The sequence below is a fragment of the Eucalyptus grandis genome, chromosome 8, assembly GCF_016545825.1.
Source record: "Eucalyptus grandis isolate ANBG69807.140 chromosome 8, ASM1654582v1, whole genome shotgun sequence".
Lineage (NCBI taxonomy): Eukaryota > Viridiplantae > Streptophyta > Magnoliopsida > Myrtales > Myrtaceae > Eucalyptus > Eucalyptus grandis.
In genome coordinates, this window is record NC_052619.1 from 56,495,850 (window position 1) to 56,639,037 (window position 143,188).

Below are 143,188 nucleotides of genomic sequence, written 5' to 3' on the forward strand. Positions count from 1 at the left end.
AGTTAAACTCATAATTTGAGCAATCAATAACATGGCATTACAAGCTCAAAGAGTCATAATTATGCATAATTTCACATAATAAATCAAGCATAAAATTCTACTAAATGACTAATATGTCATTAATTTGCACTAATCGTGATTAATTATCATTAAACATAATTAATTAACCTAATATTGATTAATTATACTAACCGTGATTAATTAAGACTAATCCTCATTAATTAGTCTAACTACAATTAACTAAGATTAACTATGATTAATTAAGCTAACTACGATTAATTAAGCTAATTACGATTAATTAAACTAACCATACTTAATTAATCTAATCAAGATTACTTAAAGTAACTACGGTTAATTAAACTAACCAAGGTTACTTTAAACTAACTACGGTTACTCTAAACAAACTACAGTTAATTAACCTAGCCACAGTCACTTTACACTAACTACGATTACTTAACCTTAACCATGGTTACTTAAACTAATTGTCCTTAATTAAGACAAATCTCCCTTAATCTTAATCTAATCCTACCCCTAAACGCAATTAACTTCCTAATTAAGGATTATGAGTTTACTCACGGGTTTTTCCGACAATGACAAGCTCACGGCAATGGCAACACAACGGAGTCAAGGACACGAGCCTCACGACTCAAACGGTGGCACAAATGGTTGCAGTTCGGTGAAGTTGAGGCTCACAGCCTCTTGGCTTGGGCAGTGGTGTTCAATGGACATGGTGGTGGTGGCGGTTCAATGAGACGGTGGGGGATGGTGGTGATGGAGGTGATGGCGAATGGTGGTGATGAGGCCGTGGTCACCCAAGGAAAAAGAAAGAAGATGAAGAAGATGAAGATGGAGATGGAGATGGAGAAGCAAAATGACATCCAAGGGGGGAGAGAGTAGAGAGAGAGAGATTTCTTGAGATTTTCCCCAAAATTCATGACGACAAAATCCCACAATTTCCTCTTTACCTTTCCTTTATTCCTTTTGTCTCATAGTTCATAAATGCAATAGCATTTTGGACATTTCACACACTTTTTGTCCAAACTTTCCAATTTTACCTTTAGACCTACTTGCTTGAATTGGGCTTGGTGGGCTTGGCTTGGCCCATTTGGGCCTCCTTGGCCAATCCACATGGACGTGAAGCCTAAAGGCCCTTGCTTGGCCCGGCTTCTCTTCCCGATGTCCAATTCTCAATCAATTAATCTTTTTCCAAAAATTTTACGCTTGCCGATAATTCAATGGGTAAAAGAGGCGATCCAAACAATTTGTTTTGAAACCCCCGAAAGTTCGATACCCGAAATCAAATTAAATTTCATGGTTTAAACCAATCAAATGCAACTTTAGTACGACCTAAAGATCGGGCGACTTTTAGGGGTTTTCACACAGTTAACTCGTGGTCGATAATTTTCGATCCACATTTATGCCTCTTCGAATCAAAGATGACCTCGATTGTCATATAATCACAAGGGTTCAATTACATATCTTGAGTACAAGATCAACAAAAAATCGGTTTATTGTCCTTCGACACGAGTATCGTAATCGTGCAAAATCATTTGTGAACCGACTACATATTTATGTCGAATCGATATATATTTGTTCGCTAATTGACTTACAACAATGTAGTATTAACTCTTGTCGGTCCTTATGATTGAGTGGTCGATCCCTAACTGAATTCTCTAGTCTTTTGCATTCCAACCATTTACGGCATCACTCAATAGATTAGTTAACTCATAAGTGATCAGTTCAAAATGAATTAATTATCAATGCATTAATGAAATAACTATTTCATATATTTTGCAATGGGTCAATTTTCAGGATATCACAATTTCCGCAATAAATTAGCCAAAGTGACTCAATTGACACAAATGCAAAAAGTTAAGGACTAAATAGTCACAATTCAAAAGTTCAAGACCTTTTTTGCGCTTTTCCCGGTGTTTTATCCTAGTACAAGTACGACTTCATTAAGTTGTATAACTAAAATCAATTTGATGTGTCATCCAAACAAGGCCTAATTCCCTACTACTACTATTATTATTATTATTATTATTATTATTATTATTATTATTATTATTATTATTATTATTATTATTATTATTATTATTATTATTATTATTATTATTATTATTATTATTATTATTATTATTATTATTATTATTATTATTATTATTATTATTATTATTATTATTATTATTATTATTATTATTATTATTATTATTATTATTATTATTATTATTATTATTATTATTATTATTATTATTATTATTATTATTATTATTATTATTATTATTATTATTATTATTATTATTATTATTATTATTATTATTATTATTATTATTATTATTATTATTATTATTTATTATTAAATCGAACTTTAGGTTTGATTCCATCTTTGCCTCAAACTTTTTTGCCTAAGAAAAAGAAATCCTAAATTTTAAGTCCAATCTCAATTTTGCCCTAAAGTTTTTTTTTTTTTTTTTTTTTTTTTTTTTTTAGAAAAACCCCAAACTTTAGGTAAAGTCAGCCATGACCCTTGATCCATTGATCACCAACTTTCAAACGATTCAAATCTCCCTTCATGATTCAGTCCTAACTTGATGTAACATTTCCACGTTGATATGAAAATTTATCTCCAATATGAAACTATTCTAAGATATGATAATAAAGGACGACTAATTACAATTTTTGGACAAAGAGCTAATGGAGGCAAATTTGGAATTAGAGTGAAAAATGGTGATTTTTCTTTTAGACAAAAAAAAAAGAATTCGGGATAGATTTGGAACTTAATTTAAAGTTAAGTTTATTATTTTTAGACAACAGAAAAGTTTGGGGTGGATTTGGACTGCGCCTAAAATTTGGGATCGTTTTCTAGACCAAAAAAAAAAAATCCAAGATGGAATTGAGACTAAACCTAAAGTTGGGGATTTTTTTAGGAATTGTGCCTTGAAACAGATCAAAACACAAAAAGAAAGTTCACATCCCTTAATAGTAAAATTAACTAGTCAGCATTGACATTTTATCAACGTTTTGTATTTCGTATTTGAAAGGATGGAATTCAATGGAATGGAATAGAAGTAATGGAATGGAATGAAATATAATAGAATCAAGATTACAATCATTTTGTTTGGTTGCAAAACCAACTAAGGCAATAAAATGAAATAGTGATTCTCTTGTTTGGTGGGGTGGGAATCTATTCAAATAGTAAATCCAAATATATTTAATTTAGGAATCACATGTTATGAACTTCACTTAAACTTTGCCTATTGGATACACAAGATCAATGATCTTGTCAGACAATTTATGGATGATTATGAACAATAAGCTTATTAGGCATTCTATTGAATAGGTCTTATGTGTCCAATATATTTGTCATTGGGTCGTTAACGGGATAAGTACACTAATGATGTCATAACTTGTGTACGGTGCTCACTTTGGTGCCAAAAGTTTCTGCCGGATCACTTAAGTGCCAAATCGGAAAAAAAAAAAACTATCACTTTGGTGCCACCTGCGAGAAATTCCGGCCAAAATGATTACGTGGCTTTATATTTTTTAAAAAATCGATAAACCCTTTAAACGATGTCGTTTTGCCGTCCTATGTGGATGGCTTAGGAAAAACGACGCCGTATAGCTCATTTGTGATTGAAATTAGGGTTTTTTTTTGTTCATCCTTGCCGACCTAGCTTGCTTGGCCATCGTCACTCGGCCACCGTGCTCAACCACCATTGCTCGGCCACCATCGCTCAGCCACCGTGCTCGGCCACAATTGCTTGGCCAAGAAGTGATGGGAAAATAGGAGGTGAGGGCGGAGGAGGAGGAGGAAGAAGGGGGATTGAAGGTCCAGAGAGAGAGAGAGAGAGAGAGAGAGAGAGAGAGACGAGGAGTGCGAGGGAAACAAGGAGGGCGCAGATGGAGATGGTGGATTGAGCTCTGTTCAACGAGTGGCTGGCGCTGGTGTTGTTCTTCGAGGAAGAAGACGACATTGCCATGGCTTCTCTCTCTCTCTCTTGGTGTTCTTTGGAGAAGAAGACGATGCCGCCATAGCTTCTCTCTCTCTGCTGGTGTTGTTCTTCGGGGAAGAAGACAACGCTGCCGCCATGGCCTCTCTCTCTCTCTCTCTCTCTCTCTCTCAATTTGGAGATTTAGGGTTTCAACTTGGGGTTTAAGACGCCAAACAGCGTCGTTTGGTGGTTTACACGCTAACTGGACTCTTCGGCGAGCCACATCAATATAAGAAATTAATAAATAAAAAAAGGCCACGTCGGATTTCCGGTAGTTCAGATCGGTGTTGGCACCAAAATGAGCGTTTTTCAAATTTTTTGGCACTTAAGTAATCCGACAGAAACTTTTGGCACTAAAGTGAGCACCATACACAACTTATGGCACCATTAATGTACTTATCCTAGTCGTTAACTAATTCTTTATCCTTCTATCCAAATTTGGGCCTGATTTCAACACATGGTCTTAGAGTACATATTAAGGGTTCAAATTTAGGTATTTCGGCTCAGTTTTCTACTCGAATGTGCATGTTTTTGGTTCCTAGTTCTTACGTTGACGAAGTTTATCTGACTTGATCGATTGCAAATTCTCCTAGATAAAATCATGTTAGAACAGGGAAACAATATTGTTTAGCTATTAAAAGAGGGAAGATACTTGAGATCACTTGAAAATAGTTTGCAATGGGAAATCAGTCAGATTTTCTAAACGGTATAGATAGGGTTTGGGGTTTGGTGTGAGGTTCTGATTTGACACCCCCAATCCACTCTTCCTATATCCCTAAATTTGTTGACTGAAAAAAGCAGAGTTGATATGTGCTGCTTCCTGTACCTAATTCAGGCGAAGGAGAAAAGAAGAATATATTCTTCCGTGAGGAAGTTGTAGCGTTCCTTCATATTTTAGACTATACTTCGCAATTATTATGGTAGGTTCAATCTTAGCCTGGAAAATCATGATGCTAATGAAACTTGAACGACAAGAAAAATGTGGGCATGATTCCAATATGCCACACGTTTGGCTCAAGAAATATTTTTCAAAATCATGAGGGAGAAAGTAATCTTCTTAATTTCAATCTAAGTACCTAACTAATCACATTTACTTTTGATTAGAATTGATGGGATAAACTCAGTCAGACTTGGTATGATTTTGTGATTTCGGTAGAAATTTGTCGATCAAGCACACGAATCCAAGGAAGTGATTTAATTCACAGAGACTCCAATAATTAGCATCACTCAAGAGAAAGTAGAAGGAATTGAGTTTGTACAATAGTGGAATGCATAGAATGAATAGACTAAGTCATCCCTTCTGATCTGTCGAAGTAAAAAAAGCTAAAAATAAAAGCAAAAAGAATTTTGGAATTTTCTCTCTATACTTTTAGGACCAAGGTAGCATTCTCTAGCAATTCCCTTTGGCATCAAAATGTGGGTACTAAGAGCCTTCCTTTATTCCATCGACGTTTGCATGGCACTTTCCATGAGCTCTATATAAACTGATCTTTGCCTTCATACTTGAACATAAGAAAGAAACCAATCCAAAGCCCACGTATAAGTTCCTAGTTTTAAGCTTACTCCCCTCCTACTAACTCACCCTCAAATGGCACCTCATGCCAGCCGCCTTGCCGATATTGGAAGGGAGGGTTTCGATCTAGTGGACAGATTTTGTGGTGGAGGCACATACAATCAAGGATCAAAGAAGCAATACGATGTCCCACAGAAATATGCTCCTGTTCTGAGCAACGAGAACGTAATTGATTGCAAGAAGGCTGCCAAAAAATACGAAGGAGTGGTGATCACGGAGTTCTACAAGAAGAAGTTTGTCAACCAGCGTTTTTAGGCTCTAGCGCTGTAAACTTGCGATGGTTCTAGTAACATCCTGTAAGGTAGAAGTAAACCGGCCATACAAGTCTCTTGTTTTCGTCATGTTGGTCGCTTCAAATCTAGTACTGCTATTATGTGTACCTTTGTTTCCTGCTTTCTGAAGGTTAGTCGTATACTTGGATGTGTCTAAGCTAGTAAGTGGACCTCCTTTTATACTAAACGTTCCCCTTTTAACTCCTCTTTCTGGTTAAGTTTATGCCAATCCATGGTATAATTGTTCACTTGATTGGTGTGAAAAGAAGACTTCAATCGTTTTCAAATTGAATCACCACAACTTCAAGAACTTCCCAATGTTCTGGTCTAAAAGACTGTCCAACAACTACTAGGCTATTGGACACTGTGGTTCCATTGCTGAGTTGCTTCTGCATGATTTAGCTCATAATCTTGAGTAAGATCTGATAAAGACTCACCAAAGATGAATCGTCCACTTACCCATGATTCAGTAGTAAATTCAGCAGGTGCTTTCAATATAACTACACAGCTGGACCATTCTCTGACTTGTAGGTGCAAGCATGAATTGTCAGGGATCCGTCGTTAACAAGCAAACGCTATTTCTTTTTCCTTTCTTCGACAAAAGCACGAACTTTAATTTTAGGGAATTGAAGTTCTTCATCTTAACCAAAAGAACAAAGAGAATAAGGGAAGGGTGACTCATGATGCACCTCTCAGGTTAACTCTAAGTGGGCCTCAACTCATCGCTGATCTTTAAGGCTCATAGCTCGCTCTTAGTTATCAAAATAGTGCATCTAATCTTATAGCAAGCATTCTCGATCCACCTTTGACTAGAAAATTGGATTTCTGAACTTTTTCGTGAGCTTATGATGAAGTTTCTCCGATCTGTTGTTACCCGGTGGTGATGCGGGTGAAGGTAAGAATGTGGCTACAAGCAGAATAATTAAGTTCTCAAAGAGAGAATCATATGACCGGAAGGCCGTGAATAAAGAATCTAAAAAACACAGAAAAATTTTCACCAAGAGACGATCAATTTGGAGAGCTACTTAAAAAAAAAAAAACTAGCAGAAGATCAATTTGGATCGATATAATATTCAATAAGGACTCAGCTTGGAATCTGAGTCCGACAAGTATGTTCAATTGAATAATCACCTTAGTTAGTTTAATAAGAAACGGACTCGGGGATTAGGCAGCAATCATTCTTTTAAATTTTTTATTACTTAAACCAAACTTTAAGACTTTTGAAAAAGAACATAATTTTTTGTGAAAGAATCCTACTAATATATACGTCTGCCCGACAGTTTGCATTATTACAAATAAATAAATAAATCATACTCCTGCCCAAATCTTATTCACTATAATGGTTAATTTATTTGATGAAACTCCAATATGCTAATGAAACTTCAGTTGTAAGAAATGCAGGCATACCTCCAACTTCACTCCGTTTATAAATATATCCCTGATTTGTTTGTCGAACACAACATAACTATCGCTTCCGTGCAGCACAATTTTATGTGAACCTGTAATAGTGGATGGATTAAATTCTCCAATATTGGTCAAAATAATCAAAATATCTTCACTTTTGAATTGTTCGAAACAACCATTTTATTTGTTCTAACTCGATTTATTGGAATCTCTTGTGAGAGCATAGACCAAGTCAAGTTTGTCCATGTGGAAAGGTACAGATGGAAATGTTTCTGATCATGGTCCTAAGAATCTTTGGGACCATAATGCATGGCATCTTGCTAGATATTATCACTCCTTTTACAAGTGTTTGTAGATCTTTGGGATCAATAATATGGGAACTCAGGCTTTGCTTTTCCTTGTATATTTTTATGACACTTTCCATGAGCTCTATACAAAGTGATCTTTGGCCTTCCCACTCCATCACTAGACACAAACCAAAGAAAATCCAATACACCGCTTCGTTACCCAGCTCTCTCGTTGCTCCCCTCCGCAATGAATCTCAAATGGCACCTCATGCCGACTGCCTTGTCGAAGTTGGAAGAGACGGGTTTGCAATGCTGGACAGATTTTACAGCCCAAGTCCTAGGGCTCAAGGAAAGAAGAACGAGTACAGCCCACAACATTCCCATGAAACGTTTCGAGACACAGCGGCTACTCATTAACTGAGAAGTACAGGGAGTGGTTAATATGATCAACAGGAGCAAAGTTTCTGGTTGGAGTGTTTAGGTTCTGGGTATATGGTTTAAGCTCCGGATGTTCCAAGCTCTGTCCTTTAGACTGCTGCTATGTACTTATTCCGACTCTCCTTTGTGATTAGCTGTGTACTGAATCCATTCTGAATAGTAATATAAATTGTTGCCTCATTTGATCGCAGTATTAATTACCCAAAGAAAGAATATAATCTTTCTAATAGATAAAAGTTTGTAAATGATGAGAGAACAGTTTTTGTCAAAGATAAGAGAAGCTGGTAATTTTGACAAAAGTGAAAAAAAGGTGGTAACTAACTCCAATAAACATTGGTAATGCAAAACTTGGTGATAGTTTAATTCGATAAAAGTTGGTGACCACTTTAATTAAAGTTAATTATTTATAGAAACATTTGGTAATGTTTTCGGACTAGTGACACAAATAAAAGTTGGTATAACAAATATAAGAGTTAGTAAATTTCAGGTGTTTGTACAGGACACAAATAAAAATGATAAATAATAACAAAAGAACCAACAAATTAAAAGAAAAAAAAACAAATAAACATTGAAAAGTAGCTCAAATGAGTGTTGATAATCAAAAGTTTGGAATAAAATTTGTAAGTCACTCAAATGAAGATTGGTAAATTCATAGAGGAGTAGGTAAATTTAAGGTGTTAATGAAAATAAGAAATAAAAGTTAGAAAAAAAGATAAGAAGAGTCGACAATTTGTAAATTGTAGAAAAGAGTCGATAATTTAATAATTTCAAGTGTCATTAAATTACCAGCAGGCTACCAGAATATTGGGTAACCGGTAACGTTGTTATCAAGGGAGCAGTTAGCATAGCGAGACTAATATGCTCAAATTCTAACGGTGAGACCACAATTCTTAGATAACGTTGTTTGATGGGCAAGAGGTAAACTTGAAAGGGAAAAATGGGGTTATTGTTTAAAGGGCAACCGGATTAGGAAAAAAATAAAAACGTGGGATTATTTAAAGAAACAAACCGAAGTGGATAAGATTCAAACGATGAGTAATTTTTTAAATATTCAACTACAATTTTTATAATAGTGGAATGTCAACAGATGGTATTAGAGTACATATTAAAGATTTAAATCCGAATACTTCTTCTCAATTTCTTCTATTGTGCATGTTTTCTGTTGTTAGGTTACATGATTGATGTGGTTTATTTGACATGATCAACAACGAATTTTCTAAGATAAAACCATGTTAGGAAAGGAATCTGATCTGACATTTATGTCCTTACATGTGTTGGCCGAAGAAGGGACAGTTGGAAAGGTGATTCAGCTATTGCTTGCGTTCATATCAAATTTCCTAATACTTGCATTGAACCAACCTTGAATAGGAAGAGAATCTGTTCGTACGTGCGTCAAAATCAAGCAAAGGAGACTAGAAGGATAGTACATTTCTTAGTGAGGAAGTTGTAGCTTTCCTTGATATTTCATGGGAGGTTCTCTCTTAGCATAAAAGGAAATGATGCTAATGAAACTTGAACTACAAGAAATATGGGGGCATGATTCCAATTCACTTCATTTACTACCCTCACATTCCCAATTTGATACAATTTTAGTGATGTTAGTGGAAACATGTCAATCGAGCACACAAGTCCAAAGGAGTGATTTAGTTCACAGAGATTCCGATAATTAGTATCGCTCATGAGCAAGCGATGTAGTCCAGAGAAGGAATTGAGCTTGTCTAATGGTAAAATGTATAGTTTAAGTCAGTGCCTTGCTGAAAACCAAAAGCTTAAGAATTCTAGAATTTTCTCTATATTTTTAGGACCGAAGTAGCATTTCCTAGCAATTACCTCTTCCTTTTGTTCTCCTCCAAGCATAGGTCTATCATTTGGAGGGTACTAAGGGCCTTCCTTTATTCCTTCTACATTTGCACGGAAGTTTCCAGGAGTTATATATATCATCTTTGCCTTCAAACTTGAACAACAGAAACAAACCAATCCAGAGCCCACAAATAAGTTTCTAGTTTAGCTTAATCTCCTTCTACTAACTCGCCCTCACATGACACATCATAGCGAGCCCCGCTACAAATGAGTAGTAGTTCCTTATCATTCAATGAGCATCTTGTATTTTATAAAAATTAGGGGCAGGGAGGTTTTCGCACTAGTGGACAGATTTTACGGTGGAGGGACATTAGGCCAAGCGCCGAAGAATCAATACAATGTCCCACAGCAGTTTGAGCACAAGGTGTATCAAGACGCTTCCTTTTCCAGCCATGAGAACGTAATTGACAGCAAGAAAGAGTGTTGATCGTGGAGTACTATAAAAAAAGAGGTTTGTTGGCTGGCATTTTAGGTTCTAGCGCTGTCTAACTTGTAATGTTTCAAGTAACTTATTAGGACGTAGAAGTAACGGCTGTACTAGTCCTTCTTACAGCTTTCGTCATGTCAGTCATTTCGAACTCCAGTACAGTGTTTAAGTTTGCCTTTTGATTTCCGGCTTTCTAAAGGTTAGTTGTATACTTGGATGTGCCTAAGCCACAAAGTGGACCTCCTTTATACTAAATGTTCCACTTTTTACTCTCTCGTTCTGGTGAAGTTCCTGCCAATCTATGTTGTAATTGTCCACTGGATCGGTGTGAAAAGAAGACTTCAACCGTTTTTGAAGTGAATGATCACAAGTTAAAAAACTTGCGAAAGTTCTGGTCCAAAGACCATCCTAGAACTAGGAGGGCATTGGACACTGTGGTTCCATTGCTGAGTTGCTTCTGCATGATTTAGCTCATGATCTTGAGTAAGATTCGACAAAGGCTGGCGAAGCAGAAAAATCCAGTTACGCATCGGCTGTAAATCCAGCAGGCGTCTGCAACGTGTAAATACAAAGATGGACCATTCTTTGACTTATTGGTGCAATTGCATTCTTTTTTCCTGTCTAGGATGTTGACTGTTGTCTAGAATCAAATGTCACTGTTATTATAGCGGAAATATATGTCCTCTAACTTCCCGGATATGTCATGGATTATTCCCATCCTATTCATTAATTACAAGCAGCAAGCATCAAACGTCAAGGATCCACGTTTTAACAAGCACAAGCTATTTCATTATTCCCTTTCTTCGATAAAAGAGACAAATTTAATTTTAGTCTTCGTTTCTTTCACGGAAAACAAAATCATTGTCTGGATTTTATGGATTTCAATTCACAAAAAACAAACCAATCAAGGAAAACATTTTCCATCAATAGAAAAAAGTCTTCTAAAATATGGGAAAATATTTTCCACTTTTCAAGATGAGGAAATTATTTTTCCCCCACTCACTTTCTCTTATCTCACACTAATATTAACCTTTCCATCCTTTTTTTTCATTTTTTTTGAAAAAATAAAAATTTTTTAGTTATTTTCCTTTTTCTTTTTCATTTTTTTCATTTTTTTAATACTTATGTCTTGGCCGGTCACCAACCACAATGACAATTGGCAAACGGCCATGGGGCAACAAGCCAAGCAAGCGGTGAGCCAAGGGTCGAGGCTTGCCAATCTAGCGAGGCCTTGAGGCTCATCACTTGTCGCCATGGTTGGCAAATGGCTAAAGAAAAAGAAGATAAAAGGAAAAAAAATTTTAAAAAAAATAAAAATCAATTTTAAAAGTAAAATATTAAAAAAGAGTGCATTGAGGAAAAGATTTTTCTTGCCGAACGGTGAAGTTTCCGATTCATTTTCAAGTTTCAGTTGAACATCGAAAAATAATTACATTTTCTTAGAAAATGGCTTTCAAAAAAATATTTTCTAGAAACTCCATATTTTTCGCAAAATGAATATTCTTAGTGAATTCAAGTTCTTCATCTTAACCAAAGGAACAAAGAGAATAAGTAAAGGGGACTCATGATGCACATCTCAGGCAACTCAAATATGCAAAGGTCGCTGACCTTTAAGGGTCACAGTTTTCTCATAGTTATCAAAATAGTGCGAGCGATCATTTAGCATGCTTTCTCAATCCACTTTAGACTAGAAAGTTAGAATTTCTGAACTTTTCACCGGCTATTGATGAAGCTTTCCCGCTCTATTAATTCCTGGTGGGGGTGCAGATGAACGTAAGCATGCGCCATGCAGCAAAAGGCATAACAACTAAGTTTCTCCAAGGGACAGTAATATGACTGGAAGGCCGTGAAAAAAGTTTTAGAACGCTTAGAAAAATTTCTACTGAGAGACGATCAACTTAGCGAAGCAATATAGCTGTTGCAGGCGTGCGAAACAGCTTTTGAATTTCTCCAAATTCAACCATGAACAGAACCGAAAAAATATTCATTGCCAAAACAAGTTATTCAGCTGTCGCTTGCTCCTCTCCTTAAATGAAGACCCGAGATACGTCGGATGAATCGAGCTGGCAGACATGGCTCGACACAGACTTTGTTACAATGATTTTGTTCAATTTGGATGGTGGATATTATTGTATGTTCGCTTCGCTAAAAAGCAGTGTTGACACGGCATATAGAAGGATTGTACCTCTTTAATCCTATGAGCATATGCATATAAACTTACACTGCTAAGATAACTTTATTCGGATCCCTTGAAGAAACAGAATCACGTCAAGTGTGTAAAATTTATCCATGACTAAAAGACTGAAGAGCCACCTTGGAAAACTAGCAGAAAATAAATTAGGACCGATATATCACGCGATAAGAGCTTAGCTTGGAATCTGCGTCCACAAGTATATTCTATCAAATAACTAATTTTATTAGTTTAGTAAGAAAAGGACTTGGGAATTGGGCAGGAATCATTCTTTCATATTTTCCAATATTTACACCAACCTTGGGGACTGCTATTCCGGGACTTAAGTATGGCAATAGAAAGGGTACACTCTTTTCTGGTGAAAGAATCCTTCTTATTTTATACTTCTGCCCAACGGTTTGCTTTATCAAAAGACCAAAAAAAAAAAAGAACACTCCATACTTCTGCCTCAATCTCACTCACTGGAATGGTTAATTAATTCAATGAAGCTCCAAGATGCTGATGAAACTTCAGCTGCATAATGCAGGCATACCCTAATTTCACTCTTTTAACAAATTATATCTCTGGTCTGTTTGTCGCACAACTATCACTTCCACGCAATGGAATTTTATGGTGAACCTGTAATAGTGAATAAGACATAAGTATATATTCTCCAATATCAGCTAAAATAATCCAAGAAATCTTCACTTTGCTTTGATCAAATCATCCACTTCATTTGTGCTAACTTGATTTATTAGAATCACTTGCAGGAGAATGCATAGACCAAGTCAAGGTTGTCCATGTCAAAAAGTTACAGATGGAAAAGTTTCTGATTATGTTCCTATAATATTTGGGACCAGAAAGCATAGCATCTTCCCAGAAATCATCAGTCCTTTTACAAGTGTTTGCAGATCTTTGTGATCGATAATATGGGAAATACTCATGAGGCGTCACTTTCCATGAGTTCTATGTAAAGTGATCTCAGGCTTTCCAACTCCATCAGTAGACACAAACCAACAAAAACCGATACATTGCTTTCTTACTCAGCGCACTTTTCGCTCACATCTGCGATACATCTCGAATGGAAACTAATGCCAACTACCTTAAGGCGATGGCACAAGGAACAAGGAAACCATACAGCCCACAACAATCCCATGAGGCAGTTCGAGACAGGGCAGCTCCATATCATGATAATGTTATGGACAGCAAGATGGTGGCTGAGAAGTTCAATGGTGTGGTTATTATGGAGAACAACAAGAGCAAAGTTTCAGGTTGGAGTTTTTAGACTCTGTTCTTGTGCATGATTCAATCAATTACCTTAGTATTTTAACGCATGAAGTTAAGGGTATGCTCGAGGTGGGACATGTCCTTTTGAAGCTGTCTCTAGGCTAGTGCTACTATGCACTTTTTCTGACTCTCCTATATGATCACGGTACTTATCACCTTAAATCTTGATCCTCAAGGAACAAAGAATCGACACATCCAACAACGATGCCAGCAGGCTGTTCAAGACACAGCAGCCCCTCATCATAATTGTTGTAAATTGGCGTCGTAGCGGAAACGGATCGTAAGTTTGCAATTATGTCAGGAGCTATAGAAATCGATCGAAATAAAACGAGGAACAATAAAAGAACAGGACACCAGAAATTTACGTAATTCGGTCCGAATGTCGGAACCTACGTCCACGGGGAGAGCCAGCAAATCAATCCACTATAAATCGGAGAATTACAGAATTACAATCACACACATACATTCAAGTGTTTCACAGCCCTACTTTATACCCGATACCCATGGTGTTTAACAAAACACGCTCAATGGACTCGACTCCCGCACAAATCTCTCTGAGCTCACGTCTCTCGCTCTCGGTCTCTCGAGCTCTTCTTTTCTTTTCGCTCTGTCTTTTGTAGCGTGCTACGTCCTCCGAAGCTCTCTCGCTCCTTTTATCGGTGGCATGAAGAAAACAAATCAATATTGTACTCCAGAGTTGTCAGAATGGCGCCGATCTTCAAAGCATGCGCCTCCATGCAATTAATGAGCGCGTGCGCGTATGACCATGCAGAAGGAGAATAGCTTCTGCCTTCTCTCTTTCTTTAATAATAATAAAACAAGAGAAGCCCACAAACGTTGAACAAAAGAGAGGGAGAGAGTTCGGCGCCTACATGATAGGCTTCTGAGGCAGCACACCTTTTTCTACGGGCATGCATGCACATGGCCATGTGCATGCATTTAATAACGTAGGAATTTTGGACGATCACCCCTTCAGATTTCAAGCTGACAAATGAGAAGAATCCCATAGATTGAAGACTTTATTTCCAACGCCAAGGGTTGGATTTTTTTCGGCTCCAATCGCGCGCTCCTTAATTTTAATTAAATGCTTCGCGGATGTTCTTCCTCGTTTCAGCGTGAAAATGTTTGGGTGCTCATACTCTACAGACGCCAATCGAGCTCATACAGAGCTCAAGCTTTGCTGAAGGAACATGCTTCGTCATCATATCTGCTGGGTTCTCCGCTGTTGCTATTTTCTTCACAACAATTTTACCATTTGCTATGACATCTCGGATGAAATGGTACCTGATATCGATATGTTTTGTTCGCTCGTGATATATTGGATTATAAGCCAAATATATCGCACCTTGATTGTCACAGTGTATGGTGACACTTTTCTGCTCCAGTCCAAGGTCCGAGAGCAAACCCCTTAGCCATATCGACTCCTTTGCAACAAAGGTTAGTGCCATGTACTCCGCCTCAGTCGAAGACAATGCAACATCATCTTGTAAAGACGCTTTCCAACTTATTGCACCACCTGCTAGCGTAAACACGTACCACGCTAACGATCTGCGATCATCCAAGTTACCGGCGTGATCTGAATCCACGTACCCTGTGGTCTCATTGCCATTGACGTTCCTCCGATACATAATGCCGACGTCTGCTGTCCCCTTTAAATATCTGAGGATCCATTTCACGGCTTCCCAATGAGTCTTACCTGGGTGCTTCATGTAACGGCTGACAACACTTACAGCCTGTGAAATGTCAGGTCTAGTACATACCATAGCATACATAATACTACCAACTGCACTAGAATAAGGAACACGGGACATATGTTCCTCCTCCTCCTTAGTTTGCGGTGATAACTTGTCAGAAAGTTTAAAATGTGCAGCTAAATGAGTACTTATAGATTTTGCTGACTGCATATTAAAACGTGCCACGATCTTCTCAATGTATTTCTTTTGAGACAAACGCAACGTTCCTGCAACTTTGTCACGCAAAATTTCCATACCCAATATTTTCTTAGCAGCACCTAATTCTTTCATTTCAAACTCAGCACTCAACCGCCGCTTCAACACATCAATATCGACATATGTTTAGCTGCTATCAACATATCATCAACATATAATAGCAAATAAATCAAAGACCCATCCTCCAACCTCCTAAAATAAACACAACTATCAAATTGACTTTTCGAATAATCTTGACTAGTCATGAAAGCATCAAAACGCTTATACCATTGTCGAGGAGATTGTTTCAATCCATACAAGGATTTCTTCAATAAGCAAACATGGTCTTCCTTACCGGAATAGCAAATCCCTCAAGCTGCTTCATGTAAATTTGTTCCTCCAATTCACCATGAAGAAATGCCGTTTTCACATCTAGCTGCTCCAGCTCAAGATCCTGTGCAGTATCTAAGGCAAGTAATACACGAATAGAGGTATGCCTTACCACAGGAGAGAACACTGCATTGTAATCGATGCCCTCTCATTGAGTATACCCCCTTGCAACAAGTCTCGCCTTAAACCTGGCTGCCTCTACATCGGGAATGCCTTCTTTCCGTTTGTAGACCCATTTGCATCCAACAATTTTCTGACTTTTGGGTACTTTGACAAATTCCCATGTCTGATTCCGATAGAGTGATTCTATTTCTTCACTCATAGCCTCTAGCCACTGTGATGACTCAGCACTAGCCATCACCTCAGAATAGGATGAAGGCTCATCCATCTCCACCTCATCACCTGTAGTTAATGCATAGGCAATATCAGAATAACCATAACGTACTGGTGGTTTAATTTGCCTTCTTTGTCTGCTCGTGGCTATGTTGTGTTGTGGCTCTGCTGGTTGTTCAGTATCACCGTCTTCAGGAATTGTGGCCTCATCAGCAATCTCTTCCTCTGTTACCTCTGAGGTCTTTGGAGACTCCGCCTGAATCTCCACCTCACTTCTGACACCATGATCCGTTTACTCTGCTGGATGAGTCTCAAGATTCCTCTTTTGAAGCATTGTAGTCTCGTCGAAGATCACATCTCTGCTGATTAGAAAACTGGGTGATCTTGGATCAGTGCACCACAGTCGGTAGCCTTTCACCCCTTGTGCATAACCCAGAAATATGCACTTCTTCGCCCTCGGCTCAAGCTTACTATCTCTCGTATGAGCATACGCAGGACATCCGAATATTCGTAATCCGGAGTAATCAACAGGTTTCCCCGACCATACTTCTTCAGGAGTCTTCTACTCGATAGTAGAAGATGGAGATCGATTAACCAGGTAACACGCCATATTTATTGCTTCAGCCCAAAATTCCTTGCCCAATCCTGCATGCGAAAGCATGCACCAAGCTTGCTCGAGTAAAGTTCTATTCTTCCGTTCTGCTACGCCATTCTGCTGTGGTGTCCCGGGAACTGTGCGGTGTCTCACAATCCCTTCCTTTTGGCAGAACTCGATAAAGTCCTTACCACAGAACTCCATACCATTATCAGTTCTCAGGCACTTGATTTGTTTACTTGACTACTTCTCAATCAATGCCTTAAAATTCTTGAACTGATCAAATACCTCGGATTTATGCTTCAGGAAGTACACCCATACCTTCCTTGAGTAATCGTCAATGAATGTCAGCATATATCTGGCACCTCCTTTCGATGGAACTGGAGACGGTCCCCAAACATCTGAATGAATGTATTCGACTAGTTGCTTGGTCGAATGTAGAGCTGTACCGAATTTAACACGACGCTGCTTCCCGAAGATGCAGTGCTCACACAGGTCCAGCTTTCCTGTCTTCTGACCTTTCAGTAACCCCTTCTCACTCAGCATTGTCATACCTACCTCACTTATGTGTTCCAATCGCATATGCCATAACTGAGTCAAATTTGAGTCTGACTCACCTGATGAAACTGCAGCAACTCCGGTCACGGTTTCTCCCAGTAAATGATAGAGAGAATTCGCCTTCTTCCCTTTCATCACTGTCAGGGCACCTCGAGAGATCTTCAGCACTCCACCTTCAGCTGTGTATTTGCACCCGAGGTCATCGAGTGTACCCAGAGAAATAAGGCTCTTCTTGAGCTTCGGTACGTGCCTTACGTCTGTCAATGTCCATTCTACGCCATCGTGCATTCGGATCCGAACTGTTCCTATCCCTACAACCTCGCAGGCTGCATTATTCCCCAAAAGAACTCTACCACCATCTGCAGTCTGGTAGGTAGTGAACCAGTTCTTGTGAGGAGTCATATGATAGGAACATCCAGAATCTAGCACCCATTCGTCTTCTGACAAACTCGTAGATACACATAGGACAGCTTTGGCATCACTGGTACTCTCCTCGGCAACATTCGCCACACTGCTTGTGGCATTTTGCCAAACGCCTTTATTTCTTAGCTTTGGACAATTTCTCCTTATGTGCCCCTCCTTGTGACATTCGAAGCACTTCACGCGACCTTTTGATTTTCTATGTCGCGACTTCGACCTGCTTTTGCTTTGGCTTGTTCTTTGGGCCTCCGATGTTGGTCTCTACCTCGAATCACCAGTCCACGCGCTACATCTTGCGCTAGACTGTCATCACGCAACTTTCTCTGCCACTCCTTTGAAAACAGGGCAGATTTTACCTCCTCTGAGGTAATCGTAGTACGCCCCTATAACAAGGAGTCGCAAAGTGCTCCCATGACTCCGGTAGAGACGCCAACAACATCATGCCTTGTTCTTCATCATCTAAAATCTTGCCAACATTCTTCAAGTCCATCATGAGTTTATTAAACTCATCTAGGTGGGATCTAATGGACGTACCTTCAGTATATCGAAACTGGAACATTCTCTTCAGCATATATAAGCGATTGTTTAAACCCTTCTTTACATAGAGGGCCTAAAGTTTAGCCCATAACGCTGCGGCATCCTCCTCCTCGGCCACCTCTATTAGCACTTCATCCGATAAGTTCAACAGGATGATGCTCATGGCCTTCTCCATTAGCTCGTCCTTCTCGATCTCGCATTGTTTCGGGCAACCGAGCCTTGCCCTCCAATGCCTTGGCTAATCCTTGAGTTGTTAATAGCGCCTTCATCTTGACGCTCCACAACCCGAAGTTGTTCCTCCCGTTAAATTTCTCAATCTCTACTTTTGCTCCAGACATAATTGCAAAGTCTTAGCTCTGATACCAATTGTTGTAAATCGGCGTCGCAACGGAAACGGATCGTAAGTTTGCAATTATGTCGGGAGCTATAAAAATCGATCGAAATAAAACGAGGAATAATAAAATGATAGGACACCAGAAATTTACGTGGTTCGGTCCGAATGTCGGAACCTACGTCCACGGGGAGAGCCAGTAAATCAATCCACTATAAATCGGAGAATTACAGGATTATAATCACACACATACACTCAAGTGTTTCACAGCCCTACTTTATACCCGATACCCACGGTGTTTAACAAAACACACTCAATGGACTCGACTCCCGCACAAATCTCTCTGAGCTCACGTCTCTCGCTCTCGGTCTCTCGAGCTCTTCTTTTCTTTTCGCTCTGTCTTTTGTAGCGTGCTACGTCCTCCGAAGCTCTCTCGCTCCTTTTATCGGTGGCATGAAGAAAACAAATCAATATTGTACTCCAGAGTTGTCAGAATGGCGCCGATCTTCAAAGCATGCGCCTCCATGCAATTAATGAGCGCGTGCGCGTATGACCATGCAGAAGGAGAATAGCTTCTGCCTTCTCTCTTTCTTTAATAATAATAAAACAAGAGAAGCCCACAAACGTTGAACAAAAGAGAGGGAGAGAGTTCGGCGCCTACATGATAGGCTTCTGAGGCAGCACACCTTTTTCTACGGCATGCATGCACATGGCCATGTGCATGCATTTAATAACGTAGGAATTTTGGACGATCACCCCTTCAGATTTCAAGCTGACAAATGAGAAGAATCCCATAGATTGAAGACTTTATTTCCAACGCCAAGGGTTGGATTTTTTTCGGCTCCTATCGCGCGCTCCTTAATTTTAATTAAATGCTTCGCGGACGTTCTTCCTCGTTTCAGCGTGAAAATGTTTTGCGCGTATCGGGTATTATATAATGGATTCAAACTTGAGACATAATTTAACAGATTTAACATAAACAAATAAAATAAAAGAAGGTGATAAAGTCGAAAAGAAAAGAAAAGAAGTGAGGGGCTGTTCGCGAATGTACAGAAGTGAGGGGCCGTTCTCTTACAGAGAAATGGCTCAATCAAGCGCGCTGATCTGATAATGCTCTCGTCATTGCACGCCGGTCGCAAGGATTGCTGTGTGAGAACTGCACTCAAGGGCGACAAAAGAGTGGATCCGTTTAGTCTCTAATTTGGTTTGGATTCTTGCTCCGTGGAACGAAGAACCATCGGCTTCTCGTCTTTCGGTCTTCAGTCGCACCGTTCTATTTTGAGAACTGATTCTGCTTCCAGACACTCGAGCTTCCTCAGCATCACCAGCTTTTGTAGTGTAAATTCAGGAGGTCCACACAGGATGTCAACCTTAAAAGAAGCATTTCAAATGATTCGCGCATAGGCCCTCATCATTGTTTAAATTGTTCCCTCGAGGTCAAGCACACAGAAGTAGCCGGACAATTATACTATTCCTTTCTTTTCTCGATGCCGCTAGATTCCCGAGAGAGCTGATAAAAATGTGGTTGGTTACCAATCGTCCGGTAGCTTGTTGGTAACTTGCCAAACACTTTTATGTAATTACTCATTTTTTTTTTCTTTTTTTAACACAAGTCGGTGAGTTGGGCTAATTTAGGTTGACAAAATAATAATAAAAATACTTATGAATGTCGGTATAAGTAATTTAAAAGAAATTTTATAAACCATGGAAATTTAATGAGAGAAAAATTGATAAGTCGCACTAATTTAAATCTATAATCTCAAAAAAAGAGTCAGTTTATATAAGGAGCCGCTGATCAAGACAAATGAAAACTAATAACTGGTTAGTTATTCAAATGATAATTGGTAACCCAAAATTTTAATTTAACATAAATATTGGTGAATCACTCTAATTTATATTAGCAATTTCATCTAATAGTTAATAAATTCAAAGCGTTGGTCAGTTATACAAATAAAATCTATTACAAAGATTGTTAATTTACAAAGTATAGAAAAAAGATAATAAATTCATAGAAGTTTTGATAAGTTTTTAACAGATTGTTTTTTTAACTAACTGTTCTTTAGCATTGGCCAATATTTAGTGAATTTCACTAGCATAGAAAGAGAGATTGTATTTATTTTTTTATTTTTTGCACAAAGCAATTCTGCATAAAGAACCCAACTAGCCACTACCAAATTCTGCGCCAATTACTTTTCCGCATCTCATTGCTTCCTGTTTGGTGTAAAAACAAAACAGAAGAGGCACAGAGCTGAGCTTATGGCCTATAAAATTCCTATTGTGCTTCCGATATTATCTTGCAAAATTGCATGCTTCGGTTGCTGTAAATCTGCTGGACGAGTTTCGCATGAGAATGTTTATGGCGAATGTTTACAGTGTGGTACTTCACATACTTCACATACTTTTCTTTTGATTGAAGTTCGCCTTTCTGATGTCGAACTTTTTGTTGAATTTGGCAAAGATTTTCACACCACCTCACTTGGTTGAACATCGAGTTTACAGTTACTCGATCGTGGATACAGATTTTAGGTAATTAGCGCCACGATCAAATGAGGCAACGGCATATATTACTGGTTAGAATAGATTACACAACTAATCGTATAGGAGAGTTGGAATAAGTACATAGCACCAGTAGTCTATAGGACAGAGCTTAGAAAGAGCATGTGGGAGCTCGTGACATTTCCTAAACTTCAGACGTTAGAATACTAGGGTATTATTTGACCCGTGTACAAGAACATAATCTCAAAACTCTAACCAGAAAGTTTGCTCTTGTAGGTCTCCACAAAAGCCACTCCCATGTACATCTCAGCCGCCATGTTGCTATCAATAACACCAACATGATAAGGAGCTGCTCTGTCTCCAACGACGCCGGGGGATTGTTGTGGGCTGTTTCGATTCCTCGTTCCTTAAGTGTCAAGATTTAAGGTAATTAGTACCGCAATCAAATAAGGCAACAATATATAATACAGTTTAGAATGGATTGAGTACGCAAATAATCACATAGGACAGAGCTTAAAAAGAACTTGTCGGAGCTCACACATTCCCTTAGCTTCAGACGATAGAATACTGAGGTATTACTCGAACCATGTACAAGAACAGAATCTAAAAACTCCTACCAGAAACATTGCTCTCGTTGTTTTCCTTAAATACCAATCCATTGTACTTCTCAGCTGCCGTATTGCTATCAATAATATTATTATTGTTAAATTATGTCTCAAGTTTGAATCTATTATATGATACTCGATACGCGCAAAACATTTTCACGCTGAAACGAGGAAGAACGTCCGCGAAGCATTTAATTAAAATTAAGGAGCGCGCGATTGGAGCCGAAAAAAATCCAACCCTTGGCGTTGGAAATAAAGTCTTCAATCTATGGGATTCTTCTCATTTGTCAGCTTGAAATCTGAAGGGGTGATCGTCCAAAATTCCTACGTTATTAAATGCATGCACATGGCCATGTGCATGCATGCCCGTAGAAAAAGGTGTGCTGCCTCAGAAGCCTATCATGTAGGCGCCGAACTCTCTCCCTCTCTTTTGTTCAACGTTTGTGGGCTTCTCTTGTTTTATTATTATTAAAGAAAGAGAGAAGGCAGAAGCTATTCTCCTTCTGCATGGTCATACGCGCACGCGCTCATTAATTGCATGGAGGCGCATGCTTTGAAGATCGGCGCCATTCTGACAACTCTGGAGTACAATATTGATTTGTTTTCTTCATGCCACCGATAAAAGGAGCGAGAGAGCTTCGGAGGACGTAGCACGCTACAAAAGACAGAGCGAAAAGAAAAGAAGAGCTCGAGAGACCGAGAGCGAGAGACGTGAGCTCAGAGAGATTTGTGCGGAGTCGAGTCCATTGAGCGTGTTTTGTTAAACACCATGGGTATCGGGTATAAAGTAGGGCTGTGAAACACTTGAATGTATGTGTGTGATTGTAATCCTGTAATTCTCCGATTTATAGTGAATTGATTTGCTGGCTCTCTCCGTGGACGTAGGTTCCGACATTCGGACCGAACCACGTAAATTTCTGGTGTCCTGTCATTTTATTGTTCATCGTTTTATTTCGATCGATTTCTATAGCTCCCGACATAATTGCAAACTTACGATCCGCTTCCGCTGCGACGCCGATTTACAACAAGATCCAATTTGCTCAATTTGGATTCTGGCTATATTGTACGTTTGGTTCACTAAAAAGCTGTGTCGACACTTCATATAGAAGGACTGCACCTCTTAAATCCTATGAGCAAATGCATGTAAACTTACTCTGTTAGGGTAACTTATTGAGATCCCTTTGGAGAAACAAAATCACATTAAATTGTACAAATTTTACCGGTAATTAAAAGACCGGAGAGCCACTTTAAAGATCTAGCAGAAGATCAATTATGATTGATATATCACGCAATAAGGGCTTAGCATGGAATCCGCGTCGACAAGTATGTTCTATCAAATAATTACTTTTGCTAGTTTACCAAGAACAGACTTGGCAAGCAGGCAAGAATCCTTCTTTCGTACTTTTTAATACTTAAAAGCTTTTACGGTGAACCTATAACGGTGGATAAACATAGGTATACATTCTCCAAAATCGGTCATGATATTCCGAAATATCTTCACTTTGCACCAGTCGAATCAGACTTCATTGGTGCCAAGTCGATTTATTAGAATCACTTGTAGGAGAATGCTTAAACCCAGTCAAGGTTGTCCATATGAAACCGTACAAATGCAGAAGTTTCTGGTCATGGTCCTAAAATCTTTTGGACCATGAGGATTGAGGCATAGCATCTTTCCAGAAATTATCACCCCTTTTAGATGTGCTTGCCGATCTTTGGGATCAAGGATGTGGGAATCCATGAGGCCATGGTTTGTTCCTTCTAGAGTTTTATGACACTTGCCCTGAGCTCTATATAAAGTGATCTTCGGCCTTCCAACTCCATCACTAGACACAAACCAAAGAAAATCCGATACACAGCTTCCTCCCTCAGCTCACTCGTCGCTTCCATCCACGATAGATCTCAAATGGCACCTCATGCAGACCGCCTTGTCAACGTTGGAAGAGATGGGTTTGCAATAATAGACAGAATTTACGGTCCAAGGCCAGCGGCTCAAGGGGCAAGGAATCGATACATCCCACAACAATCCCACGAGGCTGTTCAAGACACAGCGGCTCCTTATCATGGTAATGTCATTGATAGCATGATGGCGGCTAGGAAGTACAAGGGAGTGCTTGTTATTGAGATCTACGAGAGCAAAGTTCCTGGTTGTAGTTTTTAGATTCTGTCTTGCACATGGTTCAAGTAATACCCCAGTATTGTCGCGTCTGAAGTTAAGGGATGTCCGACCTCCGCCATGTTCTTTCCAAGCTCTGTCCTTTTAGGCTAGTGCTGCTAGGCACTTATTCCGGCTCTCCTATGTGATTAGCTGTGTATTGAATCTATTCTGGAAAGTAGTGTATGTCGTTGCCTCCTGGATCGCGGCACTAATTACCTAACATCTGGATCCATGATCAAGTAATCGTAAATGAGGTGTTATGAAAATTTTCGCCAAATTCAACAGAGAGTTCAACATCAGAATGGCGAACTTTAATCAAATGTGAAGTACCATGCTGCAAACATTCATCATGAACGTTGTCATGCGAAACTCGTCCACCAGATTTACAGCATGCGATTTTGCAAGATAAAATCGTAATCGAGCAAACACGCTGGGAACATCTAAACTAACGGACCGCTGCTGTTGGACTGTTTATGCATTCGTTTTTTAATGGTCTTGGACGCTGACTATATATTTTGCTTGTACGACTGTTAATAGTCATGTTCGTTCTCAATATCCATTCCTGTGCTTAACCTTGTATCGAATGATTAGCGGCATTATACACCTATGCCGACACATAAATCATAAGCGCTGGTATAAAATGTCATTATGCACATCTGAGCTAATAGCAAGCACGATGGGCTTTTTATAGGCCAAAAGCTCAGCTCTGTGCCTCTTCTGATTTATTTTTGGACCAAAAATGTGATATCCCGAAATTTGATCCATTTCAAAATATCTGAAATAGTTATTTGATCAATGTATAGATAGTTAATTTACTCTGAACTGATCACTTATGAATTAACTAATCTATTGGATGAAGTTGTAAAGAGTTAAAACGCGAAAAATCAGATAATTCAATTAAGAATTGACCACTCGACCATAAGGTTTGACAATGGTCAATAATGTGCTATTATAAGTTAATTAGCGAACAGATATAAATCGAGTCGATGAAAGTAGTCAGTTCACAGGTAATTCCGCACGACAATACTCGCGTCGAACGATGATAAACCGATTTTCTATTGATCTTTTACTTAGGGTACATAATTTTTTTTTTTTTGGTCGGTAGGGTACATAATTGATTAGATTAAGGCTAATAGAGATTAGTCTTAATTAAGGATGGTTATTTTTTATTAATCGTGTTTAGATTAATTAAGCGTGGTTAGTTTAATTAATTGTAATTAGCTTAATCAATCTTAATCAGTTTAATTAATTTAGTTAGTTTAATTAACTGCAATTAGTCATAACTAATTGCAGTTAGTGTAATTAAGCGGCATTAGCTTAGTTAATCATGTTTAGTGCTAATTAATTGCGATTAGTGGAAATTAATGATGATTTAGCCATTAAGTAGAATTTTATGCTTGATTTATTGGGTGAAATTATGCATAATTATGACCGTTTGATTTTGTAATGCCATGCTGTTGATTGCCCAAATCGTGAGTTTAAATGTTATTTTCAAAGAAGGTTTATTTGAAAAAAAAAAATTCTTTGAAAAAAAAAATGGCAAACTTTGAGGTGTCGTGGTTGGACTAGGGGTGAGCGGTTCCCGGTTCCTTACAGGTTCCGCTTGGAACCTGGAACCTACCCTCAGGTACAGGTTCCTCATTTTTTGGAACCTGGAACTTACCCGTCAAAATCAAGAACCTGGAACCTACCTTGTCACAGGTTAAAGGTCGGTTCAGTTCCAACGGGTTCTTTTTTTTTTTTTTTTTTTGGGTTCATTTTTAGTTTTAAAAAAAAAAACAAAAATGAACACAGCAATAATAAACAACCTTATACCTTTTAAACCTCGCTCTTTTTTTGAGCTTATCCTTCAAATCATGATTAACATAGAAAAATAGCCTGAACTAACTCACCATAATGGGGTCCGACACCTTGACAATCCTTCAAACTACAATTCACAAGTTCTATGTGACCTGCATGCCAAAAAATTTCACTCTTAAAGTGAGACAACCCTAGAAGTATTTTCTTTATGCTTACCTTCAAATCTTTGCCAAGCTTCCTAGCTAATGCTAGAAGTAAGGTGGTCTTTCTCGAGCATGAAGGCCCTAGAAGTAATGTCATTCTGCAAAAGAGAAATAAAATTTTTGTTAGCAATATTTGAACTTCACTCCTTGAGCAATGTATGCTGATAAAAATTTGTCTCTCTTCTACCTTGCGAAGCTTGATGATTCCGCTGACATCGTTGAGGATCAGTAATAGTTTCTTTCTACTAGGAAGGATGTGAAAACCTGTTGACATTGATTAACATGAGACAGGGTTCAATCAAATTGAGCAGAATCCTAAAAAATGTAGATACGTTATGAATCGAATGTTAAATTACCTCAAGTATGTTAACAGTAAAATTGAATATTGTGGGTAGAGCTCGGCTCCCAACATAAGCTTCGGCCTCGACATTTAGATGCTCAAATTGGACTTCAATTGTAGGAATGTCCTATCCAACTCTATTTGTTATACAATAAAGCAAATGCAGACCTTATAAAGATTTGCCTTGAAACTTTCAGCTCATGGAAGAAATTACAATTCCCAAATTGAATCTCTTTCTCAGGGTAAGAAAAAAACAAATATCAAACCACTTTCACATTCTTATAAGAAATATTGCAGTGACCAACTAATTGAATATCTAAAGTGCTCATGAAAAGTCATCAGCATATAACTCTCAATCATTTGCTTAAGCTTCAACAAGAACTTCTCATTGTCTTCCTCAGTTGTCTTTAGCAACCTCTCCAACAAGTTCCTCCTCTCTATCAACTTGAGATTCCCGATATCAAACCTTCTTCTTCGGTGAGAATGCCTTGCCAAATACGCAAGTATGTTGGGAGCTTTTCAAATGCAGCCCTCACTATCAGTTGTCTTCAGTCGTCCACATATAATGAACATCACCTCATCCCTCACTATGTATGTACTTAAATCAGGCACACAAGCATGACACTCTCACATCTCATAAATCAACCAAATAAAGAAGTTAGATTAAATCTAACAGTGAAGAGTAGAAATGACAAGAGATTGGACCTGTGATTGAGGTTGGAGGAGATGAGTTTCTTTGGTGTCGAGGGCAGCGAGCGGTATCAAGGGACGTCGGGCGGCATCGAAGGGGTTGAGTAGGCGTCAAGGGGGCCGTGTGGTGTCGAGGGGCCAAGTGGGCTAAGCGAGGTCGAGTGGCGGAGAGGCGTCGAGTGGGCGTCGAGCGGGCATTAAGGGGCTGACCGGCGTCGAGGGTGGAGAGGCGTCGAGTGGGCGTTGAGCAGGCGTCGAGCGGGCGTCGAGGGGCCGAGCAGGCCGAGCGGTGTCGAGGGGGCGTCAAGGGGTTGAGCGGCGTCGAGCGGGCGTCGAGAGGGCGTCGAGCGGCTGAGCGGCGTCGATAGGCCAAGCAACATCAAGCGCAGTCGAGGGGGAGGTGCAGCGTTGAGAGTGGAGAGTGGCGAGCGGCGTCAAGTTGTCGAGAGGAGCGAGATGATTTGGCGTCGAGGGAGTGGGGATGCTGGAGTAGACTAGAGAAGACTCAAAAGAGAGTGAAAACCCTAAATCTAAAACAAAGGGGAGTAGCGAGAAGAGGGAGAAGGAAGAACAGAAAGGGGGAAGAAAAAAATTAAAAAATCAATTAGGGTTTTTCCGGTTCCGGTCCCGTTCCGGCTCAGAACCATAACCAAACCGGGAACCGCCGGTTCCTCAAAAAAAAAACCAGGAACCGGAACCTCCCTCCTTGGAACCTAGAACCGAACCGGAACCTCCGGTTCCCGATTCTACCTGGGAACCACGCTCACCCCTAGGTTGGATTCGCTGTATTTTTTGTGCTAAATGGGGCAATGGGGTTTTAAAATGAAAGTGTGCAAATTTTGGCGAGTTGCTTAAGGCGCGCGTGATAAAATTTCTACTTCTCTATTTCTCTATTTCTCTATTCCGGGGAATAGGTTTGAAACAAAAATCTGTTTGGTAATGCAATTAACGATAGATAAAATTGGCTTGAGTGTTGGCGTGTTTGTATGGTCACTTAGGGCGCACATGAAAAATTTTGAAATAAAAATCAATTTCTATTACGTGGACGATTTTTTAGCAAAGAAACGCATTTGATAACGATTCAAAATTTATATTTCTAAAATAAAATTTGTTTGATAACAAAATAAAATTTCTATTTCTAGGAGTGGCAACGACCGGCGTCCAGTGGTCGAGTCCGACATCCAAGCAACCGGGTCCAGTGACCGGCGGCGAGCAGCCGAAGTCTGGAGTCCGACGCCGAACTTTGGCAACCAGCAACCTTCATCCAACATCCGGAGTTCGACATCCAATGTCCGACATCCGGAGTCCGATGACAAGAGGCCGACGACGGGTGGCCAGTGGCCGAAGTCGCGGCGGGTGACAAAGGCCAACATCCAATGGTTGGTGGCGAGCGGCGGACGGTCAACGGCAAACATCCGATGGTTGGTGGTGAGCCTCCGACATCCAACGATTGGCGATAAGCGGCCAATGACCGATGGGCGTCTGACATCTGACAACCGGCGGTTGGCAACAGGTGGTCGGAGTTCAGTGGCAAGTAGCCAACATCTAGGAGCTAGCGGTCAGTGGCTGGTGGCCGGGGCCGATAGCGGGCGGCCGGCAACCAGCGGCAAGCATCCTGCATCCCATGGGCCGCAAGTGGGCAACAGGCGTTGACAAGAGTGAATGATGAGGAAAATTTTGATTTCTCATTTTTGTTCCATAAATTAAAAAAAAAATTAAAAATTTGAACTTCTAATTTTTTTTTACCAAATTTATTTCAAGAATAGAAATCTACTCCAAAATAGAAAAATGAAATTGCGTTACCAAACGGATTTCTATTCCAAACCTATTCCGAGAAACAGAAAAACAGAGAAATGAAGAAATAGAAATATTGTCATGCACGCCCTTAATTGACCCCGTCACCAAATGGAGGTTTAGGAACAATGCCCGATGTTTATCGAAAGCCCGGCGAGGGTCCAAATTTCAAGTCGCAATTGAGGCCGAACCGATGCTCCTTATGGAATGCCGTCTAAGCGAGAGTTCTAGATGATGCCATGCCTGATGAGGTGGAACGATACCCAGTCATGCCAAAAGACCACCAACTCATGTGTGGGCCATGATCCGATGGGTCATAATAATTGGAACACGTGTGAATGATTGTGATGCATTGCGCCTAATTATGGGGTAACACTGTGAGGCACGATATGAGATGGACCAAAATGGGTTTTACCTTATAATCAAGACTCGTGTGGATGCTTGATGCATGAAAATTATGTATTCTGATTATTGATTATGTTTGTTGCATTAGTGTTGGCATATGTGATGTACTAATATGTAGGGGTGTACCAAGGCAAGATAAGTTTGTATGCCATGCTTGTTTAGGCTACCTCCGAGATGAATTCGCATCCTAACTGAGGCTTAGGCTGTTGACTTATTGAGATTTTATCTCACCCATTATTGTTAAATATTTTCAGGTCCATAGTTGGGAGAATCGTCACATGCGGTTTGAGGTCCCAATGGACCAAGATGCGAGCATGCCTTACATCACTTTTGGTTGGTCTCGTCATTAGTGAAGTTAGGTTAACCCTGCAGGTTTTGAGATGGTCGGTAGGAAGTGGCTGTAGAAAGGCTTGAAATGATTAAACTTCCTAGGGTTAACGGTTTATAAATTAAAGTGCTGCTTTGGAATGTTAGCGGTGTTTTTACTATCCCTTTTGTTTGTTGTTGACTAGGTGTTGTTTATTTGAATTGCTTCCACATTCGTTTAATCGAAAGATTAAAAAAAAAAATGGGTCAACGATGCGTCCTAAGACGTCGCAATTTTAATCGACCGTCATGGGATATTCGCATGCTCAAGGTTCAAGGCATGACAAAAGAGGAAACAATGAGATGCAGAAAAGTTATTGGCACAGAAATTTGCAGTATCTAGTTGGGTTCAGTATGCAGAATTATTTCGTGCAAAATAAAAAGGATACATCTCTCGTTTTATGCTAGTGAAATTCACTAAATACTAGTAGGTGTTTAAGAACTATTAGTAAAAAAGAGAGATAGATCATGGCTTTTTCTCCAGATGACCTGTTAATAACTTATCAAAACTTTGATGAAATTGCTAACTTTTTTCCATACTTTGTGAATTAACAATCTTTGTAATAGAATACTGACTTTAATTCGCAAAACTGACCAACGCTTTAAATTTATTAACTCTTATACAGAATTGCTAATATAAATTAGAGTGATTCACCAATTTTTGTGTTAGATTAAAGTTTCGGGTTATCAATTCTCATTTAAAGAACCTATCAACATTTAATTATTTTCTCTTCATATACAGATACTCTATTGAGTTGCCATGTATTCGTCTTGATTGGCAATTCCTTACATTTACTAACTTTTTCTAGAGATTATCAATTTAAATTAGTGCAACTCACCAACTTTTCCCTCTTTAAATGTCCATGGTTTACTTTCTTTTGAATTTCTTATACCGATATTCTTTTTATTTATTACTTTGTCAACCTAAATTAGTGCAACTCACCAACTTGTGTTAAAAAAAAAGAGTGAGTAATCACATCAAAGTGTTTGGTAAGTTACCAACAAGCTACCGGACCATTGGTAACCAACTTTTGATCAACTCTTTCAGGAATCTAGCGGCATCGAAAAAGGATAGGAATGGTACAATTGTCCGGTTACTCCTGTGTGCTTGACCTCGAGGGAACAATTTAAACGGTGATGAGGGCCTATGCGCGAATCATTTAAAATGCTTCTTTTAAGGTTGACATCCTGTGTGGACCTCCTGAATTTACACTACAAAAGCTGGTGATGCTGAGGAAGCTCGAGTGTCTGGAAGCAGAATCGGTTCTCAAAAGAGAACCGTCCGACTGAAGACCGAAAGACGAGCAGCTGATGGTTCTTCGTTCCACGGAGCAAGAATTTAAACCAAAGTAGAGATTAAACGGATCCACTCTTTGTCGCCCTCAAGTGCAGTTCTCAAACAGCAATCCTTGTGACCAGTGTGTGATTACGAGAGCATTATTGTTGAATATTTCAGCAGTTTTGAAATTTTATTAGAAATTATGGCCATCGTGAAAATCTTCATTTTTGTAACAGTTTTACAACGATCATATAATGGCTTTCTAATGACCATATAATGGTCGCTTTGGGTGTGTTTGTTTCTGTTTCTTTTTTCTGTTTATGAACACAAATCTTGTTTTTTTGTTCCCGGAACAAAAAAGAACAGAAACGCGTTTGTTTGCGTTTTTGTTCCAAATCTATTTTTTTGTTCCCGGGAACAAATTCAGAACAGAAACAAGAAACAAGCTGGAACACTTTGGAGAAACAAAAATTTCTCTCTCTTCTTTCTTTTCTTCTCTTTCTTTCTTTTTCTTTTCTTCTTCTTTTTCTTTGGCTGGTTGCCAGCCTTAGCCATGACCAACGATCGGGTCGTTGAGGGCCGGCGACCTTGCTGGAGCATCGCCGGCCCCTAGCAAGGCGAGGCCAACCTCACGCCGGTCGGCGAGCCGCCAGCCCTCGTCGGCCGGTCGCCGGCCATGGCCAAGGCCGGCGACCGGCCAAAAGGAAGAAAAAAAGAAAGAAAATACAATAAAAATACAATAAAAATATTTAAAAATTAAAATAACACAAATTTATCAAACGTGTTTCTATTATTTTTCTATTCCGGGAACAAGTTTACCAAACGCGTTCTTCTATTCAAAAATTGTTCCTCGAAACAGAAACAATTTATATGTTCCCTAGAACAATTTTGAACAGAAACGTTATCAAACGCGCCTTTATAACTTTTGATTTATTATATTATAAAATCTTCATTATTTTATAACGGTCATCTTTTAGTTACCAATTGATTTATGACGAATTCCCAAAGACTCTTTTTCTTATTTAAATATAAATTAAACTTCAAACCATAATCTTTGATGATACAATATATTCTTATATCTTTCATTTTTCTTTTTGTCTGGTTATACTCATAAATAGTTTTGTTTCCTTCTAATATTCAGTGCCAAGTATAGAATAAGGTCTATTGTATATTGAGAGGATGGTTGCTAAAGCCTTACACGTCAAGTTTCGTACTCTGGTGGGTTGAATTATCCTTAAGGACAATGCTTGCATGCCTCGGACATTTGTTTTTATTTTCTAATATTTTACAATTTATTTCCAATTATTATTATTATTTTATGTATTCTAATATTTTTCCAACAACTATCAGATCAGCGTGCTTGATTGAGCCATTTCTCAATAAGAGAACAGCCCCTCACTTCTTTTCTTTTCGACTTTATGACCTTTTATTTTATGTGTTTATGTTAGTTAGCCCCCAATTTGCTCAATTTGGATTCTGGCTATATTGTACGTTCGGTTCACTAAAAAGCTGTGTTGACACTTCTTAGAGAAGGATTGCACCTCTTAAATCCTACGAGCAAATGCATGTAAACTTACTCTGCTAAGATAACTTATTGAGATCCCTTTGGAGAAACAAAACCACATTAAATCGTTCAAATTTTACCGGTAATTTAAAGACTGGAGAGCCACTTTAAAGATGTGGCAGAAGATCAATTATGATTGATATATCACGCAATAAGGGCTTAGCATGGAATCCACGTCGACAAGTTTGTTCTATCGAATAATTACTTTTGCTAGTTTACCAAGAACGGACTTGGCAAGCGGGCAAGAATCCTTCTTTCGCACTTGTTAAGACTTAAAAGTTTTTATGGTGAACCTGTAACAGTGGATAAACATAGCTCTACATTCTCCAAAATCGGTCATAATATTCCGAAATATCTTCGCTTTTCACCTGTCGAATCATCAACTTCATTGGTGCCAACTCGATTTATTAGAATCACTTGTAGGAGAATGCTTAAACCCAGTCAAGGTTGTCCATGTGAAACCGTACAAATGTAGAAGTATCTGGTCATGGTCCTAAAATCTTTGGGACCATGAGGCACAGCATCTTCCCAGAGATTAGCACCCCTTCTAGAAGTGTTTGTCGATCTTTGGGATCAATGATGTGGAGATCCATGTGGGCATGGTTTACTCCTCCTAGATTTTTATGACACTTTCCCTGAGCTCTATATAAAGTGATCTTCGGCCTTCCAACTCCACTAGACACAAACCAAAGAAAATCCGATATACAGCTTCCTTACTCAGCTCACTCATCGCTTCCATCCACGACAGATCTCAAATGGCACCTCATGCCGACCGCCTTGTCAATGTTGGAAGAGATGGGTTTGCAATAATAGACAGAATTTACAGCCCAAGGCCGATGGCTCAAGGGGCGAGGAATCGATACATCCCGCAACAATCCCACGAGGCTGTTCAAGACACAGCAGCTCCTTATCATGGTAATGTCATTGATAGCATGATGGCAGCTAGGAAGTACAAGGGAGTGCTTGTTATGGAGATCTACAAGAGCAAAGTTCCTGGTTGTAGTCTTTAGATTCTGCCATGTACATGGTTCAAGTAATACCCCAGGATTGTCGTGTCTGAAGTTAAGGGATGTCCGACCACCGCCATGTTCTTTCTAAGCTGTGTCCTTTTAGGCTAGTGCTGCTAGGCACTTATTCTGGCTCTCCTATGTGATTAGCTGTGTATTGAATCTATTCTGGAAAGTAGTATATGTCGTTGCCTCCTGGATCACGGCAGTAATTACTGAACATCTGGATCCATGATCAAGTAATCGTAAATGAGGTGTTATGAAAATTTTCACCAAATTCAACAGAGAGTTCAACATCAGAATGGCGAACTTTAATCAAAAGAAAAGTATGTGTAAGTACCATACTGTAAACATTCATCATGAACGTATCCATGCGAAACTCGTCCAGCAGATTTACAACATGCGATTTTGCAGGATAACATCGTAATCAAGCAAGCACGCTGGGAACATCTAAACTAACAGACCGCCACTATTGGACGGCTTATGCATTCGTTATTTTAGGGTCTTGAACGCTGACGGTGTATTTTGCTGGTACGACTGTTAATAATCATGTTCGATCTCATATCTGTTCCTCTGCTTAGCCTGGTATCGTATGATTAGCGGCATAATACACCCATGCCGCCACACAAATCATAAGTGCTGGATGCACATCTGAGCTAATAGCAAACACGATGGGCTTTTGCCAGGCCAGAAGCTTAGCTCAGTGCCTCTTCTGTTTTATTTTTGCACCAAAGAGGAAGCAACGAGATGCGAAAAAGAAATTGGCATAGAAATTAGCAGTAGCTAGTTGGGTTCCGTATGCAGAATTGTTTCGTGCAAATAAAAAGAATACATCTCTCTTTTTATGCCAGTGAAATTCACTGAATATTGGTCGGTGTTTAAGAACTGTTAGTAAAATAGAGAGATGGATCACGACTTTTTCTCCAGATAACTGGTTAATAACTTATCAAAACTTTCATGAATTTGCTAACTTTTTGTATAGTTTATAAATTAACAATCTTTGTAATAGAATACTGACTTTAATTTGCATAACTGACCAATGCTTTGAATTTATTAACTCTTATACGAATTTGCTAATATAAATTAGAGTGATTCACCAATTCTTATGTTAGAATAAAGTTTTGGGTTACCAATTCTCATTTAAATAACCTACCAACATTTAATTACTTTTTTCTTAATTTACTAGATACTCTATTGAGTTGCCATTTATTTGTCTTGATTAGCAATTCCTTACATTTACTAACTTTTTTTTGGAGATTATCAATTTAAATTAGCGCCACTCACCAACTTTCCTCTCTTTGAATTTCCACGGGTTACTAAAAAAAAAAAATTGAATTACTTTTATCGACATTCATTTGTTTTTTATTATTATTTTGTCGACCTAATATAGCGTAACTCGCCAACTTGTGTAAAAAAAAAAAGTAATTACATGCAAGTGTGGTAAATTTTCAACAAGCCACCGGACAATTGGGATGCGCATGATAAAATTTCTACTTCTCTATTTCTCTGTTTCTCTCTTCCCTGGAACAAGTTTGAAACAGAAATCTGTTTAGTAACGCAATTTGATTTTTCTATTTTTGAAACAAATTTCTATTTCAGAAATAGATTTGAAGAAGAAATCAGAAGCTAAAATTTTTAACTTCTTGATTTCTAAAATAGAAATTGAAAAATCAATTTCTAGCCAAAAGTCAATTTCTGTTGCAGAAATTTTATCATGCGCATCCTTGATAACCAATAACTTTTTTATCATCTCTTTCTAGAATCTAACGGCATCAAAAAAAAAGAAAGGAATACTAGAACTGTCTGGTTACTTCTGTGCGCTTGACCTGGAGGGAACAATGTGAACAGTGATGAGGGCCCATGCTCGAATCGTTTGCTTGGGAATGATTCTTTTAAGGTTAATGTCCTGTATGGTAGGGGTGAGCATTGATCTAGGGTCAACCCTGGACTAACCCTGGACCGGCCCAACCCTACTAGTTCTGGTCCGGTTCCTAGGGAGACTGGGTCGGTCCTTGGTCCTAGAATTCCTAGACCAAGATCTGTGTGGGTCGGTCATCGGTCCTAAGAGTTCCAAGTCGGTTCAACCTAGACCAACTCTAATTATATATCTAATAAATTATTTATAATTTTTTATATAGAAAAATCTTAAAATAAACGATGTTAACAATATTAAACAACTCTTTAGTGAGAAGTTCAAGTAATTTTATATTGTTCTTTAATAACTTAGATTTTTAATGTCTTTTTATAACGTCAATAGTCATAATATACAAAAGAGAAAAATGTTCTTATGAGGAATCCTCATGGCATCCAAAAAGGCACCTTATGGCATCCTCCTTTAGTATTCGTTATCTTACATCTGATTTGTCATCTTAGTTTTCAACTTGCTAAAATTTGAAAAAAAAAAAAAAAAAAAATTCTCCGCTCACCTCGCTCGCTTTGGGTCACTCATGCCGCTCGATGCTCACTTGGCTTATTGCTCCCCGCGCGACATTCGATGCTCATTTTGTTCAACACTCACCCCACTTGACCTTCACTGCTTGCATTTCTTAGCTGACTTTGCTCATCATTGAACCCATTGGGACAGTATAGTCCTCGGTTGCCTTTTCAAGGAATACAAAAAATGAAATAAAAAATTATTGGTTAGTCCTAAGTTGACCTTGAAACCAGTCCGAACCTATTGGGCCAGTTCGGTCCTCAATCACTTTTTAAGGAATACAAAGGATGAAATAAAAAATTATCAGTCGATCCTAACTTAACCTAAAACCGGACTGAACCCATTGGGTCGATCCACTCTTCGATCTCAAGCTCAATAGGGTCAATCATCGGTCCTAAAAATTGAAAATCAGCACTATGCGGGTTGGTCCTAGGGTTAGGGGGTGGACCAGCCCAACCCGGACCATACTCACCCCTACTATGTGGTCCTCACAAATTTGCACTACAAAAGTTGGTGATGCTGAGGAAGATTGAGGCCCCTTTTTTTTATAACACTTCAAATAGTGTCTTATTCTATTCTTTATTTTTTTTCCAAAACAAAAAACAAACAGAAATCTATGTAGTAATTTTTTTGTTTCTAGGAATAAAAATCCATTATTTTATTCTCAAGAATAGATTTGAAACAAAATCGGGAAATAAAAAAAAAAAGTTGTTTCTTGTTCCCAAGAACAATTCCAAAATCAAGCATAATTTTTCTTCTTTTCTATTCTCTTTTCTTTTCTTTTTCTTTTTCTTTTTTTTCTTCCTTTTGGCCTATCACCAGCCTCGGCCATAGCCAATGACTGGCCAGACGAGGGCCGGCAACACTCCGATGAGTTCGCCAGCCATGGCCAACAACTAAAGAAGAAGAAGATGAAAAGGGACAAAGAAAAGAAAAGGAGAAAAATTTAATAAAATTATTAAAATATTAAAATAAAATTATTTGAACTAGAAATTTTAAGGATTTTACCAAACGCACTTCTATCGCTGGAATAAAGATTTTAGGCAGTTTACCAAGTATCTTCAAATGCTCGAAAATTATTCTCGAGAGTAGAATAAAATAATTATTTTTGAGTAAAAATTATTATTGAGAATAGAATAGTTATTAAACGCATCTCAAGTATTTGGAAGGGGAATCAGTTCTCAAAAGAGAATCATACGACCGAAGACCGAAAAACGAGCGGCGGATGGTTCTTCGTGCCACGGAGCAAGAATCCAACCCAAAGCAAAGCTTCGACGGTTCCTTTCTTTGTCGCCCTCGAGTGCAGAGTTCTGACACGGCGATCCTTGCGACCAGTGCGCGACGACAAGAGCATCATCAAATCAGCGCGCTTGATCGAGCCAGTTCTCTGTAAGAGAGCAGCCCCTCACTTCTTTTCATTTCTTTTTCACTTTACAACCCTTTTTTTTATTTATTTGTGTATTTTGGCCGGGCCCCAACTTGCTCAATTTGCGTTCTGGCTATATTGTACGTTCGGTTCACTGAAAAGCTGTGTTGACACTTCATATAGAAGGATTGCACGTCTTAAATCCTATGAGCAAACGCATCTAAACTTACACTGCTAAGATAGCTTATTGAGATGTCTTTGGAGAAACAAATCACGTTAAATCGTGCAAATTTCACTGGGAATTAAAAGACTGGAGAGCCACTTTAAGATCTGGCAAAATATCACGTTATAAGAGCTTAACGTGGAATCTGTGGCAACAAGTATGTTCAATCGAATAATTACTTTTGGTGGTTTACTAAGAAACGGACTTGTAGACCTGAGCATGTCCTAAAAAAGCCTAACTAAGAGCAAGTTTCAAAATATAAGTCTCTTGGGTATCCCCGCCTCTCTGGGGGAGAAAAGTTTGCAAAGGGGAATTAGGGGGGAGTGGGGTCGCTGATGGCTCAACGTTAAATATCTATCAATATTTATGGTCTTGGACCATTAATAATGATTTTTCTTTCGAGTTCGGTCACTTAATAGATCCACTTAGAATCTAACCGTGGGCGAGCAAGCAAGAATCCTTCTTTCGCGTTTTTTAATATTTAGACCAACCTTTATGAAATATCTTCACTTTGCACCAGTCGAATCATCGACTTCACTGGTGCTAACTCGATTTATTAGAATCACTTGTAGGAGAATGCTTAGACACAGTCAAGGTTGTCCACGTGAAAACGTACAAATGCAAAAGTTTCTAGTCATGGTCCTAAAATCTCTGGGACCATGAGGCATGGCATCTGCCCAGATATTATCACCCCTTATACAAGTGTCATCTTCGGGATCAATGATATGGGAATCCATGAGGCTTGGTTTTTCCCTTCTAGATTTTTATTGCACATGCCCTGAGCTCTATTTAAAGTGATCTTCGGCCTTCTAACTCCATCACTAGACACAAACCAAAGAAAATCCAACACACAGCTTCCTTACTCAGCTCACTCGTCGCTCCTATCCGCAATAAATCTCAAATGGCACCTCATGCCAACCGCCTTGTCGAAGTTGGAAGAGACGGGTTTGCAATGCTGGACAGAATTTACGGCCCAAAGCCGATGGCTCAAGGGGCGGGAAATCGATGCGTCCCACAACAATCCCACGAGGCGGTTCGCAACACAGCGGCTCTTTATCGTGATGATGTTGTGGATAGCAAGACGGCAGCGAAGATGTACGGGGGACTGGTCATTACGGAGATCCGCAAGAGCAAAGTTCCTGGTCGGAGTCATTAGATTCTGTCTTGTACATGGTTCAGGTAATACCCTAGTATTCTAGCGTCTGAAGTTAAGGGATGTCCGACCTCCGCCATGTTCTTTCTAAGCTCTGTCCTTTAGACTAGTGCTGCTGTGTACTTATTCCAACTCTCCTGTGTGATTAGCTGTGTACTGAAATCTATTCTGAAAAGTAGTACATGCCGTTGCCTCGTTTGATGGTGGCACTAATTACCTAACATCTGGATCCATGATCGAGTGACTGTAAACTTGACGTTCAACCAAATGAGGTGGTGTGAAAATCTTTACCAAATTCAACAAAAAGTTCAACACCAGAAATGCGAACTTCAATCAAAAGAAAAGGATGTGAAGGACCACACTGTAAACATTCGCCATAAATGTTGTCATGCCAAACTCGTCCAGCAGATTTACAGCAACCGAAGCATGCGATTTTGCAAGATAACGTCGTATCAAAATGGGAATTTTATAGGCCATAAGTTCAGCTCTGTGCCCCTTCTGTCTTGTTTTTGCGCCAAACAGTAAGCAATGAGATTCGGGGAAGTAATTGGCAGCAGAATAAATACATCTGTCTTTCCATGTCAGTCAAATTCACTAAATGTTGGTAAGTATTAAAGAACTATTAGTTAAAAAAAGACAAAAAAATCAGGACTTTTTCTCCACATAACTCGTTGGTAACTTGTCAAGACATTTATGAATTGACTGACTTTTTATATTTTGTAAGTTAATGATTTTTTCAATAATTTACTTACTTTTATTTACATAACTGATCAACAATTTGAATTTATTAACTCTTATATAAAATTGCTAATATAAATTAGAGTGATTCACTCATTTTTATGTTAGATCAAAGTTTTTGGTTACCAATTCTCATTTGCATAACTTACCGACATTTAATTGTTTTTCTCAATTAACCAAATATTCTATTGAGTTATCAATTTTTATTTGTCTTGATTAGCAACCCCTTAAATGTACTAACTCTTTCTAAGGATTATCAATCTAAATTAGTGCAATTCATCAACTATTTTCTCATTATATTTCAACGGGATACTAAGGGTACAAATGGTAACGCTTCTTGGCTGGAGAAGAGTTTTTTTTCAGAAATAGTTCTTTTCTATTTCTATTCTGGGGAACAATTTCTGAGTAAAATAAGGTGTTTGGTAACTACACAAAATTTCTACTCCAGAAATAGAAAACGAATAGAAATTTGTTTGGTAACTACACAAGATTTTGTATTTTTTGTATTTATTTATTTTTTATTCTTGTTCACGGATTGCCGGCTGCCGGTCACTGCCGCTCGTTGCCGCCTGCCGCTGCCGCCTGCCGCATGACCGTCGACCGTCGATCGTCACCACCGCCCACAGCCCATCAGCTGCCACCTCTCGCAACTGCCGGCGGCTCGGCGGCCAGCGGCGATCAACGGTTGGCGGCGGCCAGCGGCGATCAACGGTTGGCGGCGGCCAGCGGGTGGCGACGATCGTGACTCCGGGCGGTTGGAAGTGGCCGCGGCAAGAAAGAGGAACAAAAGAAAAAAAAAATTAGCTTATTTTTAGAAATTGTTCCCAAGAACAAGAAGCTACTTTTTTTTTCTTATTTATGTTCCAAATCTATTCCCGAGAACAAAGAAAAAAATAGAGAAATTGTTCCCTGGGAACAAAATTTTTACCAAATGGATTTTTGTTCTTTTTTTGTTCTAAGAAACAAAAGAATAGAAATTCGGAGGAAGAGAAATGTTACCATGCGCTACCTAAGGGCCCTTTTGTTTATTTCGTTTACGTTCTCGAAACACAAATTTCTATTCTTTTGTTCCGAGAACAAAAAAAGAACAAAACACGTTTGTTTATACTTTTGTTCCGAAACAAAAAAATTATTATTTTGTTTCCGAAAAAAAATTTGGAATAGAAACAAAAATGGAAAAAAACTTGTTTCTTATTTCGAGAACAATTTTGAAAAACACTTCTTTTTTTTTTCCTTTTTCTTCTTTTTTTTCTCTTCCTTCCTTCTTCTTCCTTTTAGCCGATCACTAGCCTTGGCCATGGGCATCAATCGGTATCGAGGGCCGGCGACCTCGCTTAAGCGTCGCCAGCGCCCGGCGAGGCTTGGCCTCACCTTGGTTGGGCGAGCTTGAGCTCGCCCAAATCCGGTGAAGCCGAGCTCACCAACCACTAGCGAGGCCGAGCCTTGCCGATGGCTGGGTGAGGCAAGCTCGAGCTCACCCAACCAAGGCGAGGCCGACCTCGCGCCGCTTGGGCGAGGCCAAGCCTCGCCAGTGGCCTTTATGGCCAGGCGAGGTCACCGACGAGGCTCGACCTCGCCCAAGCAGCGCTAGGTCGACCTTGCCCTAGCTTAGTGAGGGTGAGCTCGAGCTCGCCCAGCCACTAGCGAGGCTCGGTCTCGCTTGGCCACCGCTGAGCGACGCCAACCTAGCAGTGGCCCGATGAGGCCAAGCCTCACCGGTGGCTGGGCGAGCTTGGCCTCGCTAGATCTAGGCGAGCTTGAGCTCGCCCAGCCACGGCGAGGTCGTTGACCGATCGCCGGCCATGGCTGAGGCCAGTGACCGGCCAAAAGGAAGAAAGAAGAAAAATATTGAAAAATTAAAAGAAACAAAAAAATTATACAAGTTTACCAAACGCATTTATGTTCCTAGAGTATAAAATTTTTGCAGTTATCAAACGCGTTCTTATACTCAAAAATTGTTCCTTGAAACAGAAACAAAAAATATATATATATTTATGTTCAAAAATTGTTCTCCGGAACAAAAACGTTAGCAAACGCGCCCTAAGTTTCTTTTAAATTATGTTGAAATGATTAAATATTAAATCACATCTTCGTCTAACAACTTCACCTTTTAAAACAATTGGCTATGATCCCACCAAATCCACATGGTATTAGAGCTAGATGTCCTAAGTTCAAATGTTTACAAGTCCCATATGCCTCCCCAATTAAATACGTCCATGCTTAGTACTAGACAAAAAGACCAAACTAAGTGTAAGGAGAAGTATTAAAATAATTAAATATTAAACCATGTCTTTGTCTAACAGCTTAAACTTTTAGAATAGTTAACTGTGGTCTACAAAATTTTCCCATGATGTTACAGCTGAAGGTCATGAGTTCGAATTTTTTTAGGCCCCATTCATATCCTCAATTAAACTTCCATGCTTAGTACTAGGCAACTTACCATAGTGCTGAAATAATTAAATATTAAACGACATATTCGTCTAACAGTTTAAGCTTTTAGAACAGTTAAACTGCAATTCTCACATGATGTTACAGTTGAAAGTCTTGAGTTCAAATTTTTCCAAGCCCCGATCACCTCCTCGATTAAATTTCCACATTTAGTACTAGGCAACTAACTAGATTAAGCGTAAGGGAAAGTATTATAATATTTAAAATAATTAAATATTAAATCACGCATTCATCTAACAATTTAAGCTTTTAAAATAGTTAGCTATGGTCCTATAAAATTCTCACATGATGTTACAATTGGAGTACCTAAGTTCGAATTTTTCCAGATACATTCATCTCCTCAATTAAATTTCCACACTTAGTACTAAGCAATTTAACCAAACTAAGCATGAGGGAGAGTATTAAAATATTTAAATAATAAACGTCTTCATCTAACAACTTATTCTTTTAAAATAGTTGGCAGTGATTTTACAAAATCTCATGTGGTAGCAGAGCTAGAAATCCTGATTTCAAATCTTTCCACACCCCATTTGCTTTCCCAATTAAGCGTAAGAGAAAGTATTAGAATATTTAAATAATAAACCATGCATCCATCTAATAACTTAAACTTTTAGATCCCACCAAATCTCACAAATTACTTATATCGGCATTCATTTGTTTTTTTTTTTTTAAATGTCAACCTAAATTAGTGCATCTCACTGATCTTCTCATGGGAGTTGAGGTGAGGACGATTTAATTTAGTTTCAGGAATAGGTTTCGTCTCAGGCTCTGTAAGGAGACAGGGTAAAAATTTGAGAGTGAGTGTTAAAGTAGAAATAGAGTAAGACCGATCAAAAAAAAAAAAGTGAGTAATTACATAAAAGTAGTTAGTAAGTTACCAATTGGTAACCAATAACTTTTTTATCAACTCTTTCAGGATCGAACAGTAGAACTGTCCTGTTATTTCTGTGCTTGACCTCGAGGGAACAATGTAAACAGTGAAGAGGACCTATGCGCGAATCATTTGAGTGGGATTGCTTCTTTTGAGGTTAACATCCTGTGTGGACCTACTGAATTTACACTGCAAAAGCTATTGATGCTGAGGAAGCTCGAGTGTCTGGAAGCAGAATCAGTTCTCAAAAGAGAATCGTTCGACTGAAGACCTAAAGACGAGCAGCGGATGGTTATTCGTTCCACGCAACAAGCATCCGACTCGAAGTAAAGCTTTGATGGCTTTGACAGATCCTTTCTTTGTCGCCCTCAAGCGCAGCTTCTCACGCGGCCATCCTTGCGACCGGCATGATGATGGGAGCATTATCAGATCAGCGTGCTTTGATAGGACCGCTTCTCATGCTGATCGTTCAGTAAAAATCCAGTTTTTATTAATGTTTATGTGCACGGTACCACTAATATTCTCTTCACTAACGTTGAGTTTGATGATATTGAACCTTCAACAAGTTGAAAGGCCACGTTACAAAATGTTTCCATTTAATTGCATCTATGGAGAAGTACGCGAAATAGTTAAGAAGATACAATTAAATTCACTTCCGTTCTCTTTCTTGTCTTCAACCAACCACGCAATCACCAAATTCTCTTCATCTTTTTTCTTGTCTATCATAAACATCCAAACGGTAATAAACCAAATCTATTCTGTTCCCTCTTAATAAATTGATCCGAATTGCGTGTCAAAGCGAACAGCAAGCTTGGTTCTATCTTTCTATCTGCCCGCTCGAGAATCAGCTCGAACATCAATCCGCACTCTCAACACTCAAGTCAAAGTTGGGAAATCAGATAGCCAGAGCATCTTGCAGAATGCTTGCATAGGGAAATATTTCGAGCGACGTTGCTCTTTCTATGGAATGCGACTCCTCCTGGAGTTGGACTTAAACAGCTGAGGGATCTAATGGATTCGAGGCTAAACAGAAGTTTCTTTTTTAAAGTCTTGCATAAGATGTGACCTTAATCAATGTTGTCTGTAAACAGTCTGGGATATTTCCACTAGGCTTGGAACCGCAAGAACAGAGACATAAACGACAATGAAAGGTCATTTAACATTAATGAAATGGAATTTATCACAAGAACAAGTTTCGAATGTGTGGAAGTTCTTAATTACAGAGCAGTTACCATGACCAGAGGGGAAACTCCACCCATATGTAAAGTTCAATTTAATGCTGAATTTAGTGCAAATTGCTTTAAAACAACTTTCAACATCTGTGCTTTACAGGAAACTGCATGAGCTTGACTCAAGAGGGGGATTCATAAACAAAATCAACATGAAGCTTACCTTGAGAATAGTTTTCATGCTCGGAATTTGTCTAGTGATGGCCACGTGTTTTCCGTCGCTGGACGATGCCTACGCGCCTGTGCCTTCACCTCTGGCGGATGATCCACCCGGGACTGCTCCAGGTCAACCAGGCGGAGATCCTCCAACCACTCAAGAACGGTTAGTGGGAGTTTTCGATGTCATGGATTATGGAGCAGTGGCCGATGGAACTACGGACAGCCGCCTGGTAGATTCTCAATTATTAACAGTTACATATGTACTAGGATTGGAGTAGTTCAATTGGCGTAATGTTCATCTTTTGCAGGGCCGGTGCAAAACTTCCTTAGGAAAAAAAAAATGAAGTAACAGTTTCGTTTCATCTAGAGTTGCATCATACATGGATTGTTTAAGCATAAGATGGACCCTTTAGCTAGCTTTAACCTGTTGGAATCAGATGGCAGTCAAGAAGAGAGACAACATTTTTTGACTCTAAGCAATACTTTGAACAGGCATTCTTGTCAGCCTGGGAGGAGGCATGCGCACACCGCAGCAATTCGACCCTCTATGTACCCAACAGCACATTTTTGGTCAGTCCAATTTCATTCAACGGACCTTGCCGCCATCTCTATTCCCCGAGAGTGGAGGTCAGAGGGACTCTGAAGGCGCCGATGTCCTCCAGTGAGTTCCCGTCCAATGATTGGATCGTTTTCCGAGACTTGCACGGACTAGTCCTCACGGGTGAGACAGGGAGGGCTTTGTTCGATGGCCAAGGATCAGAAGCCTGGAAAGACCCAAGCTGCCACAAGAAAAATCGATGCGACAAGCTGATAACTGTAGGTTCAACTCAGTTCCCCTCAGAAAGTTTGCAAATTAACCTGCAATTGATGCCATGACTATTTCTTCGTGCTTCATCTTATGCAGTCGCTGAGATTGAGCAACGTCTCAAACGCAACGATCTACCACATTGACCTGCTCAACAGCAAGAGCTTCCACATGAGCATCTACGAGTCCAGCAACATCAGATTGCACAGCATCAGCATTATATCACCGGAAGACAGCCCGAACACCGATGGTATCCACGTTAGTCACTCCGCAAACATTTCCATTACTTCTTCGACTATTGGTGTCGGGGATGACTGTGTCTCGATTGGACCTGGCAACACCAATATATCCGTTTCTTACGTAGATTGCGGTCCAGGACATGGAATCAGGTAGGCTTAAGATGCGGTCGATCACGCAGCATTGACCGTGCCCTGTGTAAGTAGGATTCTAGTACTTATAATCGTGAAATGCAATGCCAGCTTGACATGCCAAAATCAAGATCTAAATTGCGTTTGTGCTTGATCCCGATTGCAATGTGAACACTCTTGTCCCGGTCATGGCAGTGTTGGGAGCCTAGGCAAAGGCCAGAATGAGGAGAGAGTGGATCTGATCAGAGTGAGCAATTGCACGATCAATGGGACACAGAACGGCGTCCGAGTGAAGACGTGGCCCGGGGCTCCGCCAAGTGAGGCTTCCAACATGATATTCGAGAACATCGTCATGACAAACGTTACGAACCCCATCATCATAGATCAAGAGTACTGTCCATCAAGCCAGTGCGATATCGAGAAGGTACATTAACATGAAGCTAAGCAATTCATTCAAGAACGTGCTCTTTATTTCCTAATACACATACCGTAATCTTGACACCAAGCCGCTAATCAATTGATCTGAAAATTTTCGTTTTGTGCATTCAGGCCTCACTAGTGAAGCTCAGCAACATGCTGTTCAAGAACATAACCGGCACCTACAACAGCAACAAGGCGGTGGCCTTGCTGTGCAGCCCCAGCGTGCCATGCGAGAATGTATTTCTCGTCGGCGTTCATCTGAACTGGACGACAGAGCAGGAGGATCGCCGGGCAGGCCGTGTGAGCTTGAAGGGTCTAATCCAAGGTCTAGACATGATCAATTCGAGTTTCTAACGGAGAAAAAAGGATAAATTTTATTTTCTTTTTGCTCCTCTGCGGATGAGGGCTAAGACAGATTATTTCGTAGAGTTGGTGATGCATCCTTTGGCTAAAGGTTGCTGCAATTAGGACTGAGTGATGGACTACAAGAATTTGAAGGATATAATATTATAGATACTAGAGTTTCCTCAATTTCGTTTTAGGTTTTTGTCATATGATTGTTTTTTTTTTTTTCCTGAAGTTCAATCTGTGTGCTTGTCTTTGAATCGAGTGGTTTTCTCCGCTAGTTCTACCAAGGAAGTTTTTGCACGGTTTTAGCGTCCTGAAAGTGACTGGACTCGTCATATATTGTTTGTCTACAATCGATGAAGAACAAATAAAAGCAAAGTTAAAACAAGATTGGAAAATCTACTGAAGGGACCTCTGACATTGGAAATCCAAACAGAAAAACAAAACCCTAATTTATGTCATAAAAGTAATTAAAATTCTTGTACGAGGAAACTTCAGGAACTAAAATCTTTATATCATGAACGAAATTAAAATTCTTCCAAAAAAAAAAAAAAAGCTATTGAAATAGAAGATCTGAATAATTCCCACAAATAAATAACAAATTATTGAAAGACAAATTAAAGAATGAACTATTTTAAATTTTTGCGCATAATTAAAGCATGATAATTTTGAGTAAGTCAAAGGAGAGAGAGCATAATTTTGACTGTAGTTCTATTAGTTTTTAAAAAATTACCAAAATAGTCACAAATTCAATCATAAATTATTATTTTTTTGGCTAATTCAGTCATAAACCATTTTGTATTTATGTCAATTCAATTCATCTGACCAATTTTAATTAATCAATACTTACATGGTAATTTTTAATTTTTTTATTTCTTTCGATTTTTCCTCTCTTTTTTTTTTTTTTTTTGCTTTCTCTTTCTTTTTGTTTTTTCTTTTCTTCTTCCCTTGGTTGATCGCCAGACGAGCCAGAGCCTAGGGCCGACGAGGTCGACCTCGTCAACTACTAGGAGGCTTGCCCTCATCGTCACTAGGCATAGGGTGTGCAACCAAATCGGTTTTACCTTGAAATTGGATGTACTGCCCGATAAATAGGTATGGCAATCAATTCTCATTGGAAACAGTCCATGAATAAGTTCCAAATTTTTGGAACCAATTGTAATTGGTCCGAGAATAGGTTCCAAGTAAATACCAACCTACGAATCGAAATCGGACTGCTCTGTTTTGGAACCAATTTTATAAGCTAAAAATCAAAACTGTAATTTCTTTTTCCCCTCAATTTTAACCTCAACACTCTTTCTTCCTTTGTCTTTCCTCGGAACTCCTTACTAGTCTTTTCTCTTTCCCTAAATTTTTATGGATGAATGGAGAATGGAGTTTTATAATTTATATTTTATGTTACGTGTTTGAACTTTTTATCATTTATAATTGTATGTGACTACATATTCATCTTATGAATTGTTGCTTTTGGCGGATTAGGATTTCTATTATTCATATTTTACTTTGAATTTTTTTATTACTCATAGTCTCATATGATTTGCTGTAAAAAAAAATGAACCAAAAACGGAAAAAAAAAAAAAAAAAAAACAGATTCTTAGGTAGACCTTGGAACCAAACTAGAAAAACATGATAAGTTCTAGAATCGATTTTAGGCAAACAAGGTAGGTTCTAGAGTCCAAAAACTAATAATCGATTGTAACATAATAGATTATAAGTTCTACCTCCGGAACCTATCTACTTTGGAACTAATCATCCCTAGCTGGGCAAGATTGAGCCTCACTAGGTTCCACCTTTGGAACCATTCACCCTTAACTAGGTGAGCCAGGGTTGGCTGAGGCTTGTCCTTGCTAGTATCAGCAAGGGTGAGCCTCCCGAGAGGTTGGCGAGGTCAACCTATTACATTAATATGACATTTATAGAAAAAAAATACGAAAAAAGTCATAATCATATTCTTGTCCCAATTTAATCCTAAACAATTTTACAATTTGTCAAATAAGTTATTCTAGTCAATGTTGGATTGAAAGTCACTAATGTAGACTCCGACCATTTTACGTGACATAACCGACGCTAATGTAAACAATTTAAAATTTTATTTTTTAATTATTTTTTTCTTCTTTTTTCTCTTTCATTTCAGCCTATGAGGGCTAAAAACAAGGGCCTTCGTAGGCCCAACGACCGTGGCTAGGTCGCAAAGGGTTACCCAAATCTAGGTGAGGCCCTCACCAACCATGAAGGCCTCTTCCAAGTCTAGGTGAGGGCTACCTCGCTTGGAGCACCCTTACAAGCCAAAATGAAAAGAAAAAAAAAAGTAATAAAAGGTAAAATAAAGAAACAAAAAGCTATGAAAATTTTAAAAAGTTATTTCCACATCAACACCACCCGTATCATGTAAGTTATCGGCATCCACGTTAACGTTTTTCAATCAAAATTGATCGGATTGACATAATTGACAAAATATAAAAGAGTTATATTGGCAAAATTAAAACGTTTATGACTAAATTTGCAAAATTACAATTGGTTTAAGATATTTGTAATACATTCTTGCCCATTCATACCAAACAATGGACAAAATAAGACATGAAAATATTTGATTTTATTATTGCGATTCATCAAACAATTAACCAGATATAACAAAACCTCTAAATTATATATCATATTCTATGTAGTTCTATCTTAACTATAACCCGTATGGTGCGATAGCATTTACTCTTCGCCCTTGTCCGTAGCTAAACTTAACGTATGGGATGTAAACACGACTCCATTAACGCCAAGAGTACCAAAAGAAAAGTTTTCGACGAGGATTGAACATCGAACAAAGGTAACTTGTAACGTAACGTCAATATTTTAAAAGAGAAAGAAGAACGCAAACCGAGAGGAGATGAACGGGCATCACGGCCGGTCAATAACGTACAGTCCCAGGATTCGCTCGTCACCGCTTGATCTGCATAAAAATACAAACAAAACCAAACCAAAACCAAACTAAATAAAAGAAGGGCAAAACCGGGGAAAATGCCGTGCCCCTCATCTTTTGTCCTTTTCCAATCAGGAGTCGGTTTCGACCGAAAAAAAAAAACCCAGGAATCGGTTGCATTGTAACCGCCCCTCTCCCTCAAATTGTGTTTATAAATCGCTCCCTACACCACTCTCAATTCCTCCGTTCACACCATCGTCGTTTCGCTCCTGGTTTCGACTCATCTCTCTCTCTCTCTCTCTCTCTGTCTGATGAGCTTTCTCTCCCTTGGTGCGTGATGTGTGGAGGCGCCATCATTTCCGACTTCGTCGAGGAGCGGCTCGACCGCCGCCGCCCCGGGAGCTGCCGCCCCGAGAGGAAGCTGACCCCTCACGAGCTCTGGTCCGAGCTCGACCCCGCCTCCGACCTCCTCAGCCTCGACGGCCCCGTGGCCCAAGGCCACCCCAACCCTTTCTCTCTCGTCGCAAACCAACTCAACCAAGGTCAGTCTCAAGTGTCATTCACCATTTCTCTTTTTGGTTCTCTTGCATGATCTTCAAAATGATATCGACCTTTTGTTGTCCAGAAATTTTATCCTCGACTTTACATACTAATACTTGTGATTTATACTATAGACTCACTTCACCAGACATATTTATACATACATATCGATTAGGATTGGTACAAAAGAATCGAAGCCCCCAATTCTGACTAAGTGTTCAGTCTGACTAGTCTTCATTTATACCCTATTGTTTTTTAATACGTATCATCTTTAGATCAACGTTAATCCAAACATACTTGCTATTCTTTACCTAATGGCCAAAAGGTAAGATTGTTGTTTAGCTATAGAAGTGTTTTTTTTATTTATGTTTTTTTCCTTATTTGTGCTTGTACAAATACTAGTGATGAAGAGTGAAGAGAAGAACACTGAGGAGGCGGGTCACGGACACGTGTCGGAGACCCAGAAGAGCCAGAGCAATGGCCGGAGCCAGAGGGCTCGCAAGAACGTGTACAGAGGGATCCGGCAGAGGCCGTGGGGCAAGTGGGCCGCCGAGATCAGGGATCCCCACAAGGGCGTCCGCGTCTGGCTCGGCACCTTCAAGACCGCCGAGGAGGCGGCGCGGGCCTACGACGAAGCCGCCAAGCGCATCCGCGGCGACAAGGCCAAGCTCAACTTCTCCGGCCCCCCGGCCCCGGCCCAGCCGTCAGCTAAGAAGAGGTGCGTGGCTCCTGACGAGCCGAAGGATGAGGCCGGAGCTGCAGGATGTGAGCTGAAGGAGCGGATCGCCAGCTTGGAATCTTTCCTGGAGCTGGAGCCAGCCGAGGAGCCGCTCGAGCCGGGCACCGGGCCGTCCCCGGCTGATCTCTGGATGCTCGAAGACCTCGTCACTCATCACCAGCACCGTTTCGATAACCAGCTTGTTTATTAGATAATAACTGAGTTTGATCACTGATCATGGTACTTTAAACTCGTGTTCTAGCTTTGGGATGCTTAACTATGCCATGTTTTAGACGTGTAAGAACCGTTGTGCTTTCGAGTGCCATTAATACAGTACCAAGTATCGTATCGTCGTCCTGTACATATATTCGCGCGCAGCTTTCTGTTGTTGTCGCCATCGCCGTACCTCTCTCTTCTCTCTCCTCGCCTTAGATCTCGAAAATCCGGTGCGGTTCTCGCGAGGTCGGTGCGTGCATGCATGTACCCGGGTTTTCGTTGTTTAATATTAAGCACCATTAGTACATGCTTTTGGTGTTATTATAATCGGAAATCGTCTCTGTCCAATGGTGCGATTCATTTAACTTCAAAAGTGGGTAGAGACTTAGAGATCGGTGCCTTTCGGATTGGAAGTGGAATGTGAGGAAGGTCCTAGGAAAGAGAGGCTCGAACAGAACAGGCGATGTCCGGAGAAGAAGTGCAGGTACCTTAGGGCATTAAACAAAGTCGAATTTGACAAGTTGGAATCTTTTGGAAATTGAATTGTTGTGGCGATCAAGATAATAGTACCATGTGATGCCATAAGAGAACTGTAATTACTGTAAATTCTGATTGTTACTGTATCTGAGTGGGAAAAGGAAACTGAACTTATGACCAGCTGAACGTGAATAAACCAGTGAAACAGTTCGATCTCGTCTTCTTTTGAGAGAGGATCGAATCCAACTTGATTGTCTTCTTCCTACTTTAAGGAACATGGAGATCTGACGATGACCAAAGGTGCTTCCCGTGGGAAAGATCCTCACAAGTGATGCTGTGTAGGGTTCTATACAAGATAGGGTTTTGAGGCGGCTTCATGTAGAAATCTTTGTCATGTCACTTTTGGGAATGATTGAGGAGTGGTTATGAGAATGGAGGAAGGAATTCCGTGAGTTGGGTTGTGGCGACCGAAGGGGCAATATGGCGGTGTTAGCGTCGGTGCTGAGTGATAGTGCCGGCGGCAATGACCACCCGATAATAGTGGCAGATGGCCATGGCAAACGTCAGCATGGTGAAAAGAATACTACCAATGAATAAGAAAAAAGTTGACAAGCATATCTTCCACGTGGACATACATTGACGAAAAATATGATCCATTGACATTGCAAAATATTGGTGCTATATACGCTCATATTGTAACCGGAGTATGTGAACAATGGTTCATCGTTACATATCAACCGAACCCAAAATTGGTTAGGAGTAAGTATTTGATGGAAAGGTCAAGATGGGTGAAAAAATCAATCGGTTCAAGGACCACGCTTTAACCTAAAGTACCCTAACGTAGACTAGGGGTCAATATAGCTTAACCTCCAGCTAAAGCTGGTAAAGCTGATCTAACTAGTGACGTAACACTTCTTTGCAAAATTCAACAAAATCGACTTTGCATGAGCACTGACTAGTCACAGTTCAAACTCAAATTAGATAACGTGGGGGATGAGACCGTGGTCCGTGACCATAGAGGGATCTGGAAAATATAGTCCTTCGACCCTATTGCAACCTAACTATAGTTTTAAGTTAATTGGAGGGACAAAAGGAAGATTTGAATTTGGAAACCCACACAAGTCGAGCATCGCTTGAATGATCTCGGTTCACATGTGCCCGGTTGATCTGGAACGTCGGATCACACCAATTCCCAGGTGGAGCCAACGTGAATGGGCGGATCAGATCGATTGGGCTCATGTGCACCTGGAGCAGCTAATGATTCTCCCGCGGGGGGTCGCTTTCTTCTGCTACAGCTCTTCAGTGTATTTGGACACGGAATGATCTAGGCTTTTGCCTAATCGTTCCCTTCCCCATTTTTTCAAAACTCTGATCATGGCGTGTCAAGAGGCAATTACAAGCAATGTCCATATCCGTGCCTTTCTCATTGACGTTCTTTAGATTTTGGTTGATCATGGCTTTTTTGACTAAAAGCTCAATTCGGATCTCGCGCTCAAGTAAGTCCAATTCGTATTTGCTTCTCCCTAAGGGAAAAAAGAGAGAGAGGTGATTTATGACGCAATCCCGGGTCTCAGCATCCCGACACGCGTCGACCACAAGATTTGAGAGAAAGTGTCGACCTCACGGCTCGAGAGAAAATGTCCTGACTCTACAGTTTAACCCGGGTAACCCTTGCGACACTGCCAACCACCACGCCATGTGATCCAAGGATTCAAAAGCAGGTGTGCGAAGAGTCAAATCGGCAAACATGGTTTGGTGGAGCAATGATGCGACTTTGATTGAATGGAATTTCTTGTTTTGCTGACGTGAACTTTTTGATTGAATGGGAGTGCCTGTTGCCCATCAAAGGAGATGCATGAACCGAACCGAAAGGTTGCGTCACTCAAAGGCCCAAGTGGGGGGGTGTCTTTGATTGAGGACATCAAATCGAAAGGAACAAAATCCTGAGTTTTTAACACTGCAACATCCAAAAAACAAAAAAAAACAAAAAAAACACTGCAACATCCGAACTAGTGCAGGTCTTTCCTCTTTCCTATTCCACATTCTCTGGACCACTCCTGATGCAATCATCATCATTCATCGCCATGCTCCTGCAGTGCAGATGCTGTAGAATGGGGAGATATCGGAAAACCAAAAAGAAAAAAAAAAAAAAAGGGTTCATGTCAGCGGAGTTAGCTCATTCTCTTTGAGACAGAATCACCATTCTTACAATTTGGAAATTGCAATATGCTTAGAAATCAATTGCATCCGCAGGGACCATGCCACTGGGAGAATTTCCCCCTTTTGATAGCGACATCCGATTTCTTTTCGTAATATATGACCAACATGTTGGTTTTTAAGAATGATGATGCGGCCTTTAGCCTTTAAGAAAAGCCAAGTGCTTATTACAATCCTTCGCCTCATCTCCCACTCGAAATAGGCCTTTAGTGCAGCTCTCGACCGAGCAGAGTACCAAAAGACCCCCTCAAATAAATAACATAATTCTAGTAATTGGCATTAATAAGAAGAAAACACGTGGATTATGTAAATCCCAAAAAATGACCGACGAAGAGGCGATGCCATCAAAGGCAAATCGGAAAGCTAACAGTCCATGCCAAGGACTAAAAGCGACCACTCTCATAAGAGGGTGGTCAAACAGTATTTTTCAAAATAACTTTCTCATGTCATCTGTGATGGGCTCAACAAAGGTAAATTGAATAAAATATAAACAATCAATGCCAAAACCACTGCTAACTTTTATGCTTCAGCAACAATGATTAAACTTGCACTCTTGGTCCAAACTTGCACTCTTGGTCCAAACTTGCACTCTATCCTGTGACCAAGACCAAGAAAGCCTTTGAGACTCAAGCTCAGTTCCTTCACAATTACAAGCCACAGGATATTTCAGGACAACACACTATTGGCAGCGGAGCTGCAGAGGAATAAGTTCCCTCTCCGTAAATTTGCTACTGTTTAAGCAACGCAACATATCTTAGTTACGGAAGAAGCACCTCAAAAGTCAAAATCAAAAGTCACAATACAGGGAAACTGGTTGAAAAGAAGCAGCCTCCTATCAATCCTCTCCAAGTTAAATGACCAAAAGGGCAAATTGACTCAGCTTTCAGAGACATCAAATGGATTACTACTGCTTGCTTTATGGAAGCACTCAAAATATAGGAAGAGAGAGAGATACAAAGACAAATTCTTCAGAATTGAGACAAAAAGAGAATCACACTGCACATTCAACAAAAAAGGGCATGGCCAGAAGCTTGACAATCATTCCCTTTATTGAATTTATTGTTGAAAATGTTCATATCGTAGCATCCTGTTCTTGTCATTTACCAAACCTCCCTCCCTCCTTCTTTACAAGGCGGCTCCGGTGCAAGTATAAAAGTCAGATTTGCCAATGACGTATGAAGGCACAATCTAGATAGCACTGATAACTAGTAACAAATTGAAGCATCACCATAATCATTAAGAACTAAGACACCGAAAACAGGTTAGGAAAAAGGAACCCTACTGCTCTGTGGGCCAAACCAACCTGTGATTGGAGAGTACTAACATACCAAGACTCTCATGAGTTGTGAACAAATCTCATGTTCAGGGATGAAGACTAATCTTGCTTCAAGTTAGGGCACCTAAATCTCCAAAAAGTCAGCTACCTTATGGAAAATAACGAGGAAGATCATTTTGTCCACGATTGGCAACAAATACTTTTCCAATTGCAGAATACAGATCCTCTGAGCTTTTCTTGAACAAAACCATCAGCTTTGACATGGACGCTTTTGACGAGGCTTAATAAAGCTTCATCCATTTTACCCCAATCCTCTCCCCATTGATCTAGACAGCTTCGGACTACACCAACAGCTAAGAGATTCAATGCTCTTTTCATTTTTTGAGGGAGAGATCCGTTTTCCCCTGTGCACTTTACCTTCTATTTAAGAGAGAAAGCAAATAATGAGACAAATAAGGAGACCCTGAAAGGAAGATCAATCTGGTTTAGAGCGGTTAGGGAGTCCATTGACAACAACATTGCCATTACTGCAACAGTCCCTCAAGGTCCAAAGCATTAAAAAAGACATTGCTTTAAAGACACGATATGAAATAACATTCATACAGAGTGCACAGGTTGAAAAAACCAGAGCGAAATATGAAGAGACTAGATTAAGAATCCCAGTTGCATCAAGCAATTTCTTGAAAGGAACACATGAAACCCTTGATCAGTCAATTCACCGACGAAGAACAATTCATCGAAACATTTACAATTTTTCTGACCAGTTACATGGTATATAAGCTTATATCCATAAACACGTTATGTACACTGAATCATGAAATTCTAATATTCACATTGCCCCGACGGCACAGACAACCCAATATCATCCACCGATCGAACCTTAACGAATATAGCATTACCAAGTCAACACATTGTCGTCAATCTAATGGGAACCTTCTCCCTCGCTGCATCACCAATTCCCTCCACCGCTAAACTCCTCAGCAATTTCTTGAAGGCGAAATGCACGCAATTCGACAGCGCAATCCAACACATGACCTCATACACAAAGTCGAGCGCGAAGCCGGAACCGGGACCGAACCCCGACGACGAATCGTCCTCCCAATTCGGCCCTCCGTAATTCCATCCGCCGCCGTCTCCTCCTCCTCCTCCGCCGCCGCCGCCGCCGCCGCTAGGGACGAAACCCCCGCCAAACGGGTCGCCGCCGTAAAATCCGCAGTCCCCAACGTCGCCCCCCTCGTCGGGGCAATCTCCCGAGAGCGACCTCCGCTTCGACCGCCGCTTCCTCCGGACGAGGCGGCGGGGCAGGGTCCGGCAGGCCGAGGATTTCACGACGGCGGAGGAGATCTGGAGGGCCGAGGCGGGGGGCGCCGACTGGTCGCCGGGCGGCGAATCGGAGAGGGCGATGAGGTGATGGGATCGTGCCAGCGAGAGCTTTGCGAGCCCTAGGCCCGAAGCGAGCGTGTCGATCGACAGAGCGACGTCCATGGCGGGGGAAGATTGAGGAGGAAGCGATCGAGGGGATGATTTTCCCGGGAAAATTGAGGGAATTGACGGAAAGCGAGAGAAAAATAAGAAAACGTGAAGAACGAAAAGAATCTAATTGGAGGGTTTGGTCTTGGGCTTAATATTGGGCTTGGTTTTGGGCTTGGTTTTGGGCTTGAGTTTTGGGCTTAAGCGTTATTGGAAGGCCCACTTATTTATGCCCGATTTTGTCGGGTCCCGGCTTGTCGCATCCAAGCTTCGATTCGAGAGAGGTCAACGTTGAGACAGGACACGTTACGCCTATCCATGCGATTCAAACATGGTACGCTTACGAAAATATGTTTTATTATTGAGATAACACGCCAATTTGACCACGAAACATGCTATCCCTAAAAAGCCCTTTACATGTTACGACGAATGATTTTGTTTCTTTTAATGCAAAATCGGTAGAAAATTTTTCATGATTTTATTTTATTTTTTAGGACTTTCCAATGACAAGCTAATAATAGGGTGGTGAATATAATCGATGTATGCGATAGTGACCTATTACTACCGTCCACTTTGATAACCCATTACTATCATTTACTCTTATGACTTAAACTATCCAATTCTTTTGTCATTACTAACATCTATTATAACTTCGAAGTCGAGCTCAGAGATGGAATCATTCCAAAATCATCGTTCCTTACAGCTTGCTTTATACATGATCGATCAACTTGGACAAGTTCAAAAACTTTTGTATATATAATTGAAAAAACACTTTCTAAGTGTCGCAATGCGAAAATGTCCAGAATAGCTTTCAGTTATCTTCTCAGTTTGGCATAGAAGCAAACCATGCATGTCTAGATTAGAGGTTTCATTCTCAATTGTTTTATCATAAAACCATCCTCAAGATATTCACTGGGTAGGAATTAACATTCAATTATTTTCGCAAACCGGTTGTGGTAACACGCGAAAGTAGAGGATGATTCGAGCTGAAGGGGGGGGGGTTGGGAATGCTGAAATTCAATTAGCATGCGAAAATTATTTATTTTTGTGATCATAGAAACAAGTACAGAGTGATTGATCCACGAAAATAGCAAAACTACTGGAGCTCCTTCTCCACTATAGTTCTATGGTTCACAATGAAACTTTACGGGGATGGCAAGAGAGTCAAACGCATTATACTTTTCAAAGTTACAAAAGTAAATTATCATTTTTCTATCTCTTAATAAATGTGGCATTCGTTGGTCAATTGAGCTCATTGATATTGCTGTAGCTCATTTGCATTGCTCTTTTGTCATTTAAAATTTAGATAGTATCACCTTGATGGATTGATCAATGGAGATTTTATCTTCGTTCATGCATTTGTTATTTCTTTAGTGTGAATTGCAAGAATTCTCATCATCTTCACTTACGCATTTTTCGGGTGCATTCTTATACTTATGAAAATATCCGATTTTGTTATTGCGATTTGTCAAATAATAGATAAAATATAACAAAATTCATGAATTTCAAACTTTATTGAGTAAACGCAGCTTTAATATATAGTCCCCAAGCATTATCAATCTACTTTAAATAAAGAAAAGAAAAGAAAATTCGGTTTCTCAAGAACAGCATAATATTCCTTCGTTGCCATTACACTTCTGCCAAAAACAACCTAAATTGACCTCCTTATTTTCTTTTTTAAGAAAAATAAGACAAAGAGATTAGACTCTCGAATGAGACTAAGCAGCCACCGACCATTCCAACGCGCCTCTAACCCATTTTTATTAAGACCCAAAAAGCTATCTTATCTGAAGTAGAGCCTAGTTGTTGTTGTCAAATAGATGATAAAATGGAAAATGTTGAAGAACCGCCCACTAGTAGGGGATATGGGTGGAGTCTTGCTCGAGAGTTGTAAATTTGTATAAAAGGAGAAGAGTCTTTATTTACTCGATATCAAATCTATTAGAAATTGTCCTAAGACATTCTAAACCTTGCCCACCTCACAATCGAATTTTCATAGCCTAGCTTCCTACTAGCAACTCAAAATAAAGGAAAGAAAGCTTCCACTCGAGACACAGCACTTCTGATTCATTAGAATAACTTTAAGAAAGGAACATTATCTTGCGGCTTACCTGTTCTATAAGAAAAGCACATTATTCACTACGCTTGACTTTCTGTAAGTGAAAGCAGTGTGTAAGCTTCTGTTTAATATCATTAATGGCACAACCTCAAATATATAATTGAAATCTCGGATTGGTCAATGACTTTACCAATCAATCTCTCTCTAAACTTGTGCAAAGAGTTTTCATCAATAACTTCCGCATTATGTGCCACCAATTCTTTCTAATCAATCAAGGACCTCTTGTTCCATCTAAATTTTGTCCTTGCTTCGATGTCGACATGGTCGATTTACAAATATCATCATCCCATCGCGATCATCATCCTATAGCTAACGGACCACGCAAAAAGGGTAACAACCACGCATGAACGTTTTCATATAACAGACCGACATGAAGGTTCCACCAACTTTTCCCATGGGCAGCCTCTGTCGAACGGTCAAATCCCGCGTGCCCCGAAAAACACCAATTAACCGCCTAATTTACTTAATTTAATCAATTGATTAATGAGCAAGAGATGCCCCCCGGTCCTAGAAAAATAAAACCGCAACCCGCCCATCTCCTCGGAATTTCCATAAAATAATAATAAGAAGAAGAAGAAGAAGAAAGAGAGAAATTTCCAGATTTTCGGAATCGTCGCTGTTTTTTCGGTTTTGGCGAAGCAGTTGTGTACAGCGAAATCAAACTCCAACTTCTCTCTCTCTCTCTCTCTAGCGATTGATCCAGAAATCCGATCGAAAACCGCATTGCTTCGTCCCGATCGCTCCCGAGATTCTCTCGATCGGAACTGGGAACTTCCGAATCCGCCAATCGATCGGCGCGGGGAAGATGGCGTCGGAGCAGCTGATGGGGGGCGGCAGGCACCGGTACTTCCAGATGGAGTCGGAGGCGGCGGCGGCGGCGGGGACGGTGGCGATGGCGTCGGCGGAGTCGACCTTCCCTTCGTTCCGCCAGGGCTCCGCGGAGCAAGCCCGGGTCTTCGACGAGCTGCCCAAGGCGTCGATCGTGTCCGCCTCGAGGTCCGACGCCGGCGATATCAGCCCGATGCCTCTGTCCTACACCATCGAGTTTCAGTACAAGCAGGTAGGGCGTTCCGTCTTCGCTCGCGCGGTGCGGGCTTTTGAGGTTGTGCCTTTTTGGTCCGGGCGGCGATCGCTCGGGTTTGAATTTTTTACATTTGACTAGCGTCTCGAGGTTTTGGGAGTATTTTGGGTTTTGTTCGGCGGGCTTGTTGATGCTTTTGACCAATTGCGTCACTTGCCTTTGCTCTTATTGATGAGGCGTCTCTTTACACCGGTGAATGCGATGTTCTGCGATGTTTTGCTCTGTTGATTGATGCTGCAGTTATGTTCAGTTTACACGGCTGTGTTTCTTTTCTTATGTTTTTGGTTTCGGAGGTGGTGGGGGCAGTTTAGTGTAGTTTGTTTTGTGAACGAGTGGCTTGAGATGAATCAATATGATGCTCCCTAATTTTCTGTCATTTTGGTGCTTCGATTATTGTAAAATCTGTGTTCTTTGTTGATGAAAATCTGAAGGTGGTGAGTCAAGTAGTTGAAATTCCTGTTCTTTGAGTCTTTTGCTTCAAATGTCAGTCTGAAAAGGTGGATCCTTGATCAGAACTAATTATATTGCAAGCTCGTTGTTCCTTTGAGATTTTTTTTTCCTGTAATTGCAGATAAAAGTTTTGATGTTATAACTCATCACGATAATAATTTATAAGATGGTACGTTGTGTTATCTCACACTCTACTTTAAAAGCTTGATTGGTGAATCTCTCTCTTTTTGTCATGAATGCTCTAGTTCAAATGGCGTTTAGTGAAGAAAGCATCCCAAGTCTTCATTTTACACTTTGCATTGAAGAAGCGTGCCTTCATCGAGGAAATTCATGAGAAACAGGAGCAGGTGCGTCTTGATTTGTAATGTTCTAAATTTTCTAAGTTTACAGTTGTTCAATTCCCTTTTAGCTCTTTATGCTCTATTACCTTAGTTATTTAAGGCTAACGTTTCAGAAGATGTGGGCATTTGATGTACTTCTTATTGGAATATTAAGGTTAAAGAATGGCTTCAAAATCTAGGAATCGGAGATCACACACCTGTTGTTCAAGATGAAGATGAAGTTGATGATGATGCTGTTCCCTTTCATCCTGATGAAAATTTTAAAATTAGGTAATCCATGGCACTCTATGGTGCATTAATTTGGATTCTTATGATTTGAAGCATCCATAATTTTAATAATTCTTACAGGTGGGTTTTTTGTTCAGAGATGTTCCCTCAAGAGCTGTTCTTCCTGTCATTCGCCCTGCTTTAGGAAGACAGCAATCTATATCGGACAAGCGAAGATTGCAATGCAAGAGTACTTGAATCACTTTCTTGGAAATATGGATATTGTCAATTCTCGAGAGGTATACCGTGGTAATTATGCTTAACCATATGGCTGTTATCCTCCCTGATTTTGGCTGTGCATTGGTTTCTGAAAATTTTACTTTCATGTCTAGACTGTTAAAAGTTTTGTGCCTAGTTGTAGCTAGCTGATGCGGTCATATCTTTGTCTGCAAGAGTTGTGTCTGTGATGAAGTCCAGCTGAATAATGTCAATTTACCTGTAACCTTAGGGAACTTTTAGTGTTGAAACTATATTATGGAACTGCATGTGAATACCTTGGTATGACCACTGAAAGCAAGTAGTAATTTGACATCACTATTTGTGGAAATAATAGTCAATGGTCCTCCTTGGTAACCACTTAATGCAAAAAATCTGCATTTTTAGTTTCTTGACTAAGGCTTAAATATGTTCTTCAATGAGTTGTTTTACCATCTAGAAACTTTGTAGTTCTCACATGTTTCTGAGAGAGTCAAATGGTCGTGATTTCTTTGCACTTGAATATGGGGAGCTTGTAGCAGTACTGTTGTTGTCCCGGTAATCCTAATATCAGTTCTTTCATGCTTGGCAAGCTACATCATAGGTTTGCAAGTTTTTGGAGGTTTCTAAATTATCTTTCTGCCCGGAGTATGGCCCTAAACTGAAGGAGGAATATGTAATGGTGAAGCATCTGCCAAAGATACCAAGAAGTGATGATTCCAGAAGATGCTGTGCATGCGGTTGGTTCAGTTGCTGTAATAATAACTGGCAAAAGGTAATAGAATGCATCCATGCAGTTGAGGCTAACATTAATGGCAGTTGGTGTTGATGTAGATCTTACTTGAAATCTTGTAGAAACACTTTGCTAACTTGTGGTTCTCAAACTCTCTTTGAGTGTCTTTTTGCCTCATGTGTATGAAAGCATGTGTTTATACATGTCTATTTTTCCCCCATATTAAAGTCACTCCAGAGATAATTACTTGTTTTCTTCTCTGCAAGGTAAAGTATTATTTGCTCATTATAGATTGGCTTACATACAGATTGATGATTTTTTATTTTTTTTAACAGATTTTGGCATTCATCAGTTTTAAATAGTATTGCTATTTTTATCATAATTATTTTTCTTGTTTTCGTCATGATATATATTGTCATCGTTTGTCCTCTTTTTGTCTTTTTCCTTTTTCTCTGTATATACTTGGTACTCTTTCAGCATTCAAACTTTCTGGCTCGAATAGAAGTTTTGTCCAGTTAATTTATGGACATTTTCAGATATATATTTTTGCCGCCAACTTTTGAGAACACTGTACATTGCAGGTCTGGGCTGTGCTAAAACCTGGATTCTTAGCCTTGCTGGGGGATCCCTTTGATACAAAACCTTTGGATATAATTGTTTTTGACGTATTACCCGCATCAGATGGAAATGGAGAAGGGAGAGTGTCGTTAGCTAAAGAAGTGAAGGAAAATAATCCACTCCGCCATGCATTCAGGGTAAGAAAGCATGCAGCATGCGCAGTTTGCTCTGCATGTGTGTTTGGGTGTATGTGGGTTTTTTTTTTTTTTTTTTTTTTGGGGGGGGGTGGGGGCGCTTAAGAAAATTAATTGAGGTGCTTTTTACTACTTTTGGCCTGTCAATATCATTATAGAGGATTTTAAGTGTACTTACAACTTCTCTATTATTGCCGTAGTGCAGCTTTGCTCTGGGATCATTAGGCTATATATGTGGAAAAATCGGGATATAGGCTATGAGTGTTGCATGAGAAAAGTGATATCAACTACTGTTCTGCTGACTCCCAGTCTTTATTGGCAGTTGAACTACTTTGTCATAGGTTTGTAATTGAACTCTGTATTGTCTACAGAGGAAGTAAACTCATCTTATTAATAAGATATGTAAAATTTATTTAGCCCATCAACAGAAAAATATGACTGACAGAATTGGTGGAAGTTTTCTACGTAATGTTGTTTGTGGTTATTGAGTGGTTGAGAAACATCTTAAACAGATGATAATATGGTAAAACCTAAATGAACAATCTTTAGTGATAGCTAGAGAAGAAGGGGAACACTTACTTTTGACTCCCCATCGGTTGCAGGATGTTACAGGCAAAGGATATATGTCTCAGATGATTGAGGAATTATAACACATTTGCTGTTAATCATGGCTAAAATCGAATGACGTGTTGCACTCAATGGAATTAATAGGCAACAATTTTATAATCAAACTAACAAATGCATACTATGAAAGGTGACTTGCGGAACCCGGAACATCAGATTAAGAGTCAAGAGCAATGCTAAAGTCAAAGATTGGGTGGCAGCTATCAATGATGCTGGTCTTAGGCCTCCGGAAGGTTGGTGCCATCCCCATCGTTTTGGCTCTTTTGCTCCTCCAAGGGGTTTGCATGACGATGGTAGCCAGGCTCAGTGGTTCATTGATGGACAGGCAGCATTTGAAGCCATTGCTGCCTCTATTGAAAATGCGAAATCTGAGGTTTGTGTCTGCCAACCTTGACTCTTAGTTTTGTCAGAACTAATAAATTGATAAATGGTCACATGATGCGAATCATAATTGGGCAAGGGTTGTCGCAGATTTTTATCTGTGGATGGTGGGTGTGCCCAGAACTATATTTAAGGCGTCCTTTTCATACTAATGTTTCGTCAAGACTTGATGCTTTATTGGAAGCAAAAGCTAAACAAGGAGTGCAGGTAAATTTTACTGTTGGATGGCGGATTTTGGTCACTATATCTAACTTTCTAGTGTTATTGTTTTATAGGAAAATACAGTTCTTTAATGGTTCAGATTCTAGATGAACACACAAGTAGATGAGTAGTTTTAGCTCATGTGACATTACTAAATTGGTGCTGGAACCAAATTTTCAGGTGTTAGTATCAAGGTAGTCAAAATCGCCCTTTCACCAAGGATCGATAAGGTGTCCATAAAATTGAATCATAAGATCGAATTGTCAAATTGTAAGATTTTAGCAAACTCTCTATGAATTAGCGACATACATTTCGCAAGTCTAATACATATTGGATCATAAAGGACAAAACTACTAAAGTAAGTAATTACTCGCACTGTTACTAAATTAAGTAATTACTGGCACTGTCAATTACAACTTCAGAGTAATGTCTTTTTTATCCATCAACTAGTATTTGTTAAATCCAAAAGATTAAAGGTGGTTCCTAAAATAAGTAGCGATCATCATCTAAGTTACACAAACAGTACTTAATTGAATGCATTTATAGTAATGAAAGGAAATGGTAATTGTTGGAAAGTTCTTTTGGCCAAAGAAAAGTTTAAAACTTTAAATTTAAGTTAAAATTTAACTTCCAAAAACATCTTTTTTTAATTCAACTTAGATTATACTGATAAAGATAAACCACTCACTGGTCTAGATTAAATTTAAGAGAATAAATCCAGGAATGTGCTTCTATCAGTAAAATCAAAGGATACCTAAAGACATATGGGTCAGAGATGATTATGCTTTTGGAGTTGCTCCAAAGTCACGTTGTGGCTGGCAAGGAGCGATTGTTGCTGTTGAGACCTTGAGAGAGTCGTGACTTTGTCTCTGAATCCTAAAGGAATTGTATCTATGTCTTGTTGAAGAAGAAGAGCTTCTTTGTTTTTCTATTAAAATTTTTTAAAACTGCACTCATCAGTGAAACAATGAGTTTCAGTGGTGTGAAGTGGCTGTTGGGCTTTACAAAACCCAAAATCACAACATAAGATCATGGCCCTACACGATTTTTAACTGATTGTACGTGTCAACTCGTGATTTTGGCTTAAACCAAGCTGTCTTGGTTTCTTAGTTATGAAATATTTTGTGATTGCAGATTTACATTCTTTTGTACAAAGAGGTGGCCCTTGCTTTGAAAATCAACAGTATGTCCAGCAAACGAAAGCTTCTTAGCATTCATGAGAATGTGAGGGTACTTCGATATCCTGATCACTTTTCTAGTGGTGTCTACCTATGGTATGCTACTTTTAGAAACAATTAATAAGATTCTAAGGCTTTCTAGGCATTGTTCTTGTGGGCTGGCAATTTCTGATATCAGCATCTGACTGGATTCAGGTCCCACCATGAAAAGATCGTCATCGTGGATTATCAGATTTGTTTCATAGGTGGACTTGATTTGTGTTTTGGTCGTTATGACACCCCCGAGCACAAGGTCGGTGACCATCCCCCATTGATCTGGCCTGGAAAGGATTATTACAACCCAAGGTAAGCTTCATCAGCATATCAGCGATCCTATTTGCACTTGTGGTGGAGATTTGGCAAAGGATGAAATGCTCCATATGCTACTTAGCTGTTTGTTATACAATGTCAAATTGTATTGTGCCTTTTCATAAAAACTGATTTTGTCCTTAAGAGTAGTCATTTTTATGACTAGGAGGTGGAAGGGATAATTGCTTAATCAGATTGAAATGGCTTTCAGGAAAATACTTCATTTTGTTAGTGGTGATAAGAAAGTGTATTTATCCAAGTACTTGTTTAGATAGGTGGAGGACTATTGCTTTGCTTTTCCTTCATCTGCCACTTGATGAATATTGCACTTTAAAATGTGATCTATCAGGGAATCTGAGCCAAATTCGTGGGAAGACACAGTGAAAGATGAATTGGACCGTGAAAAATATCCTCGCATGCCTTGGCATGACGTCCATTGTGCTCTATTGGGACCACCTTGCCGGGATGTAGCTAGGCACTTTGTTCAACGGTGGAACTATGCAAAGGTTAATTTTCTTTGAAATGGTAAAATATTCTTAGAAGTCATGAAGCCATGACTTATTGTGCATATTATTTAATCTTTCAGAGGAGCAAAGCCCTGAATGAGGAGGCGATTCCTCTACTTATGCCTCAACATCATATGGTTATTCCACACTACATGGGTAAAAGTAAGGAGTTGGAGGTTGAGAGCAAGAATGATGAAGATGGTCACAGTAAAAGCCTCAAAAGACTAGACTCTTTTTCCTCTAGAACATCTTTACAAGATATTCCACTACTTCTTCCTCAAGAGCCTGACAGTGTCGATACTCCTCCTGAAGGAAGCCCAAAATCCAATTGTCTGGATCATAATATTCATCTCCTTGATCAATTAAGCAGAGTAGGCAGGAATCATCACTTCTCGTTGTGTAAATCCAAATATGAAGGTGTGGTTGATACACCGATGAAGGGTTTTGTTGATGACCTTGGCATGGATTTTCCTAAAAAACCGTGTCCACCAGTTGTGTTGACTTCAGATCCAGAATGGTGGGAAAAACAGGAGCGGGGTGATCAAGTGGTGCCTGCAGATGAAAGTGGGCAAGTTGGTCCTTGCACTTCATGTCGTTGTCAGGTTGGTCATGTCTCCTGACCACAGTTTTTCCTGTGTTACTCAAAATTTAATTGGCATATATATTACTGTTTAATTGATATGTTCATTTTAGCATTTTGAAGTTTACGTCTCAGATATTCTAATTTTAGTTGGAAATTTAGTCTTCTCTGCAAATTATGGACGTTCAAAAGAAGATTTCTGGAAATTTGTTGTACGCTGATTCATTAAAAATTTCTGACAATTATCAAATGTAGAAAATATAGATCTTGGACTGAATGTTTCCTCTCAGGCAACATATTCTTGGGGGATTTCTGTTGGTGATTGTTCAAAATTCATTTGAAAATTAATGTATTTTGCTTAATTCTATTTGGCTGCTAGCCTACTACAAACTGCATCCCGATATTTCTGTGAATGAAGTCTGTTAACCGTTGGTAACAGGAGTTAGTCGGTCTTGTGATGCTATACTTATTATATAATTTCTTATCCTAGTTTCATTTGTTTTCTGCTTGAGTATCTAGTAGATTGTCAGATGCCTGAACTCTGTTTTATTTTGAATGATGTCAGCACGTGTCATTATCCTTGTTCTAGACACTGCTTACTTAAAAATCTTTAAAAGGGCTTGTATTCTACATGATTGTTTATTACTAATTATGCTGATTCCCTCCACATGACTCATTGTTATAATTTCCAGGTGATTAGAAGTGTCAGTCAGTGGTCTGCCGGGACAAGCCAGACTGAGGAGAGTATTCACAATGCCTACTGTTCTCTTATCGAGAAAGCAGAACACTTCATATATATCGAGGTGTAAAGACAAGCTCTGATTTCCTGTTAAATTTTGCAGTATTCAAGGCAAAGCTTGGGGAGGGAGTAGTTTTAGTTGGAGATAATAGATTACTGGACATAGAATTTTGTTGAACATACTCAACTGGTTGAAAGTATGATGGGGTTGGATATCCTGCATCAAGTAAAACATAAATCTTCAGAAATTCTAGTTCATTCTCTTATCACAAGCCACATTTCTGTACCCTTTGCATTTACATGGGCGTTTATGCAGTTGGCTGTGCATCTTCATTCTCATTCATTGGTGAATGGTGATTTTGATTATTTGGTCAAACTATGCCTTTTTATCTTATTTGTGCCATAATTTTATATCTTTATGTGGGTTGCATTCTGCTTATAATGATTGTTCACTCCTGACCTTGTCCAATTCTCTGGCGACCAAATTGTCAGAATCAATTTTTTATATCAGGTCTTTCAGGAGATGAAATTATTCGAAATCGTGTTTTGGAATCCCTATACCGCCGGATTATGAGAGCTCATAATGATAAGAGATCTTTTAGAGTTATCATTGTTATACCTCTACTACCGGGTTTCCAGGTTTATTTCTCTATTACTTGAGATTGAACTTAGAGTTAATAACTTTCAGCAGTTTTTTATTTTAAAAAAGTTGTAATTTCCTACAGGGTGGGCTTGATGATGGTGGTGCAGCATCTGTTAGAGCCATAATGCACTGGCAATATCGAACTATATGCAGAGGAAACAATTCAATATTGCACAACCTTTATGGTCTACTTGGTACTAAAGCTCATGATTACATCTCTTTTTACGGTCTTAGAGCTTATGGGAAGCTCTTTGATGGAGGCCCTGTTGCATCTAGCCAGGTAGGGTGCCATGGCAAACGCAAGTTCACTCTATTTTTAATTTCTTTCTCAGTTACTTTCCTCATGCCTCATATCACTTTATTTTATTGGATTATATTTCTGATATTTAGCAGGTCTTGCGTTTGCACTATAGAGACACATTGGCCATGTTGTTCTGAGTATTTGTTATCGTGTATTGCAGGTGTATGTGCATAGTAAAGTCATGATAATAGATGACTGCATGTCACTTATTGGATCAGCAAATATAAATGATAGAAGTTTGCTTGGTTCCAGAGACTCCGAGGTACTAGTTACTATTGGAACTTTATAGTCATGTAATTGCTTATTGGTAACTACTGATGTTTGAAGTCTTTCATGCTTGCGATACTGGTAAGGTCATTTGCTTATTTAAAGTCATCAACACCCCTAAGCATGAGAATGAGATAGCTGATCTTCTGACGGACTTTCCCTTCTGTGGCATATCTTAAATTGGTAGAATGGCGTGTCAGCTTTCAATCAATTGCTTTAGATCTGTTATGTACATTTCCATGTTATCTTCATTCCTTTTGCGTTCCATACCTTCTTTTTTCACCCTAAGTTACATGGTTGTCTCTTTTCTGTCCTTAAAATGGAGAAGTAAGCTATTGGATATACACCACCACTGAGTATATGAGGGTGGATTTATTAGTATATGGAATGGTGAAACTGTGAAAGATTGATACATGAAGTTCTGTGGCTCTGCTTCAGTAATACATAGTCTAGTGTTACTGTCCTGCAAGGTATTTCTGCATGTACTTGATGTTTTTCTTCATCTCATCCTTCTTGTCTCCTGCTTGTAACTTAGATTGGCGTGCTTATCGAAGACAAGGAATTAGTTGATTCAACTATGGGAGGCATGCCTTGGAAGGCTGGAAAATTTTCTCAGAGTCTTCGTCTTTCTCTCTGGTCTGAACACCTTGGTCTTCGTGCTGGACAGGTCAGTGAAAATGTCTGTTTTTGGACCTTTGGATTGAGCTTGAGGGTGGTATAAAACATTAGCTTCTGGGTGCTGCATATGTGTGGATAAAAGTAGAGATTCAGTAACAATTTTGGTTAGACTGCAACCGATCAGTTTTTACCACTCGTTTTACTCAGGTGAATCAAATAATTGATCCAGTGGTTGATTCTACGTACAAAGATATATGGATGGCAACTGCAAAGGTAAGAAGCTTTTCACCCTGATTTCAAAGATTTTCAGTGTACCTAAGGAGTATTTTTGGTTTTTCAAATATGTGAAAGCAGTTGCGGTTTTTTCCAATTGCATTTGGTAGGACCAGTTCCTTCATGTGAAGAAATCTGTCTTATGTCATCTTATGCAATTTATTTATTTATTTGTTTTGGTTTTTTTTTTTTTTGGGGGTGGGTGGGGGTTTGGTGTTTGTGGTCCAATGTGTATTACAGCTGTTCAATTGGGAATTGCCAGCGTTTACTGATCATTTGTTGTACATTTGGCAGATGAATACTGCAATTTACCAAGACGTCTTCTCTTGCATACCTAATGATCTCATACATTCCAGGTACAGCACACATCTGGTGTCGTCGTCTTTCTGCATCTCTTATCTTCCTTTTGGCTGATTATGACGATGCATATGTAAACAGATCATCCGTTTGCGTCTCTCATCTTTCTTGTGAGTTGACTGTGTTGTGTGATGATTGCCATGCAGAGTCGCTGTCAGAGATAATACGGCTCACTGGAAGGAGAAACTTGGGCACACTACCATCGATTTAGGTATTGCCCCTGAGGATTAGAGTCCTACCACAATGGCGATATAAAGAGGACGGATCCCATGCTGAGATTAGAGTCGGTGAGGGGTCATCTGGTTTCTTTTCCCTTGGATTTCATGTGCAAAGAAGATTTAAGACCGGTATTTAACGAGAGTGAATATTACGCATCTTCACAAGTTTTCTACTGAGCATCATCCTTGGGGAGCTTAAAGGGTTACAGATATACGAAAGCGTGAAGGGTAGCCGCATTTGTTGTATCATTACATGCATATATCATTACTTTATACGAAAAACGATTTGACTCTACTCTTTTTTATTTCGGTGGGGTCATTAATGGGCTGGAGGGAAATTGTAATGTTGTCATAAATATAAAGCGCGACTTTGGAATAATGTTGTTCTTGTTATTGAACCTTTGCTTCATTTCATTATGAAACCTCATTTCATTCAAGTTTGTTTGTTTGTTTGTTTAAGTCGAAAGATGGCCTTGTCGCGACTACTTGTTTTTTTTTTTTTTTTTTTTGCGACTACTTGTTTTGAAAGCATCAAGTGAACACTTCTGCACCCATTTTCAAATCCTTGGAGATTATCACCCACTGGTTGGTGTCTCAAACAAGCTCACGCCGGCCCTAAAATTTAGGGTATTTGGATCTGGGCATTAGTCCATGCCGGCCCTAAAATTGTGCATTAGTCTTCTTCAGGTAGGGAATCTTAGGCTGCGCATAGTAATATTCCCCGGCCCAAGAATTTCTATTCTTTTCTTCCCTGGAACAAAAAAAAGAATAAACCCGTTTGATAACTTGTTAGTTTTTGTTAACAAACAAAAAGTTAGCCGGAATGGTTTTAGAATAGAAATGAGAAGTTAAAAAAAAGCTTGCTTCTTGTTCCGGAAATAAGTTTAAGAAATAAATGGTTTTTTTTTTTTTATTCATCTCTTGTTGTCGCTAGGTGTCAAGACCCGAACCGAAAACCGAACCGAACCGCGAACCGAACCGAACCGAAAAATCGGTTTTTCGGTTCGGTTCGGTTTTCATCAAAAACCGAAAATTTTTTTATCGGTTCGGTTTTTATCGGTTAACCGAACCGAAAACCGAACCACAAAGGCACGAACCGAAAATCGAAACTTTTTTTATCGGTTCTCTCCCGACTCCTGTCTCTGAGTCCTCTCGTCGTGTCTCGTCTTGGTTTTTATCGGTTCCCGAGTTCTCCCAACGGCGACGGCAACTGCGACGGCGACGGCGACGGCGACCGATTGAGGGACAGGGTCCCTTTCTTCTGCAAATCTCTCCTTCGTCCCTCTTCCTTCTGTGACGGCGACGGCGACTGAGGGGTCGCCAGTGGCTTTAGATCTGCGACGCCTCTTGCTTGCTCAGTGAACTGGGCTAGTTCAAATCGGTAAGATTCTCCTTTGATTGCTCTGCCTACATCTTCCTCTGCAAAGATCTCTTTTGCTCTTTTTCTCAGTGTTGTCGCTGGGTCGCATGCAGAGGGTATCTGGGTTTTTTCCTTTTTCTTGCTTTGCTCCATTTGTTCTGTTCTTTGAGACGTTTTCTTGGTGGGTGTTGAGGTGAAGGTTTTGTTTTTCTGTTGCGACGCGAACTCTGATTTGTGCTGCTGCGTTGGTTCCGAGGAACACTCTGTCCGTCTACCATTTTTGCTATTTTCTTTTTTGCGGATTTTTGTTTTTCTGCTTCGGCTCTTCTTTTTTCCTGTACAGAAGGATTTTATGTGGATTTAGGTGAGATCCTCATTGTTGTTTCGCTTCCATTGGTGTGACGAGTGTTAATTTTGTTGTTGTGCTGAGTGGTACACAATGAAGATGGATGCTTTATCTGTTTTTTGGGGGAAATATTGAAAATAGATTTAGCCAGATGTTCAATCTTCAGGTTGAGTTCTTGTTTCCAACAAAGTTCGGGTTTTTATTTAGGCATGATTATCTGTTTAGTTTGCCAATCTGTGGAAGTGAAGTGATTTACGTGTTGCTTAAGCTGGAACATTGGAGGAGGGGGATGTTGTTGCAGCTGGAATGTCGATTTAAGCTTCTACTTCTGTCCTATGTTGTTTGGCTGATATGCAAAATTGATGAGAAAATGAAGAAATATTTCGTTAAATGCTCGGCTCCATTGTTGACTTTCTTGGCTCCTTTAGATGGCCATGGTTGATTAAAACGCCTGCTGAACATTCTTATTAGGAGGTTTTACTTTTTGTGTTTGCTTCTCATACATGGGTGCTGATGTCAAAGGGTTATCATTGACTGTATCTCTGTTTACAGCTATTGATTGTTTCCCCCCTAATTTCTGTATTGGAATGTGATGAATCTACGTGGAGTTTCTGGTTTTAATCACCTTCTGAGATGATAGAAACTGAAAATGTCGGTACTTGCCGATTCAGTTGTTGTATGTGGGATTTCTGATGGAAGTTCTGGGCCGATGCAGAGGGGTTGTTTTCTGGTTTTCTTGGTGGGAATTTTTAGGTCCTCTTTCATGTTCAGTGTAGTTCATCCTCGTTTAACATTGTAGCAGTGATGAGCTTCAGCACATTTGCTCAGCTACAGCTAACTATTTCCTTGGTGATTGTAAGCAGACTTTGAGAGAAGACAAGGCTCTTGTTTAATCTAATAATTTTTTAAGGAGCATATACAGAAGGTAAGCCGTCCCACCCAAAAAAAAAAAAAAAAATCGAAAACCAAAAGCTAAAAACCGAAAAACCGAACCGAACCGAACCGAAATTTCGGTTCGGTTCGGATTCAGTTTCAGTTTCGGTTCGGAAGATTTTTTATCGGTTCGGTTCGGTTCGGTTTTTTGAAAACCGAAACCGAACCGTTGACACCCCTAGTTGTCGCCACCGACCACCGCCCCGCCGCCGGCTACCGTTGGCCGCCACCGTCGCTAGTTCTTTGCCGGCGGACGTGCGGCGGACGGCGGCGACCGGCGGCGGCAATCCGTGAACAAGAATAAAAAACTAATAAATACACAATATAAATTATTGTGTTACCAAACGCATTTCTATTCTTTTTCTATTCCAAGAGTAGAAATTTTGTGTAATTACCAAACAGCTTCTTTTACTCAAAAATTGTTTTCAAGAATAAAAATAGAAAAAAACTATTTCTGAAAAAAAAAATTCTTCTCCGGCCAAGAAATATTACCATTCGCACCCTTAGATGTTAGTATTAATAAAGTTGGGGCCGGGCTGGGTCAGGTCGGGTCAGACTAGTGCGGTTTTTTTTTAGATCCCTATTATTGAGCAACTTTGAATAAATTTCCAATTTTACCCCTTTAGAGAACATTTTATAATATTCGGGTTGGACCCGGACCAGACCTGATCCGACCCATTCTCGTGTTATATGATATTCAAGTCTTGAGCGCGTTGGGTTCGGTCAATCACACCTTTGGAGGGTTTCGGGTCAGGTTGGGTATCATGAAAACCTGGCCTAGCTTAATCCCTTGACACCCGTACCCGCTGGTGCCTTTGAGATCGTGGCGTGCTGGTGCTGATCTCCAGGTTTAGCGCATCGTCAATCTGTTTGCTTATCTTCATGCTCTGGAAATGGTACATGAACTGCTCATGCGATGTCCAATCCAGGATCTATTGGGGGAGAGGGGGTGGTGTGGGGTTTAGACCTCTACTTTTGATTTGTCGGTCTCTAAATGCTTATTTTCTTCTTTGTCCTCTATAGCTTGCGAGCTTGCCTTACTATAGATTTGGGTGTTATGCCTACTCATGTCACGAACCGCTCCTTCGATGGAGTCTGTAGCTCGCGGGCCGATGGTCTTAACGTTATGAACTCCTTCGACCCCATCTCCGCATGTTCGCAAGAAGCGCGATCGACAAAGACGGGCGCTGGGGGACCACCAGCATTCTGGCTTTATTGATATTACCGAAAAACAAAACAGTAAAAGCACGGATAATTTATTTTTGGCATGTCCCTTTTCTATTGCGCTCCATAAAGAAAGAAGCATGGCTTTAGAAATTGGGGACGGAACCCCACGCCAGGACCTCCGAATCTCGACCTCACAAAAACAAAACGCGTATCTTTTCCACGGATAAAAATCGTGCCTCGTAAACATCAAATCCTGGCGAACTTAGGTGGGCGAGTGGGTGGGTGGGGAGGTGGGACATGCCACTGCCCAATGGCCGAATCTAGTCCTCAAGTCTCCCCACTCGGCAAATCATTCCACCAAATCTAAAGCCCTCACCATACGCTCCGTACCGTGTCTTGCGTGCTGAAGCCGCCCCGACCCCTTTAGCTGAATTCCACAATTCGGTCGGCCCCTCTTGGAACTTCGGCTTTTCATGTTTTTTCCCTTTCCTTGACGTCCATGTTCACCGACCCATGATGAACTTCGGCCATAATTTCACGCGCATGGCCCCCTCCTCCACCCACATGGACCGGAGAGCGATGCGCGGTGTGGCCCCCCAGCATCGTCACTGGCCCTAAAGTCCATTGATTGTAGGGGTGTCAAAAAGTCAAGTCCCCGACCCGAAATTATGCAGGGCGTAACGTGACCTGACTTGACTTGTATATCATATAACTCGAAACTATGTTGGATGCTAGGTGCTTTGTCCCCATTGCGCGCACGCAGAGAGGGAGAAAAAACCTGCACCGGCTTGGCCTAATCAAGAATGACCCCACCTAACCCAAACAATACCAACACCTAAAAAGGCCCGGACTTAAAAACCCCAATTTGAGGGTCGGGTTGGATCGGGTCCAGCCGGCGGGCCGGTGCAGGTTTTTTTCCACCCCTAATCGATTGTATAATGATTATCTAATACAAGCTACGCCCAATGCGCTATGTTTGTGTGTTTTATCTTTCTTCGTCACGAGATTTCTCATCCACTAGTAGATGCATAAACTTTCTACACGGAACAAGTCAAAGATAATTCGAGGGGTTGACCGGCTCATCGCGAAAACCATGGGGGTTCAAATTCAACTGCCCTGGCCAACCATATAATATACATAAAAAAAGAAGAAGAAGCCGAAGCTCGATTTTACTAAGCGGGCCGTCAATGATTTGATTATTATCCCATGGTGGAGGCGAGCGATGGCAACAATCTCGAAAGGGGCCAGCCACTATTCTCGTCCACATGAATATCAAAAACATGGCCACGCACTGACGTAATTTCCCTTTCGTGGACCAACTGTCTCTTCGTGCCGACCTCGCAATTTGTATAATCTCGCGGGTCTAATCTCATCCCCAAAAATCCCATTTCGTCCGTAAGGTCACATCGCCAACGTTAACGTCAAAGGGCGGGCTGTATGCTCATGACCCCATTGGTGGCGACCTTAGTTATCTTATGTTATCGCATGGGAGCACCATGGCTTTACATCGAGACCAATCAAAAGGAGTAGTTAATGCGTACATCATCATCACCGATGATTTTGTTTAGTTTACCAAACATTCCTAAGAACACCCCTTGGTGATCTGACATATTCCTAGAGGTACCTAGAGAAAAAGGACATTTACAACTCTTTACTTTCACGTGGCATAGTATCCATAGGCGAAGACTAGGGTAGCTTTTACGCGGATGGGTTGGGCCCAATAAGTGCCGTGACGCTTGAAGTTAGATTATATGGAAAATGATACAATTTAGAGATTATATTGAATAGTTACCAGTAGTTCAGAAAATGCACTAAACAAATTAAAAAGTATAAGGACATTTACAGCTCTTTGCTTTCGCATGGCGTAGCATCCATAAGTGAAGACTATGGTAGCTTTTATGCCGACGGGTTGGGCCCAATAAGCGTCGTGACGCTGGAAGTTAGATTATATGGAAAATGATATAGTTTAGAGATTATCTTGAATATTTACTAGTAGTTTAGAAAATGCACTGAGCAAATTAAAAGTATAAGGACATTTACAGCTCTTTGCTTTCACACGGTGTAGCATCCATAGGCGAAGACTAGGATAGCTTTTATGCCGACGGTTGGGCCCACGAAGTCTTGTGACGCTGGAAGTTAGATTATATGGAAAATGATATAGTTTAGAAATTATATTGAAGATTAACAAGTAGTTTAGAGAACGTATTGAGCAAATTAAAAGTATAAGGACGACGTTGTACATCAAGTTAAAGTTAGTGATCATATTGCATAAGTTACAAATTCAAAGATCATATGAACTATTGGACCAAAATTTTGGGATCATTTATTCTATTATTCTTAGATTATATGAAATTCTTACGAGATTTATGGATCTCGACTGCCTCAATTCTAGAGAGAGGAGGAATTTCTAGATAATTATTTTGCATGAAATACGAAATGTTGGAATGCATCAAATTTGTCAAATCGGTGGATTGGATTGAGAATTGTTCAACTCAAATTAACCTATTTAATCCATTTGACCCATTCCCATACAATTTAAATCCAGGTATCCATACTTGACTTGATCCATATTACTAAAATATTTTCATATGTAACCCAATCTAGGAAAATTCATATCCAAATTGAGGTGGAATGTGAAGCGATCGAGCATAAGATCGTGTAAAGGGGACAAAAAGTGAAAAGAGAATCATAAAGATGGGTTGAGTCAAAAATAAATCATGCCCATATGATAACTCAGTCCATCATACATAGATTAATAAATGAACCCGTGACCCATTTGACCCATTTGCATAGTTCTAGAATTTGGATAATAATACAAATGGTTCTTAAATTTTTAACCAAATGTGCAATGCGATCTCTGAATTTTTAAATTGTTTAATATGAACTATGAACTTATGATATATTTTCAATGTAAATCTCTATATTGTATTAAAAGTTCATGGACCACGTTGAGCATTAGACTTAAGTTTAGGGACTACTTTGCATTGTGTCATATTCCCGCTAGAATTTAGGGATAAGCTACAAAATTCAATTATTTTGTACGGTTCCCAAATTGACCCCCTCCTCGGCAAATCCAACGCTAGATGTTAATGCGAAAGACGAGAAGGGCACCCTGGTAATTTCGCACCGCCCCCCACAAACCATAGAGAGAGATCATGGGAATGCTCTTTCTTTTTTATGTTCGGCCTACGTACGCTTGAAAAAGGAGAGAGAGGTCGGCAATGGAGGAGTGCAAGTGAGACGTACTCCTCCTCCTCCTCCTCCTTCCTTCCTTCTCCAAGCAACGCGAGCGCGATCTTATCATCCTCTCGCGATCTTCTGCACTGCTCCGTAGCCTGATCGATCCTCCTTCGCGCCGGACGTAGGGAGGGAGGGAGCGAGCGAGCGAGCGAGCGAGGAAGCGAGAGATTCTGATCAGGTATCTGTGCTGCTCTCGATTCCTCTCTGTTCATCGTCACCTTCGGAGTTCCGTTTTAGCTCGTTCTTGCTCCTTCGAGAGAAAGAGAGAGAGAGAGAGAGAGAGATGTGCTGCTATCGATTCCTCTCCGTTCGTCATCACCTTCGGAGAGTTCCGTTTTAGCTCGTCTTTGCACTTTCTAGAGAGAGAGAGAGAGAGAGAGAGAGAGGAAGGAAATGGAGGTTTTGGTATGTAGTCGGAGGAGCGAGCGATTCCGATCAGGTACTAGCGCCGCTATCAATTCCTCTCCGTTCGTCATCACCTTCGGAGTTTCGCTCGTCTTTGCACTTTCTAGAGAGAGAGAGAGAGAGAGAAGAAGGAAATGGAGGTTTTGGTATGTAGTCGGAGGAGCGAGCGATTCCGATCAGGTACTAGCGCCGCTATCGATTCCTCTCCGTTCGTCATCACCTTCGGAGTTTCGCTCGTCTTTGCACTTTCTAGAGCGAGAGAGAGAGAGAGAAATGGACGTCTTGAATGTTGTTGCGATCATCGGGAGGGGATGTGTAGTCGGCCGCCATGATTGACGTGCTTCATTTCGTCCTTCCTCTTTTTCAAATGTTCCGGTTGCTTTTCGGAGATTGATGCGAGTTTTTCTTGTCGTTCGTATCGGATTCTTCTGGGAAGCGACTGTAGTACGCGAGGTCAATTTCCAACTGCGCTGCTCGACCAGAAAATGAAGGGACAAAAAAAAGAAAAGAAATTCCCAAACTGTGCTGGATTCTGTTTGCTGACAATCTGTTTTCACCGGAAACAAGAGAAAAATAAAATTCATCTTCGCGGGGTGACCATGACGGGGAAAAATGATTATAGTAAGAATTTGGTAGGATGAGGAGGTGGTGGTTGCAGAGAAACTCCAAGGTTGTAAATTGCACTTTATCATCATCATCATTATTATAATTATCATCATCATCATCAATTATGGAGCAAACTGCAGTAGAGGTAATGAAATTCTCTTTGCTCGCCTGGAGCCTAATACTGCCGTATGCAGTTCTAGTAGAGAAGGGCTCTTGGTTGTTTCCTCAGGAGCTCGGTCAGTCCCGGGAATTAGTTTTCTACTGGTTTCTCCGTGTTGTTTCTGCAATCAAACAAGCCGAGAGTCTTTTTTTTTTAATTATTTCCGTTATTGCATTCATTCGACTTTATACTATGCTATGAAGAAGTTTCTTAGAACTATGGCATAGATTGTTGCATTTTATATGGTTTCGGTATTGCTTTGTTGATCTATGTGAGGATGGATGCGAAGAAAGTGATGCGTTCTGTCTTCAGTTTTTGCTCTAGTATGTGAAGGGTTGGAAAATCCACCTGTATTATGTAAAATCCATTTAAATCCCTGAATGTGATAAGCATTGTTTTGAACCCACTTTCCTCTTTTCATGTTTTATCGGATTTCTGGGCAATTCACATGAACTTGGCCTCGTCCTACAAAATGTTAAAGGCTGCTGATTAATTGCCTTTTTTTTTGAGATACAGGGGCTATGGTTCTGTTACCGACTTTCCTTGATGGACTTGCGAAAACCATATCAAGTAGGAAAGGAAAAAGTTGTCCATGCGATGTTGGAAGGGAAGCCGCAAATACCCTGGCCAAGGAAGCAAGGAGGAATGAGTCGATCTTGAGTTCGACGGCTGCTGTTAAGATCAGCAAGTCTAGTAGACTTGCCTCAGCATGCTCCAAAAGAGGACGCAAAGGAGTAAATCAGGATTGCTTTATACTCTGGGAGGTAGGTCGTTCGATCATCTTCTGGATCGGAAGCCAACAGGCACTATACTGCAAAAGAAGAAGATTCGTGCGAATGGGCCTTTCCTAAATTATCGTGCTTTTCTTCGCAGGAGTTTGGTTGTCAAGAGGACATGACCTTTTGTGGAGTTTTTGATGGTCATGGTCCTTGGGGCCATGCTGTGGCAAAGCGGGTCAGGGAGCTGTTGCCTTCTTTTTTGCTGTGTAAATGGCAAGAAGCTCTCGGTGTAGGATCATCCCAAGATTGGAATTTTGAAATGGAATTTGATGCAAACCTTCAGCACTTTGACATATGGAAGCAATCCTTCCTGAAAACATATGCTGCCGTTGACCAGGAGCTGAAGCTGCATAGGAGTATCGATACTTTCTGTAGCGGGACTACAGCTTCGACCATTGTTAAACAGGTACCCTGATTAGGCTCACACTTTTTATGCTTGACCTGTCCATCAAGAGGATTCTTTTAAGAATTTACTACAATCTAATGTTGTCCATTGAAATATTAAATTTAGCATACAGCCCCAGTTGGCTTCATTTACTTTGACTGTTTCTTTTTCATTGCCTTTGAGATAATATGGGCAAAATTTTCACTGTATTTTTTAAATGAGTAAAGCATGTTTATGACCATTTTATGGATCTCTCAGGTATAACTTGTCATATTCTAGCCTGAAGATCTCCTTTTCCATTTTCTATGATTTCAGGGTGAAAATCTTCTTATAGCAAATATTGGTGATTCTCGGGCTGTTCTGGCTACTACTGATGATGATGGCAGTTTAGTTCCTCTTCAGCTAACCATCGATTTTAAGCCCAACTTACCTCGTAAGCCTCTCTCTCTCTCCCTCAGCATGTTATGTACTTCCTCGCGTGTATGGAGACCCGTGTTTTGAAAGATTTATATTGTGTTGTTGATGTTGGTCACAGAGGAAGCTGAGCGAATAAAGCAGTCAAAAGGGAGGGTGTTCTGTTCGCACGATGAGCCAGGGCTGTACAGGGTCTGGATGCCAAATGATGAGACGCTGGGATTAGCAGTTTCCAGAGCCTTCGGTGACTACTGCTTGAAGGACTTTGGACTTATCTCGGTGCCATATGTGACACAACGAAAGATAACCAGCCGCGACCAATTTGTCATCTTGGCTACCGATGGAGTACGCATTTTCAGAATTCTCTTATTTTGCTTTCTGTTCTATAAAGCATCGACACTTTTCTACATGGATAAATTGAGTAATTTTCATTATTGATTTGGGAGGTTAGCTTGAGTTTTCAAGATAAAGATGATATTATGGGTAGCTCAAATGGATTCTGTGCTGAATTCGAGTAATATGAAGCAATGTGAAAAGAATCTGCTTTTTTCTCTTGCATTCGGGTACATAAACTGTAAGTACGCATTAATCTTTGATGTAGTTGATTGAGAACACTGTGTAAACCACTATGAATCATCATTAAGCTAGCTTGGAGGCCTCATAGGATCAAAATAGGAAATGCTTTGGTGGCAGCGACTAATGAATACTGCCTAAACTTTAATTTTTCTCATGAGATGATCTAGGGTTCGCAACCCAACCATGGCATTAATGTTAATACCATGAGCTCACATGATTATGTGGATATTGCAAGCAGCATTTGATGTTAAAATGGGCACTTGTCTTAGAACACAACCATAAATTGAGACTAGAAGGTTAAATGTGTGATAAATTTAGTTGATATATACGCCTTGATTTTCCAATATGAAGCTGATATCCTACTCAGATGGCTTTCTGCTGTTACAGAAACGTGGAAGTTGCAGTTCTTAGTTGGAAGTTGCATTGTTGGCCAGTAGAGAATTGATCGAGATAGATATATGATGGTTCAGATTCTGAACGTTTATGCATCAATGCGCAGGTGTGGGACGTCATATCCAACCACGAAGCCATTCAAATCGTGTCATCGGCACCCGATAGGGAGAACTCAGCTAAGTTGCTGGTGGAGTGTGCCGCTCGAGCGTGGAAGCTCAAGAGGCGTGGCTTCGCGAGGGATGACATCTCGGCTCTCTGCCTATTCCTTCACACCACGGAGACCAACCGGTTCGACCCCCCTTTGAAGGCTCTGACAAAGAGTACTTGGCGTCAAAACTGAGAAGCACCGCGGGGTGTACGGTTGAATTCCCATCCATGCCGCCGCCCTTTTAGCTGACTCGAAGTCGTCGCTGTACATACGAAAGATAGTTCTTACGTTTCTAACCACGGATCCTATAAAAAGGAAATGACGTTATGTTGCAATCGCGTGTAGTTTGCCCCAAAGATGAACGCGAAAAAGCTCTTCATCTACCTCTTCCTCTTCAATTTCAATAATCGAATTAGATCTCGCGATTCCGGCGGATAAAATCAGCCTCAAATAACTCAAGGCGGTCGTGAAAAGCATTGTTTTAATCAAGCATCCTCAGGATAATCAGCTTTTTGGGGGAGTATATGGAAAGTTGGAGCAGAGAGAAATAGAGCAGGAGCGAAAGTCCCACATGGGAATTTCATAAAGCATTTTGGCTGGTTATAATCCGTTTCACCCATGAAGCAAAAGTCAACTCGTCCTGTCAGGGGTGAAAGGCGACTCGTCAACGATCGGTCAGAGACGGCGGGTTGTGCCGACACCTACTACAAACGAACACACCCTCCTTCGCGGCCGCGGAGGAAAATATTGCAACGCCCGGGCGAAGCGAAGGAAATCTAGTCAATCCTAGTCCCGGAAGTATCCTCGGGATGATCAGCTTTTTGGGGAGTATATGGAATGTTAGAGCAGAGAGAAACAGAGCAGGAGCGAAAGTCCCACATCGCTCGGATGGGAATTTCCTACACCATTTTGGCTCTTTATAATCCGTTTCATTTATGTAGTAAGAAGTCAACTCGTCCTGTCAGGGGTGAAAGGCGACTCGTCAATGATCGTATAGAGACGGCGGGTCGTGCCGACACCTACTACAAACGAACACACCCTCATTTAGCGGCGAGCGAGTCCTGCCCTACTTTAGGTTGGTCTTGCCCGCCAATTTTTGGAAGCCTCACCTCCGGGGTGGGGCTCACACAATCATCCCAAGTTTTATGGCTTTCGTCGGGAGACCTTACATGATTTTAGTGAGATTCTTGTTGAGATTCGATCATTTGGGAGATCTAAAGAGATTCTTCTTGTAAGATTCTTACGGTTGAATGAAATAATTTTGGGAATATCTCACAGTTGAATTTTGGAGGATTCATTTTTGATTAATTTGGTGTCCAACACGTATTCGTTGTTACTGCACTACAATTTGTAATTAACTAGATATCCACTTAATTGTATATTTAATCTTCACCTGTAATTTACTAATTTACTAATCAAACGTAATTAATAGTTTCATTTTCCATTATAGATTTCTGGTGTTTAATTTTAGGAGAGATATGACGATCCCCACAGTGGTAGATTGCACGTCTCAATCTTCCCTATAATGATTCTGAGCTGCGAACCCAACCACAATTTCCCGTGTCTCGCAAAATCATCAGGAAAAAAAAAAAATCCTCCCTGTCGTCTTATCATCTATAAGTGGAGTAAATTGAAGGCTGACGGAATTTAATTTTCTTAATAAGCCGCACAACTTAAGTTGCATAATTTAGAATACCATTGACATAATTCAGTTTTAAATTTGTTACGGTTACCGCTTGCCGCAAAATACCTCATCACTTTTCAATGGACCCAAAAGATTAAAAACAATCCAACCATCTAATTTCATATTTCACAACAGACTTCCTCGTTTTCCAGTTCCCTAATTAACAATTCCATCATCCTTTTGTACATAGGCATGTAATGGTCATTGATCATCGTTCTTGACAATCTGATTTTACTGTACAATTCCCTTGGCGTCTCATAGATACCCACATGCTCCTCACGACAGCCGTCGTGATCCATGTCGGCATCATCCGGTGTCGGCAGAGAGACCATGTGCATGATTCTCCCGGGAGGATAAAACCTGTGGCTCTCTAGGGAGTCGAGTGAAGTTCCGGACTTCTGGCTCTCTGAAGCATCGGCTATCTCGTTTTCCTCCTTGGTAATTTCTTTCGCTGCGGCTGCTTCTTCCTCCTGGGCCTGAATGTTAGGCTCCTTCTCCTGCCTTTGAAGCTCCTTCTCCAATTCATCCCACAACTCGCCTTCTGTTATGTTTTCTGCTTCTTCTGATATATCTCTCTCCCCTGGGATGAGCTCCTCTTCATCTGTACTGTCGATCCCAGATCCATCACTAGTATGAAGTTCTTTGTGACTTTGCACAGGCTCTATCGTTGTCGCTTCTGTCAGATGAGATTCACATGCTTTATCCAGTATAAGAGTAGTTTCAGGCTGATCCTCGACTTTTGAGTTCGATATAGAACCCAGATTGCGGCGACGCGCACCCATGCAGGACCATGAAGATATAGACGAGCGAGTCCTGACGACAGCTTGAGCTACATTTTGTGCTCTCTTCATCACCCCCTAAATTTGGCCCAGCACACATTAATTTGATGGAATAATACCATTTTTTTTTTTAATTCTTTCAACAACTAATGCAATTAAACCCTATGTCTCAGAGCATCAGAGTGCTCAGCACATTCAAACGTCAACAGGGCTGAGCAGAAAACAGCATCTGTAATTTTACTCGTAATGATGACACCTAACATTACCTGCGTGCCACTTGAGACTGGGCGCAGAAGTGCACCGGCACCAACAACTCTGGCTTTTGCACTAGCCATTGAAGGCAGATGAGATCCTATAGCAGTTGCGGAGCGATAAACAACATTTAGGACCCTCGTTCGTTCCACTTGATCCCTTAAATCATTCAACCAGGATGATGCTGTCACCTGTATCAGTGACAAGACTACTCCATTAGTTCGACAGCATGGGAGGAATAACAGCATTGCCCATATTCCTAAAAAGGAAAGGGCACTACAGTGGGAATAAAGGAATCAACAGTTATCTACCTCTGAACGAAGATCATCAATAGAAACGGCTGAAAATGTTGGCACCAAATCAGAGCCATTTATTGTAGTAGTCACAAAATCCTTGCCTGATTCTGCCAACTCCCATGTCATACATGCAGCTGCAATATAAATACAGTTAGCTTCCTGCTAAAATTGAATTCTTACCACTCTATCTATACAGTTTCCTCGGTGGGGTTACCAGTCAAGTGCATATTTTACCAGAAGCAGCATAAGTATTTCTTTTTTTTTTGGTTGGATAAGTATTTCTTTAAATTCAAATCAAAGAGGAAAGAAGACAACTTTGCTATGGGTTCACCAGTTCAGTCATTGCCAAGATAATTTAGGGAAAAAACATGCAAGTATCAATGTGGCAGATCTACCATCACCAATCCCAGTTGCTTCTTTCTGAATCAAGTTCCACTATAAATTCAACAAAGTGATGAACTGGCAGATGTAAAAGTTAGTATCATACATCCTTCAAACAAAAAGATGATGATTGTAGTGTCTAACCATAGATCCTGTTTCAGTTAAAGAAGCGATCTCATGATCATGCAGTGGAAACACTGCGATGCCTATGTTGAAGATTACTTTGCTCATTGGTCAGTTAATTTTCCTTCTAATGCTAATATAAACCTCCTAGTCTCCTCCAAAAGTCTTATATCGATCCAAAAAGCTGATAATCTCTAGATCCTGATACCCCACAAACTTCTAACAGTTTCTTTTTCTTTGTGGCCGAAAACAAGCTACAACAGTTTAAACTAGCTGGAAACATAGTGAAAACAGTAACATTTGTATTCCCATATCTACCAACTTGACTTTTTTTGCTAAGCTTTAGCTTGACAATGAGGAAAAGGCAACTGCCTACCCAATTACTGCCTCACAGGCTGTAATTGGGTGAAAATATAAAGGTGAAAATCATGTGTTACTGCTTAGTCCAGCTAATTACCATCTCACAGGAAATGATCATGTATTAGCATGACAAAATAAGATGTACTTACCAGGGGCGAATGTGACACATGTGGTAGAGGAGAACTCTTTCTGCTCTCTGAGAATGTAGGTTAAGAGTGCAGCAGTACCGCCACCTAGAGAATGTCCAACCACCTGGAAACAGAAATTCAAACACAAGCTTTACAAATTTAAGTAAAACATCAACTACTTCATACACAGCTGACAGTTCAGAGGAAAAATTATTGCTATCCCATTTTCATTAGTCAAGAAAATAACTTCACTTAAAAACTTCCAGTGATCCTTCCCAATAGGAGACATAAAGTACCTTAATCTTGTAGTCGGGATGTTCATCAAGAGCCTTAAGCAAGTAAGGAGTACTAAGCTTAGCAATCCAACGAGCAGCAGCAACCATTCCACAGTGCGCATATCCTAAAACTAAATTGCTAATTCCACCATCACATAAAACTGAATGGTGAAAGGGGACAACTGCACCAGTTGCTGCAGTTAGTGTATCTTTGATGCTATGCGTACCCCGAATCAATAGGAGAAGGCACTTTTCACTTTTGTCACGTATTACTGTAAAAGCAGGCTTCAAAAGCTGCATATACCATAAACAAAATATATAGAGTGAGCTCTTGCCCCTTCAAAGAGTGCCGACAATCCACTACTGTGCTGTACATGACTGTTGGAATCTGGCGTATAGAATGAGAGTGCAAATAAATGAAAATGGTGCAGAACGGATCTTCCCAAAACTCGAAAAGTCTCCAACCATACTTCAAGGGGAAAAAAATAAAAAAAAGCAAAAGATATATTCTCTTAAGTCGAAAAGTATTTTAAAATGTGGCAAGTGGGTATGCCCATCCGATGTTTGGCAGGGCAATTGTTCAAGGTTAGATCACTGTGACTGTGCTTATGAAGGTAACGTACCGCGGCCTTAGGTTTTTGAAGGAGCACATCTTCTTCAGAGTATCCGGATGACTCCAAAAACACTGGAAATGGCTTCTTGGAGAAAAGCATGCAAAACGTCAGCAACCTCAAGAGATGATGCACCTTGGCCAGAATCTCAGGGCCCCCCAACTGTATACAGTTACTTCCAGCATATATACTTGCAACTGAGATATTCCCCTGCAAGAATACATACCTGCTGATGAAAAAGTTGCAAGAAGAAGAATATATAACAATATAGAATTGCTGTCCTTTTCTTTAAATTAAATCTTTGTATCTCTACTAGACATGACAAAGCACAGATGTTTCATTCCCGTTATTAGGCATACATGTTTTGTGTTTCCTGTTGGGATCTCCTATTGGTGTTGCTTAAATGTTCTTTGCTAAAACTGTTTGCGATGGAGACAATGTAAATGACAGTTTTCTAAAAATGATTCAAAATAGTTGACTAGCAAAAAACATGTAGCATAACAACTTGTAGACAACATTACTTTCCAGGCTGCCATTCATAACTACGTTTGAGGAATGCAACTGGTTCAGGCGGTGAAACAGCCGTAACGACATACTTCATACTAGGAAATTTAACTACACCTCAAGTCCTCAAATGCTTCAAACATACAGTAATAAATCTAATAAGCCCTATCTATCTTCAGCAACTTTATACAAAATTGCCAGGGCGACATCTCCGAAGTTCGCCATTCAAGGAACGAGCGATGACTGTCAGTAGCCAAGAGTCCAAGACACTGATTAAAAGACTCGTCTTGCCACACTATACAAGACATCATTCTATAGCTGAACCGCACAAATCCAAGACCAAGCGACCGAGTTACGCCGAATTCGATAACAAGAAAATGCCTAAAACAATCGAAACCCAGCCCAGACCCCGGGAGACGAAGCCCCATTTACCTGCCTTCTCATCAGATACTTGATCCCGAACGCCAAGTCCCCGATCGGCCACTTCCCCAGGGTCTCCGAGTACGTGAACCGGAGCGTCTCCGCCAGCGTCGCGATCGCCTCGAACAGCGTCGCGGGCGCCTGGGCGGGCTGCCGCCGGGCGATCCGCCTCTTCGACGGGCGGCCCGATCGCGACGGATCCCCGGCGTCGTCCTCGCCCTTCGAGGCCAGCGTCCTTTTGAGGACGTAGCACAGGAGCACCGCCGCCCCCGCCGCGGTCGCCATCGTCCCCGTCGCCATCGGTCACCGGCACCGCACCGGCACCGCACCGGCACCGGCACCGGCGCCCACCGCCGGAGACGGACGCGAGCGACGAGCCGGAGCTTCGGAATGCGGCTCGCCGGCGAGCGAAGAGGTGGAGGTTCGATTTTCGGAGGCGAAGGAAGGAATGTAGCTCCGAACTGGTGGAGGCTCGAAGAAGGTAGGAATGAAGGAAGGAAGGAAGGAAGGAAGGAATGGAATGGAGAGATGACTAGAGAGAGGATGAATTTACTGAAAAGTCCCGCCTTATTGTACGGGAGTGCGGGCTTGATGTAGGGGTAATTTAGTCATTTCGGGTGAGCTAATTGCAATTATGAGGAGCTTTTTTGGAGATGGGAGTGGAAAGCGGCTGGATCCAACTTGGGCTTTGTGGGCCCGGGCTCGGTGGGCCCAGCCACTCCTTATCTTATGGCCTCTCTCTCTCTACCACATTGGCTTTTAAGGAAATCGGTAATAAAGCGTACAGATAACACCCGTAGGAGGACCGGAGCGACAAGTAATCGACACGACACGGCATGATACGAGAAACATGACTTGAATCTGACGTGGATTTACTGAGAGAAAAACCTGGCCCAGCTCGGCCTTGCTTAATTTAATGCATCTTTTTTTTCTCTTTTTTCTTTTTACTAATTTGTAATGAAAAGATATTGCGATTAGTCAAGATAGTTCCTGTGATGACATGAGATGATGTGAATACGATGTGCAAACACGAATCCTAAACTTAGTGTGGCGGAGGGTGGTGGGGTTTTCTCCATGATCTTGTGCATATCATGGTGTTTATTTCCAAAATTAATACCTCAACGATGACGAAAATCACTATCATTAAACCGTCATGTGTGTACAAAGAAAATTAGTACTACTATTGAAGATCTAGGAGAAGTCATCAAGAGGTTGACCCCCAACCCAAGTAATTATGAGGCAATGAAATGACAGTGCCCCTTCTCTCGTGGGCATTAAGCAAGAATAATTAAAATTTATAAACTTTTTATTCAGATTCATTAGGTCAACCATGTTAATCCTTGTAGTACTTATCGTCTTATATTAAATTTAATCGGAAGCTAGGTCTGACACCCCAATTACCTTTAATAGCGATTTATTATTATTTTTTTCCTTCTAATTTGATTGGTCAGCATGACCTTTTATTTTTGGCTCTCGAAGACACCACATTAAAATGGCCTTTGCATTTTTCATGGGAAGAATACATGGACCATCTTGAATCTTGACTCAATATATAATGTGATCTTTGAACTTTTGGTATACGTTTAATTTAGTCCTTAGATTATATGAAAATATTTAATTTTTTTTCAATCTTGAATTAATGGAACGCAATATCAAACATTTTTATATGACCTACGGACCACATTGAACGTATACCGAAAGTTCAAAGATCATATTGTATATTAGGTTAAAGTTTATGGACCACATTAAACAAATTAGAAAGTTCAGGGACCATGCTATGTTTGAATTAAAGTTCATGAATTATATTGAACAAATCAAAAGTTCGGTGAATTCATGGTCTCCAAAGAAAAAGAGAAGGTGAGCAGAATAGTTAGGATCATCTTTGGTCAGATCTTGATACAAAGTATATAGAAACCTTCTTCTGTATACATGGACAGTGAGCAGAATACCCGGCGATTCCTCTGTCGATATCATTCTCGTTCTGTGCACGCTGGCTCTATCTTTTCTATTCTACATTAAGAATGCTTATCAAGCAGTCGACAGCAGTTTATATTTTTCAAATTAATGAGTCGATCATTGCTGCAGACAGAAGCACCGGACCGCCAGGCGGTGGTCCTTCACCGGCTGTCAAATCGCCTGGCGCATTGATTTTCGAAGGGTCCGAGGAGGATGAGCACGGCACCACCATGCACGATTCCGGGTTTTCCACGTATTTTCTCGCGTGAAGTTTTTGCCTATGTTTAGCAGAAATGGAAGTCCAAGGAAGTATGCGTGCCCACTGGAATAACAGGAACTTTATCAGATTCTTTCTCCAGGAAAAAGGAGATGGTTATGGCATTGGATTTGGACTTTCAAGTTTCAGGTTTTAGCTTTCTCATTATATATGTCCGATTCTTCCTGCACTTACAAGCTTGGAATCTCATTCTTTTCCTCGAATGCTAATCCAACAAAACACGTCGGCCACTAGAATTCTTATTGTTATGCAAAATTATTCCTATTTTAGATTAACCTCTTTTCTTTTGCCACGCCATCTTTAGAGTCCAAGGCCAGGAATGGTCTTTTTGCGGTTGCTTGATCGTGCCAACCTCCCTCAAGAGAATCCTCTCACATCACTCTGCATGCATTCGGGTTCTCGTCGCTGAAAACGGAAGTGATGTTTCCGCTCCCTGCGGCGCCAGCATAGCTGCTTGGGTACGCCTCCCCATAGTGATCTATGCTCCGGTATTGACTGTAGTCATATTGTGGTGGTGGCGGCGTCAGCGGTGATCTCACATACTCGTATTCGGTGACATAAGGCGACGGCTTGTATGTGCTGTAGCTGTGAGTCACGTGGACTGGCTGAGGCGGCGGCGGCGGCGGTGGCGGCTCGTGTTGGAATGGTTGGTGGTTGCTGCTGCTCGGGTACTTGTAGTAGTGGCTGTTGTAGCCGCGGTTGTAGCTGTATGATCTGCAACCGTAGTCTGGGGGTTGGTGGTATATTACGCGAACCTCGCCCGAGTCCTTAGGCATGGAGGGTTGTGGTGGCTGGTTTTCTTGCGGAGGTGGTTGGCCTTCCTGTGGGTTGGCGGCAGCGGGAGTGGCTGGAGGTGGGTTTGCTTCTGGCTGTGGATTTTCTGTTTGCTGAGGTGGCGGCGGTGGCGGCAGTGTAGGATTTTCCTGAGGCGGAGGTTCCTTTGGTGGTTCTGAAGGCGGGGCCTCAGGTTGGGGAGGGTTTGCTGCCTCCGCAGGCGGTGGGGCACTGCCGCTGGGGGCTTGTTCTGTGGGCTGAGAAGGTTGGTCTGACGACGGCTCCGTATGTGAACAGATGGTGGCAGTTTTTCTGGTCTTCCTAATGGCTTTGACAATCCTTTCAGGATCAGCCCAACCAACAACTGTCAATTTCTGTTGTGGCAGATCAATGTAGAGATCATATATACCTGAAATTTTCACAGCAAAGCAAAGTAAAGCAAACTCCTTCACTAGGAACAAAATTCAGATGAAAAAATGAATGGAGAAATGAAGAAAAAGGATACTGATACTGATGATTTAGTAATTCTTGATTCTGCTTACCATTAATGCCATGCAGCGCCTTCTTGATCTTCTGTACGCAGCCGTTGCAGTCCATCCGGACATGTATCTCCGTGACCTGAGGCTTCTGTGCAGACATGAATGAAAAGGACTGGCATCATTAGAGAGCACAAACACAATGCTTAACAAAATCAAGGCTTTTTCCCCAAAGGGGAAAGAAAGAGCAGGTGAGTTGAGGGAATGGAGCCCTGAAGCATCAATACCTCCAGTTCTGGAATCATGAGGCAAAGCCTGGAATGATGAACAATATGAGGAGATTGGAGAAGAGGAGGTGAATGAGCATGTGTAAAGAGAGAATCAGAATAGATGGCATTTATTTTGTGCACTTAGAAGGGAATATATGAAAGGAAAAAGTGTGTGGGACATGTAAGGAATCTCTTTTCTGGGAGCGTGAGGGAAATCAATATTGCTTGTGTCCTCTCTTTCTTCCATGTCCTTATCAAATGTTGAAAGAAAGGGCCAGTTTTTGTTTGCAACCTGCAATGTTGAGCTAAAGAGAATTTGCTTTTTAAAGATGGATGGCTATCTAAAATTGATTGGGGAGAGAGGGGGTGTGGTGGTGAGTGCACTAAGGATATCCAGAACCGACCAGCGATAAATAATAAGATAAGCGAAAAAGAAGGAAAGGATTAAAGCGTGGGTGCGGATTGCAGAAGATAGATCAGCGACATGCGTATGGTTTCATCAGTCAAAGGAGATGAAAGCGGCTTTTCTCAAGCATCATGGACATGCACCCTCAGGGAATCCTTGCGTCTCAAGAAAAGCTCATATCATGCCCCATATTGATAGCGACAAGAAATGGAACACGTCTTTAATGCGTTCTTAAGAAGGTTTGTGATGCGCAAAGCCATCTTTCATTTTTGCCATAAAGTTCAGCGCGGGTCAGAAGTTTAGATTCTCCAGCTGGTACTGAAAGCCCTAGTGTTTGGAAAAAAGAAGCGTCGCTGGTCCATGAACTTCCTGCACCACACGAACCAGAAAATTCAGGACACTAGATCATCGGGTCTAGGCTAAACCCATTGTGTTGTGGAACTGCTGATTTCACCTGATGTATGAGAGGCATTGAGCTATTTTGGCCTAGTTGGTGATACTATCAATCTGAAAGGAACAATAGCCCTTACAGACCAGAATTTACTTGATAATAGGTAAATGTGGGACTTATAGCCAACTAGAGATTGTTGAGGAGCCAGGAGGATGAGCATTTTCAGTTAGTGTTTTCGTATTGTTTCATCGAGAAAGACAATGGAACGTAGATGGAGAGCCTAGTGCGGGGGGAGTCTCTGTATCAATTTGGGTATACTCTAATTTAAAAGACAGTAATCATACTCCAACCCTTTTACTGGGAACACCTTTGACTGAGAATGGGAAGAATATTTTCCCTGGTCTACATTGAATGAATGGTGATTCCCTTATGATTGCTTGGACCTGTGTGCTTCACTAAAAAGAAAGGCCACACTGGAGGGTGGTCATTACTATTACCTGTGGTTTCTGTTCGGGAAATTTTGTGAAATATACAGGTGGGGGACAACTTCGATCATGGATTTGTGGTCTCACGGAATCTTGGACAAGGAAAATGTCAAAAAAGGCAAAGGAATCCGGTGGTTCTATTCACCCTGAAGGTTTGATGGGATTGAACAGGCCAAGATGTTTTCCTCAGCTCGTTGAGGAGCTTAATCTTAATTCAAGTTGCAAACATGGCTTGTAGACTAACTTTTTTGCCACAGGATACTCCATTAAACTGCTTACATTCACTTCAACAGTTCACAGTTCTGAGATTAAATATCAGCTTTTTGGCACAGATGCTGCGTTATGTGCAGAAATGTCAAGACTGAGTGATATTTGGAGCAGAGTGTTCTCGTCTGTAGATGCATATGCAAGCAGTTTCCTCGATGTATACAGACTTCTACATGTCATCAGCAGGTCTAAGTTTTCATAATCCCAAATGTGGACGTGGAGCTGTCATTGACAGCAGCTTCATACTGATCTCAGAGTCAAAGATTCAATCTTTGCCCAGGAAGCATCTCGCCGAATCATACTACCGGCGGATGCTGCATGACACCTACATGAAGTAATCAACATGACTTGAAGGCCAACGATCTGTCTTTTTATCTCCATAATCACTCCCCACTTTGTGTGTAGTGCTATTGACTGAAGTGGCATTTCTTGAGAAATGTGAGGGTATGAAAAATTTCAAAGGCGCGTTCACAGAGTTTAAACTTTTCTACTGAAGAGAACCGTCCTACAAGAGCATTCCGAATTACCAATATAGTCCTCGTCTGCAATGGATTAGAATTGGAACTTGAAGCTGTAAGAATATATAGCTGATGCTGATGCTAGGTAAAACCATCTGTGTAAGGTACTTGGTTTTTGCCAGCAGAAGAAGAACGGACCCAGACTCAAATTCAACCCAAAACCTGTACTAAACTTGACAAATGGTTGGCATACGTTTCTTCTTCATTAATTTAAAGAATTGGGGTGTTGAGTCAATAATGGCAAGCCATCTCAGTCAAAACTGCCAAATCAGACTAGAAGACCAGCCTCAAAGGAGGGGAAAACAGAGACTTCTTTTCAATATAAGCATTTGGGTTTTTCTTTATTGGAGGCGGGGTTCGAATAAACTAATTGGGTGTATTTTTGCCTAACTCGAATTTTGGTGGAGCTGCTTGTGACTGGGAATCTTTATAATTTAAGAAAACACAGACTCGTTAGGTCCATCGCCATCTAATTCTTGAAAATGGTCACATGATATTTGTGCTAAAGGAACTCGCCCCAAAAAAGTATCGTGTAATTAATAACGAAATGAAACTCCAACCACCAATAACACAGCCGCCAGCATCTTCCGTTCCACGGCACTCTCTCTCTCTCTCTGTCTCTGTCTAGAATGCGTAGAAAAAAATGCTTCTTTTGATGAAAACTTGAGTAATTGCAGAGAAAATTCGTGGTCAGATGACTTATTATACTGAACCCAGATTCATCAAACCTCAGTTCACACGGCAACTCCGAGTTCTCCTCATGAACAAGAACACCATCGATGAACAAACAAACCCAGATCTGCTTAAAGAACTGCTCAGAAAGAGACCATTTTATGTCATGCTTCCTGAACAAACAAAGGGGAGAAAACAAAAAATCCGATCTTTTTTCAAGCGTAGGCATGTGGGTGTGCCATGAGATAGGCCTCCACAACTTCATACATCCCAATCGCCCTGTCCTTCCCATGCTCTATGTCCGCCTCCTTGATCTCTATCCCCTCCTTGGCTTTGTACTCGCTGCTCAGCTTGCAGATGCACCCGGTGAAGCCGAACGGCTCGAACTTGACCTCGTAGGTCACGTACTCGAGCTTCTCCATCAGCGGTTCGGCCTCGATCAGGGTGTACTTGCAGGTGAGCTTGTCCTTGTCGAGCGCGTCGATCCGGTGCTTCATGTACCTCAACGGACTGGCTGTGGATTCGGAAGGAAAAACCCGGTTCCTCGTTACACCTCAAGAATTCAAATTTCTGATATCTAGCTTGAGAAAAGAAGTACAACATGAATCAAGATACTGTCTTCCGTTCTCACCTTCGGTGAAGTTGACCTGCTTGACGCTCCCGACCTCACCATCTCCTTCGATGAACTCGATGTTCTTGATGGACGAGAACATGAGCTTGGGACAGAGGTTGTGCGAGTCGAGGATCAAGGCCTTGAACATCCTGGCCGGGGTCACCTGCGCCCGGAACGTGTGGTGGTATCGAGTTATGCCCATGTTAGCTGAAAATTCGACACGGAGAGAACTTCAACGGATCTAGCGAACTTAGGTGGAGGAATTCGGATTGGAGATGAAAATGGGAAGAATGGAGGATGCTGGTTTTTTGCAGTGATATGGGATTGGATCGACCCTGTTGGTGTTCTCCAATGGACGAAGGGGGAATATAAAAAGATCTGAACCTTATGTCTGTGCAAATCGTTGACCAATTCAACGCGGCATTAGATTGTTCTATTCTCGAACTCTGACTTTTTTCTTTGGAAGACTGCTCGACAGAGAGAAGAAAAAGAAGCTTCCACGTTCAAGTGTGGGGCATATTGGAAGGTACCTGGTTGCTGAGCAATCACATTTCTTGGACGACGGGGCGTGAATTGCATCAAAAGTTAGGTTTTTTTTCTCTTTTGTATTGATTGCTTAACGGTGACTACGGTGGTCTGGGTCACCGAAGAAAGAAATGATCCAAAATCAGTGTCACATCTCTCGTCCCTTGGCGTGAGACTCGCGCATGATCTTGATTAGTCACCAGTTTACTAGATTGAATCGACCACCGACTTACAAATTACGTACTTCCTCCATTGCGATCGGTGTGTTGACCGGTTGTATGGATAAAAAGATTCAGACCATATTTCTCTATCTCTATGGCAATGAACAGAAGTTTGGGGCGGGGGGAAGAAAGAGGCCTTCAGAATTTGGGGAGATCATGGTATTTTGAGAAATTAAGTTGGCGGACATTCCTGAACCTTTCTATTAAAGAGCAGTAAATTTTTCATGGTTCGAGCTCGAATCAAATCAGAGGCCATCGATATATACTTGCAACATCTATTTAATAATATGAGTACCCTATCCCAATTTTGTTGCTTTCTAGCATGTGCTAACAGTTCAGAGCCTAACATGCTAGTTTCAAAAGGGTCAACTTTAGGAACTGCGGACCATGTAACAAGCCCATAGTCGAAGGACGAAACCCTTGAGAGATGGGCACAAGCGTTTGAAGGATTAAAGTGAATCGAAATCGCACAACGACCACACATGGACGAGTCGAACGGCTTGTAACATGATCCCACGGTTCCCTAAGATTTTTCATTTTGGAATTGGAGCGTCGAGTTCTTTAAGCTCTTGGCTTATCTCACGTGCTCTTGAGTGGGCTTCTGGCAATAAGTGCAATGTACACATCCATCCTCTCTCATCTTCGCTGCACTCAGCACTCAGTAATGAAAACAGCCCATGAAATTCGATCCAGGATGTAGCTCAAAGGATGGTGCATATCAAAGATATTTTCAGCGGTATTTATGCGTGAGACTCCATGGGCCATTTCATGAAAGCACTCGTTATAGGACAAGTTCACGCCCAATCCTCAATGGGCCAAGAGCTCAAGCCTTAATGTTGGCTCCACTCATTTCATGAAATCACTTGTTATAGGTCGCTCATTGCAGCTATCAACATTGCAAATAGTTCCTCTCACAGGCCAATCACATGACTCGCTTGAATTCAAGTTAAAAAGTAGGTATCTTTATTGCCATCCAAATTTAAGGGACGTTCACAGCCACAAAAGAAGAAGTAAAGCAACCCGAATACTTCTAATGGAAAGTAGAAAATATCCCGAGTAATTATTGATGAGATTTCTTAGATTTATTTTTGAGAGAGCATTCGAAATTTTCAAGCATAAGTGTCGGGGTTTTGGAGGAGGTATGCTTCGGCAACCTTGTACATTCCTAGAGCTCTCTCTTTGCCCTCCTTAACGTCCTCTTCTTTAAGCTCGATGTTGCCCTTTGTATAATACGTGCTCGTCATCTTGTTCTTGCTCCCACCTTCTGATGTCGGCTCGAATTTGATTTTGTAAGCAATAGATTCAAACTTCTCATTTAGATCGATCATGGTATACTTGTACGTGAATGTCTCTTCGTTTATCTCATCCACACGATTCTTCATGCTGCCAAGCTGGCTACCTATATACAATAGGAGATCATATCATAGTATACTTTTATATGCCATAATATATGTTAGGCTAGAAAAAAAAAATAGCACATGTGTATAATTGCCTTCAATGAAGTTGATCTGCTTGATGGTTCCAACCCCTCCATCGTGTGAAGATGATGCATTCATATAGAAGAATCAACAATGTAGAAGCTTTTGGTACAGAAGAATTGAAGAACGCAGGAATAGGAAGATATAGATGTAGAGATTGAGATTGATCAATGAAGAACTCTGTATATCCTCTTCTGTACTTGATCACAATGTACTTCAAGATCTTTTACATCAATTGAAAAGAAAACATCTCTATATTGAATCCATACTCTCATCTATCTTTCTCTGTATCTCTCTGTAGTGACCGAGAGGAAGAATGAACATATCAAAAAATGACTTTTTCCCAACTACTCTCTCTCTATCTCTGTGAAAGCTATATACCTTCCTCATTTAGGAAGGTAAAGACTAACAGAAACAACTAACTTCTGTTTTGACTTTATAACTGACCGACGACTTCATATATCTTCATAAAGGTAATCCGCAATCCCTGTTTATCCTCTTTGACAGATTTTCCATCGTTGATCACAAACTTCATTACTCTTTATCTTAGCCGTTCATTTCCACTGATATCAGTCACAGTTACTTCTTTTCTTCTTGCTTTATCAGCCTTCGCAGCATCCTCTGTTCTAACTTCAGCAGTCTCAGCAGCATCATCTGCTCTCTGTTGATATATGATCTTAACATTCCCCCTCAAATTGGGAGTAGGTGGAGAACCAAGTCCCAATTTAGTGCGGAGTTGGCAATGTGTAAAGTGTGAGAGAGATTTTGTGAAAATGTCAGCAATTTGGAAATTGCTTGGGACATACCGAACAGTGAGTGATCCTGAAGAGACTTTTTCTCTAACAAAGTGAAAGTCGACTTCAATATGCTTTGTTCGAGCATGTAATATAGGATTAGCAGTGAGAGCTATAGTTGATTTATTGTCACAAAATAGATGTGTAGGAGAATGGAGAGCACAGCCTATGTCTCGTAAGACAAAGCTGATCCAAGTGAGTTTTGCAGAAGTTAAAGCAAGTGCTCGGTACTCGGCTTCTGTAGAGGACCTGCTGACTGTGGATTGCTTCTTGGCTGCCCAAGAGATAAGATTGGAACCAATGTAAGTACAAAATCCTGTAGTTGATCTTCGTGTTTCTGTACACCCTGCCCAATCTGCATCTGAAAAACCATACAGATGTGAAGAACTCTGTGAGTGAATGAATAAACCAAGATTGATGGTGCCTTTGATGTATCTCAGCACCCTTTTAAGTCGAGCAAGATCTGCCACAGTTGGTGTCTGTAATTTCTGACACAGTAGGTTGGTAGCATAGGCTATGTCAGGTCGAGTCAAAGTTAGATATTGAAGAGCACCTACCAAGCTACGATATTCAGTAGGATTGGTCGAGAAACGAGTCTTGTTGCATAATAATTGGCTTTAGGGACGAGGAGTAGCAATTGGTTTACATTCGGACATGTAAGCTCGAGTGAGAAGATCACTAGCATATTTTGTTTGACATAGAAACAAATGATCTAAATTTTGTTTGACTTCAATGCCAAGAAAATAATGCAGAGGACCAAGATCTTTCATGTGAAATTTGAGGCTAAGAGACTGAATAAGAACAGAAAATATTTGAAAAGAACTGCCAGTTAAGACAATGTCATCAACATACAAAAGCAGAAGAATAGTATGCTGTTGATGATGATATATGAATAAAGATGGATCTGTCGAGCTGCAAAAGAATCCATATTCGAGTAGAAAATCACTGAACTTATCAAACCATGCTCGAGGAGCTTGTCGAAGACCATAGAGTGATTTCTTGAGTAAACACACATCATCTGCTCTCTGTGGATCTTGAAAACCAGGAGGCTGCTCCATGTAGACTGTTTCATTAAGAGTGCCATGTAAAAATGTGTTTTTAACATCAAGTTGATGTATAGGCCACTGTCTCATCTTTGCTATAGACAGAACAATTCTGATTGTGGCATGCTTGATTACTGGACTAAAGGTCTCTGTGAAATCTATGCCTTCTTCTTGATGGAATCCCTTAGCAACTAAACGTGCTTTCAATCTATCAAGACTACCATCAGATGCAAGTTTTGTTTTGAAGACCCACTTGCAGGCAATTATATTCATATGTTCAGCTTGAGGAACTAAGTCCCAGGTTTTGTTTTGATATAATGCCTCCATTTCTTCTGTCATTGCTTTATGCCAACCTTTATGTGCTAATGCAGATTTAATTGTCTTTGGTTCAGAAGGTACCTTATAGACAGCAAGACATGCATACCTGGGATTCGGTTTGACAATTCCAGACTTTGATCATGTCTGTATTGAATGATTAGAAGGAATCCCTTGAGTTGTGTGAGAAGTGGCTTGATCAGATCCACTGCTTGTACTATTGGATAGTGGTGTATCAGCATCAGATATGTCTTGGTTCTGTACAGGTGAAGTTTCTGCATTATATGTAACCATTGTGGAAATGACCTGTCTCGATTGATCAGTATAGGGAATAAAGTTCTGTTGAGTACTTTGAGAGTTGATGACAATATTGTCTTTATCGAGTTGCAGATGAGCTGCACATGTATGAGAACCAGTATAAGGTATATTAGAGACTGTTTCTCTATTTGCTGACTCTGTTAACTGAACTTCTTCTGCCCATATCTGGTATAATGTTGTAAGAGGTGCATACTTTGTCAAGCACAACTTAGTGAATGGGAAAAACTTCTCATCAAACTTTACACTTCTACTGATATATATTCAACCTGTTGAAGGCACAAGACATCTGTAGCCTTTATGATGGTCACTATAACCAATGAATACACAGGTGAGAGATCTTGGATCAAACTTATGCTGAGCATAGGGTCGTAAACATGGATAACAGGCACAACCAAATACTCTGAGGTGATCATAGGTTGGCTCTTGGTGATATAGTGTTCTATGTGGTGATTGCATGTCCAATCTCGGTGTTGAAAGAAGATTGATGACATAGTTAGCTGTAATAAAAGCATCAACCCAATACTTCAGTGGAACTCTGCTATGATATAACATGGCAAGACCTAATTCAACAATATGCCGATGCTTCCTCTCAGATATCCCGTTAAATGCAGTGTATAGGGACAAGAGAGATTTTTGTTTTATACCACAGTCTTGCAAATGAGCTTGAAACCCGTGGCTAAGAAATTCTCCTCCTCCATCACACCGAAAGACCTTGATTTTGACTCAAATTGGTTTTCTACTTGCTTTTGAAACATAACAAAGATCTTATAGAAGTCGACTTCAATTTTAATGGATATATCCAACTATATCGAGAGAAATTATCCACAAACAGAACATAGTATTTGAAACTTTGAAATGAAGTCACAGGTGATGGCCCCCATATATCACAGTGGATTTTCTGCAGGGGCATGGTTGTTATAGATTCAGAGGATGGAAATGGTAAAGCTGCATTCTTAGAAGTTTGACAACTACTACAAACACTCAACATCTTACTGCTACATTGAATGGGTTTTTGATTCTGCAAATACTTCAAGATATGCAGATTGGTGTGTGCTAGTCTTTGATGCCATGTGTCCTCTTCTACTGCTCTATGTCTCTGAGCTAGAAAGGCTTGTGTTGTTTGTAAATTCACTTGATATAGACCTTTAGTTTTCCTTTCGAGCAGCAAGGTTGTGTTGGTCCAATTGTCCTTTACATATACACCAAATTTGTCAAAGACAAATGAGCATGGGTAATCATCTGTTAATTTGGACACTGATAACAGATTTTTCTTTATATCAGGGACAATTAGAACATCATTCAGAGGCAATAAACTTTCTTCAGTATGCAACAATGTGTTACCAGTATGTGTAATTGACAAGTGTGATCCATCACCAATCATGACAGTGTCATATCTAGTGTATTCAGAAGAGTTTTGAAGCATACCAGGATTAGCTGTAATGTGTGCAGTTGCACCAGTATCTGGATACCACTCGCTGCCTTTGGCTTCCTCAAGATGTATAGTTGCTAAAGCTGTTGGTATCTCCTCAGCTTGATACGAGTTATCAAATCTGTACCAGCAGTGCAAAGCATCATGGCCTGGTTTCTTGCAGATTTGACATTCTAATTTTATGTTGTTAATTGGCTTCTCATCTTGCACATTCTTGGGAAAAGTTAGATTGGAAGGATAAGATTTTATTTCTTGGTATCTTTGTGATGGACCAGCATAGGGACGAAATCCAGAGGTGAAAGCAGGTTCAGAGGAACTGTAATAAGGTTTGGTTCTCTGATTCTCTTGCATATAGCTGACATTGTTAAACCTGTAACCTGAGTTGTCTCCAGGGTATCTGAATCAACGGCCTCTGTTATTAAGAGAGCGTCCTCTTCCATAACTGCGGCCTCTTCTGTAATTACCTCTTTGAGCAGCAAAGCTTAAATCTTGAGGAATATACCCTCCATCAGTAGTTTCTTTGAACTGTGCTTGAGAATATCTTTGCCCAAAGTAAGCCATATTGGGGTTAAATTGCGTTCTAGAGTAGTTCTGCATTCTTGACTCGAACCTTTCTAATTGTGCAATTACCTCATCATACTCACGTTGAGGTTTTAGACAGTATATTGTTGTTCGAAAATTTTCATACTCAACTCCTAACCCTTCCAATACACCAAACAACTTGGTTATATCATCCACCGGTTTCCCGATAGCATTTAACTGATCACATATTGACTTGTATTCTCGAAGATAGACTGGAAGATCTCGATCATGTTTTTGACAGCCTTGGAGTTTCCCCCTCAACTCAAACTCTCTTGCTGCTGATTTTTGTGTGAATCGATTCAAGAGTGTCTGCCACACTTCATAAGATGTTTCTAAGCCAATTATTAAGCTTAGTATATTCTCAAATACAGCTCCGCTTATCCATGAGGATACTAGCTGATTTGTTTTTATCCAGTCAGTATATTATGGATTTATAGCCTCAGCTTCATCTCTTTCAACTACATTCTGCAGCATTCGAGTAGGTGGTGTAATATCACCATTAACAAAGCCAAAGAGTTCTTGGCTTTTCAGAAACCTATAGATCTGAGCTTGCCATAAAAGAAAATTGTCTTCGGCAAGTTTTATGGTGACAAAGTTAGAAATATTCACATGTATAGGGAAGGGATACTTCGATGCTCTTACTGCCATTGCTGTATTCTTTCAACTATGGAAAAACTAGGATAGCAATTTCGTTTATGAACAACTAACTGAGTTACCGTGATACAATAATCTGTATAGCTTAAGATCCTTCTTCCTCGATCAAACAAGTAGCTACTGAATGAATCCTTTTTGGCTGAAATGATCGTCCAGCTCTGATACCATGTGAAGATGATGCATTCATACAGAAGAATCAACAATGCAGAAGCTTCTGGTACAGAAGAATTGAAGAATGCAGGAATATGAAGATATAGATGTAGAGATTGAGATTGATCAATGAAGAACTTTGTATATCCTCTTTTGTACTTGATCACAATGTACTTCAAGATCTTTTACATCAATTGAAAAGAAAACATCTCTATATTGAATCCATACTCTCATCTATCTTTCTCTGTATCTCTCTGTAGTGATCGAGAGGAAGAATGAACATATCAAAAAATGACTTTTTCCCAACTACTCTCTCTCTATCTCTGCGAAGCTATATACCTTCCTCATTTAGGAAGGTGAAGACTAACAGAAACAACTAACTTCTGTTTTGACTTTATAACTGACCGACGACTTCATATATCTTCATAGAGGTAATCCGCAATCCCTGTTTATCCTCTTTGACAGATTTTCCATCGTTGATCACAAACTTCATTACTCTTTATCTTAGCCGTTCATTTCCACCGATATCGATCCACGTTACTTCTTTTCTTCTTGCTTTATCAGCCTTCGCAACATCCTCTGTTCTAACTTCAGCAGTCTCAGCAGCATCATTTGCTCTCTGTTGATATATGATCTTAACACATCGCCTTGGATAATGTCAATACTCTTAATAGCTTGAGGCATGAGTTTGGGAATTAGGTTATGCGAGTCCAAAACTAGGGCCTTGAACAACCGTGCTGCAGGAATTGGGGAAGTGTATTCATTTATGAAAGTGAACACACCCATGATATCTTTTAGATTGCTATCTAGAGAGAGATGAACAATACAATCAAAGAGAGTGGAGTTCAGGAGGTTTGTGAGCTTGGGATGGAAGAGACGAGAGCAAGACACATTTATAGGGTGGAGAGTCCTCATTTTTCCGAAATGTATCGCATTGGTTGATGAATTCTAGAATTGCGAAGCTGGCAAAGCACCAAACCATTCTACTTTTTGTCATGTTTTGCACGAAAAATTGCCATGAGCTCACTAGCTGGATTAGGCTTTCACTGTCTAGGACAGAGAGATTAAAGAGAGAGCACTAGAATCCAAAGGGAGTAGTTCTCATGTTCATTGCCCTCGTTGTTCTAAGTAATACATTGGCAACCGAACAAAACTACGAATCTAAATAATGTAGTCCACGCTTGATCCAGTCCAAGCACATGAACTAGACCCCTTTCGTGCTAACTGCAACTTCTCCTATTTACTGTATCTCGCATATGCCTTTATTCAAATCCGGAAGATAGCTTTCAAACTTTTTTTTTTTTTTTTTTTCAGCTGAATTGTTCGATTACCTTAACAAAATCATAGCGACGTCCTATACAGCACAGACTTACATGCCTAGAAATCCATCTCCTGCCAAATTGCCAACGTGGAAAAGGATTTAATACTAAATTGTAGACTGTTGTACCACACAAACTAGAAGACTAAGGATAAGCTCGGCCGATTATCTTTTCCTTGTTCACGCTAGAATAGAATATATGGCGATTTAATGTTTGAATCCGCTGTCCAGGGTTGGATAGGAAAAACTAAAAGGTAGTCTAGGCTTCAGAAATGCATCCGCAGAAACTATAATTGGCGACTTTGTCCTGTTCCGAATGATATTCTTCTTAAGCCTTTGCCTTTGTAGTGTTATCTTAACTTAATTCTCAGAAACTAATAGCTAATATTCTTGTTAAGCCCTTCTAGGTTCGTGGCTCCTCAAATTATTAACATCGCGTACAGTCTTTTCTTAGAGGAACTGTCAATAGTTTCTTAAAATAATCATCAATAACCGTGTACCTCAATCGGTTGGATTACTGGCACGAGGTCTAATCATCGATGATTCGAAACCAATAAATAGAACGCTTATCAAGCCAAGTTTTTGAATGATTCGGAACTATCGAAAGGAATGCTAATCAAGCCAAGTTTTGGCACGTCGCATGACAAAAATCTTTTTTTTTTTTTTTTGCCAAGCATGACAAAAATCTTTACCCAAAGTCATATCTCAGATAAGCAGAGTTCAAGCCAGGCCGGGGGACTTCCTCATTGCCCATCGACCCTGTCCGGGTAAGTATGTCGCAAGTGCTTACGAGGCCGAGTCGTATTCTCTCTCCCTTCTCTCTCTCCAGCTCAATGCTTAATTGGATTTAATAATTATATCACGAGCCCCTCATTGCTTTCTTCAGCATAAACATACACAAGGACGGATAGTGACCATTTAAAGAAAAAGACTGTCTCCACTATTGACCTCCAAATTAAAGTAGCTTTTTATCGTAGGGTGATGTCAAACGAAAACTCCTTTCATGTTACGTCCAGTGAAACGCTTGTGAGCGACTCTCACGGAAGGAAGCATTACAGGATTTAACCCACGAACAATTACCAAGTGCAAAGTACTTACCCTTATTAACCATTCAAACTCTGAAAGGACGACATGAAGTACCATGAGTATTGGAGAAGGTTGCTCCAAACTTATTTAAGGGATCTATTTCTAGGAATCAAGCACAAGAATGGGGGTTTTGAAGGAGGTATGCTTCCACAACCTCATACATTCCCAAGGTTCTCTTTTCCGGCCCGATATCCTCTTCTTCAAGCTTGAAATTGCCCTTAGTGTAGCAGGTGCTGGTCATCTTGTTCTTGCTCTTGCCATCCGGGGTTGGCTCGAACTTCACTTCATATCCAATAGATTCGAATTTCTCCGTCAGATCGATCATAGTATAATTGTATGTGAATGTCTCTTCATTCAGTTCATCCACTCGATTCTTCATGCTCCTAAGTTGGCTACCTACGTCTCAAAATATTACAGATTAAAACTACATCTAGTAAATTTAGTAAACGAGATTTGATGAAGGAATTTTTTTTTAATAAATTAGTTGGACACCACAAATAAAACAACAGGAGTGATAATTACGCTAGAATTCCCAGATAAGAATGCTTAGAATATATTTTAAAACTAATATTAACAAAGTCTAGTGCAGTGGAAAAAGAATATTATTGATGTTTCTGTGGAAGTTGCTCTATTGTCGGAGTCTAAAAACTTGTGATGACATATATACGTATGGATTTTTCAGATAGCTAGAAGTCAAATGATAGTGACGGAGTTTGCATAGGAGTTAAATAGAAGGGTGATTGTGCCTTAATGATAGTATAAGCAATATTAAAGTCTCATAATTATTCCCTTCAACAAAATTGATTTGCTTAATACTCCCGGTCCCTCCATCGCCTTGGATGATGTCAATATTGTTGATGGCCTGAGGCATGAGCTTAGGAATGAGATTTTGGGAGTCCACAATTAGGGCCTTGGACAATCTTTTGGGAGGAATGGTGGATGTGTATACATCTGTGAAAATGAAGACACCCATGAAGAACTTTGTAGCTAGCTGGACAAAATTATGAAACTATGATGGAGGCGGCTGGAGTTTTAAGGAAGATTTTTGAGCTTGGTGTAGGGGATATATTGAGGAGATGTATATATGGGTAGGTGCGACTAGAGGAGTCCCCACTTTTCCAACGATTGTTCTAATGGCTATTTAAAATTCTTCAAATTGTCTTAGTCCTAAAGTCCCACGCAACGCATTGCCTTTTGTCAGCATTATGCATGAAAACTCAATAGTTGATTGGACTCAAGCCGTCGTTCTCAAGGGGAAGAGAGAGAGAGAGAGAGAGAGAGAGAGAGAGAAGAAGCTGTTAAAATCCAAAAAAGAGCATTTTTGACGTCCAAGGTCATCATCTGTTTAGATGATAGGACAAAATAACATGACCTCAATAGTTAAAAATTGTTCCTAAAAAGTTTCCAATAAATCTTTTTATGTTTTCACTTGCATTCATATGGTCCTTTGTATTGAGGCTTTTTTTTTCAGCAATATCTTTTCATTATCCAAACATTTTATACAGAATAACATGATTTTACTTTATTTTTTGAATGTCGATCTCTCCCATACATAGTGCACATGCTAGTTCTCATATAAATCAACATCAAAATCTCTTATTTTCTCTATCGGTTCTGTATGTACAGACAAAAAATAATATCGCCATTAATTTTATTTTTCAAATTTGATGGCGACATATTTTGACTTTGTAGACACATCGGTAATCATATTGGTTGGCCATGTTTTGTGTGTCATGTTGTGTTATCTGATTGAAGAAACATTATGCAAAATGAATCAATTCAAGGAAAAATGGCCAAAAAAAGTGAGAATTTTTCATCTCTCTATAAACATAGGGTCGTAAAAACCTTATGTTTTCTTCCTATACTTCAGAAATCTAAGAATAAAAGCATATATCAAATAAATGAATTTATTTTTGTCACCACCATATCTGTACTCATAAGATTTAAGACTCCACACCTTCATAGTCACGGCAAGGAAGATTTTCGTGCTTTGATCATTTCTGTCAAATGCAATCTCATAGCAATATACAATATGACATAGGGGAAAATAGTGTCTCGCACATCTATGGCGAACTTCGTGGTTTGCTCATCTATGGTTTAGACATTGGAGAATCTTCCGTTAAGGAATTAAAGGCCATTTTGTTTAAATCCCACAAAATGTGCTCAAACCATGTACTCTAGGTTATGGCTAACTATATAGTTATAAGTTGGGACTTAATTGATTCATGAGACTTAAAGTGTATTATTTGATTTCAGCTTATTTGGTAACTTGATCCATTTTAGTTAATTTTTCAATATTGTCAGAGGCCTTGTTAGGAAGACGCATGTATATTTTCAAAATAAACAACTATCTAATTGTTTACTTTGATTGGAGGCATAACACCATTTGGCAAAACTGTTAAAAGCAAATAGCAAAACAAGCATGTCGAGAAAAAGTTAGATGAGATTTCTTATGAGATTATTGGGAAAGTGAAGTGGTATTCAGGAAAATGCTGGAATGCTTTCCCAGGATGAATCACTAATGATCCACCGATTTGAACGAGGTACAAAGTATGTGTACTTATTGCCATCCACACTCAAAAGGACGATCATGTCCATCACCAAAAGACAAGCCAAACACTTACTATAGAAGAAACAAAGTACCGAGGGTACTTCCAAATTTATTTGAGAGAAGGAACTTCTGGAATTAAACATAAGCATCGGGATTTTGGATGAGGTATGCTTCGACGGCTTTGTACATTCCTAAGGCTCTCTCTTTGCCGGCTTTGACTTCTTCTTCTTTGAGCTCAAAATCACCCTTGGTATAGTAGGTGCTGGTCATCTTGTTCTTGCTCCCGCCGTCCGGCGTGGGCTCAAACTTAACTTCGTAAGCAATAGATTCAAACTTCTCCATCAATGGACCACCTTCGATCAGTGCATACTTATATGTGAATGTCTCTTCATTCAGCTCGTCTACTCGGTTCTTCATGCAGCTGAGTTGGCTACCTACATATGAAATGGGACAAACGTACTACTTAGATTTGAACTAATCACGGAAGACATATAACATCTCTAGGAAAATTTCTTTTTGATGGGTCATCTTATCGCTTTTTTTTTTTTTTTTAATGAAAACTTGCAATTCCATTACGCAAGATTGGCAGCATCAATACTTGAAAACCCTCGAGAAAGATTCACCTTCAGCGAAATTGATTTGCCTGATGCTTCCAGCTCCTCCATCGCCTTGGACGACGTCAATGCTCTTAATAGCTTGAGGCATGAGCTTGGGGATGAGGTTCTGGGAGTCCACAATCAAGGCCTTAAACAATCTCGCCGCAGGAATGGGAGAAGTGAACTCATCACTGAACGTGAACACACCCATGATCGATCTCTAAGGACTCGCTAGTGAAATTACACGAACGATGAAATCAACTTTGGTTGGTTGGCTTGGTGTGAAAAGAATGGCAAAGGAGGGCACCATTTATAGGTCCGAGAGGACGAAGTCGTCGTTGAATCGGGGTTTTTCTATTGGCTCCATAGCCCCAAAGATGTCTTTCTTTATCGTGATTCGAAGGAAAATTAAAAATGGCCGAGTTGCTCAGGATAGGGCGTCATTCTCAAAGCGGCCATGGTTTAGTGTATAAAAAAAACTTGCCGGCATTCGATTCGTGTTGCATCTCTTTGTCTTAAAGAGCACAAATTTTTCGAGAAGTCCACTTAATCCGAGAGGATTCTTAAAGATTACTTCCTCGTCCTACCATGGCAACTTCGTGTCCCGCATGTTAAATCTTAACCACGCTGATGTACCTTAATTATCGAATGGAAGGGCCTGGCAAAGAAAGAGAATGCACTCATCGACCCCACTTGCATCGATAAATAAGCTTTCTAAGATGGATTAGCCGGTTCCTAAGGCTGAAAAAAATGAAGGGCTATCGTATAACTTTACAAATATTCAATTTAATAATGAAGTTAAAAAAGAACTAAGAGGTCTCGGCTCAATTTATGATTGATTGGCCGCTTTGTCATGTGATCTCAATGATATTCTCTTATGCCTTTTGATGTTGCTGTGATTTATTATATTGGGTCAATCAATGTATCCGACCACTGAAGGGAATATCGGATTCCCAAAAAATCGGATTCGACACTAAATCGAACCCCTAAAATAAGTGCAGAAGATGAGTCCGGGAAAATCACATGTATCACCGATCCTAAGGCACATCACAGAATCGAACGTACCTTATTAGCCACAGATTAAACATTGACGCCGATATGAGGAAGAGAAACTGATCTCGATATGAGGAAGAGAAACTGATCCCGTTCGATCCGATGACGTGAATTTGCCTTGAAGGGAAGAGAGTGTCGCCTCCTTTTTCTTACTGTTCTTTTTGGAGTGTTTCAAGGGAGAGAGGGAGGAGGAACGTACGTAAATCCAAAATGTGCATTCCTCCCTCTCTTTTCCTCCTTAAATACATCATCTCCAAAGGACGTGTCCCTTCGGCAAAAGACGTCCCCCAAAAGTTACAACTCTTCAACGTATCCCTCCATCCATGGACCCTAATATTGTGGGCCAGGCTTTTAGGCCCAACATGGGCGGACGGGCCAACTTAGGCCCATCACAATAATTAATAAAACAATCATCTCCCACTCACACATGGTGGGCCGAACATGATCCTCTTTACCTCTCTTCAACATTCATACTAGTGAATAATCCGTGCGACAGCATACTTTGAGAGCTCATTGCCATACACCTGTTAGGAATATATAGTAGCTCATAATGGGCATCACACTCTGAGTAGATTTAGTATGCAGTACCCTAGATCGATCGATCACATTTATATCTCTTTTAATCTCTTTTAAACAATGATATATATATATATATATATATATATATATTATATTCACAATTATGATTATCCCAAAGACAGTCATAATTGGTCGACCAATGAATACAAAAATTACAATGTGGTTCTTCAAATTCGATCTTCCTCTTTCCTTCAAACTCTCAATCTCAGTTCAGTTTGCTTTTCTAGAAATGTCCCATTAGATCAAATCAACTTATGACCATTGGCAACATCCTAAGATAGCAAACACTAAATAGAAATCTTGAGAATAAGTAAGAGTCATGAGGGCACTAAAATTGAGGAACTCTTTTCCTCAAGAGTCTCACACGACATAAAAGTTGAGATTAAACTTTTGCCACTCTTATTGGTCGTCTCATGCATACGTAGTATGAAATACGTATTACGGTATTAACTCATTTCCCATGGAGCGTATGTCTACACCTTCAATACCGTACAGATGATAGTTTAGATATACCAAATGTCTAATTTGAGTTCACGTATCTACTCATTCACATAATGCATCAGAACTCACATCTGGCATCTTAAACAGATAAAGTAAAATATGTAGGGTATTTTACTTTTAGATATAGTACATATCATGTCATCATCTTAACACTTAATTAATGCGACATATATCTTTTAAGCTTGAGATTTTGATGATCACCTAGATAATAAGCTTAAAAACCGTCTCATCTCTATTTATCACATAGTAGATAGATGTGATTACCCGTGTGAGTGGGCCAATCTTATATCTGTCTGACATACTTTCTCAACTTAAAGTAATGCATTGAGCATTAAGATGCATAAAAGTCAAACAAAGATTCATAGGCATTAATGATGAAAACACAAATTCATTAAATGTGAACACTTAGGGAAATTACAATATTCAGTACATCAGCTTCTACGCAATCTTAGAGATTTCATATGGCCACAAAACACATCTCTAGGTATTGGCTTTGTCATAGGATCTGCTACCATTTTATGCGTAAACATGTATTGTAAATTCACATCTTTTTGTGCAACCATATCTTTGACAAAATTATACTTGGTATCTATATGTTTGGTCTTACCATGATATTTTGGATTTTTGGTGTACGCTATAGCTGCTTGGCTATCACAATTAACTAATAATGGATTTGCAACATACCCAATGACACCCAAATGATCCAAAAATCTCTTAAGCCAAACACCTTCTTGTACTGCTGCTGATCGTGCCACGAACTCAGTTTCCATCGTGGACAAGGCTATACACGTTTGCTTCTTATTGCTCCAAGATATGGCACCATTGTTCAGTAAGAAAGTAAAACCAGAGGTAGATTTCCTTTCATCTAAATCTCCTCCCTAATCAGCATCTAAATAGCCTTTAAGTCGCAGATCATTTCCTTGGTAATTCAGCTTGTAATCAGCAGTTCCCTTCAGATACTTCAGTATTCTTTTAACAGCCTTCCAATGTGCTTGACCTGGGTTAGATTGGTATCTGCTTACCATTCCAACTGCAAAACATATGTCAGGTCTTGGACACATCATAACGTACATTAAGCTTCCAACAACACTAGCATAAGAAACATGTTTAATTTGTTCATTCTCTTATAAAGTCCTTGGACACAGTTTATGGCTCAATCCTTCACCTTTTGCAATAGGAGTATCAATAGGTTTACACTCTTGCATACGAAATTGTTCAAGAACCTTATTTATGTATGTTTCTTGCGAAAGAGATAATGATCTCTTTGAACGATCTCTTGAAATTTTAACTCCAAGAATGTATGTAGTCTCACCCATATCTTTCATCTCAAAGTTGGAAGATAACCAACTCTTCACAGTATTTACAAACTTCATATTACTTCTGGCAATTAGTATATTATCAATATATAATGATATGATCACAATTTGATCTTTGGATCTTTTGATATATACACAATGATCCTCATCTATCATTGTAAAATCATATGCCATTATGACATTATGAAAACATATATACCATTGTCTCGATGACTGCTTAAGGCTGTATATCGATCTCAAAAGTCGACATACCTTTCATTCTTAGCCTTCTATAATGAAATCAGCAGGTTGTTCCATATATATTTCTTCCTCTAATTCTCCATTGAAGAAATGAGTCTTTACATCCATTTGATGTAACTCAAGATCCATACTAGCCACTATTGCTAGAATAATGCGAATCGAGATAAATCTCACTATAGGAGAAAATGTTTCTTCATAATCAATTCCTTCCTGTTGATTATACCCCTTTGCCATAAGGCGAGCCTTATGCCTTTCTATCAAGTCATCAGCTTTGCACTTTATTTTGAGAACCCACTTGTTTTCAATAAGTTTGCATTCTTTTGGAAGATCAACCAGTTTCCAAACTTGGTTTGACTTCATTGACTCAATCTCCTCTTCCATTGTCTAAATCCATTTTTCCTTACTAGGGCAATTTAGAGCTTCATTAACATTTCTTGGCTCATCCTCATCTTGTGAAGCAACCATGAAAGTTTCCCCTTCAATGTCAAAATGTTGACGGGGAATACTTTTGCGACTTGTTTGCCATATGGGAGATTGTACACTTTGCACATCATTCCTCATTATGCTCCCACTCGGATTAGATAATGACGATATCATCCCATCATGTGGTTGTAATTGAGAGTGAGTTGAATTAAATTCATCACTTCTCACGTTACTCCCACTTGGACGAACTCCATTAAGTTCATTATCTTGATCCAAGGTTTCAAATATGGAGTAATCCTCACCTATTTCGCCATTCTTAGGAAATTCATTCTCCAAGAATATGACGTCTTGTGATTCAAATTCGGTTATACTTCTACTTTCTTGCTCACCTATGAACACATATTCTTTCGAGTGTTTATAGTATCTTATGAAAATACTCTTTTTTCCTCTGAGACCCAATTTCCTAAACTTGTGAGAGGGCTCATGAGTATAGGCAGCACAACCTTATGGTTTAAGAAAACTTAAGTCCGGTTTTCTACCTGTCCATAACTAATATGCAGTGGAAGTAACTGATTTGGAAAGCACTTGGTTAAGTATATAGGTAGCAGTTAACAACACATCACTCCAAAAAGTAATAGGTAAGTTAGCATGCGCCATTATGGACCTAACCATTTCCAGTAGAGTTTCTGTTTCTCCTCTCCACAACACCATTTTGTTGAGGAGTATATGGAATAGACAACTGTCTTTCTATTCCTTTTTCATCACATAATTTTCTGAACTCATCAGATAAATATTCTTGACCTCGATTGGATCGCAATACTTTTATTTTCTTGTCTAATTGATTTTCTGCCAAGTTTATAAACCTTTTGAAACAACTCAATGCTTCAGATTTATGGAAAATCAAATAGACATATCCGAATCAAGTATAATCATCTATAAATGTGATGAAATAAACAGCCCCATGCCTTCCTCTCACATTCATCGGACCACCGACGTCAGAATGAATTAAATGCAAAGGAAATTCAGCTCTTTTATCTTTTCCAAATGGTTTTTTTGTTGTTTTCCTTGCTAGGCAATGCTCACATATGGGCAAATCGACTTTTTCAATGTTACCCAACAAGCCCTCTTTGGCTAGTCTATTCATACGATGTTGGCCAATATGACCAAGCCTAGTATGCCACACATTCACATCATTATCACATGAAGTAGAAGACGTGAAAAGGGAATAACAAACATTGACATCATCACAGTCAACATTTAGTACAATAAAACCATCCAGAAAATAACCACAACCATAGTAGTTTATATCCAAATACAAATCTACACCGCTATTATGGAAGTTCACACTAAAACCAAGCTTAACCAACACCAAAACATATACTAAATTTCGACGAATCTTCGAAGCATACAAAACATCGTGTAGGAACAAGGTGCGTCCACCACGCATGTTCAATTGTCATGTGCCAATCCCTTTAACTTCAGCTCTAGAGTTATTTCATACATAGATCCACTTAGTTCCAGTTGGAACTCATCAAAATTCTATGAAGGATTCTCTATCCTTCGCTACATGGTCTGTTGCTCTCGAATCTACAGTCCACAAAGGATTAGATTCAGTTAAGAATACAGAACTTGACACATTAGCAAAGCTCTTAAGAGTACAAGGGGTGAGTACCTTCTTTGACTCGCGATAGTCGCAATCGTAGTGACCCTTTTAGTCACAGTTGTAACACTTCACCCTTGAAATATTCTTCACTCGAGGACGTTTTCCTCTCTTATGTTGGTCAGCTCTTGGTTTCTTGCAAGAAGGACTTGATTTCTTGCATTTCCACATATTGAATGAATCAATGCGTTTGCGCTTAAAGCTCGAAGCTCCTTTTGAGCTGTAAGCAATATAACAAATATGTGTTTCCTTCTCAAATGCCTTGAGACAGTCTTTTGCTAACTCAAGGTGGCGCACAACATCCTCAATTTCTTCCATAACATGGTCAAGAGCTTCTAGTGCTTTTTGCTTTTCAAGCACACATTGAATTTACATATTCAATATTTCACAATTCTCGCTGTTCATTTTGTCTTCTTTGTTCAAATCAACAATTATGTTCTTAGTTGTTAGATCCATCGATCTGAACATATCAGACACATATGCACGAATTATTAATACCTATCATTTATGCATCTATTTTGCATTATAACCATCATATTAATGAATAATTTCAAATTATGTTTCAGAATCAAGAGGTCACTATCTTTCCAATCATATCCAAAAATCCTAACTTGAAATTATCATTAATATAATTTTCTATGCAAAATAAGTCCAGCAAAATCACTAAAACTTTCTTGAACTTCCCACAATGAATTGTAAATTAACATGCTAATTTACAACAATAAATAACATTGAACTTTCAATAATTAATCATGTCCATTGCACTAAGTAATATATTCAGAGGAAAAAATATCAACATAGAAAGAGATTTCTGCACCTAAAACATCTCGTACTCATCTAAGAAATAAGTAGGGAAAGTTTTATCTAATCCATCAGTAATATTCTCTAAGAGATCTGAAAACACATCGGCCAACCACGGAAAAAACTTTTGGAGAGCTCTCATGTTACCTCAAAGGCGCATTCACTCTGTGCCATGTGACACTCAATCCAATGGTTAAAGTTTTGGTCAACTCGATCTTATGATATTCTCTTACAAAAGCTTCTATAAGCCTCCTACAATCCGGGACCACGTTGACCTCCTATAGACGATCTAACACTACTTGCCATTCAAGTGGAAGAGTGTTCATTAAGGCCGACACCTTCTCAAAATCCTGCATAAGATAACCACTCCAGATAATTTCTTGTATTATCTGATTGACCATGACCACGTGTGATACTATATCACTATCATTCCACCGATAATTAGCTAACTCTGTTATTAGCCTTTTAATTCTTGCATTCTCTTCGTCCGTTTTCGGCAATGCAGGCATGCGTGCATAACACATCATAGTTCCTGCAGCAAATTCAGAACAAAAATGGATTACATATAATCCACATAGACATAATTAAAAAAAGAAACACATTCCTTTTCCTTTTTTTTTTAAAAAGTCAACAGTCAATGCCGGTCAACGGTGGTCAACGCCGGTCAACGGTCAACGCATGACTGGGTCAAGTCAATGGGTCGGTCAACGAGTCCTTCGGGTCGAACGAGTCGGGTCGGGTTTGTCCGATCGGGTCGGACAGGCCAGTCGGGCTGGTCAGATTGATTGATCGGCACGTGCCTTGCGCGTGCGTGGGCAACTATCAGCTAACGTCATGATGACGTCAGCCGGCCTGTGCCTCGCATGTGCAAGCAGTTGCCGTGCGCATGCCTTGCATGTGCAGGCAGTTGCCGCGCGTGTGCGTCGGTTACCGCGCGTGTGCGTCGCATGTGCGTGCGTTGCACGCGCTTATGAACCGTCTCGGCGCGAACTCTTTGGCCGCGCATGGCGGCGTGAACTCTTCGATCCGATGACGTGAATTTGCCTTGAAGGAAAGAGAGTGTCACCTCCTTTTTCTTACTGTTCTTTTTGGAGTGTTTCAAGGGAGAGAGGGAAGAGGAACGTACGTAAATCCAAAAGGTGTGTTCCTCCCTCTCTTTTCCCCCTTAAGTACGTCCTCTCCAAAGGATGTGTCCCTTCGGCAAAAGACGTCCCCCAAAAGTTACAACTTTTCAACGTATCCCTCGATCCATGGGCCATAATCTTGTGGGCCAGGCTTTTAGGCCCAACATGGGTGGACGGGCCAATTTAGGCCCATCACAATAATTAATAAAACCATCAACCACAAATAATCGAAGTGTTTACATGCGTATCGCTGTCGAGGCTTTGTCATTTCTCGACCAAGAGGATGCGAAAGAAGGTGTTTTGTGCTTCATTGACTTCCCATTAAAAGCTGGCTCCAATAAGATGATGAATAGTTGGCTTCATAAGTTTCATATATTACTATAACTGGAAAGAAAGGAAAGAAAAGATGGATGGTGTCGATCAGATCTATCACGAGCTAAAATTGTTGTAGATTTGGCATAGTTGACCATGATTATTAATGATAGTGCTTATATACTCAATCAGAGAAACTCTTTTCATGTTTATACAGAAATATTATAAATATCTTATCCTCTACTCTAGTGATAGAGCTATTTGGGTCCAAATAAACTTTCTTTTGAATCAGAACAATATACATTACACTTCAATTTTAGATAGATGGAATTCTCTAAAATTTAATGTCTTGAATCATTGAATGCAATCAATAGAAGGAGCAAATTGAAGGAAAAATGCTACCCTGTGAGAAGTACATCCAAATTTCGTCAAAAGCATGAAAACATTCTCATTCATTAATTTGCAAGGTAAATTTGATATATGCATCACCGCAACATCATTATACCTTAATTGTGCTCCGTGGCATTTTTAAATGGCCAAAGTACTATCACGTATAGTAGAATTGGAGAAACCTTATCGTAATAGCAAAACCATTAGCACTTTCAATCAAGGGTTTTCACATATAGAGGACCAAATTACAATTAGTAGAACTTAATTGGTCCCCAAAGAGAGATGCAAAATTTGCTTCAAACAGAGACAATAATACAAATAAAAACTTTTAGGCGTAGCCCTCGAGGTTGGCCAAGAGATAAGCCTCTGCGGCCTTGAAGACGGCCGTGGCCTTCTCTTTCCCGGCTTTGATCTCCTCCTCATTGATCAAAGCCCCTGGTTTTGGGTGGTACTTGCTAACGTTCAAGCCCTTACAGCCCCCAACAGGAGATGCCTCCATCTTGATTTCATAAGAGATCGTCTCGATCTTGTCAGCGAATTCACCTCCTTCCACCATCGTGTAACTATGCATCATCTTCTCTTTGTCCAGGGCATCGACATTGTGCTTCAAGTACTTCATTTGACTTTTTGAACTTGAAGGGCAATTATGGAATTACCATTGTCATTATTATTGGGTGTATTATCGAGAATCTCTCTACTCCGGTTAAGGATACGTACAAATACGATTGATCTTCATCGTCTAGAGGGTAAATAATGAGGTTGCATCCTTGTGTTGAAGAAGGGGACACTTAATTTAGGTTGTTCAAACCTCAAGATGGCATTCCGATGAGAAAATGTCGATTTTATCTTGTCATACCTCACTTTTTTTTTTGGTCCCACTTCTCTCTTCTATGTACATGTGCGTGCAGTACTCATGGAGATCAAACCTAGGACCTAGCACTCTCTGGAACCCCCCCTCACGACCAATATATATATATATATCTCTATCTACCAACATGTGACTATCTATCAACAGGGCCACAGGTGTGTTGCAGTCATACCTTATTTGCGTCTAGTCAAGTGTAATTAGAGAGAACAAAATAACATGATCTCAATGGTTAGAAAAATTGTTCTCTAAATGAAAATTCATCTCAAGGTTGACATGATCACGACCACGTCACAATTGTCCATCGTATTTGTACTGTTATCTATCTATTAATACTACATATAAAATCAAATTTTGAATTTAATGTCCATCCTCTCGTTTACAACTATGTACTTGATTTTCCCTTATATTATTTCATTTAAATCCATTACTGTAAATCACACTCTTATCACTTGTAAACAAAGAAAATCAAAGCCACGTTAAAGAAATACAAATCACTTATTCACTAATTTAAAAGTTCATAACCAGCCATAATTTTTTCCTCCATTAATCCGCTAATTCAAAAGTGCATGAGGGCAACCACACGTGCGTATCGAGTGCTCGAGAGCTAGTATAATGGAAAGGGAACGTCCTACATATAAGGGATCTCAATCATTTATTTTCCGTCTTCAAATTTCCTTAATTATTTATTTTAAATATTAGATCCATGGATGAATGTGTAAATTAAGTACTATGTTTTATCTATCACATGTTTCTATATCAGAATTTAAATCTTTTCTGTCCTATAACAATTTACCTAAAAATTTTCGAATAAATCTTTTATGTTTTCACGTATATTTCTTTTTTTTTTTATCGAAATTTTTTCGCATATATTCATACGATCCTTTTTATGGAGTATATTTATCCGTCATATCTTTTCATTATTTAATAATTGAAATATTTTGTAATAAAATGATTTTTCACTTAATTTTTCAAATGTCAATTCCTCACAAACATGCAACTGATTGCACATTTGCTAGTTCTTGTACAAATCTACATGAAATTCTCTTATTTTCTCTATTAATTCAGTATGTACAGAACAAAAAGAATAGCACCATTAATTCTATTTTTCGACTTTTAGGGTCAATTGGATGGCAACATGTTTTGATTTCATAGACATATCAGTAATCATGTTGGTTGGCCACATTTTGTGTGCCGTGTCATGTTATCCAATTTACGAACCATTATGCGAAATGAACGAATCCAAGAATAAATAGCCTAACGAAGTGAGAATTCTTCATCTCTTTGCAAACATTTGTGCGTAGAAACCCTATATTTTCTCCCTATATACAGAAGTCTAAGAATAGAAGCATATATGAAATAGATGAATTTACTTGTGTCACTGACTATCATATCTATACCCATAAGGTTTAAGAGTCCGCACCTTCTTAGGCGTGGGACTGAAGATTTTACTGCTTTGCTCATTTCCGTTATGTAGTGAACCCAGAAGGAATTGCGGGGGGTTGGCTGTCTTTTGGGATGAACAGGTAGAGCTATCAATCAGCTCATCTTCAAAGCATTATATAAGTGTCCTATGCCAAGTCAAGGAAAACAGAAAGCAAATGCACATCACCTTCATCCACGCCCCTACCATATTTCAAGAAAGAGTTCAACTATGGGAGGAGATTTTCAGAACCATCAGAAGGTACCACTTACCATGGCTGTGTGTGGGGGACTTCAACGAGGTATTGCACCATTGGGAGAAAGTAGGCAGCAAACGAGTGGAAAACTACCGACTAACAGCCTTCCGAGACTTTCTTGGCAAGTGCTCACTAATGGATCTGGAATCCAAAGGCTGCGCCTTTACCTGGACAAACAACCGATCAGGAGATCAATTCGTCAAAGAGAGACTTGACAGGGGCCTTTGCAATTTAGATTGGAGAATTTCTTATCCTAATGCAGAAAGTATCGCACTACCAGCTATAGGGTCTGATCACAGCCCTATTATTATATCCCTACATGCATGGCAAAAGAAGAAAATGAAGGCCTTTAGATATGAAGCTTTATGGGCAGAAGATGAGGAAAGTAGGCTGCTAGTTAAAGAGGTATGGGCTGAAGGCGAATCCCAAGGGCTGAATCTAGCTCAAAAGCTGCAGATGGTGGCTAAACAGTTGACACAGTGGAGCAGACACAGATTTCATAATGCTAAACAGAAAATTGATGAGCTGAAAAATGTATTAAGAAGGCTGTCCAATGGAAAAGGTGTACATAACGAGGCTGAGACAGCAAAGGGGATCAATCAGGAAATAGAAAAGCTTTGGCGGCAAGATGAGATGTTTTGGGGGATGCACTCACGAATCAACTGGTTAAAGTGGGGTGACAGAAACACAAAGTTTTTTCATGCAACAACTATCCAGAGAAGAAACAGAAACAGAATAACCTTACTCAAGAACGCAAATGATGAATGGGTGCAAGGTGACCAGCACTTGAAGGAAATGACATAAACTTTCTTCAAAAGTTTGTACTTGTCTGTGGGGGCACAAGATTTTCAACCTGTCATCCAACAAATTCCAACCTTAGTAGATGGAAGAATGAACCAGAGGTTGGTAAAATCTGTCACAATAGAGGAGGTCACAGAGGCAATGCAGCAATTAGGAGCTAACAAGGCTCTAGGGCTAGATGGCCTAAATGGGTTGTTTTACAAAAAGCATTGGCCAGATCTCAGGCAGGGGATTTTCAGTGAAGTAAAGCAATTCTTTGAAACAGGACAGCTAAATCCAGTCATAAACAGAACCCAAATCACCCTTATCCCTAAAGTCCAAAACCTCGAAAAGCTAGAACAATTCCGCCCCATCAGCCTATGCAATTTCATATACAAAATCATTTCCAAAGTTATGACCAATCGATTAAAACCATTTATTACCAGACCTCATAGCTGAAGAACAAAGTGCCTTTGTGGGGGGGAAGACAAATTCAAGACAATATTTTGATTGTTCAGGAGGTGCTACATAAGTTGAGAACACGGGAGAGAAAGAGCAAGTTCCAAGCTGTCCTTAAATTTGATATGCAAAAAGCATATGATAAAATCGAATGGGATTTCTTACAAGCTTGCTTGAGGAAGATGGGATTCAGTGAACAATGGGTCACATGGGTGATGCAGTGTGTGTCTACGGTCTCATTCAGCATAAACTTCAATGGCGAATCACTATCTTATTTCAAGCCAACCAAAGGACTACGACAAGGTGACCCAATCTCCCAATATCTATTCATCCTAGTGGCCAATGTACTATCCTTCCTTATGAAACAAGCAATAATAGATGTCACTCTATGTGGAATTAAGCTAAACAGCTGCTGTCCTAGCCTGTTCCACCTGTTATTTGCGGATGATTCAATATTTTTTCTCCATGGCACTGTTGTAGAATGTTAGAATTTGGCAGATATACTGCACCAATATTGTTTTGCCTCAGGATAGGCCATTAATCTCAACAAATTAGGTATCCATTTCAGTAAAAATTGCCCAATGAATCTGAGAAGAAATATGGCTGAGATGTTAAGAGTACAGGAAATAGAGAAAACGGGAAAGTATCTCGGAATTCCATCGGATTGGGGAGGATTGAAAAAAGAACTGTTTGCATGGATTATTGCAAGAGTCAACATGAAGTTAGAGAGCTGGAAGGATAATTTGCTGTCAAAATATGGGAAATAAATATTGATAAAATCAGTTGTGTAGTCATCCCACAATATGCTATGTCCATTTTCAAACTACCTGTGTCAATTTGTAAAACCATTGAGAAGAAAATTGCCAACTTTTGGTGGAGGAATGGGCACAAAGCTACTGGAATTCATTGGAAGAAATGGGAGAACTTAAAACTCATAAAAGGGGAAGGCGGGCTCGGATTCAAAGATCTTTTAGCCTTCAATAAGGCGATGTTAGGCAAGCAAGTTTGGAGAATTTCTCAGCAGCCATCTTCACTTCTAAGCCAACTAATGAAGGGTCTTTACTACCCGCAAGGTGACTTTTGGCAAGCTGGAAAAGGTAGTAGACCGTCTTGGGGATGGCAAAGCATAGTTTTGGGGAGAGACTCGATCACTTCGCAAGTAATGTGGGCTGTTGGCAACGGACAATCTATTTCAATAAGAGAAGATAAATGGCTATGAAGCGGTATTATCGGAGGGCCAGCGGCAAGAAATGAACCACATAAAGTGGAGGACTTAATAGAACAACGAGATGGGAAATTGAATGAGAGCATGTTACGGACAATGTTTGATGACCAAAGAGTCAAGGAAATATTGGAAACTCCTATTGGATTACCTTCTACAGCAGATAAGAGGGTATGGATGAGCAATAAGTTAGGGGACTATTCGGTGAAAAGTGGATACATCCACACCAGAAATCAAACAACCAACACCCTCCACACAACAACATCTTCCTCTCATCAAACAAAGCCAGACCTCTGGAAATTCATTTGGCAATCGAATACTCTTCCTAGAGTTAAACCGTTTCTATGGAATGCCTGCCAGAATGCACTTCCTACAGTGGAAAACCTGCATAGGAGGAGAATTGTACCTGATCATATATGCCCAATCTGTAAGAAAGAAGCTGAGACCACTGAACATGCGCTCCTGTTATGTCCTTGGACTACCCAGTTATGTCGAGCTAGTCCCCTGCAAGTAAAGATATCCAGAATTGGGTTAACACAAGTTGATGAATGGCTATGCTCCCAAAAAGAAGACCCAAACAGAGATCGAGATATTAACTTAATTGCCACGGCTATGTGGTGCATTTGGAAAGATCGAAACAGGTTTGTTTTTGAGCATCATCCCCTGTCTTCGCAGCAGACCCTATCCAAAGCAATCGCACTGCATGAGAGTGACACAAGTTGTAATAGTAACCGAGCAGCAATAAAAGCCAGAACGTCTCAAAAGCCAAGATGGAAACCACCACCACTAAATACTCTGAGCATAAATATAGATGCCTCATATGTGGGAGATGGAATTGAACTACCAGACCTGTAGAGAAATCAAATGGCAGAGAACAAAGAGGAGCGAGATATGGCTGCGAATAGGGGTGCGCTAGACTCAGATGTTGTTGGGGAAGTGAGCACCCACATGGTCGAGAGCCGAGGGGAGCGAGACATAGCTAACAATAGGGATTGTCTCAACTCCTCTCCTGTTGGTGCTCCAGAATCGGAGGAAGACAGAGCAGAGCACTTGAATGACAAAATGATATCTACTGAGGAAGGCTAGACAGGATCTTTGAACGAAACCCCATAGAGCGAAGCCGAGCTGGAAGACACATCAAGGAGGGTCAAAATCCCTTACCCTACGCTCTTGAGGCTACATCTGCAGGGGCTAGAAACGCAACCACAGCCCTCTCGGAAGGGACAACAGGAAACTTACTAGATCTGGAGGAATATGGGGATGTGGTGACCAGATTGAATCGAGCAGATCCTACACTGGAAGCAAAAACAGAGGAGGGTCAAAACTGCGCAACCCACGCCCTCGAGACCGAAGATGAAGGGATGCCGAACAGGAACGAAAACGTAGCCCTTTTTATCGAGATCACCGAAAACTCACCAGATTTGGAGGAAGAAGGAGCCACGGCGCCAAGTTCGAGCTCAACAGCACCAGTCTCGAACGAAACAAAGGAGCAATCGAGCACCGGAGCGCCATTGCCTGCATCTGTCGAGACCATCGAGGCTGCCTGATGGATGGATTCGCGAAGACGATCATAGCGGCCTTAGCTGAACAAGCGGAAGCAGTAGCACTGCTGGAAATGCTAGACTTCCTCTCAAACTGCCCGAACAAAGACAAAGACTTTGAAGTACACTCTGACTCACTAACGCTCGTGCAAGCAGTTGAAGAGGAGACAACACCAAACTGGGAAGTGGCAGGGCTGGTGGACCGGATACGAGAGAAAAGGAGAAAAATTTCGGGCCTGACTTTGACCCACTGCAGTAGAGATGCCAATAGGCCCACCGACTGGCTTGCAAGGGCCCAATGACAGCATTACCTACCTCCAAACTGGGTGAGCTACCCCCGATCGGTTTAATCGATTTACTTAGCGTTGATGCTATTAATGTAATTACCCCGAACTTATCCAAGTAAATGAAGAGAAGAAGCACTTTCGACCAAAAAAAAAAAAAAAACTAGTTTCTCACACATCGATGGGCAGCAGAAGAAAAAAGAATTTTTCGCTTTCGTGCAAAAAAATAACAAGGAAGAAACGAGATCTTTTTCCATGTTGATAAGACTCGAGAAACGTTGGAATTTGCAGAAATGTTGATGAAAAAAAGGGAAGGTCAATCCCAGAATTTAGCACAGTTGATTGGGACGTTAAAAAATTCAGTTTAGAAATTAAAGGTCATTTATTTAAATCCCATAAAATGTGCTCAAACAGGATACTGTAGCTTTTGGCTACCTACGTAGTCGTAAATTAGGACTTAACCGGTTTTGAGACTTAAAGTCTATTGTTTGATTTTGGCTCATATAGTATCTTGATCCATTTTAGTTAGTCTTTTAATATTGTGAGCGGCCTTATTAGGAAGACGCATGTATATTTTCAAAATAAACAACTATCTAATTTTTTGCTTTGATTAGAGACGTAACACCATTTGGCAAAACTGTTTAAAAGCAAATATCAAAACGAGCACGTCATGAGAAAAAAATTAGATGAGATTTGTTACGAAATTAGTGGGAAATTGAAGTGGTATTCAGGAAAATGCTAGAATGCTTTCATAGGATGAATCACCAATGATCCACCGCTTTAAATGAGGTACAAAGTATGTATCCTTATTGCCATCCACACTCAAAAGGACGGTCATGTCCATCACCAAAAGACAAGCCAAACACTCACTACAGAAGACACAGAGTACCACGAGTAATTCCAGATTTATTTGAGAGAAGAACTTCCGGAATTAAGCATAAGCATCCGGGTTTTGGAGAAGGTATGCTTCGACGGCTTTGTATATTCCTAAGCCTCTCTCTCTGCCAGCTTTGATTTCTTCGTCGTCGAACTGAAAATTGCCCTTGGGGTAGTATGTGCTGGCTAATATGGTCTTGCTCCCGCCGTCTGGGGTCGGCCCGAACATAATTTCGTAAGCAACGGATTCAAACTTCTCCAACCATTGACCGCCTTCAATCAGTTTGTACACACACGTCATTGTCTCTTCATCTAGCACATCTACTCGGCTCTTAATGAAACTGAGTTCCCTACCTGCGTATGAAATGGGAGATACGTACTAATTAGATTTGAACTAATCACAGAAGACAAATATCTTTAGGAAAATTTGCCTGATCAAACAATATAGCATCTTAACAATCATTGTGTTTTTCTTTTTGATGGGCCATCTTATTGCTATGTCATTACTTACGAAAATGTGCAATTCCATTACGCAAGATTGGGAGCGTCAATACTTAAAAACACCCGAGGAAACTTTACCTTCAGTGAAATTGATTTGCATAATGGTTCCGGCTCCTCCGTCGCCTTGGACGATGTCAATGCTCCCGATAGCTTCAGGCATGAGCTTGGGGATAAGGTTGTGGAAGTCCCCAATCAAGGCCCTAAAGAATCTCGCCGCAGGAATGGGGGAACTGTACTGGTCACTCAATTTGAACCCAACCATGATCGATCTCTAGGGACTCGCTACTGAAATTATACGAACGATGAAATCAACTTTGCTTGAGCTTAGTGTGAAGAGAACGGCAAGGAAGCGCACTATTTATAGGTCCGAGAGGAGGTAGCCCACGTTGAATCGGAGTATTTTCTATTGGCTCCAAAGCCCCAAAAACATCTTTCTTCGTCGTGATTCAGAGGAAAGTTAATAATTCTCTCTGTAATAACTAATAAGGTATGTTCCGAGGTGCGAAGTGGGAGAGAAGAGTTGATTGGGACAGGGTGTGATTCTAAAAGCGGGGCTATGGATAATACATGATGGTTAGAGTGTGGTGTAGTGAATGGAAAACTTGTGGGCATGCGATTCGTGTTGCATCTCATCGTCTTATACTGATTATTTCCCCGTGCCACAATGGCAACTTCGTGTCCCCCACACTAAATGTTAACCACGCCAATGTAACTTAATAATTGAACCAAAGGGCTTGACAAACAAAGTGAATGCACTCATCAACCCCTCTTGCATTGACGAATTAGCTTGCTAATACGGATCGGCCGGTTCCTAAGGCTGTAAAAGAGTAAAGGGCTATCGTATAACCTTACAAATAATTTAATTCAATGCTGAAGTTGGATGACAACTAAAAGGTCTCGACTCAAGTTACGATTAATTGGCCACTTGGTCATGTGTTTTCAAGGATAATCTCTTATGCCTTTTGATGGTGCTGTGATTAATTATACCGGGTCAATTAATGTATCCAACCACAAATATTCGAAGTGTTTGCATACGAGTCGTTGTGAAGACTTTGTCATTTCCTGATCAAGAGGATGCTAAAGAATATATTTCGTGCTTCATTGTTTTCCCATTAAATGCTCGCTCCAATTTGAAGATGAACAGTTGACTTCATGAGTTCATATATTGCTATAACTGGAAAGAAAGAAAAGAAAAGAAAAGAAAAGATAAGATAAGATAAGATGGATAGCGTCGAACAGATCTACCAAGAGCTAGAATCGTTGTAAATTCAGCATAGTTGACTATGATCATTAATGATAGAGCATAGATACTCAATCACATAAACTTGTTACACGTTTATATAGAAATATTTTAAATATCTTCACCTCTAATCTAGTGATAGAACTATTTGGGTTACAATTACAATGCAAAGAAAGGCCTAATCCTAATCAACCTTTCTTTTGAATCGCAACAATATACATTACCCATCAATTTTAAATAGATGGAATTCTCTAAGATTTAATGTCTCGAAATATCAAATGCAATCAATGGAAGGAACAAGCTAAGAGAAAAATGCTACCCATGAAAAAGTGCATCCAAATTTCTTCAAATGCGTAAAAATAACTTCATTTACTAATTTGCAACGTGCATTTGATATACGCATCGCCGCAACAGTATTATACCTTAACTGTGCTCCGAGGCACTTTTTAACAAGGCAACGTACTATAGTAGAATTGGAGAAACTTTATTGTAATAGCAACAACATTAGCACTCTCAATCAAGGATTTCACATAGAGAAGACCACATTATAACTAGCAGAACTTAATTGGTCCACAAAGAGAGATGCAGAATTTGCTTCAAACAGAGACAATAATACTAACAAAAGCTTTTAGGCAGAGGCCTCGGGGTTGGCGAAGAGATAGGCCTCCGCGGCCTTGAAGACGGCCATGGCCTTCTCTTTCTCGGCTTTGATCTCATCCTCACTGATCACAGTGCCTGGTTTTGGGTGGTAGTTGCTCCTGTTCGTGCCCTCACAACCCCCATCGGGAGATGCCTCCATCTTGATATTTCATAAGAGATCGACTCGATCTTGTCAGCCAATTCGCCTCCCTTTACCATTGTGTAGCTGTACGTCATCTTCTCGTTGTCCAGTGCATCGACTCTGGCTTTGAGTACTTCATTTGACTGCCTGTATTTAAAGGGCAATTATGGAATTAAAGTTGTCATTATTATTAGGTGTATTATCAAGAATCTCTCGACTCTGGTTAAGCCTCGCGGGTAAATAATGAGGTTGCATCCTTGTGTTGAAGAAGAGGATAGTCAATTTAGGTCCTTCAAACCTCAAGATGGCATTCCAATGAGAAAATGTCCACTTTACCATTAAATGCTGGCTCCAATTTGATGATGAACAGTTGGCTTCATAAGTTCACATATTGCTATGAACGGGAAGGAGAAAAAAAAGAAAAAAGAAAAAAAGAAAAGATGGATGGCGTTGATCAGATCTACCACAAGCTAAAATTGCTGTAGATTCGGCATAGTTGACTATGATAATTAATGATAGAGCTAATATACTCAATCACAAAAACTCATTACATTCTTATATAGAAATATTTTAAACATCTTGACTTCAAATCTAGTGGTAGAGCTCTTTGGGTTAGAATCACAATGCAAAGAAAGGTTAAATCCAAATCAAACTTTTTTTTTCTTTTTAAAATCAGAATGATATATATTACGCATCAATTTTAAATAGACGGAATTCTCTAAAATTTAACATCTTGATGCATTGAATGCATTCATTGGAAGGAACAAATCGAAATAAAAATGCTCTACTGTAATAAGTACATCCAAATTTCTTCCAAAACATAAAAACAATCCTTTTTCACTAATTTCCAAAGTACATCTGAAGCAAGTTACATTCTAGCAATCGGACCCTCTCTTATGTCTTATATCCAATGAGAATTGGTGCCTTTCAGTGAGCAGCCAGTACAATCTTGGGATCAAGCCTTTCTATTTGAAGTAAGCTGTTTGGCCAGCTTTCATAGCAAAAGGGTAATTCTCCCCTCTAGATAGTAGCTCTTCCACCCGCTACTCTCCATGGGAATTTATCTTACAGTTCCCAACTATAGTTGTCACTCAATGTTGAGTTTGAAAAAATGCTAGATTAAGGACGAGGCAATGGACTATGAGACTCTAGCCAAGGATTCAAATTTGAAGGAATATACATCATTGAGGGAAAGTCTATGGAGGCTTAGGCAAATCAAATAGGTATGGAACTTAATTATGGTATTATAGATTTGTTTTTTTTTTTTGGGCATCTTAGGGTGCGTTTGTTTGTGTTTCTGTTCAAAAATTGTTCCAGAGAACAGAAATAGAAAAACCTAATTCTGTTCCAGGGAACAATTTTTGACTATAAAAACGCATTTAGTAAACTTGTTTCGGGAATAAAAAAAGAAGAGAAACATGTTTGGTAAATTTGTGTTTTTTTTTTTTTTTTTTTTTTTTGTTTTTTTAATTTTTTAATATTTTTTTTTATTTTCCTTTTTTTTTTTATTTTTTATTTTTTTCTTTTTTTTCTTCTTTTGGCCGGTCACCAGCCTTGGCTATGGTTGGCGACCGGCCGACAAGGGGGCTGGTGGCCTCACCGGATTTGGGTGAGCTTGAGCTTGCCCAGCCACCGGCGAGGCCAAGCCTCACCAAGGGCTGGCGACACCCGACCTTGCCAAGGGTTAGCGATGCTTCGGTGAGGTCGCCGGTCCTTAACGGCCGGTTGCCGGTCATGGCTAAGGTCGGCGACCAGCCAAAGAAAAAGAAGAAGAAAGAAAAAGAAGAAGAAAGAAAAAGAAAAGAAAGAGAAAAAAAAGAAAGAAGAGAGAGAAAATTTGTTTCTCCAAAGTGTTCCAGAAACAGAAAACAAGTTTTTCTTGTTTCTGTTCCAAATTTGTTCCTAGGAACAAAAAAATAGATTTGGAATAAAAACGTAAACAAACGCCTTTCTGTTCTTGTTTTGTTCCCCGGAACAAAAAACAAGAAATCTGTTCATGAACAAAAAATAAAAACACAAACAAACAAACCCTTAGCTTCAACATCTTAGTGAAGTCAAGTAAGAAGACTTGGTTAGGGGTCTACCTCATTTATCACCACACTTCTCAACGTGTGAAGGGCTTTAGCGGCTAGGCAAGCAACACCGTAGCCCTTTGAATCCAAGTGACGAGCCCCTTTTATCCTATATGGAAATCAATGAAATGTCATCTAAGTCCTCAAAATCATGAGCTTGGGACTAGAAATGCAGAGAATTAGCTTAGCATGTTAATTCGCTCTCTCGTAGAAGGAATGGATGGAAGATAACTTGCAATCACCATGGTTGTAACAAAGTTTTTGATGACAGGGAACTACATACGAAGATAGCACTAGTTAGAAGGCCTCATGACTTAAACTAGCCAAAAATAAACTCTCCTCTCTATTAAATTGACCTTGCCAGATGGATTGTTCCATAGCTTGCTTATTAATATGTTGGGTTACGCTAGTTGCAACATCATTATACCTTAACCATGCTCTGAGACACTTTATAACAAGGCGGAATGATATAATTCATAGTACATGATAGAGGATCTTTATTATAGTAGCAAACCGATTAGCACTCTCGATCAAGGGCTTCCCACATAGAGGACCACATTATAATTAGAATCGTCCGCGAAAAGAGAGATGCAAAATTTGCTTCAAACAGAGACGATAATATAAATAAAAAGTTCTTAGGCATAGGCCTCAGGGTTGGCCAAGAGATAAGCCTCCACGGCCTTGAAGACGACCGTGACCTTCTCATTCGCGGCTTTGATCTCCTCCTCATTGATCACAACCCCTGGTTTTGGGAGGTACTTGCTCACGTTGGTGCCCTTACAGCCCCCATCAGGAGATGCCCTCCATCTTGAGTTCATAAGAGATCGACTCGACCTTGTTAGCCAATTCGCCTACTTCCATCATTAACTAGCTGCACGTCATCTTCTCCTGGTCTAGTGCATCGATTCTATGCTTCACGTACTTCAGAGGACTGCCTGTACTTAAAGGGCAATTGTGAAATTACTATTGTCGTTATTATTAGGTGGATCGTCGAGAATCTCTCTACTCTAGTTAAGGATAGGCACGAATACAATTGATCTTCATCATCTTGCGGGTAAATAAGGAGGTTGCATCCTTGTGTTGAAGAAAGGAGTCCTTCAAAGCTCAAGATGGCATTCCAATGAGATAATGTCGATTTTGTCTTATCATATTTCAATTTTATATTGTCCCGCCCCTCTTTTTTATGTACATGTGTGTGCGATGCTCATAGGGATCCAACCTAGGACTCGATCCTCCCCCTAATCCTTCTACCAGCGGACCACATGCCTGTTGGCATCATACCTCAATTGACTCATCTAATACTGGATATTCCCCCCTTTTACTTGCATAACAATCTTCTAACAACTTGAGAAGAAATAGTGCTGAGATACATCTTAATCATTAAAATTACCTCACCTTAACCGAAGTTCATCTGCTTGATGCTCCCAGGGCCTCCGTCACCATGGATGAGCTCCATACTCTTGATGGCTTGAGGCATGAGCTTGGGCATGAGAGTATCACGGTCAACGATCATTGCCTTGAACAACCTTGGCGCTGGGACGGGGTTGCTGAATTCTTCGGTGAATGTAATTGGAGCACTCATGATGGATCTGATGGGTTTAGTCTATGACTTGATGGGCCTAAGTGGGCCCGTCTGCCCATGTTGGGCCTAAGAACCCCACCCGTAGGTTAAGGGCCCATGGAGGAAATGTTGCGTCTTTTGGAGGAGGTGTTACGTTGAGGGGATGCGTCCTTTGGAAGAGACGCTTCGAGGGAAAGTAAAAAGAAAAAGGAACGTACCTTTTGGGGTACGTATGTGAAGACTCTCTCTCTCCCTAATACGTTTAAGTCTCTCTCTCCCAAAAAGAATGTAAGTTTTCTCCCTTTTTTGAAGCAACAGTACGCTCTTCGATAGACCGGATCAGGATTCTTCCTCGAACTTCAACATTGGTGTTTAATCTATGGACAATAAGGCACGCTCGATTCCGTGGTGTATCTTTGATTAGTGATACATGTTATTCTTGGGCTCGTCTTCTACATTTGTTTTAGGGGTTCGATTTAGTGTTGAATTTGTTTTAGGGAATTTGTTATTCCCAACATTGGTATCAAAGCAATCGTTCATGTTTCCTGATCCCTTTTCATGGTTATGATTTGTTTTTGATTGAATTTTCGTGAAACACCGCCAACAGCCGATTGAGGACGGAAAAATCCCGACACCCACGTACTGTTCACCCTGTTTTGTGATTTTCTACAAGTCGAAATTCATTTTTGATAGCGTAGGGTTGAAGCTCTTGTTGATACGAGGAAAACGAGTCGTGGATCGCTGCCGGGTGCTGTCGGATGCGCCCCCACGCGCGGTCGGAACTAAGCATGTGCTGATTCGGGCGCCCTCGGGTGTGTGTCGCACGCGCCGTTTTGGCCCCAGGCGCATGTGACGCATGCGTGGAGACCTAACGTGTGCCGTGCACGCGCCAGCTGACGTTATAGTGACGTTAGCCAGGCACGTGCGTGGCATGTGCCGGTCGATTTGTCCGACCCGGCTTGACCTGATCGGACCTGACCCGTTGACCCATTGACTTCAACCCATTTGACCTTTGACCGTTGACTTCGACCATTGACAAAAAAAAAAAAAAAAAAAAGAAAAAAGAATGTGTTTCTTTTTCCAATTAAGTCTATGTGGATTATATGTAATCCCTTATTTGTTCTGCATTTGTTGCAGGAACAATGCCTCCCCTTAAGTTGCGCACACCTATTCGCGCAATTACCGATGAACAAAATAAAATGCTTTCTAAGTTGATAGCTGAGCTGACTGATTATCGATGGGAGAGTGGCGACTTAATTGATCATGTTCTTGAAGTCAATGGGAAAATACAAAATGTCATATGGAATGGTCGTCCCATGCCACAATCTTAGATGGTGCGATTTTTTATGAACAATTTTCCACCAGAATGGCAAGGAGTGTTGAATTGCTTATGGGAAGTCAACAGAGCTACTTCGTATAGGGTTCTTGTGATAGCTTTTATAGATGAATATTACTGAATTGTTACAAAAGAAAAGATCAAGAAGTTGAACAAAAAATGATCTTTCCCAGTTCATATATTGACTTGGTGTTAGATGTTTTGACTAGTCTTTATTTAGTATGCTTTATGGACATATTATGTAAATGTTTTCTACCTAGTTGTTGTTGGTATAGCAACTGATATGTTAGTTGCATTATGTGAAAGCATTATTTTTCTATCATTATTGGATGTCAAATATTATTTGTTTCTGTTAATTGTTAGCTGTTATGGGTAGTTCATAGAAGTTTTTGTAGCTTCAAAGAATTTATTTTTCATAAAAGATTATATTAATAATAATTCCAAGTTAGGATTTTTGGATGATGATTGGAAACATAGTGACATTTTGATTCTGAAACCTTACTTGAAATTATTCATTAATATGATGGGTTTGTTCAAAATGGATGCATAAATGATATGCATTAATAATTCGTGCATATATGCCTGATATGTTTAGATCAATGGCTTTAGCCACAAAGAGCATAGTTGCTGAGCTAAACAAAAGTGAGAAGCTCAATAATGATAACTATGAAATATGGCACATGAAAATCCAGTATGTGCTAGAAGAGCAAGAGGCACTAGAAGCTCTTAACCTGACCATGGTAGAACATGAAGAAGAAAACACTGCGCAGTATAAGAGAGACAATGATGCATTTGCTACATGGAAAAGAAAGAACTCCCTTGCTCGCATTACGTTGTTGAGTAGCATGGAAAATGGCGTCATGCGAGAGTTCATGCGTTTTGAGAATGCCAAGGAAATGTGGGAAGCGTTGGTAGCAAGATTTGGTCATACTTCGGTGACTAGACTGAGACAACTCACTATTAGGTTTGACTCTTACAAGAAGCCTCATGGTTAGATTATGAAGCAACATCTTAGAAAGATGTCAAACATGATTAATGAGCTGAAAGATGCTGGCTATGTCCTGACTGATGAGCAGTAAATGCAAGTAGTGATTCGTTCATTGCCTTAGAGTTGTGAGCATATGAAGGTGTGCCTAACCCATAATGAGAATATCAAAACCTTTGAGGATGCGGTGCGTCATCTTGAGCTAGAAGAGGATCGCCTCTTGGCGGCTAAGCTTGAAACTGAAATTTATCATGCTGGTTCGAGCTCACATGGAGCTTCGAGCTCCAAGCGTAAACGTTCTAACTGGTTCGATAAAAGGAAAGGCAAGGGAGCAAGTTCTTCAAGGAAGAAACCTAAGCTTGACCAACATGAAAGAGGAAAGCGTCCTCGAATGAAGAAGCTACCAAGGGTGAAGTGTTATAATTATGACAAGAATGGTCACTATGCTCGCGACTGTCGTGAGCCAAAGAAGATATACACCCCTTGTATATTTCAGAACTTTGCTTATGTGTCAAGTTTTGTATTCTTAACCGAGTTTAATCATTTGTGGACTGTGGATTCAAGAGCGACAAACCATGTAGAGAAGGATAGAAATCTTTCCTGAAATTCCGATGAGTACCAACTGGAACTAAGTGGATCTATGTAGGAAACAATTCTAGAGCAGAAGTAAAAGGGATTGGCACCTGCCAATTGAACATGCGTGGTGGATGCACTTTGTTCCTACATGATGTATTGTATGCTCTGGAGATTTATTGGAATTTAGTGTCTATTTTAGTGTTGGTTAAGCTTGATTTTAATATGAACTTCCATAATAGTGGTGTGGATTTGTATTTGGATACAAATTACTATGGTTGTGGTTATTTTCTAGATGGTTTCATTGTATTAAATATTGACTATGGTAATGCTAATGTTTGTTATTCCATTTTCACGTCCCATAATTTATATGATAATGATGTGAATGTGTGGCATGCTAGACTTGGTCATATTGGCCAACAACGTATGAATAGACTAGCCAAATAGGGCTTGTTGGGCAATATTGAAAAAGTCGATTTGCCCATATGTGAGCATTACCTAGTAGGGAAAACGACAAGGAAACCATTTGGAAAATATAAAAGAACTGAATTTCCTTTGCATTTAATTCATTTTGATGTTTGTGGTCCGATGAATGTGAGAGGAAGGAATTGGGCTGTTTATTTCATTACATTTATAGATGATTATACTCGATTCAGATATGTCTATTTGATTTCTCATAAATCTGAAGTATTGAGTTGTTTCAAAAGGTTTATGAACTTGGTAGAAAATTAATTAGACAAGAAAATAAAAGTATTGAGATCCGATTGAGGTCGAGAATATTTGTTTGATGGGTTCAGAAAGTTATGTGATAAAAAAGGAACAAAAGACAGTTGTCTATTCCATATACTTCTCAACAAAATGGTGTTGCGGAGAGAAGGAATAGAACCCTATTGGAAATGGTTAAGTCCATGATAGCGCATGCTAACTTACCTATAACTTTTTGGAGTGATGCGTTATTAATTGCTGCCTATATATTTAACCGAGTGCCTTCCAAATTAGTTACTTCCATTCCATATGAGTTATGGACAGGTAGAAAATCGGACTTAAGTTTTCTTAAACCATGGGGTTGTGCTGCCTATACTCATGAGCCCTCTCATAAGTTTAGGAAATTGGGTCCCAGAGGAAAGAAGAATATTTTCATAAGATACTTTGAATACTCGAAAGGGTATGTGTTCATAGGTGAGCAGGAAAGTTGAAGTATAACTGAATTCGAATCATGAGATGTCACATTCTTAGATAATGAATTTCCTAAGAATGGCGAAATAGGTGGGGATTACTCCCTATTTGAAATCTTGGATCAAGATGGAGTTCGTCCAAGTGGGAGTAACATGAGAAGTGATGAATTTAATTCAACTCACTCTCAATTACAACCACATGATGAGATGATATCGTCATTATCTAATTCGAGTGGGAGCATGATGAGGAATGATGTGCAAATTGTACAATCTCCCATACGGTGAACAAGTCACAAAAGTATTCCCCGTCGACATTTAACATTGAATGTGAAACTTTTATGGTTGCTCCACAAGGTGAGGATGAGCCAAGAAATATTAATGAGACTCTAAATTGCCATAATAAGGAAAAATGGATACATGTAATGGAAGATGAGATGGAGTTAATAAAGTTGTTTGGGAATTGGTTGATTTTCCCAAAGGACGCAAAGCTATTGGGAACAAATGGGTTCTCAAAATAAAGCGTAAAACTGATAGCTCGATAGAAAGGCATAAAGCTTGCTTTGTGGTGAAGGGGTATAATCAATAGGAATGAATTGATTATGAAGAAACACTTTCTCCTGTAGTAAGATTTACCTCAATTTGCATTATGCTAGCAATAGTGGCAAGTATGGATTTTAAGTTATATCAAATGGACGTAAAAACTGCTTTTTTCAATGGAGAATTAGATGAAGAAATATATATGGAACAACCTACTGGTTTCATAATGAAAGGCTAAGAAGAAAATGTATGTCGACTTTTGAGATTGATAGATGGCCTTAAGCAGTCATCAAGACAATGGTATATACGTTTTCATAATTCCATAATGGCATATGGTTTACAATGATTGATGAGAATCATTATGTATATATCAAAAGATCCAAAGATCAATTTGTGATCATATCATTATATGTTGATGATATACTAATTGTCGGAAGCAATATGGAGTTTGTTGATACTGTCAAGAGTTGGTTATCTTCCAACTTTGAGATGAAAGATATGGGTAAGACTGCATACATCCTTGGAGTTAAGATTTCAAGAGATCGTTCGAAGAGATCATTATCTCTTTCGCAAGAAACATACATAAATCAGGTTCTTGAATGATTTCGTATGCAATATTGTAAAGCCATTAATACTCCTATTGCAAAAGGTGAATGATTGAGCCATAGACTATGTCCAAGGACTCTACAAGAGAATGAACAAATGAAACATGTTCCTTATGCTAGTGCTATTGGGAGCTTGATGTACACTATGATGTGTACAAGACCCGACATATGTTTTGTAGTTGGAATGGTGAGTAGTTACCAATCCAATCTAGGTCAAGCACATCGAAAAGTCGTTAAAAGAATACTGAGGTATCTAAAGGGAACTACTGATTACAAGCTGAATTACCAAGAAAAGGATTTGCGACTTGAAGGTTATTTAGATGCTGATTAGGGAGGAGATTTAGATGAAAGGAAATCCACCTCTGGCTTTGCTTTCTTACTGAATAATGGCACCATATCTTGGAGCAATAAGAAGCAAACGTGCATAGCCTTGTCCACGATGGAAGCTGAGTTTGTGGCGTTATCAGCAGTAGTACAAGAAGGTGTTTGACTTAAGAGATTTTTGGATCATTTATGTGTTATTAGGTATGCTACAAATCCATTATTGGTTAACTGTGATAGCCAAGCAGCTATAGCGTACACTAAAGATCCAAAATATCATGACAAGACCAAACATATAGATATCAAATATAATTTTGTCAAGGATATGGTTGCACGAAAAGATGTGAACTTACAGTACATATCTACGCATAGAATGGTAGCAGATCCTATGACAAAGCTAATACCTAGAGACGTGTTTTGTGGTCATGTAAAATCTTTAGGACTGCGTAGAGGCTGATGTACTGAATATTGCAATTTCCATGAAGTGTTAACATTTAATGAATTTGTGTTCTTTCATCATTAATGCCTATGAATATTTGTTTGACATTTATGCATCTTAATGCTCAGTGCATTATATTAAGTTGAGAAAGTATGTCGGATAGATAAAAGATTAGCCCACTCACACAGGTAATCGCCTTTATTTACTGTGTGATAAATAGAGATGATACGGTTTTTAAGCTTATTATCTAGGTGATAATCGAGAGTTCAAGCTTAAAATATATATGTCACCTTAACTAAGTATTAAGATGAGGATATAGTATTTAATATGTCCGAAAGTAAAATAACCCACATATTTGACATTATCTGTTTATGACGTTAGATGTGAGTTTTGATGAATTCAGTGTATGAGTAGATATATGAACTCAAGTTAGACATTGGGTATGTTTGAACTGTCATCTGTACAGTATTAAAGATGTAGACATACACTCAATGGGAAATGAGTTAAATACCGTAACATGTATTTCATACTACGTATGCATGAGACAACTAATAAGAGTGGCAAAAGTTTGATTTCAACTTTTATGCCGTGTGAGACTCTTGAGGAAAATAGTTTCTCAATTTAGTGCCTTCATGACTCTTACTTATTCTTAAGATTTCTATTTAGTGTTTGCTGTCTTAGGATGTTGCCAATGATCATGAATTGATTCGATCTAATGGGACATTTCTAGAAAAGTAAGCTGAACTGAAATTGGGAGTTTGAAGGAAAGAGGAAGATTGAATTTGGAGAATCACATTTTAGTTTTGTATTCACTGGTCGACCAATTATGATTGTTTTTGGGATAATCATAATTGTAAATATAATATATCATTATTTAAAAAGAGATCAAGAGAAAGATATAAATGTGATCGATCGATTTAGGGTACTGCATACTAAATCTACTCAAAGTGTGATGCCCATTATGAGCTGCTATATATTCCTAATAGATGTATGGTAACGAGCTCCCAAAGTATGCTGGTCTCATGGATTATCCACCAGTATGAATGTTGTAGAGAGGTAAAGAGGATCTTATTCGGCTCACCATATGCGAGTGGGAGATGATGGGTTTAGTCTATGACTTGATGGGCCTAAGTGGGCCCGTCCGCCCATGTTAGGCCTAAGAAACCGGCCTGCAGGTTAAGGGCCAATGGAGGAAAGATTGTGTCTTTTGGAGGAGGTGTTACGTTGAGGGGATGCGTCCTTTGGAAGAGACGCTTTGAGGGAAAATAAAAAGAAAAAGGTACGTACCTTTTGGGGTACGTATGTGAAGACTCTCTCTCTCCCTAATACGTTTGGGTCTCTCTCTCCCAAAAAGAACGTAAGTTTTCTCCTTTTTTTAAAGCAACAGTATGCTCCTCGATAGACTAGATCAGGATTCTTCCTCGAACTTTAACATTGGTGTTTAATCTGTGGACAATAAGGTACGCTCGATTCCGTGGTGTATCTTTGATCGGTGATACATGTTATTATTGGGCTCGTCTTCCACATTCATTTTAGGGGTTCGATTTAGTGTCGAATCCGTTTTAGGAAATTTGTTATTCCCAACAGGATCCTTCTTTTTTCTCCCTTAGAAATCTAATTGAAAGTTGAGAACGAAATGGAGATGAATTTCAATTCGGAACAGGTGAGATTTCTAGACGTGGGGATGAGATTGTGAAGTGGAGGGGATATTTAAAAGCTTTTTTTTTTTTTGTCGGAAACATAACTTAACATTCAAGAGATAAAAAAGGTTACAACCCTTAGAGAGGGCATCGTTACACAATAGATTAAAAAGAGTTGGGGGGGGAAGAGCTCCAATGGAGCCTAGAGCTAGAGCTATGGCTTCCTCGATCAGTGATCGACAATCCTGGGATGGTCTCTGGCGGAGATTCGCGGCCTCCACAAGCTCCAAACAATCGATTCAAGGATTAGGTTAGTGTTAGCCAATCCTTGTCTTATCAGAGAGTTGAGAGTGAATAAGAGAGCTTGCGTTTCTGTTTGAAGGGGGGAGGAGGCTACTACGTGTTGGGAGCTGCCTTCGAGCAAGGTACCGTTATGATCACGACAGAGATAAGCAATCGAACCCCTTTCGGGGCCAGATGGAAAAGCCCCATCCATATTAACTTTAACGAAGCCGGGATTGGGGGAATCCAGTAGGTATTAGGGTTCGGGGCGGGTACTCTTGGGTCCAGATGCCCCGGTGCAAAGGATAGATACAACCTTGTTGATGTGAGTGTCGAATCCACAATTTGCTGAGGGCTCAATCGTTGTCGTTAGAAGACATAAAGGTTCCGCGCCTTCCAAATTTGCCAGAGAATGGTTGCGATGACCTCCAACCCAGGTAAGTGAGTTCTATTTTTAACTAGATCAGCCAACCATGCATCCATACGGTGTGTGCAAAATGCAGAGACTGTAATGTGTATATCAGGATGGGCCTAAACCTGCTAAGATGTAAGGCAAGCCAAGAATAAATGTTCCACAGTTTCTGGGACTTGAGATGGGCAAAGGGGACATAGTGGGTCATTTGTGACATGTCGCCTGAAGAGATTCTCCTTTGTTGATAATGCATTGTGACATATAGACCATATGAATATTCTGATTTTTGGAATCGTGTTTAATTTCCAAATTTGTTGCTAGAGACAACAAGGTGTGGTGTAGGTTGAGGAAGCCCTAGTGTTGCTTGTTTTGGTGTCTGATTGTCAAATGTGATGATAGCCGCTTTTGAAAGAATATTTGCCCTCACGTGGGCCAATCCAGAGTAATTGGTCTGAGTTAGAGTCTAGCCTAAGTGGAATGGCTGTAATTTCTTTAACCGTATGATTATCAAAGCATAGCTTGAGTCTTGGAATATCCCAAGTGAGCTGGTTTGAAGAGATGAAACCAGCCACCTTCTCGAGTTCATATCTGGGTGTTGGCCCAGCAATAACCCCTCTTTTTAGCCATCTGTCCTGTCTGACCCTAATTGTTTCGCCATTGCCAACTTGCCACTGCATATGTTCTGTGATGGAGTCCCTTTCTAGGAGTATACTTTGCCAGCCCCAAGAAGGTCGCTGTCCCTTTTCTACATGCCAAAATTCTTTGGAGTGGTAATATAAGCCTTTAAAAAGAGAACTCCATAGGGAAGGGGTATTTTGAGAAAGTCTCCACGACTGTTTTCCCAAAAGGGCTTTGTTAAAGGTAACTAAATCTCTGAATCCCATACCTCCGCTGTGTTTGCATTCTTTCCAAATTTCCCAGCTTTTCTAGTGGATCCCGAATTTGAAACTACTATTCTGCCACCAAAAGTTTGCTATCCGTTGCTCGATAGATTTACATATAGAAATAAGGAGCTTAAAAATAGACATTGCATACTGGGGGAGGGCTTGCACACTGTCTTCAGTAGAATTTCCTTACCTCCTTTGGAAATAAGGTTCTCTTTCCATCTTGCTAACTTGCATTGACTTGAGCCATAATCCATGAAAACATCTCTTTTTTAGAAGCACCCTAGTCAGATGGTATACTCAAATATTTCACAGTTTTTTGTATTGAAGGAACTCTCAATTCCATAGCCATATTCTCTTGTAAACTCAGCGGGCAGTTTTTACTAAGGAAAAGACCTGATTTATTCCTATTGATAGCTTTACCTGTGGCTAGACAATATTGCTGCATAATATTGGAAAGATTTTGACATTCAAGCAGTTTTCCATCAAGGAAAAAGATGGCATCGTCGGCAAAAAGTAGGTGAGACAGAGTGGGACACCATCTGTTTAGTCGTATTCCTTTGAGATTACCCATGTCTATTGCTTGTGTGATAAGTGTAGAGAGAATATTAGCCAGCAGGATAAATAGATAAGGAGAAAGGGGGTCACCTTATCGTAGGCCCCTAGATGGCTGAAAGTAAGGGAGACTTTCACCATTTAGCTTGATGCTAATGGATACTGTGGTGACACACTGCATTATCCATTATATCCATCTAGGATTGAACCCCAATTTATGAAGATACTCCTCTAGAAAATCCCACTTGACCCGATCATATGCCTTTTGCATATCCAACTTTAAGATGCTTTGAAATTTTTTCTCTCTCCCTGATTTTCAGCTGGTGTAAAACCTCTTGCATGATCAAAATATTGTCTTGGATTTGTCTTCTAGCAATAAAAGCATTCTGTTCTTGTGAGATTAGGTCAGGGAGCCAACATTTGAGACATTAACCAAAACCTTGGATATGATTTTATAAATAAAATTGCATAGACTGATCGGTCTATATTGATCTAACCTTTCTGCTTGATTGACTTTAGGGATCAGGATGATGATGGTTCTGTTTCAAGTTGGTGGTAGCAGACCGGATGAGAAGAAATTTTTCACTGTAGTGACTAAATCAGCCTCCAAGATATCCCAGTGACGTTGATAGAACAAGCCATTGAAGCCATCGGGTCCGGGGGCCTTAGTTGCCCTTAATTGAAAAGCAGCTAGTTTGATCTCTTCCTTAGTTACCTCTGCTGTGAGATTGAGGTTCATTTTAGCAGTAACTGTTTGGCTACATTGTGATAGAATAGGACCAAAGTTCCTAGGACCAACTGAAGTATATAAGCTGTGGAAGAAGTCGTTTGTCATGTTCTTTAGAAGCGTAGGTTCACGAATCCATAGGTTGTTTGCATCTTGTAGCATACTAATATGATTTCTTTGTCGTCTCTGAATTGTAGTAGCGTGAAAAAACCTGGTATTTTTATCCCCCAACACAACCAATTTATCTGCGATCTCATATTCTAGTATTGTTCCTCTTGTTGCCAAACTTGTTGAATCTCAGCTTTCATTTGAGTAATCTGCTGTTTATCAAAATTGCAGCCTAGCTGGTTGATTTGATCTTGAATTTGTTGTTTTAATAGGTTAATGTGAAGATGGCCGTTGCTAAATTTCTCTCGACTCCATATTTGGAGCGCTATGGTAGCTACCTGAAGCTTACGGGAGATAGAAGCATTACATAGAGGGAGAGATGTCCAGGTAGCAGCTATGACTTGGCGACAATCAGTATGATTTGCCCATAAGGCTTCAAAGGTAAAGGTCTTTTTGCATCTCTTTGCGGGAGGCTATAGTGATAACAGTAGCGGACTATGGTCAGAGCCTATAGCAGGTAAGGCGAACACTTCAGCTGTTGGGTATTTTAATCTCCATTCCATATTGCACAAAGCCTTGTCAAGTTTTTCCTTTACCAAGTCCTCACCTTCCCTATTGTTAACCCATGTATAGGCACACCCTTTGCTATCAATTTCCATGAGTGAGCAGTCGTTTAAGAAGTCCCGAAATGAACACAATCTATAAGAATGAGCGAACCTTTTACCCATTTTTTCCCAATGGTTTAGGATCTTGTTGAAGTCTCCGATGCATACCCACGGTATTATATTTGATCTGTTGATATTGTTGATAACTGTCCATAACTGCTGTCTTTTATGGAAGGATGTAGGTGCATGGATATAGGTGAGTCTCATAGGATTGCCACCTTGGGTACTAGTACAAATCAAGTCGATATAATGGGCTGAGAAGTTCTCCACAGTAATAGAAAGATGGTCATTCCAAAAGATAGCCAAACCTCCAGCTAGGCCTGAGGGGCTTACCAAAAAACGATGCTGGTAATGTAATTTCCTTTGCACTCTATCTAAAACAGAGTCCTAATTTTTAGATTTCATCAAAAATATGAGATCGGGCCGATCTTGGATGACGAGGTCCTTTAGAGCTTGAACTGTCAGGGGGTTGCCCAGCCTTAACAGTTCCAACTAATGATCTTTATTTATCTTTTGGTGGCTTTTTAGGGCAAGCCACCATCGCCTAATTGCCTACCCCTTCAGCCTCAATGATAGGGATATCCATTAATTGATCATCAGCCAGTGCAATAGGTCCATAAGCAAGCGATTCATAAGGCGAATATCTCTTTAGCTTCTTTTGCGGACTTCCTCTGGTAACTTTCCTAGGGCTTTTTAGTTTCTCATATTTGGAGGATTCTGCAGCTGGATCACTAATATTGATATGTCCGACTAAAACAGGGGATTTCATTTTGTGCATTGCAGCTTCTTGCTGAGAGGTCACCTTGAGAGAAACACCCTGAGAAGCAGCAATTTGTAAGTTGTGTTGCTAATCTAAGTTAACCTCCATTTGTGTAGCATTCTCATTGAGATTTTTAGGGATGGCAGACAACATTAGAGGGGCCGTCGAAGGTGTTTCAAGTACAATGTCAATCTTAGTATCGATGTGTCATAGAAAGCTTGCCAGAATGGACTATATTCTCTAACTTCCACCCTAAGCCATTGACCAAAGTAGAGGTTGTCATGGCCTTCCAATTTGGCATCATCATAGGTTGTCACGGCCTTCCAATCTGGCATCATCATAGGGAATCACTTTGCAATACAAAGCATAATGGCCGATGACCCCACAGGAATAGCATAAATGGGATGGTTGCTCATAGCGAAAATCTAGCAATCTTATCAGTTTTCTAGGTTTTAGAGGTTCATGCAGATTAAGTGCCACCCTAGCTCGCCAAGCGTGGGGCATAGAGCCTTCTTGAGCAACAATTCTGACCTCCAGGACCTTACCAACATGTTGCACAGCTCTACGTAACATGGATTCTGTACATCTTTCTAAAGTTAAGCCGAAAATTTGGACCCAATACGCACATGTAGTAAAATCATAACAATGGAGAGGAGTATTAGGGACCCATGGTTGTACAATTAGAAGGTGGTTCGCAGAAAGCCAAGGGCTATTATCCATAATCTATTGTTTCTTAGCTTCATAATTAACTTGAAAATGAATAGGCTGGCTTCCCTTTGAGATATGTCGACATGGTCGGTACGCCACACACATTTCATAGTAGTCTGGAAAGCCTGAAAGTTAATTGAAAGGTTTGAGTTGGAGTTTACCTACTAAGGTTTGTTTGCATTTAGCTAATTTATCTTCTGAAATAGCATCTTCCCAGTCTTCTATTTCCTGATCTTCCCATAACCTGCCCATTCTGTTGCAGAGAGCTGCGAGCCTTGCATCATTTTCATGGTCCATACTATTTCAATGGGAACTGGGGATAGTTCCGAAGAGGGTTACGAAGAGGAAACCAATCGGAACAATTGGCGATGGAGATGGGCCAGTGATGGAGTTGGGAGTCAACTAGTCGGAATCAGAGAAGATGGGTCGGCAAAAGTGGGTTGACGATGAAGCACATGCAGAACAGAATTGAAGGAATGCATGGCGGAGACTGGATTGCGGAGCTACCAAGGCAGAGTGGGCGGTGGAACATCGGGAGATTGGAGAACTAGCACGAGGAAAAATGATGGGGAGAGGGACACAGGTGAGCTAAACTATCAAGCTTGTGAGTGAAGGAACCATGGCTATGGAGACAACAGAGACATGAAGGGTTTTAATGGAGAAGAGAGCTACTAGAGGGTAGAAAAACTCTACATGACGAGAGAAAAGAAAGATGGACATTAGTCTTGATGAGATACACACTTTTGCATATGATCTTGATGTGGGATTTGTACCTCCACTCGGCACAAGCCTAAAATATATATTATATATTTTGCTAATAATAAGCACCGTGATATTGCACCCTCTATTATTTATTTATTTATTTCTCTCAGCGGAGATGTTACATGAGGGGGTTGGCAATAAATTTTTATTTTACTCCCTATGCCATTGGCGCGATCGGGGCAACTTCTTTACTTGCATGAAAAAACTTCAGAAACAATTGAAGTTGCATGCTTTTACTTCGTACGAAATTCCACGCACCATTGAATAACTCATTTATTGCGATGCAGGCAAATACAAGTCTAGGAACAATAGAAAAAGGGCAAAAACACAAGTTGAAGTGCATCGGGTGTCGTCCACCAACAGCTAAGGCTAATAAAAGCCGTCGGTGCCGCTCCTCATAGATAGCAGACGCATCCAAATTTCTACCAGATTTGAAAAAGAGCAATGCTAACACGACACTGCCGTTATCGATTGAAAAATGACGGTGTAATTTCAACCACCACTTTCACTTCAAGAGGAATCGACTACTGAATTTGCGTAAATGACAAACAAAGAAGATTGGTCAATGGGTTGCCTCAGATGTCCGAAAAGAAAAATTTGAAATCTTTCCCCCTTCTTCTTTTTTAATCTGGACAGCACATGTTCTCTCCATCTCCGGCCAATCTTTCTCTGGGAACATTTTGTTGTCCGATACCAATCTTTCTTTTTGATTTTACTAAAGTTTACCGCTTAATTGCTATGGAAAGCCCGAGTGTTACAAAGTTCAGAAAGTACTAGAAATATTGTTGTAGATATGATTGGCGACCGGTGGAATCGGCCCGCTGGTATCGACTATCAACGACCAATGACCAACAGAGGGGCGGCCAATAGAATTGTGTTTTTAATAGCTTTGTGGTCATAAAAAGGAGAAAATGGAATTGCATATTATTAGCTAGGTAATAAAAAAATTCCAATTATAATTATAGTTAACATATTATGTAGAATGTGTCAATTAAATCTGGTTTTTAGTACGCATGTTGAGAATATGTTTTTATTTTTCTAATACAAGAATATGCTTGTTATTATAGAATTAACTAAAGCTACATAATTTAATTGCAAAATTAAACAAGTTGCATTTTATGTCATCATGTGTACTTGAATACGATCAAACATGATAAATCTTCATAGAATTTCCAAAAAAAGAGGAAGATATATTATACAATGTTATGTATTTGGTCATATCCTAACATCATAAATTCATAAAATCTGAATTATTTTTATTTTACATTAATGACTCTAAAATGCATCATGATAGTCGGTAATAAATCAATGACATATCCATTATCTGGTGCTTAACGTGGGTTCATTAAAATTTTATGAAATCTATTAACGTTATTCCAATGCCTCCATATATAATATTAATATTGAGTAAAGTAATTTGACACGATTCCGACATCATCCGTTAAAAAACAAAAATCGTATACTTTCAATGTTTCCAAGTTTTGATTGCTTATTTTGTCT

General features: G+C 40.0%; 12 protein-coding genes, 1 long non-coding RNA gene and 1 pseudogene across 14 annotated transcripts; 5 read left to right on the forward strand and 9 right to left on the reverse strand.

Moving 5' to 3' along the window:
* The first annotated feature begins 44,168 nt into the window (after nt 1-44,168).
* Nucleotides 44,169-46,074, forward strand: LOC104417526 (exopolygalacturonase). Its single transcript, XM_010028784.2, has 5 exons — nt 44,169-44,357; nt 44,620-44,943; nt 45,032-45,321; nt 45,496-45,724; nt 45,850-46,074. Exons 1-5 carry the CDS (start codon nt 44,169-44,171, stop codon nt 46,072-46,074), a joined length of 1,257 nt encoding a protein of 418 aa, XP_010027086.2.
* A 3,089-nt stretch (nt 46,075-49,163) lies between these two features.
* On the forward strand, nt 49,164-50,600 carry LOC104415175 (ethylene-responsive transcription factor RAP2-3). The gene is made up of 2 exons (XM_010026428.3): nt 49,164-49,521; nt 49,922-50,600. Exons 1-2 carry the CDS (start codon nt 49,317-49,319, stop codon nt 50,446-50,448), a joined length of 732 nt encoding a protein of 243 aa, XP_010024730.2. The 5' UTR covers nt 49,164-49,316; the 3' UTR covers nt 50,449-50,600.
* A 4,726-nt stretch (nt 50,601-55,326) lies between these two features.
* LOC104415178 (homeotic protein female sterile) lies at nt 55,327-55,908 on the reverse strand. Its single transcript, XM_010026429.3, has one exon. It carries the CDS (start codon nt 55,906-55,908, stop codon nt 55,327-55,329), a length of 582 nt encoding a protein of 193 aa, XP_010024731.1.
* A 2,630-nt stretch (nt 55,909-58,538) lies between these two features.
* Nucleotides 58,539-69,502, forward strand: LOC104415179 (phospholipase D zeta 1). Its single transcript, XM_039301006.1, is given in 22 exon segments — nt 58,539-59,072; nt 59,789-59,890; nt 60,039-60,154; nt 60,250-60,326; nt 60,329-60,390; nt 60,951-61,121; nt 61,661-61,834; nt 62,586-62,828; nt 62,927-63,043; nt 64,172-64,311; nt 64,411-64,560; nt 64,913-65,069; nt 65,150-65,671; nt 66,342-66,452; nt 66,881-67,027; nt 67,114-67,311; nt 67,493-67,594; nt 68,135-68,266; nt 68,425-68,490; nt 68,785-68,846; nt 68,994-69,070; nt 69,073-69,502. Coding segments are annotated over 22 exon segments (3,351 nt in total). The 5' UTR covers nt 58,539-58,817; the 3' UTR covers nt 69,243-69,502.
* A 6,545-nt stretch (nt 69,503-76,047) lies between these two features.
* On the forward strand, nt 76,048-80,835 carry LOC104417527 (probable protein phosphatase 2C 41). Of its 2 annotated transcripts, none has more exons than XM_039301193.1 (6): nt 76,048-76,289; nt 77,799-78,046; nt 78,156-78,467; nt 78,762-78,879; nt 78,982-79,205; nt 79,936-80,835. In XM_039301193.1, the coding sequence occupies exons 2-6, from the start codon at nt 77,804-77,806 to the stop codon at nt 80,167-80,169; spliced, it is 1,131 nt and encodes a 376-aa protein (XP_039157127.1). In that variant the 5' UTR covers nt 76,048-76,289; nt 77,799-77,803; the 3' UTR covers nt 80,170-80,835. The 2 variants fall into 2 exon arrangements, with proteins under 2 accessions (XP_039157127.1, XP_039157126.1); XM_039301192.1 differs by lacking the exon at nt 76,048-76,289 and adding an exon at nt 77,232-77,358.
* Nucleotides 80,836-81,755: 920 nt separating this feature from the next.
* LOC104416047 lies at nt 81,756-86,281 on the reverse strand. Its single transcript, XM_018861187.2, has 7 exons — nt 85,803-86,281; nt 84,879-85,076; nt 84,277-84,549; nt 84,002-84,104; nt 83,004-83,122; nt 82,707-82,883; nt 81,756-82,518 (listed from the first exon to the last, which is right to left on the reverse strand). Exons 1-7 carry the CDS (start codon nt 86,088-86,090, stop codon nt 81,781-81,783), a joined length of 1,896 nt encoding a protein of 631 aa, XP_018716732.2. The 5' UTR covers nt 86,091-86,281; the 3' UTR covers nt 81,756-81,780.
* Nucleotides 86,282-87,664: 1,383 nt separating this feature from the next.
* LOC120287741 lies at nt 87,665-89,774 on the forward strand. Its single transcript, XR_005546014.1, has 2 exons — nt 87,665-88,152; nt 88,328-89,774. It is a non-coding gene; the product is annotated as an uncharacterized LOC120287741 (long non-coding RNA).
* A 2,485-nt stretch (nt 89,775-92,259) lies between these two features.
* On the reverse strand, nt 92,260-93,351 carry LOC104415180 (major allergen Pru ar 1). Its single transcript, XM_010026431.3, has 2 exons — nt 92,913-93,351; nt 92,260-92,795 (listed from the first exon to the last, which is right to left on the reverse strand). The coding sequence occupies exons 1-2, from the start codon at nt 93,094-93,096 to the stop codon at nt 92,497-92,499; spliced, it is 483 nt and encodes a 160-aa protein (XP_010024733.1). The 5' UTR covers nt 93,097-93,351; the 3' UTR covers nt 92,260-92,496.
* Nucleotides 93,352-94,749: 1,398 nt separating this feature from the next.
* On the reverse strand, nt 94,750-101,189 carry LOC104415181 (major strawberry allergen Fra a 1-2). The gene is made up of 4 exons (XM_039299082.1): nt 101,046-101,189; nt 95,801-95,807; nt 95,133-95,168; nt 94,750-95,039 (listed from the first exon to the last, which is right to left on the reverse strand). Exons 1-4 carry the CDS (start codon nt 101,187-101,189, stop codon nt 94,750-94,752), a joined length of 477 nt encoding a protein of 158 aa, XP_039155016.1.
* A 1,727-nt stretch (nt 101,190-102,916) lies between these two features.
* On the reverse strand, nt 102,917-103,780 carry LOC120287594 (major allergen Pru ar 1-like). The gene is made up of 2 exons (XM_039300475.1): nt 103,642-103,780; nt 102,917-103,203 (listed from the first exon to the last, which is right to left on the reverse strand). Exons 1-2 carry the CDS (start codon nt 103,778-103,780, stop codon nt 102,917-102,919), a joined length of 426 nt encoding a protein of 141 aa, XP_039156409.1.
* A 1,562-nt stretch (nt 103,781-105,342) lies between these two features.
* LOC104417529 (major allergen Pru ar 1) lies at nt 105,343-106,188 on the reverse strand. The gene is made up of 2 exons (XM_010028787.2): nt 105,982-106,188; nt 105,343-105,792 (listed from the first exon to the last, which is right to left on the reverse strand). The coding sequence occupies exons 1-2, from the start codon at nt 106,163-106,165 to the stop codon at nt 105,494-105,496; spliced, it is 483 nt and encodes a 160-aa protein (XP_010027089.1). The 5' UTR covers nt 106,166-106,188; the 3' UTR covers nt 105,343-105,493.
* Nucleotides 106,189-114,681: 8,493 nt separating this feature from the next.
* Nucleotides 114,682-114,972, reverse strand: LOC120286895 (major allergen Pru ar 1-like). The gene has a single exon (XM_039299489.1). The coding sequence runs from the start codon at nt 114,970-114,972 to the stop codon at nt 114,682-114,684; it is 291 nt and encodes a 96-aa protein (XP_039155423.1).
* Nucleotides 114,973-122,114: 7,142 nt separating this feature from the next.
* LOC104417531 (major allergen Pru ar 1) lies at nt 122,115-122,822 on the reverse strand. Its single transcript, XM_010028788.1, has 2 exons — nt 122,639-122,822; nt 122,115-122,413 (listed from the first exon to the last, which is right to left on the reverse strand). The coding sequence occupies exons 1-2, from the start codon at nt 122,820-122,822 to the stop codon at nt 122,115-122,117; spliced, it is 483 nt and encodes a 160-aa protein (XP_010027090.1).
* A 4,258-nt stretch (nt 122,823-127,080) lies between these two features.
* LOC104417532 lies at nt 127,081-128,235 on the reverse strand (annotated as a pseudogene).
* Between the last annotated feature and the right edge of the window lie 14,953 nt (nt 128,236-143,188).

Bases quoted from the DNA above. Each gene is read 5' to 3' on its own strand.
- LOC104417526 (XM_010028784.2), top strand. From the start codon at position 44,169: ATGGCCACGTGTTTTCCGTCGCTGGACGATGCCTACGCGCCTGTGCCT. The intron at 44,358-44,619 runs GTAGATTCTCAA...TACTTTGAACAG, and splicing joins GAACTACGGACAGCCGCCTG to GCATTCTTGTCAGCCTGGGA. The intron at 45,725-45,849 runs GTACATTAACAT...TTGTGCATTCAG, and splicing joins GCCAGTGCGATATCGAGAAG to GCCTCACTAGTGAAGCTCAG.
- LOC104415175 (XM_010026428.3), top strand. From the start codon at position 49,317: ATGTGTGGAGGCGCCATCATTTCCGACTTCGTCGAGGAGCGGCTCGAC. The intron at 49,522-49,921 runs GTCAGTCTCAAG...TACAAATACTAG, and splicing joins CGCAAACCAACTCAACCAAG to TGATGAAGAGTGAAGAGAAG.
- LOC104415178 (XM_010026429.3), bottom strand. From the start codon at position 55,908: ATGGACGTCGCTCTGTCGATCGACACGCTCGCTTCGGGCCTAGGGCTC.
- LOC104417527 (XM_039301192.1), top strand. From the start codon at position 77,247: ATGGAGCAAACTGCAGTAGAGGTAATGAAATTCTCTTTGCTCGCCTGG. The intron at 77,359-77,798 runs GTCAGTCCCGGG...TTTGAGATACAG, and splicing joins GTTGTTTCCTCAGGAGCTCG to GGGCTATGGTTCTGTTACCG. The intron at 78,880-78,981 runs GTAAGCCTCTCT...TGTTGGTCACAG, and splicing joins TTTTAAGCCCAACTTACCTC to AGGAAGCTGAGCGAATAAAG.
- LOC104416047 (XM_018861187.2), bottom strand. From the start codon at position 86,090: ATGGCGACGGGGACGATGGCGACCGCGGCGGGGGCGGCGGTGCTCCTG. The intron at 85,077-85,802 runs GTAAATGGGGCT...GTATTCTTGCAG, and splicing joins AGTATCTGATGAGAAGGCAG to GGGAATATCTCAGTTGCAAG. The intron at 82,884-83,003 runs GTAGATAACTGT...TCACTGATACAG, and splicing joins TTGATGATCTTCGTTCAGAG to GTGACAGCATCATCCTGGTT.
- LOC104415180 (XM_010026431.3), bottom strand. From the start codon at position 93,096: ATGGGCATAACTCGATACCACCACACGTTCCGGGCGCAGGTGACCCCG. The intron at 92,796-92,912 runs GTGAGAACGGAA...CCGAATCCACAG, and splicing joins GCAGGTCAACTTCACCGAAG to CCAGTCCGTTGAGGTACATG.
- LOC104415181 (XM_039299082.1), bottom strand. From the start codon at position 101,189: ATGGGTGTGTTCACTTTCATAAATGAATACACTTCCCCAATTCCTGCA. The intron at 95,040-95,132 runs GCAATTATACAC...TATTGTATATAG, and splicing joins GCAGATCAACTTCATTGAAG to GTAGCCAGCTTGGCAGCATG.
- LOC120287594 (XM_039300475.1), bottom strand. From the start codon at position 103,780: ATGGGTGTCTTCATTTTCACAGATGTATACACATCCACCATTCCTCCC. The intron at 103,204-103,641 runs GCGATGGAGGGA...TTTGAGACGTAG, and splicing joins CAATATTGACATCATCCAAG to GTAGCCAACTTAGGAGCATG.
- LOC104417529 (XM_010028787.2), bottom strand. From the start codon at position 106,165: ATGGGTGTGTTCACGTTCAGTGATGAGTTCACTTCTCCCATTCCTGCG. The intron at 105,793-105,981 runs GTGAATCTTTCT...TTTCATATGTAG, and splicing joins GCAAATCAATTTCGCTGAAG to GTAGCCAACTCAGCTGCATG.
- LOC120286895 (XM_039299489.1), bottom strand. From the start codon at position 114,972: ATGAAGTACTTGAAGCACAATGTCGATGCCCTGGACAAAGAGAAGATG.
- LOC104417531 (XM_010028788.1), bottom strand. From the start codon at position 122,822: ATGGTTGGGTTCAAATTGAGTGACCAGTACAGTTCCCCCATTCCTGCG. The intron at 122,414-122,638 runs GTAAAGTTTCCT...TTTCATACGCAG, and splicing joins GCAAATCAATTTCACTGAAG to GTAGGGAACTCAGTTTCATT.